The sequence below is a fragment of the Salvelinus fontinalis genome, chromosome 5 (assembly GCF_029448725.1).
Source record: "Salvelinus fontinalis isolate EN_2023a chromosome 5, ASM2944872v1, whole genome shotgun sequence".
NCBI lineage: Eukaryota > Metazoa > Chordata > Actinopteri > Salmoniformes > Salmonidae > Salvelinus > Salvelinus fontinalis.
This window is the reverse complement of record NC_074669.1, coordinates 57,126,696-57,270,874: the sequence shown is the minus strand read 5'-3', so window position 1 is coordinate 57,270,874 and position 144,179 is coordinate 57,126,696. Positions and strand designations below refer to the sequence as shown.

The 144,179-nt window shown below is 43.3% G+C and overlaps 8 protein-coding genes across 10 annotated transcripts in view; 4 read left to right on the top strand and 4 right to left on the bottom strand.

Annotated features, from left to right (window-relative positions):
• LOC129855906 (B-cell lymphoma/leukemia 10-like) overlaps positions 1 to 761 on the top strand; it is a 2,170-nt gene extending 1,409 nt beyond the window's left edge. Inside the window, exon 1 of the mRNA XM_055924016.1 lies at positions 1 to 761. This exon is cut by the window's left edge and continues 1,409 nt beyond it. Within this exon, the coding sequence (XP_055779991.1) occupies positions 1 to 165 (165 nt within the window). The 3' untranslated portion in view covers positions 166 to 761.
• Positions 584 to 7,876, bottom strand: il15 (interleukin 15). 2 transcript variants are annotated; one of them, XM_055924019.1, is made up of 6 exons: positions 7,789 to 7,876; positions 4,848 to 4,942; positions 1,927 to 2,044; positions 1,725 to 1,772; positions 1,300 to 1,452; positions 584 to 1,075 (listed from the first exon to the last, which is right to left on the bottom strand). In XM_055924019.1, exons 1-6 carry the CDS (start codon positions 7,798 to 7,800, stop codon positions 944 to 946), a joined length of 558 nt encoding a protein of 185 aa, XP_055779994.1. In that variant the 5' UTR covers positions 7,801 to 7,876; the 3' UTR covers positions 584 to 943. The 2 variants fall into 2 exon arrangements, with proteins under 2 accessions (XP_055779994.1, XP_055779993.1); XM_055924018.1 differs by lacking the exon at positions 7,789 to 7,876 and adding an exon at positions 5,910 to 5,994.
• A 15,301-nt stretch (positions 7,877 to 23,177) lies between these two features.
• On the bottom strand, positions 23,178 to 29,999 carry znf330 (zinc finger protein 330). The gene is made up of 10 exons (XM_055924013.1): positions 29,889 to 29,999; positions 29,321 to 29,465; positions 29,168 to 29,187; positions 28,702 to 28,772; positions 28,426 to 28,502; positions 27,812 to 27,938; positions 27,546 to 27,650; positions 27,236 to 27,282; positions 24,131 to 24,248; positions 23,178 to 23,801 (listed from the first exon to the last, which is right to left on the bottom strand). Exons 2-10 carry the CDS (start codon positions 29,438 to 29,440, stop codon positions 23,524 to 23,526), a joined length of 963 nt encoding a protein of 320 aa, XP_055779988.1. The 5' UTR covers positions 29,441 to 29,465; positions 29,889 to 29,999; the 3' UTR covers positions 23,178 to 23,523.
• A 2,965-nt stretch (positions 30,000 to 32,964) lies between these two features.
• Positions 32,965 to 66,644, bottom strand: rnf150a (ring finger protein 150a). 2 transcript variants are annotated; one of them, XM_055924011.1, is made up of 8 exons: positions 65,877 to 66,644; positions 52,974 to 53,224; positions 52,721 to 52,777; positions 51,635 to 51,706; positions 51,113 to 51,195; positions 50,727 to 50,823; positions 50,381 to 50,606; positions 32,965 to 38,787 (listed from the first exon to the last, which is right to left on the bottom strand). In XM_055924011.1, exons 1-8 carry the CDS (start codon positions 66,331 to 66,333, stop codon positions 38,669 to 38,671), a joined length of 1,362 nt encoding a protein of 453 aa, XP_055779986.1. In that variant the 5' UTR covers positions 66,334 to 66,644; the 3' UTR covers positions 32,965 to 38,668. The 2 variants fall into 2 exon arrangements, with proteins under 2 accessions (XP_055779986.1, XP_055779987.1); XM_055924012.1 differs by lacking the exon at positions 52,721 to 52,777 and having other exon boundaries at positions 65,877 to 66,641.
• An 8,410-nt stretch (positions 66,645 to 75,054) lies between these two features.
• On the top strand, positions 75,055 to 104,070 carry tbc1d9 (TBC1 domain family, member 9 (with GRAM domain)). Its single transcript, XM_055923993.1, has 22 exons — positions 75,055 to 75,854; positions 83,409 to 83,519; positions 86,976 to 87,094; positions 87,689 to 87,917; positions 88,153 to 88,229; positions 88,344 to 88,528; positions 90,300 to 90,507; positions 91,909 to 92,115; positions 92,475 to 92,654; positions 93,941 to 94,091; positions 95,886 to 96,100; positions 96,829 to 96,946; positions 97,195 to 97,480; positions 98,021 to 98,150; positions 98,436 to 98,534; positions 98,731 to 98,799; positions 99,472 to 99,724; positions 99,861 to 99,926; positions 100,629 to 100,715; positions 100,933 to 101,001; positions 101,834 to 101,937; positions 102,095 to 104,070. Exons 1-22 carry the CDS (start codon positions 75,734 to 75,736, stop codon positions 102,887 to 102,889), a joined length of 3,879 nt encoding a protein of 1,292 aa, XP_055779968.1. The 5' UTR covers positions 75,055 to 75,733; the 3' UTR covers positions 102,890 to 104,070.
• A 4,174-nt stretch (positions 104,071 to 108,244) lies between these two features.
• ucp1 (uncoupling protein 1) lies at positions 108,245 to 112,708 on the top strand. The gene is made up of 7 exons (XM_055924014.1): positions 108,245 to 108,368; positions 109,410 to 109,546; positions 109,680 to 109,887; positions 110,041 to 110,238; positions 110,617 to 110,718; positions 111,376 to 111,556; positions 111,852 to 112,708. Exons 2-7 carry the CDS (start codon positions 109,421 to 109,423, stop codon positions 111,964 to 111,966), a joined length of 930 nt encoding a protein of 309 aa, XP_055779989.1. The 5' UTR covers positions 108,245 to 108,368; positions 109,410 to 109,420; the 3' UTR covers positions 111,967 to 112,708.
• Positions 112,709 to 112,800: 92 nt separating this feature from the next.
• elmod2 (ELMO/CED-12 domain containing 2) lies at positions 112,801 to 117,796 on the bottom strand. The gene is made up of 9 exons (XM_055924015.1): positions 117,617 to 117,796; positions 116,245 to 116,392; positions 115,969 to 115,997; positions 115,091 to 115,188; positions 114,872 to 115,001; positions 114,580 to 114,713; positions 114,371 to 114,439; positions 113,930 to 114,063; positions 112,801 to 113,821 (listed from the first exon to the last, which is right to left on the bottom strand). Exons 2-9 carry the CDS (start codon positions 116,387 to 116,389, stop codon positions 113,661 to 113,663), a joined length of 900 nt encoding a protein of 299 aa, XP_055779990.1. The 5' UTR covers positions 116,390 to 116,392; positions 117,617 to 117,796; the 3' UTR covers positions 112,801 to 113,660.
• Positions 117,797 to 123,530: 5,734 nt separating this feature from the next.
• LOC129855898 (G protein-regulated inducer of neurite outgrowth 3-like) lies at positions 123,531 to 133,832 on the top strand. The gene is made up of 2 exons (XM_055923997.1): positions 123,531 to 124,221; positions 130,182 to 133,832. Exon 2 carries the CDS (start codon positions 130,278 to 130,280, stop codon positions 133,074 to 133,076), a length of 2,799 nt encoding a protein of 932 aa, XP_055779972.1. The 5' UTR covers positions 123,531 to 124,221; positions 130,182 to 130,277; the 3' UTR covers positions 133,077 to 133,832.
• Positions 133,833 to 144,179: the final 10,347 nt, after the last annotated feature.

Below are 144,179 nucleotides of genomic sequence, written 5' to 3'. Positions count from 1 at the left end.
GCCCTTCCTGAAGGAGTTAGTGTGTCTTCTCTACCCAGTCTCCCGAAACCAGGAGAGCAGGGCGCCCCTTCAGTGCCCCTTGAGGACACCGAGCCCGGGACCTTAGAGTCTGAGAGCAGTGACCAGTTTCACACCCTCCGTTCCTTTTCAAACCCCTTTCTGTGATGGAGTAATACAGAATGTCTGGATTCAAACAGTTTGGATTATATAGGGACAGTAAAGGGTTAGGTTTTATTGTTTCATAACTGTACATGTCATCGTTATCGAATGTTTTATTTTCCATATCATAAAAGCCTACAGTAAATCCACGAGACGTGGTTTCTGACACGTTTGTTCTAGCAATAAAATGTTTTACTAAAAACGTTATTGAAATGCAAAAAATCCTGTAGTTCTCAATCAGGAAACAAACAGAATTATTACAAAATGGATGTGTGCCAGAACGTTGTACTGTAGAGCTTTAGTTTCATATCAGGAAATGGAGCAAGGCAGAGCTTCCTGTTTCTTTGGGGCACAGTCCCACTTCATGTCCCTATTTGAACTTCTGCCAGGCACCCATATTCTAGGAAATGATCAAATTAACATGTTTATGTTTTCTTGGGATTTTATTTTGATTCAGGATGTGCAATTTTGACATACTGACGAGAACTCTTCAAGGGAAACTAGTTAGGGACAGTTAGTGTGTATATGACTTGGATAATGAAACAAAAACACGTAAAGCTCCAAATAGGCATTTCAATGTGTTAATAAATATGACAAAAGTACAGATGTAAAAGTTATTATATACAAAAATATAAACAGCTAGTTACAATTAAACTTGAACTGAGAGGTAATATACATTAGGACACGAGCACTAGCTGTCACTCTGCTAATTTCTTCACATACTATCATGACCAAAGGTAGAACACAAACAACATTTTTTGCTACGTTATTTATGAAAAACAATTTAAACACAAATTTCCATTATATTCGGCGGACAGTTTGCGGCTATTCTCTCCAAAAGGCGCTCCATGTTGTAGAGGAATATTGTGGAGTTGGCAACTCTCTGTGCCTCACACGGTGAGCATCTAGAACTGTTCTGTAAATGCAGAAAAAAGAGAAGCAATATAATTGACATTTAGATGAAAGCAGAGTGACATTGGCATTCAAAATACTGTTGCTGCTAATCAAATGAATGCCAATTAAAAATGTATTGTTGAACAATTGGAAGTATGGACCGTCAGGACTTCTGACAACACTACATTGCTGTTGTACCATACATTTTTGGGATAAACTTCAGAACTTATTTAAAGGTTAACTTACATATTGGCGTTCATGTTCTTCCAATGTTTTTTTCCGATGGTGGATGGATGTTTTTATTTGATCATGGTCGTTATCTGTGACCTGCATGTCCTCGATCAGGACAACCTCCAACTCCAATAAGTAACAGTGCATGAACTTAAACAGGCAGTTGTCCTGGGGAAGAACAGAACCACAGGCTGTGTTACAGTATATACACAGACTATAAAACATTGATCTGGAAATCTATAAAAGTATGCAAAAGAGGTATGTTATAATCATGGCATTACAAACTGGGGCAGACTGGGACCAGAAATCGGCCCTGGCATTTCTAACACACTGGACCCTTTTTTTCCATGACGCCCCACACCGCATTTTCAAAGGAACCAAAATAAAAAACTGTTTGTGACAGTGTGTTCTATGTATTGCATATTGCTACAAGGACTTACATTGTAGATGTCCTCATTGGTAGGAGCATACAAACAGGCATCTGATTTCTGACAAGAAAGAAAACCACAGTTGTATGAATAATTTCTTCTTATCCTTCAATGTAACACATGTTACTAGTCCTTTGAAAATTCCCCTTTACCCTAATTTCACACCAAACACGCCATAGCAGGACTACAGGACATTCATTAGCTGTAGTCTTACTTCTATGGTACTTTTCAACTGTTTCAAGTCCTCCTGAAGCTCTCTAACGTCTTGTATTGTCAGCCCGGGAGTTTCAGCAGCACCAGCAATGGGCAAATGTGCGGTGGCACTCAGGCAGCTTTAATAGAAGAAGTACGGATGAATACAGGGATGATACACAACGTAACACACAATACAATGAACTAATATGTCCCTAGTTTATTTAGTTATGATTGTGGTAATCTCTTTAAGGATTTTATACGTCATATGGTTAAAAAAAGTGTTAATTTCCAATCAGGAGTCTGAAATAATACAGGCTGTATCACAACTGGCCATGATTGGGAGTGGTGGCGCACAATTGCCCCAGCGTCATCCGGGTTAGGGTTTGGCCGGGGAAGGCCATCATTGTAAATAAGAATTTGTTCTTAATTGCTTAGTTAAATAAATACAACTAAAAATGTCAAAAGGCATGCATGTACTCTTTTATTAGGGTTGCACAAATCAGCCACTCAAGTTCCACATGCTGGTTCTTGTTTCTCCCTGGTCCCTAATTGATTAATGTACAGTACCAGTCAAAAGTTTGGACACCTACTCATTCAAGGATTTCTTTGTTTTTACTATTTTCTACATTGTAGAATAATAGTGTAGACATCAAACTATGATAACATATATGGAATCATGTAGTAACCAAAGAAAGTGTTAAACAAATCAAAATGTTATATTTGAGATTCTTCAAAGTAGCTACCCTTTGCCTTGACAGCTTTGCACACTCCTGACATTCTCTCAACCAGCTTCATGAGGTAGTCACCTGGAATGCATTTCAATTAACAGGTGTGCCTTGTTAAGTTAATTTGTGGATTTTCTTTCCTTCTTAATGCGTTTGAGCCAATCAGTTGTGTTGTGACAAGGTAGGGGTGGTATACAGAAGATAGCCCTATTTGTAAAAGACCAAGTCCATATTATGGAAAAAACTGCTCAAATAAGAAAAGAGAAATGACAGTCCATCATTACTTTAAGACATGAAGGTCAGTCAATCCGTAAAATGTCAAGAACTTTGAAAGTTTCTTCAAGTGAAGTCGCTAAAACCATCAAGCACTATGATGAAACTAGCTCTCACGAGGACTGCCACAGGAAAGGAAGACCCAGAGTTACCTCTGCTGTAGAAGATATGTTCATTAGAGTTAACTGCACCTCAGATTGCAGCCCAAATAAATGCTTCACAGAGTTCAAGTAACAGACACATCTCAACATCAACTGTTCGGAGGAGACTGCGTGAATCAGGCCTTCATGGTCGAATTGCTGCAAAGAAACCACCTTTCAACTAGGCAAGTCAGTTAAGAACAAATTCGTATTTACAATGACAGCCTACAGTGGGTTAACTGCCTTATTCAGGGGCAGAATGACAGATTTGTACCTTGTCAGCTCGGGGATTCGATCCAACAACCTTTCGGTTACTGGCCCAACACTCTAACCACTAGACTACCTATCTCCCCAAATCTAAAGGACACCAATAAGAAGAAGAGACTTGCTTGGGCCAACAAACATGGACATTAGACCGGTGGAAATCTGTCCTTTGGTCTGAAGAGTCCAAATTTCAGATTTTTGGTTCCAACCGCCGTGTCTTTGTGAGACGCAAAGTAGGTGAACGGATGATCTCCGCATGTGTGGTTCCCACCGAGAAGCATGGAGGAGACAGTGTGATGGCGCTTTGCTGGTGACACTGTGATTTATTTAGAATTCAAGGCACACTTAACCAGCATGGCTACATGCTACACAGCATTCTGTAGCTATCATTTGTTTTTCAACAGGACAATGACCCAAAACACACCTCCAGGCTGTGTCAGGGCTATTTGACCAATAAGGAGAGTGATGGAGTGCTGCATCAGATGACCTGGCCTCCTAAATCACTTGACCTCAACCCAATTGATATGGTTTGGGATAAGTTGGACCGCAGAGTGAAGGGATGCTCAGGATGTGGGAACTCCTTCAAGACTGTTGAAAAAGCATTCCAGGTAAAGCTGGTTGAGAGAATACCAATAGCCTGCAAAGCTAGGCAAATGGTGGCTACTTTGAAGAATCTAAAATATTATATATTGATTTGTTTAACACTTTTTGGGTTAGTACATTATTCCATGTGTTATTTCATAGTTTTTATGTCTTCACTATTATTCTACAATGTAGAAAACAGTAAAAACTATGAAAAACCCTTGAATGAGTAGGTGTGTCCAAACTTTTGCCTGGTATGTCATTGGATGACTGGAGAGTCCATGCACTTGCTTACCCAGGTGCCAATAAGTGTCTGACTGAAGGAATACCAAACGGTGGTCCTTGAGGACAGGAGTGGTGCACCCCGGCATGTATGTTTGAAGCATTCAAATGCCCAAATATATTGTAACGACCCTGGGTTTATAAGCGCGGAAATCGACTCTGCCGCACAGTCGATAGCGCGCCGGACTTCGGGCTAAAAGGTCGAGGGTTCGAGACCTGCCCCCTGCTGTTTCATTACAATATATTCTAATAGCATGGAATCAAGTGTCAAACCCACTATGGGCACCATAGCAATAGATTTCCCAGTGCGCAATAGTGATGTAATGAAGACATAACAACAGTATTAGATTTACCCTCAAAGCAGTAAGATGAATGATGTCATCGCCCGGCTGTTTAATAAATGAATCGTAATCTTAGCAATGCACTTGACTCTTGAAAGTGTATAGATACGAGAACCTCACGAATGCTGAGTAGTGCATGGCTTGGTGTCATACAAACGGATTACAGGGAGCATGCAGGGAGTTACAGTGAACAGAATGAATGCATAACAGCTACGCTCCTGGCCATGCAAAGTTAAAGCTACATTTCAAGCTCGCTGTAAAAACACGTACATCAGAAATGTAATCAAACTGCAGCAAGCAATGCTGCTGTGTGTGTTTCATAAGGGGCTATACCTCAATATTAAGAAGCAATTCCAGAGCTCAGTGTTCAGATACTGGTGTTGATAGTAATGGAATCCCCAGAAGAGACAGATCCATCGCACTCTTTTCTAGAAACAATCACACAAAAAGAAGACACATTGGATTGTTGTTCAAAATCCACAGGAAAGTGTTTTCTAGCGCCGGTCAACGCCCAGAGCTAGATGTTGTCCCCAAGCTGGGTCACAGCCAAAAAAACTATGTGAAAGTGAAAGTAGTTTTTACTATTGACAGCTTCTGAGAGAAAGTAACTATTTTTATACATTCATTGGAAAATAACAGAAGAACATACAGTTCTGTCATTATTCCCTAAATATTCTTAATAAACCCGTTTTTAGCTGATAGATCTGAACGTTAACACAGAGTGAGCTTTCTTGTTGAATTTCTGAAATAGGTAACAATGTTTACTGGTTAGGGATGGTTATTGTAAATTTAACAGTCAGATACTCTCCAGATCAAGGCAAAATAGCCTACTAGTTGTCTGGTCTACAGACCACAGATGTGTTACTTCAGCACCAAGTGGTTTAAATGTAATTTACAGTTAATTGTGCCAAGTGTCCCGTGTGAGGACAAGCTATTGAAATAAACGTATTTTCAACCAACAAATATGCATTTTCAATCTCTTTTTAACGTCAATGTCAGTAGGCCGGATGAGTCATCTCAAGTCAAAAATCTATTTACAAACTACTGTGATTGACAAAGTAAATTCACTAGGTTATAAACATAGTGGCAGTGTGCCACGCATGGACTTTGTTTCATGAAGAAGCACTTCGATCCGATAATTTCACTGTGTGGCTGAATAATATGACAGAAGGCAATGTAAAAAGAAGCCGTGGTTTAGGCTAAATACATTTACTCGCCACGCATATGCATTAGGTATACAATAAAACAAGTTTAGAAGTCAGACTGTCGCAGGAACTCCCTAGAACCTTTACTTTTTAGCGATAACCTTGTAGCCTGTCAAATATCCAATATTGTACCCGAACATAACCTATACAATGTAAGCTAATGACAACTTAACATTTGTAAATCGCATACCTTTGCCCTGCGCTCCAATAAACGAATGCAAAAAAGGAGCACTGTCAAAAAAGCTGTCATCAGCGTTGTTCGCTGCCCCCCTAGCAGTTAGGGCAAAAGCCAAGATCACATTCTAACATTATCCGAGAGTTATCCATTTCATGTGTCGTAAATTCCAACCATTCGTTTCTATGGCAAGTTTCCAGATCAAAGAAACGTTTGGCTCAAGTATTGCACGAGGACATAAACTCTGTGCCCGCACCCTGAACACATGGTGCGCGGAATGGCGCTCTCACCAGCGCTGGCTTTGCTGTAGCCTAAATGCTGCACACACCCTCACAACATCGTCATACTCACATGGAAGCGGGTGTTTGATGTCAATCCTCAAATTCTATGAATGACTATTTAATTCAAATTACCTCTAATACTGTAAATATTTCACTATAATCCAATTATACCTTGCAGTGAAAGAACGTCGAAAGAAAGGCTATATGAAATTCCCGGAGATTACGCAAAGAATGTCTCCATTAATATAGTGTTTTAGTCCACCAGAACCTATTCTTAAACCCAGCTCAAAGAGAGTAAACATTTAGTACCCACTCATATACCACACCTGTGTTTGATAATGCCTTTAATGGGTGATGGACGGCTGCACAATGCGAATCACATAGTTCCCAAGTATTCCCACGCATAAGAGAGAGAAACATTTGATCGTATACAAATGTAACAAGGTTTTAAATGATGTTTTAGTCAAACATTATCTGTGTGGGCTTCATGCAGTCAATTTGCCTTCTACAAATTATTTGTATTATGTTCTGCCCCCCGACCATCCGCTCAAGAAAAAAATCGTCCCGCGGCTGAATCTAGTTGATGATCACTAGAGTACGGTTTGACCATTGACTGGAGGTAGATGGGAGTGGTTGATCGCCCGTCATGGATATTAGACTTACTTATCATTCACATATATATGACTACCCATAACCAAGTAGCCTACATCTGATCTGACACTAGATTACACTGACAAATCACTACTCAAACTATCATTGTAGTGCCACTAGAGTAGACTATTGTATACAAAAAATGAATCTACAATTAACATAGGCCTACAGAAAGAGCATAACGTTTATTGTAGTTTTAGATCTTATTGACTTAGCAGTGATAGGGCAGCTACAGCTTCCACACAGTACAGATTCCAGACCTGCCAGCCTTGAATAAGTCTAATGTTTTAGTATACCACTTCAGCGCAGTGGCGGCACCCTGGCCCCACACTGCTCAAATCATAGGAAAATGCACTTTTTTAAGCCTAATAATGCTGATGGCAGAAGACTGGCTCAATATGAATGGAGGTCTACGTCACCGGCCTTCTAGGCGTCACTGAACTGGATCATCACCACCAACCCCGGACTGTCTTGTCTCATTACACACACCTGGTTCCCATTCCCCCTGATTAGTATGTGTATCTATGTGCCCTCTGTTCCATCTCAGGTTTGACAATGACTATCAATACGCTAGGATCACGAATAGAAGAAGCTGAAGAGTGCATCAACACTGCCGAGGACAAGATGGAGAACTACAGTAGGCGACGCAACATTATAATTATCAGCCTCCGTGAGGGCTGTGAGGGGACGGACCCCGTTGATTTCTCTGCTGCCATTATCCCCTACTTACTGGGTAAAGAACATTTGGTGTTCTGAACCTCTGGTTATCGAACAGGCACACAGGTCACTCGCCCATCCCCTGATCAGAACCCACAACCCTTCCTCGTTTGGTTCCTGAGGTACCAGGACAGAGAGAAAGTTATGATCCTACACAACGGGGAGGCAATTCAATTCTTTCCAGACATCAGTCCCGAAATGGTGAAATGCAGGAAGGCATTTGACCGTTTGAAAAAATAACTTACCTCCAAGAACATTCCCTTTAAGCTGCTTCAACCTGCAACGATGAAAATCATCCATGAGAGAAGATTCTTCAAAACGAAGTCGCAACTTTTCTCTGCATACTGCAGGCAATCGGCTCAGGACATGGTTGACTGACTAGCGGACCGGGTTCATTTCACTGCTAGCTGGGCTGTGTCCCACTAGCCTGCGTTATTACTTGCATAACTGGTAGGACTGCTTTGCTGGATTATACTATATCTTACTGACAGATCAATGAGGTAAGATCCCAGTATCCATGTAAACAAAAACAATGTCACTCTGGGGGGGGGGGGGGGGTTGTTTTATTTACTTTATTACATTACTGTTTTGTGAGAGACCTTCCCTTTATAATATGTGTTTGACTACAGGCTACACCAAAAATATGCAATAGAATATCCAACACCCTTATTGGACATACTCCTGACATTTGCATGCATGTATTGAGTGAACAATATGGCTAAGATAGTAAATCATACATCATTAAACATTAATGGACTGTTAACGGTCCAGTTAAACGAAAACGAGTCCTTATGTACTTGAAAAAGTTAAAAACTGATGTTGCTTTTAAACAAGAAACACAGGGACAGAACATAACAAGTTAGAGGGAATGGGTAGGACTCTTCATATAACACAAAGACACGTGGAGTAGCTGTGTTGATTAAAAATAATTGACCCTTGTGTGTAACCGAAACAATTATTGATCCACTGGGACGTTATGTAGTTGTCCATGGCAGAATGTATTCTGAATCTTGGACCTTGCTTAATGTATATGCTCCTACGTAATTATGATAATATTTTTGTTCAAGATATATTCCTCAAGGTAGCAGAATTTCAGGGAACAAGTTGGGGCGACTTGATAAATGATTCTGGATAGATCCTCAACTAAAGCAACCTCATTGCCTAAGTCAGCCAAATGCACTATATCTTTTATGAAAGACATGGAGACAGCTCCACCCACAAGATAGGGATTACTCATTCTACTCCTGCCCGCATTACTCTCATACCCATATGTATTATTTTCTCCTATCAGTACAGGTAACCCATAGGGTTTTGGAAACCGAGTACTTATCTATAACTATCTCAGATCATTCTCTTCTCACACTTTCTGTTTGGATGCCGGATGGAGTTCAAGGGACCTATAGATGGCGCCTAAACCCAACTGTTTTGAAACGGACAGAATCTTGTCAATTTATCAGAGACCAAATTACGTTTTTCTGTGAAACAAACTGTCCGTCCTCTCCCAATAGTTTTGTACTCTGGGATACATTAAAGGCCTTTATTTAGGGGTCAAATCATTTCCTATACCAAAGGTCTCAAAAAGAAATACAATGCTGAATTGAATGAATTACATAATTAAATCCAATTACTACAAAAATAACACAAATCTGTCTCTAAAGAAACATACCGCTCATTGGTGAATAAAGCATTTAAAGAAAATACCCTAAGTACATACAAAACTGAAAAGGCTATTCTTCGAACTAGGCAAAGATATTATGAATTGGGGGAGAAAACACACAAAGTCTTGGCCTGGCAGATAAAATCTGAGGACACAGAACGGTCAAGTGTCTCACAACCAGGAAGAGATTAATGATTCATTTAAACAATACTTTTCTAAGTTATACACTTCTGATGGAACGGAACCAGCAATGAGACACATTTCTGTCTACTATTGAACTACTGCACCTCATACAGGAAGACCAAAACGAACTAGATCGGCCCTTTACAAAAACAGAAATCGAAAAAAACAATCCTCACTACAAACCTGGAAAATCACCAGGATGGCTTTCCCCCCAGAGTTTTATGAAGAGTTAAGGATTTGATTATTCCTCTCTTGATCAATGTTCTAAATTTAGCTGCTGGGATGCAGAGCCTCCTGGACTCCTTTTCCACAGCTATTATAACGGTATAGATTTAAAAAAGAAAGATCCTCTTCCTATAGATCTTGATCCTCAATGCCGACTACACATCGATTTTTAAGGCGATGTTTAATAGATTAGGAAAATATTTACCAAGCCCGATTAACACCGCTCAAACAAGCTTTATACAGAAAAAATTATTTGCACAGGTTATTCAACGTAATTCACATGGCCAGTGTGAGGAGCGATCCGAGTATAGCAGTATCTCTAGACGCTGAAAAGGCCTTTGAAAGGCTGGAGTGGCCATACTTATTCAAGGTCCATGCTAAATTTAACTTAGGTCCTTTGTTTGTCAACTGGGTTAAGATTTCATACCATAAACTGCAAGCCAAGATCACAACTAATGGCATGATGACAGCCACATTCCCACTCTTTAGAGGTAGTAGACAGGGCTATTTACTTTCCCTTCACTCTTTTTTTGTGCGAGCCTTGGAACCCCTGTCGGAGACCATAAGAATGGATCCTGGCATAAAGGGCTTTCAGGTGGGCCAGATAACGCATAAGATCTCATTGTTTGCAGACAGCATTATTTTGTTCCTCGCTGACCCGACCCCTCTCAAAACAACAGACGCTTTTGGATACATACAGCTCTATATCAGGTTACAAAGTCAACATGGACAAAAGTGAAATACTTAACTCACTCGCTTTGACTATACTGTAGCATCTTTGAACCTCAGATGGTCGCCACAAGGGTTCAAATATCTAGGAATCACAGTTGATAATGACTTAAGAAATGTGTACAAGTTTAACTACTCTGTCTTGGTTCAGAAGGCGGTGGATGACTTGAATAGATGGATAGATCTGCCTCACAGTATTTGGGAGAATTAGCTGTATTAAGATGAATGTTCTGCCTAAGATGATGTACCTATTTCAATCTTTACCCATATCCCTACCCAAACGTTTCTTTAAGTCCCTTAATTAAGAAGACCATAAGACAATTTGTATGCAACTGTAAAACTCCAAGGGTGAGGCAGGCCAAATTAACATGGGATTATAGTCTAGGAGGTCTCTGCCTACCAAATTTCAAGATGTATTACCGGGCAGTGCAAATTAGATTAATTTCATTATTTTTTTAAACTGAACCAGTCTCTTCTTGGACTCAGATGGAAATGTTAGCTCTCAATGACGAGCTTGGGAGTAATATTATCTACAAAAACGAGCAATCCCGGTACCATCAATTTAGTAAGATCTTGATATGAAATTGGTAAGTTATTTGGTCTGAAACAAAACTTGTCACCCAAAACAGCCCTGTGGCAAAACAGACTCCTGCCAATGATCTTGGATAGCAACATTTTTCAACATTGGCCTGAGAAGTGAATAACGATTTAGAACATTATTATACATTGCTTATGTCATTTGAGCAACTGAAAAAGAAATACCAATTATGCAATAATCATTTATTTTGTTATTTGCAGTTAAGAAACTCTCTCAGAAGCAGTCTTGGAGATATGACTTATCTCTCAGAAGCAGTCTTGGCGATATACCAAATCATCTACTCATATAGATGTATATCCAGTGAACTCATTGATAATGCAACAACGCCCAAAACCAGATGTACATAAGTCAAGAGAGCGATGGGAATCCGATTTTAATACTACAATTGAGGGGCTATGGTAAGTAATATGCCAAGATAGTGTGTCAGCAACCATCAACTCAAGATACAGACTTCTACATTACAACTTCCTCCACCAACTCTGACACCTCAGAGGTTACATAGATATAACCCTGAAATATCAGAAACGTGTTTTAGATATGGAACAACAGAAGGCACTTTTTGTCATTCTACTTGGCAGTGTACTAAATTACAAGCCTTCTGGCATGATGTTTGTGATACCCTGGCCTTTATTTTGGAGGTCCCTTTCTCACTTGAACCTGAAATATGCCTTCTGGGTAACTTCACAAAATGTGAATTTGAGGAATAACTTCAACATAAAATGTACAGAAATCACCCTTGCCACTAAGAAAATGTGTTAGATTGACATGGAAATCAGATTCCCCTCTCTCAATTACAAGATTGCTCTCTGAAATGAATAAGTGTATTCCTATGGAGATTACCTATGCTTTAAGAAATAAATGTTACTACTTTGTGAAAATATGGCAAACCTTCCTGGACTATATGGAAACACATCCCTTGGGGTTAGTGGATGTGAGCTTGTAGATCCGTGTAGATTGATGTAGCTACTGTCTCTCTGTAATGTACTGTTTGTATTGCTTTGTGTAGCGTAGCCTAGTGGTTAGAGCGTTGGACTAGTAACCGGAAGGTTGCAAGTTCAAATCCCCGAGCTGACAAGGTACAAATCTGTCGTTCTGCCCCTGAACAGGCAGTTAACCCACTGTTCCTAGGCCGTCATTGAAAATAAGAATTTGTTCTTAACTGACTTGCCTAGTTAAATAAAGGTAAAAAAATTTAAAAGAAAAATGTTGGTATCTCTTGTCATTTGTCTTATTTAGTCATTATTAGTATTATTACTATTCTAATTGTATTTATTTTTCTTTTGTAATTTGTCATTGTTTTAATTTATTTCTTATTTTGGGGGGTGGGGAGGGTTGAATTACCTTTTGTTGTACTTACTCTTGCGTTATTGTATTGTTCTGCTGTTAAACAATTCAAAAATAAAACATAAAAAAAATATTAAAGTAATAATAGTATTCAGAGCCTTTACTCAGTAGTTTGTTGAAGCACCTTTGGCAGCGATTACAGCCTCGTGTCTTCTCGGGTATGACGCTACAAGCTTGGCACACCTGTATTTGGGGAGTTTCTCGCATGCTTCTCCGCAGATCCTCTCAAGCTGTCAGGTTGGATGGGGAGCGTCACTGCACAGATATTTTCAGGTCTCTCCAGAGATGTTCCATCCAGTTCAAGTCCGGGCTCTGGCTGGGCCAATCAAAGACAGAGACTTGTCCCGAAGCCACCCTTGTGTTGTCTTGGCTGTGTGCTTAGGGTCGTTGTCCTGTTGGAAGGTGAACCTTTGTCCCAGTCTGAGAACCTGAGTGCTCTGGAGCAGGTTTTCATCAAGCATCTCTTGAGAAGTAACGCTTGGCCAATGAATTCAATCTTGGTTTCATCAGACTAGAGAGTGTTGTTTCTCATGGCCTGAGACTCCTTTAGGTGCCTTTTAGCAAACTCCAAGCAGGCTGTCATGTGGCTTTTACTGAGGAGTGGCTTCCGTCTGGCAAATATACCATAAAGGCCTGATTGGCGGGGTGCTGCAAAGATGGTTGCCCTTCTGGAAGGTTCTCCCATCTCCACAGAGGAACTCTGTAGCTCTGTCCGAGTGACTATCGGGTTCTTGGTCACCTCCCTGACTAAGGCCCTTCTTCCCCGATTGGTCAGTCTGGCCGGGCGACCAGCTCTAGGAAGAGACTTGGTGGTTTCAAACTTCTTCCATTTAAGAATGATGGAGGCCACTGGCTTCTTTTTTACCCCTTTTTCTCCCCAATTTCATGGTATCCAATTGGTAGTTACAGTCTTGTCTCATCGCTGCAACTCCCGTACGGACTTGGGAGAGGCGAAGGTTGAGAGCCGTGCTGGGCCAATTGTGCGCCGCCCATGGGTCTCCCAGTCATGGCCGGCTGCAACAGAGCCTGGACTCGAACCCACAATCTCTAGTGGCACTGCGATGGGGAAATTTTGTTGCAGTGTCATGTACACATTTAATGTGGCGTTTTAAATACAAAACAAATTTCATAAGTTACATACCAATAAAAAGAGACCAGCCTGCTGGTCTTACTGGGTTGATAGCAACATTAGCCCAAGCTATTTAGGAGGGATTTCACACCTGGCACAAATGATTGTATAGTTGTGTTTTTCCTGCCGAGGGGTGCCCTATACCTGCACCAGGAGGGGAGTAGTTTAAAGTCCGGGTACAGGGAGTGGCTTGAGTCTAAAATGATTTTGTGAGACTTGCGGAGAGCCCTGACCTTAAAGATCTCATCCAGGTCTATCTGTTTGACTCCAAGTACCTCGCTTGCTTTGGTGATAATCCTTCTCAGCATATTTCTCTGGCTGACAGTGGTATTGCCAAACCAACAAACAATACAAAAACTTAAAATACTCCCAATAAAAGATTTGTAAAACAGAGTCAGTATAGTACAGTCGTGGCCAAAAGTTTTTAGAATGACACAAATATTAATTTTCAAAGTCTGCTGCCTCAGTTTGTATGATGGCAATTTGCATATATTCCAGAATGTTATGAAGAGTGATCAGATTAATTGCAATTAATTGCAAACTCTTTGCCATACAAATTAACTGAATTTCCACTGCATTTCAGCCGTGCCACAAAAGGACCAGCTGACATCATGTCAGTGATTCTCTCGTTAACACAGGTGTGAGTGTTGATGAGGACAAGGCTGGAGATCACTCTGTCATGCTGATTGAGTTCGAATAACAGACTGGAAGCTTCAAAAGGAGGGTGGTGCTTGGAATCATTGTTCTTCCTCTGTCAGCCATGGTTACCTGCAAGGAAACACGTGCCGTCATCATTGCTTTGCACAAAAAGGGCTTCACAGGCAAGGATATTGCTGCCAGTAAGATTGCACCTAAATCAACCATTTATCGGATCATCAAAAACTTCAAGGAGAGCGGTTCAATTGTTGTGAAGAAGGCTTCAGGGCGCCCAAGAAAGTCCAGCAAGCGCCAGGCCCGTCTCCTAAAGTTGATTCAGCTGCGTAGTCGGGGCACCACCAGTACAGAGCTTGCTGAGGAATAGCAGCAGGCAGGTGTGAGTGCATCTGCACAGTTTTGTGTGCATCTGCACAGTTTTGCACAGTGAAGCGAAGACTTTTGGAGGATGGGCTGGTGTCAAGAAGCAAAGAAGCCACTTCTCTCCAGGAAAAACATCAGGGACAGACTGATATTCTGCAAAAGGTACAAGGATTGGACTGCTGAGGACTGGGGTAAAGTAATTTTCTCTGATGAATCCCCTTTCCGATCGTTTGGGGCATCCGGAAAAAAAGCTTGTCCGGAGAAGACAATGTGCGTGCTACCATCAGTCCTGTGTCATACCAACAGTAAAGCATCCTGAGAGCATTCATGCGTGGGGTTGCTTCTCAGCCAAGGGAGTGGGCTCACTCACAATTTTGCCTAAGAACACAGCCATGAATAAAGAATGGTACCAACACATCCTCCGAGAGCAACTTCTCCCAACCATCTAGGAACAGTTTGGTGATGAACAATGCCTTTTCCAGCATGATGGAGCACCTTGCCATTAGGCAAAAGTGATAACTAAGTGGCTCGGGCAACAAAACATTGATATTTTGGATCCATGGCCAGGAAACTCCCCAGACCTTAATCCCATTGTGGTCAATCCTCAAGAGGCGGGTGGACAAACAAAAACCCACAAATTCTGACAAACTCCAAGCATTAATTATGCAAGAATGGGCTGCCATCAGTCAGGATGTGGCCCAGAAGTTAATTGACAGCATGCCAGGGCGGATTGCAGAGGTTGCAGAGGTCTTGAAAAATAAGGGTCAACACTGCAAATATTGACTCTTTGCATCAACTTCATGTAATTGTCAATAAAAGCCTTTGACACTTATGAAATACTTGTAATTATACTTCAGTATTCCATAGTAACATCTGACAAAAATATCTAAACTCACTGAAGCAGCAGACTTTGTGAAAATGTATATTTGTGTCATTCTCAAAACATTTGGCCACGATATTTGAGTCAACGTTCAAATATCACAGCTTTCTCAGAAAGTAGTCTCTGTTGACTCTTTTTGTAGACCAGGTCTGTACATTTGCTCCACTGAAGCTTATTGTCCAAGAGGACACCCAGATATTTGTATTCCTCTACAATCTCTATGTTCTGGCGTCTGATAGATGTTGCAGAGGTAGGCGTTGTACACTTCCTGAAGTCTATGCACATCTCTTTGGTCTTGTTGGTATTGAGGACCAAGTGTGATTCGTCACACCACTCTACAAAGTAATTTAGGACCGGGTCATGGTGTTCCTAGTCATCATGCAACAGGCTGATCAAGACAGTGTCATCAGCGAACTTAACAAGGTATGTCAGTATTGGAACTAGTACAACTATTAGTGTACAAGATGTACAGGAGTGGGGACAAAACACAACCCTGAGGAGAGCCTGTGTTGGTGGTGTGTATGTCCCACACGTGGGGACCTACTTTAACCCGCTGTGACCTCTGGCTCAGGAAATCCAACAGCCACAAAACCAGCCCCCCCCTCCCCCATCTAAGGAGAAGTCCCGGATGAGTCTCCGTGTCAGAATGTTGGGCTAGATTGTGTTGAAGGCAGAAGAAAAGTCAACAAACCGAACCCTGCCATGGGATTTGGCACCATCTAGATGTCTATAGACCATACTGAGGAGAGTAAGAATGGCATCATCAACTCCTCTGCTGGACTGATAGGCAAACTGAAATGGGTCAAGGAGCCTCTGGGTGGCGTTGAGAATATGACTTTTCACAATTTTCTCAAAGCATTTCATTGCTAAGGATGTCAAGGCGACAGGGCGGTAGTCATTCAGCACAGATGGATTAGTTGCTTTAGGAACGGGTATAATTATTGAGTTCTTCTACAATACTGGCACGTGTTGCTGGTCGAGCGAGGATTGTAAAATGTCTGTAAAAACACCAGCCAATTGTTCAGCACAGTACCTCTCCCTATGGCCATATCCTCCATAATCTATGCTCCCAGACGCAGAGAAGAGAGATCAACAGCTCAGCTCATCAAACTGTCCAATCTCTGGAGGGGCCAACAGATATTGCTCAATCTACGCTTGATTGGGCCCATGTGCCACCCAGCCAAAACGGACTACTGCAAAAATCCTTTAGCTATTGTATTTTAACATTTTGTGTGAATTTCATACAAGCTGTTATATTATTGCTTTGTAACTCAGACAAAAATAATATCCTGTAATTGTGTCCCTCGGGGCTACAATGTTAAACGTCAAACTCCATTCTCTTATATGCCAAGGTGGTGGACAGTGGCCCACCAGCACTCAGTATGTAACTGGACACCACTGGAGGTGAACTGATGGATAGTGGCAGAGCAGCACTCGGTATGTAACCGGACACCACTGGAGGAGAACTGATAGATAGTGGCCCAGCAGCACTCGGTATGTAACCGGACACCACTGGAGGAGAACTGATAGATAGTGGCCCAGCAGCACTCGGTATGTAACCGGACACCACTGGAGGTGGACTGATGGACAGTGGCCCAGCAGCCCTCAGTATGTAACCGGACACCACTGGAGGTGAACTGATGGATAGTGGCCCAGCAGCACTCAGTATGTAACCGGACACCACTGGAGGAGAACTGATGGATAGTGGCAGAGCAGCACTCAGTATGTAACCGGACACCACTGGAGGAGAACTGATGGACAGTGGCCCAGCAGCCCTCAGTATGTAACCGGACACCACTGGAGGTGACCTGATGGATAGTGGCAGAGCAGCACTCAGTATGTAACCGGACACCACTGGAGGAGAACTGATAGATAGTGGCCCAGCAGCACTCGGTATGTAACCGGACACCACTGGAGGAGAACTGATGGATAGTGGCCCAGCAGCACTCAGTATGTAACCGGACACTACTGGAGGTGAACTGATGGATAGTGGCAGAGCAGCACTCAGTATGTAACCGGACACCACTGGAGGAGAACTGATGGATAGTGGCCCAGCAGCACTCAGTATGTAACCGGACACTACTGGAGGTGAACTGATGGACAGTGGCCCAGCAGCCCTCAGTATATAACCGGACACCACTGGAGGTGACCTGATGGATAGTGGCAGAGCAGCCCTCAGTATGTAACCGGACACCACTGGAGGAGAACTGATGGATAGTGGCCCAGCAGCACTCAGTATGTAACCGGACACCACTGGAGGAGAACTGATGGATAGTGGCCCAGCAGCACTCGGTATGTAACCGGACACCACTGGAGGTGAACTGATGGATAGTGGCAGAGCAGCACTCGGTATGTAACCGGACACCACTGGAGGTGAACTGATGGATAGTGGCCCAGCAGCACTCGGTATGTAACCGGACACCACTGGAGGTCTTGATGGTATTCGTGTAGAACAAGAAAGAAAACCAGTAGGTGGCCGTTACAAGCAGACAACCTTAGTGAATTATTTACAGATTTACATTTTAGTCATTTAGCAGACGCTCTTATCCAGAGCGACTTACAGTAGAGTGCATACATTTTATTACATTTTAAATACTGGTCCCCCGTGGGAATCGAACCCACAACCCTGGCGTTGCAAGCTTCATGCTCTGCCAACTGAGCCACAAATACAAAATAGTTCATAGTAGTAGAAGATCGGCCTATAGTTTACAGCACCATGAACGTGACCATATCCCTGGCCAACGGCAGTAGCTCAGACAGCTTCATCCCAAGACCGATGTCCACATACCCCAGACCTCCCTCATCCCCATACCACTCTTCCCGTATGTCCTGCTTGCCCATCAGGAGGGCCCACTGAAGCTCCCCTCCTGCATTACACCAGGGTGCCGGTGGAGGCCTGGCAGGTCATCCAACAATGAGTGACAATGATCAAAGCAGCTATTCTCCGATTTGACAGCTCAGAGCAGTTACACCTTCAACACCACCTAAAAACATCAGCTAGGATCTTTTTAAACGTAGCTCTTTATTAGCTAGTTATAACTGGCATGGTCACGCGTCTCCTGCCATGATCAACTGAAAATGACCTCACGTAGAATGCATCCAATTACAATTCAGTATGTTGACACATGAATATTACATGCGGGAGTCCACGATCGCCAGTTAACGCTTGATCTGGTTGAGTCTAAGTCTCTAGTGTTGAGGTGGGAATTATCCACTAGCCAGGTAGCTGGAACTTATTTAATGAAACAATACCACAACTAGTGTTGGGAGAATTAAGGTCTCATGTTCTTTAACCAATTCAATTAAATGACTCAGTCTGCTATATCAGGATTTGTAGGATACTGATAGAAATAGACAGACAGACAGATGCTCAGTCTACTCCTCTTATCTCATACGTTGTCTCACACTTGCACCCTGCTTAGAAAAAAAAAAAAAAAAAGTCATTGTCCTAATTCTGACTAAAACTACACACATCAGATTTATAGATGTATGATTCTAATAGATTTCATACATGACAGGGTAGTTTTAGTTATAGTTCTACGTTAAATGTATTATTCATTTAGTCATTATTCATAAAAATCCCATAACATTAGAGATAGGTAGCAATGGTAAACTTGCATAAAGATGGCAGAATTAAGGTATGACATTGTTTTCGCACTATCCACACAGTTTTAAAAAGTATGGCGTTTCTAGAGTACTGAAAGTTTCCAAGAGCATCATTGGGGAACTGAAAAAAAGATGGAACTACCTGGACTCTGCCTAGAACTGGCCATCTGACCAGACTGAGCAACTGGGCAAGAAGAAACTTGAACAAGGAGGTGATCAAGAACACAATGACCACTGACAGAACTACAGAGTTCCTTAGCTGAGATGGGAGAACCTGCCAGACGGACAATAGTCTCTACACTTTACCAATCTGGGCTTCATGGGAGTGGCCAGACGGAAGCCACTCCTGAGAAAAAAAAGAATATAGCAGCCTGCCTAGAGGCACGTGAAAGACAGACTGGTGAGGATAGAGGGATAGTGAATGAAGAAAAATAAATGCAAATCTTCTTCAGAGTGCAAATGACCTTAGACTGGGTGAAGATTTATGTTCCAACAGGACAATGACCCCAAGCATACAACCAAAGCAACCCGTGAATGGCTTCAGAACAAGAATGTGAGTCATTGAGTGGCCCAGCCAAAGCCCAGAATAGAGTCTCATTGAAAATCTGTGGAAAGATTTGAATTTTGCCATTCATCAAACTTAACAGAGCTTGAGAAAATCTGCAAGGAAGAATGTGAAGAAAAAAAGAAAAGAAAAATCTAGAAGTGTAAAGCTGATACAGACATACCCAAAATGACTCAAAGCCGTAATTGCCGCCAAAGGTCCTTCTACAAAGTATTGATTCAGGGATGTGAATACTTATGTAAATGAGAGATCTGTATTTGAATTTCTATACTTTGCTAAAATTTCATTATGGGGTGTGTGTAGATGGGTTAGATATTATTATTTTTTTGAATACATTTTGAATTCAGACTAGTAACGAAACGTGGAATAAGTCAAAGGGTATGAAAACTGTATACTCTTGCTAATGACCATACAAAAATATGAAATGTTACTGATCATAACATATTGCTGAATAAACTTAGGTTATGGATTGAGAGTTACCTTTCTAATAGAACACAAATGGTTTTCGTTAACAGAAGCCTCTCTCATGCAAATTCTGTTGAGTGTGGTGTACAACAGGGCAGCTGGCTAAGGAAATTGTTTTTGGTTTTTACAAATGACCTTCCACTGACCTTGAACAAAGCCTATTTGTCTAGGTACGCTGATGACTCAACAGTATACATGACGGTTGCAACAGTAAAATAAATACAACATTAAAAAAAAAAAATAACTTAAGACACGTAACATACAGCTCCAGTCAGTTTTAGAATGGGTAACTAGCAATGGGCTTGTGCTAAATATCTCAAAAACTAAAAGCTGAATTTTTAACCCTAAACCTCATTTAGATCTATTATTGAATAATGTCACTATTGAGCTAGCTGAGGAGATTAAAATGCTAGGTGTAACTCTAAATAACATGCTGTATTTATCTATCAACTTTCCTAATATTAAGCACATTGCTTCTCTTTACAACAGGATTATAGCATACCTGGCCTGAATGAAAATGAACCACGGGAAAAAGCATCCTCCCTTCCATATTTAAGTGCATAGATTACATTTTTTCCCCATGCCCCAGTTCCGAGACGGGTGCATGATAATGTTCCATTCTAAATCAAAATACATTTTACACATATATTATTTAGTATATGTAAAGACATTAAATTAAGAATAATCTAATGGGTGACAATATTAGCCTATCACTTGTGAATGATGCCCAGCTTGTGTGCAGTAAAGCAAGAAACAGCTTTCCTTTTTTGGGCTACTTTTTAAAATCATAGTCACACACCTCATGTAGCCTAGCCTATAGACCTATATGTTTTGATAAGGTTTTTAAAGTGGCCAAATAACTTATAATTGAGCACATTTAATACGCTTTATAACCGGTGTAGAGCCTAACTGGCATACACAGGATGCGTGTGAGTTTCAAGTTTAATCGCATTTGTCCTCACTATTAAGAACAGTGCAAATGCAATCGAAAAATCACATCAAAACATCCTATCATACTTTTAAAACTCACCTCACTGTGATGATCAGTTTAAAGAAGTTCCACAGCAGGTTGAAACAGTGTAAACGAAATGGACAGCGCTTTCTAAGGTGATGATTCATTCAAAACAACCATATGCATATTAGTTTATGGATTGGCTTATGAGCCCAAGGCCAAATCAATAATAATTAAAATGATGATTGTGCCATTATACAATGCATAGCCTACCGCATATTATGCATGGTAGAAAAACAAAACTGATTTAAGATGTCTTTGATACATATTTTGTGAAATTTACATTTTACATTTAAGTCATTTAGCAGACGCTCTTATCCAGAGCGACTTACAAATTTCTTTCCTTAATGCATTTGAGCCAATCAGTTGTGTGGTGACAAGGTAGGGGTGGTATACAGAAGATAATCCTATTTGGTAAAATACCAAGTCCATATTATGGCAAGATCAGCTCAAATAAGCAAAGAGACAGTCCATCACTATTTTAAGACATGAAGGTCAGCCAATACGGAACATTTCAAGAACTTATAGAGTTTCTTCAAGTGCAGTCTCAAAAACCATCAAGCACTATGATGAAACTGGCTCTCACTAGGACCCCTACAGGAAAGTTACCAGTTACCTCCTCTGCAGAGGATAAGTTCATTAGAGTTACCAGCCTCAGAAATTGCAGGCCAAATAAATGCTTCAGAGTTCAAGTAACAGACACATCTCAACATCAACTGTTCAGAGGAGACTGCGTGAATCAGGCCTTCGTGGTTGAATTGCTGCAACAAAAAAACACTACTAAAAGGACACCAATAAGGAGAAGAGACTTGCTTGGGCCAAGAAAAACAAGCAATGGACATTAGACTGTTGGAAATCTGTCCTTTGGTCTGATGAGTCCAAATTTGAGATTTTTGGTTCCAACCGCCGTGTCTTTGTGAGACGCTGAGTAGGTGAACGGATGATCTCCGCATGTGTGGTTCCCACCGTAAGGCATGGAGGTGGTGGTGTGATGGTGCTTTGCTGGTTTTATTTCCTATTCAAGGCACACTTAACCAGCATGGCCACCACAGCATTCTGCAGCGATACGCCATCCCATCTGGTTTGGGCTTAGTCGGCCTATCATTTGTTTTTCAACAGGACAATGACCCAACACACTTCCAGCCTGTGAAGGGCTATTTTACCAAGATGGTGAGTGATGAGTGCTGCAACAGATGACATGGCCTCTAAAATCACCTGACCTCAACCCAATTGAGATGGTTTGGAATGAGTTGAACCGCAGAGTGAAGGAAAAACAGCCAACAAGTGCTCAGCATATGTGGAGTTACCGCAAGTCAGCACAAAGCCACCATTATTCCAGCACCATTTCAGCTTTTAAAATTATTTTCTGTTTATGCTGAAAACCAACTTAAAAAGACACCAAAAACAATTTAGTCCAATCTATGTTGTTAAATATGTGGCTGTCCTTACTGTTTTCTGTGTGTGTGTGTGTGTGTGCTCAAGTAAAACTTAACATGGACTCACCCACTTGTAGAACACCAATATCATCCTCATCTTGTTCATGTTGGCAGAACGGTCTATGGCTTTGTCATACAGTACACTTTTTGTTTGTTGTCATAGGCTACCTAGCTAAAATGCTTGCTAGCCTAACTTCCTTGCATTGGCAACAACGAACCAGCTAAGTTAGCCAGCTAGTTAACATGAGCCTACATCTCAGGTCAGTGGCACAACATTAATTTGTTAGATCAGAATCGGCATCATAATCATTGGCCTGTACAGAGAATTAAGTCAAAACCACAAGTCTAAAACCCCATCAATGGCTTAAAGGGACGATTTTGCAAGCCTGTTACTGCAGGACATCAACAGAAGCAGACATGTTTTTGTGAAAATGATGTTATTCTTAGAAAGTGATTTGATTGGTATGAAGCCAAATCCAAACTGGCCTCCTTGGAGGGCGTTTAGCTGCACCAGGACAATCCACAATTGAGCTCAGCAAACGCTGATTGGCTAGTTACAAAAATAAACAAAATCATCAAGGGAGGCCAAAAGCTTGCTAGCATCAATCAAATGCTACGCTGGCAACATGTCACTCTCTTTGGGTCCAGACAGCATCAGATATATGGCCTACACATACTGAGACAGAGGGGTGCTGTTTCCCTCGCTCTGATGATTTCTCGAGTGAGATTCCAGCCCCTTTGGAATTGACAGACAATTTCGAAAACCCAGAGACAAAAAATAAATGTAATACTTTTAAATGTTTTATTGGTCAAATTTTTGGGGAAGCCTGGCTTCCCTTGGTGTCCATGAATACAAGCCACTGCTAACCTGTCTGATAGGCTAAAATAATGTAACTTAAAAAGGATATTTCACCAATGTTAGGCAAGAGCCATACAGAAGTTCTGGATTACTCACCGTCTTTTTAAACGGGCTAATGTCCAAACACAGAAACAATCAAGCAGTGAACATATGGTGATGAACTATCACTTTAAACATCTTATTAGTGTACTACAATGCATTGCACACACACTCCTTGTATACATCTAGCCCCCTCTTCTTTGGGAGGTGGAGAGGTGACGGGAACCAACCTCCGTCTAGGGGACTGCTTCGATCACGGGGGTCCCTTCAATTTTAAGACTGGCCAGAGAGTCAGCTACCTCTTCTTCCTCCTCTTCCTCATCATCCTCCTCATCTTCCTCCTCCTCCTCGTCATCATCATCATCATCTCCGCCATCGTCCTCCTGGTCTCCCTCCCCTCCTCCGGACGATGACACGTTCTTCCAGTAGGAGTCGTAGCCAGAGGCTCCGTAACCTCCATAGCCGTAGCTATCCTCGTCAGCACCACTCTGTCGGCCAAACTTCGTCGTACGGGCTGCAGGGCGAATACAGGAATACAGACATGAGCTGAGAATTGAGTACTAATCCCGATCCGGGGAGTGCACATACACAACAATTAAAAGGCGTTGAATGTGGCGGGATACATTTGAGGTTTAAGATCCGACATCTGCTACAAGAAAAGAGTATGAAAACGAGTGATTTGTAATGATGCAAAAATTACTCAAACAACAACAACTAAAATTATGATATTACAGTATACATTCAACTGCACTGCCGTCAGTACTCAGTTTTCCTCTTAATGACTGAAGAGTTTTAATCCATGACTGACTTAAGCACTGATTAGATGTTAGATGGTGGACTCACTGGACATGCTGAGGTCCTTAGTCTCCTGGGTCTCATGGCCACACTTGGGGCAGGGAGGATTTTTACCCTTGTCCTGTTTGAACACCTTACTCTTCACATGGTCATCACAGAAACAGGCCTGGGGAGGGAGAGACACAGTTCAACCCAGATGGGCCTTGTTACTATAGGTTACAGTCATGTGTCAAATCCAGGAAATTTATTCCCTGTCCCACTGGTAAATGGTTGAAACTAGAGGGAATACAGCCATGATTGGAAGTGACTTTTCGTAGCAGATTAGGAGAACAGTTTTATTTTAGCTAACCCTAACCTAATTCTCCAAACCTGCTGCGAAAAAGTAACCTCTAGTTGTAGCTGTATTCCACTTAGTCAGAAGCCTGGTAAACGGGTACTTATTTACCGGAAAAAAATCGACTAAATTAACAGTGCAACTGGGAATGTACACATTTCCCCCCGAACCAACACCCTTGCCTTTCTTGCAATAACACTTGTCTTTTCTTACGAGCACTGACTTTGCTGGTAGCTGCTTTATGACTGTGATATGTGGTTCTCTCACCTAGTTACCTTAAAATGAATGCACTCAATGTAATGCCGGGCGTACATGACACGACTTTCAAAAATCCTAGCAACGCTGAGCCTCGAGCATTAAACAACCATATTTCCTATAGTAAACAATCTGGCAGAGACGGGGGGGGTCGACACACTACAAGATTCTTCACTTGGTCGTGAGGATGCTCCATACCACGCCGTCTCGCCAAAACAATACGAATAGATTGTTACCGTGGCTAGCTACAACGAGCTGTGGCTCAAAACAGCCTCATAAAAGTCCAGTCAGACATTCACACTTGCCCTACAGAGTTGAAATATCTTGCCAATACATTTTGGGACTGAATAACATTGGGTGTGAACTTCAGAGCTGTAACATTTTTACATTTTGTTAAAGGCAAGCGCAAACGCATTCTAGTAGTAGTCATCGCTCCTGCACGAGCGAGTGCACATTCTGGGTGATGCGAATCAAGATCTTGGTCTTCCCTGGCTAGCTCTCATTTGGCTATTGCTGATCGCCGTTCTCAAAACTGGTCGTTGCACATTTCACATTACAAGAGCGCTGCAGATTTTGTGCGGATAAAATCAAAACACGGGATCGATCGGTAGCCCTCAGATTGTGTCTCTGACCTGCTCACATTAAATGAGCGTCGGTGACAGCTACGAGTAGGCAACAACATGGGGATGACGTCTCCAACCTCAAAAAGTTGTCTGGGACAGCTAAAACCAGGGCCAAAAATCGTGTAGTGTTCGCACGGCTTAAGTCGCTCTGGAGAAGAGCGTCTGCTAAATGACTCAAATGTAGATCTCTCGGGTCAATGTGTATAGAGGCAACAGCGGTAACAAACAACTACACTGGCATGAGGAACAGTGGGAGAGAGACAATTGTTTACAACATAACACATTGTGTTGATTTAATACCTTAGTGTTCATAGCCCTTGGATTTCTTCACATTTCATTGTGTTAAAAAGTGGGATTAAAAAAATATTGTAATATTTTTCTCAACAACCAAATGTCTAACATTTAAGATGAATATAAATGATAGTTGTTGCTTAATGATAGGATTGCACAATCCAGTTGTATAAAGTATCTCTTAGATACTTACCCAAATAGACTCCCAGCTGTAATTGCTGCCAAAGGTGATTTTAACATGTATTGACTTGAGGAGCTGAACTTAAGCAACAACTATCACTACCATTATTCTTTTCATAAGTCTTCAAGCTCTGTCAATATTGTGGGGATCATGACTAGACAACAATTTAAGTCTTGTCATAAATTTTCAGCAGATTTAAGTCAACTGTAACTTGGCCACTCAGGAACATTCACTGTCTTCTTGGTAAACATCTCCAGTGTAGATTTGGCCTTGTGTTGTAAGATATTGTCCTGCTGAAAGGTGGATTTGTCTCCCAGTGTCTCTTGTACAGCAGACAACCAGGTTTTCCTCTAGGATTTTGTCTGTTCTTAGATCAGTGGTTCTCAATCCTGGTCCTGGGGACCCTGAGGGGCGCACATTTTGTTTTTAGCACTCAACAGCTGATTCAAATGATCAACTCACCATCAATCTTTAATCATTTGAATCAGCTGTGTAGTGCTAAGGCAAAAACAAAATGTGCGCTACTTTGGGTCCCCAGGATCGAGAACTGCTGGCTTAGACCCATCTCATTTCTTTTCATCCTGAAAACCTCCCTGGTATTTGCCGATGTCAAGCATACCCATACCATGATGCAGCCAGCACCATGCTTGAAAATAAGGAGGCAGTTACTCAGTGATGCTTTGTATTTAAGCCAAAAAGTTAATTCCTTGGCCTTTTTTTCTTCAGTTTTAAATTAATGCCCTGCTGCATACAATATGTATGTTTTGCAAATGTTTTTATTCTGTATATGTGTGTTCTTTTCACTCTGTCATTTAGTTCATTATTGTGGGGTCACTACTAAGTTGATCCATCCTCAGTGCTTCCATCACAGCCATTGAACTGAAACTGTTTTGAATCACTAATGACCTTATGGCAACATCCCTCAGCAGTTTCATTCCTGTAGCTCAGTTCAGACGGATGACTGCATCTTTGATGTGTCTGAGTGGTTTAATACATAATCCACAGCATAATTATTTACCTGACCATTCTTAAAGACATCCAAAGTCTGATTTGTTATTGTTACCCATCTACCAATCACTGCCCTTTATGAGGATTTTGAAAAGCTCCTTGGTCTTTGTAGTTGAATCTAAGCTTGAAATTTGACTGAGGGACCGTACAGATGTTTTATGTATGGGGGACAGAGGAAGGGTTAGTCATTCAAAAACCATGTCAACCCCTATTATTTCACACAGAGGGAGTCCATGTAACTTATTGTGTGATTTGTTAAGCCAAATGTTACTCCTGAGCTAATTTAGGATACTTCTCATTTATATTCATCTTTATTTTTTTTAAAGTTTGAATTGTTATTCCACTGACAGAGTATATTGACTAGATTGTTGACAAATTACAATAAAATCCATACTAAATCAGAACATTTTGGGGGAAGAAATCCAAGGGATATGAATACTTGGATCTCCATTTTACATTACCTTGCAACGCAGGCAAGAGTGTTGCCCTAATCTGTTGCAGGAAGCACCTGAAATGAACATGGGGGAAAACACAGTATATATTAACACATTGAAAATGTTTATTTAAAATCACTATAGCTAGGGGTTAACCTTTCTCTAAACTTTCAACTGGCAGAATGCCTACTTTCCTATACGTTACATGGTGTTCCTCATGTCTGCCAAAGTCTGCCCTAAGGCTAAACGTCAACAGGTTAGTGTTGAAACCTTGATTTCTCATGAGCCAACACAATGTGGATGATTGGCGTGTGAGAAAGACACCCTAATTGCTCACATTTGTAAGTCTCCGCCTCCAGGACTTGGCAACTGGCTTGGTGCTCAAACTGGTCATCCTCACACAGGAAGTTGTGGCAGAAGGAGCAACGGTATACCCTTCCACCTGTGTCAGATAGGAAAAAAGGTGGAATGATTACAAAAGGGACAAGGTGGATGGCAACCAGCATTTGGGTGCATGTATTGACATAAAAAAGCAAATTATAGGCCTTGTTTAGTTTTGCAGACCAGGCAGGTTGGATAATATTATAAAATGGCATAATTTACCATGGTCCCATACACAGCGTTCACACTCGATACAGTCGGCATCCATGAGAGGACATGTGCAAGCGTGGGTACTGAGGCACTTTCTCCCGTGGCACACCCAGGCCTCACAGAAGTCACACACTGCCCCCTTGTGGACAGAGACAACATCTCACATTACACATATAAAGACATCCAATGATAAACTCATGACTGTGGACAATCTGGGCACATATCACAATGTTAAATATATGTAGGTCTACACCAGGGGTGTACTCATTACGTCTTGCAACGGAAACCATTTGCCATTTAAGAACCAAACGGAAGCAAACAGAGCAAACGAAACGGTGAGGGACCTACCTTCAATTTGTGCAATAGAGACTAAACATTTTTCATTTGGAGTAAATGGTTACAATTGCAGAACGTTTTGCAACAGAATCGGCATAATGAATACATCCCATGGTCATATTCACTAGAAACCAAAGGAGGCAAACTATCGGGGACTACCTGAATTTGACCGATAAGAAACACTTGTTTTCCATTGTGAAACGTTTTGCTATGGTGTGCATTAATGATTACTACTGAGTATTTATTACTCCCATCTCAATAAAGTTTCTCAAACGGCTCTCATCTCTTACCACCATGCCCATTCCCGTAGCGTGGATCCCTGGGTGCTTGATGACACAGTCTGATGACTTCATGCATTTGGTTTTGCCTTTAGTTGGAATACAGGAAGACAGTTTCACACCACAACATGATACATGGTTCTTGCACTCCTATACAAATATCTTACATGTAACATTGTGCAATATCTTTCTTTGCCACTTGAGGGGATAAATTAAGTTGGGCTCAAAGAGCTCAAGGGATTTTAAAATCAGAAACATGCCATGCGTCACAATTTATCTTAGACTCACCACATTGACCACACTGGGGCAGCTTCTGAACGTTTGCACAGAAGTAGCAGAAAGCTCTGTTCTTCTGCCGTCTTGGGTGTCATTGAAACAGGGGAACAAAGTGTCAAAGCCTCCATCACCTGTAGATTATAGTTGCTAATAAAGAAATAATGCATCTTGTTCAAATAGTTGAATTGTGTTCACACAATGTAACCTTTATGTAACTAGGCAACTCAGACAAGAAAAAAATCTTATTTACAATGACGGCCCACCCTAGCCAAACCCTAACGACGCTGGGCCAATTGTGCACCGCCTTATGGGCCTCCCAATCACGTCTGGTTGTGATACAGTATGCAATTGAACCAGGGTCTGTAGTAGTGAGATGCAGTGCCTTAGGCCGCTGCGCCACTCGGGAACCCCAATGTTAGCTAGTTAAGTTATTCATTAAGATGAATGTAAAAAAAAATATTGATTGAAGATGTCTTACCTCTGGCATTTGTCACATTCCTGCAACACCAGATGAGGACTACAGTAAATTGAGGACTACAGTAAGTACTAAGGAAATAATCATGATTTACAGTCATTGTTAGCTATCCATTTCATATTGTGCTGTGATGAGAACATGTATATTATTCCATACCATTGCTGAATTGCAAGGGGACTTTGCAACGTCAACAAAGCCCTTGTTGGCTCGAGTCTGTTTCTCCCGTTCCTTGCGGTTCTCTGCCTTCTTGCGTGCACCAGTCTTCTTTTTCGGCATATTTCAGTTTCTGTAGTTGACTTTACTGAAGGCATGTGGGGGATTAGCAAACCATAGCTATAACTAACTAACCAACCAACCAACCAACCAACCAAGCCAGCCAGTTCAGTCAATTGCATCACATCTTGACAGACTGGACACACATCATTAGTCTAGGTCCTTACGAAAATATAAATGTTGTAAAACTGTATTAGTTAGTTAACTAGGTATCTACGTAAAAAAGTGAAAAAAGCAGTTATTTAGCTATCTATCTGCTTAACGTTACTGTGCGTGTGCTGAGCAACACAGTTCAAACACGCGCTAACTAGCTTGACTTCATGGAAATACCAGATGCAGCAACGACATGTAATAGAAATTAATTTTATAATTAACAGATAATCCTTAACCGACATGTGCTGTTTATATATTTTTTAACACATTATAACCCAAAATGTAAAGAAAGACTTACCTGGAATGTTGCAATCCACGGCTGGCTCAGCTTAAAACGGAAGTTACAAAAACGGATATTTAGTCCGACTGAGTATTCTTCTCGCCTGAATTGTGATTCGCCTTTTCGTTCCTATGTGAGTACCTATATTTCTATTGTACATTAATTTCCCTTTGAGCTCAATGAAATGTTATATTAAACTATGAATTGTATATTACATCATGGTTTGGCCAATTAAGGTTGTTATTATCAACGCTAGTTCAAAAATACATACTTAAAAAAAATGATATTGTATTCTAAAGTCACTTCAGTCACCCGCCACCATGACCCATGAATGTTGTTAAAATGAATTGGGCTTTACCAAAGAAGCCTTTGCAATGTCTGTTCTGCAGCCAGGAATGAGTGAATGTTTCACTGTATCCAGGACAACATAGGCTAACTGCAGTGGTGCAAAACAAGATCTCACCATTATAACACAATGGGTCAGCAAGGCCCTTGGAACTTAAGTCTACCGCTTAAGGATACGCCCCTTTTTTCCAATTTTCTTCTAAAATGACATACCCAAATCCAACTGCCTGAAGCAAGGATATGCATATTTTTGGTACCATTTGAAAGGAAACACTTTGAACTTTGTGGAAATGTGAAAGGAATGTAGGAGAATATAATAGAATAGATCTGGTAAAAGATAATACAAAGGAGAAAAACGTTATTTTGTATTTTTTTTGTACCATCATCTCTGAAATGCAAGAGAAAGGCCATAATGTATTATTCCAGCCAAGGTGCAATTTAGACTTTGTCCACTAGATGGCAGCAGTGTATGTTCAGCGTGTTAGACTGATCCAATGAACCATTGCATTTTGTTAAAAATGTTGTATCAAGACTGCCAAGCATGTCAATATTGTCAATACTGTCAGTAGCATTAGCAACTACACAGGTTATTTAAACAAGAGTATGATCATCATTGATCATGCTGGTCCGGAACAAAAGCCTGCACACCCAGTAGCTCATCCAAGATTTGATGGCTGGAGATCTTGGACTAGGAGATTCCTGACTCCGGCACTCTTATAATAACCACAGAGATACATATGTATATTATGTTGTACTTAATTCTGTGCTGATTAACTTCTCATTACAAATGTCCAGGGGGCCTTTTCCTATCTTTCCGACATACGATTGGCTCCTATGGTTTGAGCCGCCTACTACTGGCCTTTACAATTCACTTAAGCATGTATCAAAATCACAAATCACCCACACAACCCCCTCAACCCTATTTCGAGCGACCAAGAGATTATTCTATCAATGCCTTAAAGACCAATATTGACCTCTAGGTCAGTTGCTCTGGGTGGGTTGTCTGCCTTTCCTCTATTTTCCTCTCTTCTCGGATACAGATAAACAGAAATGTTAGAGCAACGTTCCATCAACATTTTAAAGACCAATATGAACCTCTTCAGTAGTGCTGCTGTGTTGCCTACTTGCCTTTCCTCTATTTTCCTTTCTCCGTTAATACAGATGAACTAAGATATTAGAGCGTTTAATAATCGCTTCAAACCAGAGACCATGAAGAGACATTATATATTGGAAACGAGGATTTCAGTTTCTCTACATCCCAAATGGCAGCCTATTCCCTGTATAGTGCACCATGGCCCATAGGGTTCTGTTCAAAGGTAGTACACTATGTAGGGAACAGGGTGCTCTTTGGGATGCCACCCGTCCCTCTGGTGCTGAGTGAGCAAACTGTCATCTCGGCCTGTGCTGTGTGGATGTGTGAGTCTCGAAACTGGGCGGTTTGTTTTGCTCCTCTCTCTTCTCTCTTCCTGCTTTCCAACTGTCCCTCTGTTTTTCTATCCTCTGTCTCTGTGTGAAATTGGCTGTTTTTCTCGTTCTTTCACTCTTGTCTCTCTCCCTCCATCCCTCACTGCCTTAATTTTTCTCCTAGCTTGTATTTTCTCGAACCCAATTTCATTCTCTCTTTCACTTCGTTGGTTGAGGACTCTCTTTCTCTATCTCAATCAATCAAATTCCAATTAGTTTTATGAAGTCCTTTTTACATCAACAGTTGTCACAAAGTGCTTGTACAGACACCCAGCCTAAAACCCCAAAGAGCAAGCAATGCAGATGTAGAAGCACAGTGGCTAGGGAAAAACTCACCAGAAAAGGCAGGAACATAGGAAGAAACGTAGAGACGAACCAGCTCCGAGGGGTGGCCAGTCCTCTTCCATCTTTCTATATGTTTCTTTCTATAAAGAACCCTCTGTCTCTCTTTTCCAACAAATCCAATTTGTTTATTTCACTGGGTTGGTTGAGAACTCTCTCATACTACCTCTTTCTCTCTCTCATCCCTCTCTCCCTCCTGCCTGTCTTGTTGTGAACAAACCCCAACCCTAGCAGCACATCTGTCAGCTTGTCATTGAGTACGTATTATTGACATTGGGCTGAAGGTGGGTGGCGTTGGAGAGTGAGATATCTCTCCCCCGCTTGAACATCATGACTTCACTGCTTGAATTTATTCTGATGTTTCCTCCAATAAAAACCAATGGCCTTCTGGAAAGCCGTCTGTCCAACTCTTGGCTTGAGCTTTTGAGTCTCTGACTTTCTCATCACCGATTTCTCTCGCCAAAAAAATGAAATGATAGTTTTCAGCTCTGATTTTTTTTCTCTTTTCTTTCTCTCACTGTCTCTCTTTGTTCTATTTTCTTCCCTCGTTAATTATTAATAACCTTTCATGTTCAAAATTATGCACTCTCCTCAAACAACAGCATGGTATTATTTCACTGTAATAGCTACTGTAAATTGGACAGTGCAGTTAGATTAACAAGAATTTAAGCTTTCTGCCCATATCAGATATGTCTATGTCCTGGGAAATTTTCTTGTTACTTACAACCTCATGCTAATCGCATTAGCCTACGTTAGCTCAACCGTCCCGTGGAAGGGGCACCGATCCCGAAGAAGTCTACACCTGGTCTGCAGAACACAGGCCTAACACACCTTCACAGCAAAGGAAATAGGCTACAGTACTAGGCAAAAATATGTATACTAGACAAAAATATAGACACAACAATTTGTAAATGTATACTAGACAAAAATAGACAACATGGAACAATTTCAACGATTTTACTGCGTTGCAGTTCACATAAAGAAATCAGTCAATTGAAATAAATTAATTAGGCCCTAATCTATGGATATCACATGACTGGGAATACAGATATGCATTGTTGGTCACAGATAGCTTTAAAAAAGGTAAGGGCGTGGATCAGAAAACCAGTCCGTATCAGGTGTGACCAACATTTGTCTCATGCAGCGCTACATTTCTCTATTCGCATAGAGTTGATCAGGCTGTTGATTTTGGCCTGTGGAATGTTGTCCCACTCCTCTTCAATGGCTGTGCGAAGTTGCTGAATATTGGAACACGCTGTCGTACACGTCGATCCAGAGCATCCCAAACATGCTCAATGGGTAACATTGTCCGCAGCACAAGGTTCACCTGTGTAATGATCATGCTGTTCAATCAATAAAATAAGCTTTTTGTGCATATGCATATATTTTTGTTCAGTGTAATCACTTACACATGTATGAGTTTTAGTAGTGTTCCCATGTAGGCTAAGTAGTACTAAAATCTAATTATCTTTCATTCTTTCCACTAGAAGTATCCCTCTCCTCCCATGAGTGCCCTCAAATTTCCCAGCTGCTACTCCTTTCCAGAGAGCCATTCTTATGTGTCGGGCTCCTGAGAGGCGCAGTGTTCTAAGGAACTACATCTCAGTGCTAGAGTTTTCACCACAGATCCTGGTTTGATTCCAGGCTGTATCACAACTGGCTGTGATTGGGAGTCCCATAGGGCGGTGCCCAATTAGCCTAGCGTCGTCTGGGTTAGGGTTTGGCCGGGGTAGGCCGTCACTGTAAATAAGAATTTGTTCTTAACTGACTTGCCGAGTTAAATTTGAAAAATTAACTAACCGTATTAGGTGGCTCAAATTACAATGCTATGTGAGTGGGTGCGACGGCAAACACAGATTTGTCCGTCAACTGCCAGATGGTGAAGCATAATTCCCATTTCAATGGAGCATTTCCACTGCTCCAGAGTCCAATAGCGGCAAGCTTTACACCACTCCAGACGATGCTTGGCATTGTGATCATAGGCTTGTGCGCGGCTGAGCCGCTGTTGCTCCTAGACGTTTCCACTTCATAATAACAGTGCTTACAATTGACCGTTGCAGCTCTAGCAAGGCAGAAATTTGACAAACTGACTTGTTGGAAAGGTGTCATCCTATGAAGGCGACACGTTGAAAGTTACTGAGCTCTTCAGTACGGGCCATTCTACTGCCAATGTTTTTATTTATTTATTTATTTTACCGTTATTTTACCAGGTAAGTTGACTGAGAACACGTTCTCATTTGCAGCAACGACCTGGGGAATAGTTACAGGGGAGAGGAGGGGGATGAATGAGCCAATTGGAAGCTGGGGATTATTAGGTGACCATGATGGTTTGAGGGCCAGATTGGGAATTTAGCCAGGACACCGGGGTTAACACCCCTACTCTTACGATAAGTGCCATGGGATCTTTAATGACCTCAGAGAGTCAGGACACCCGCTTAACGTCCCATCCGAAAGACGGCACCCTACACAGGGCAGTGTCCCCAATCACTGCTCTAGGGCATTGGGATATTTTTTAGACCAGAGGAAAGAGTGCCTCCTACTGGCCCTCCAACACCACTTCCAGCAGCATCTGGTCTCCCATCCAGGGACTGACCAGGACCAACCCTGCTTAGCTTCAGAAGCAAGCCAGCAGTGGTATGCAGGGTGGTATGCTGCTGGTTTGACTATGGAGATTGCATGGGTGGGTGCTCAATGTTATACACCTGTCAGTAATGGGTGTGACAGAAACCACTAATTTGAAGGTGTGTCCACATACTTCTGGCCATGTAGTGTAGTATGCTAGTGTGCATTTCGTAACGATGCAGCAGAGACCAGCTTATATCATTGAAACATATGGTAATTTACATATTGGCCAATGAATCATGCCAGAATAAATAATTTCAATAGCATTGGCTCACCCTAACAGTATCAGAGAGGGTTGACATAAATATTACTGACAATAAGGAAATAGAAACCAGACAGCTTCACCCCAGTTGGAAAAACTTGCAATAAAATGTATTGTACCTCACAATCATTGACTCACACACGTGCAGCATTGTACTATAGAACTGTACATCATTAACACTGCCAAAAACATTTACATATTCCTCTATATAACAAAATAGCAATACTGTAGAGTTCTGCTGGATATAGCATACAACATTTTCGTAACATTCCCCAAACCCACAGCTGGTATACAAGTCTAGATAAAAGAACACAGACTCTTAAACAGCACACATACAGTGACAATTATGTCATGTGCCATTTCCAATATTGTAGCCCTCTCTCTTAAAAACATGGTCGTGTCAACTGTCAACCGCATTCAAGGTCAACCGTATTCAAGACGTTTTGTGCCATTTCGTTGTAGTATACAGAACTCTCCTTCAAGTGAAAAAGTGCATTCTAGGTAGGGTGGGTACACAACCAGTTAAAGAAAGACGACAAGAAAGAGAACTAAAAGCTACATTAAATGATGAGTTTCTATTATGTATGTTTATGTATACCTGACATAATTATACCATCATTGGGGTAAACAAGAACCTACTATAATATTATAATATGTGCATTCATTACTTTATATTTGGAAGAACACCCCGGTTTCTATAAGTGTTCATTACGAATATAACAGATATTATTTCGAATTATGTTCAAATCAAGGCCATTGCTTCTTCATGGTCATTAAAAAAAAAGAGTTGTTGGAATAAGTGGACGTAAGGAGTTTGAGAATGAGAGAATGACCTTTCAGGAAGTGAAGTCAATTAAACACGACCCCTTACATGAAATAGGAAGCAATTAAAGGCTTTTAAATGTTCTGGCTTCACACAAGTGAAGATGTCAGACACGCATACACACACAGTACAATCAGGATCTAACAAAACCCTCCTCCGAGCTTAATTGCTTCCTCTTATCTTGTCCCCCTGTGCAACACAAACAAATGGGCACATGGAAACGGTGTGGTGTGTGTGCGAAACCAACCCCCAGAGGGAAATCAAATGCTGTTAGTTGTTTCTAGGGCCCTCAGCCCATAGTAACAACTGTAGAGCTGCGTGTGGAGAGGCTAGATGATACTACCATATTTTAATGGATCTCTAGTATTCTGGCCAAGGATGCCATGAGTTCTGGTGGAGCACTTAACACCTCCATGACTCAATCCCCATTCTCTTCCCTTCTCCCATAACGTGCAGTTTCCATCACTGATTTAAAAGCACTGGATTGGTGTAAACATTGGCTGGAGGGCGTTTCCACCATTATAAAATCCATTATGTGAAGTGTGCACACTTAGTGAGAAGTGTGGAGAATCGGAACGCAAAAAGTGACCATAACTGGGAAGAATATGCTTTAAGTGTGCCATGTTCAATGCATGACGCACCCACTCTTCAGTCTCCATTCAGTCGATTGATCAAATATACATTTATGACGCTTATACAATATTAATTACACAAATGTAGTGTATTTCACAAACTGATACTGCAAAACAAAGCTAAATGTAATGAGTCTGACACACTAGGAGGGCATACAGATGTACCTAATGCATAAGCATGGGAGATTTCAACATTCTCCCATAGATTCTGTAATCCTTCTCTGATTGACAAGGACAGGGGGGATTATGGGTAATATGAGCTTCTTACATAACTGGGACTTGATTGGTTGTTGATTGGTTGGCGGCCTAAAGGAACCAATGATTAAATGAACAAACACATAGTAAGGAAGAGAAACCCAGTATCAAATAGTAAATGCTCGATCACAACAGTGGCCTTTGTGCCATTTCATGCAGATTTTAGCCTGAAAATCAAATCTAAGTTGCATATTAAAGCAATATAAGATGATCATATGTTAAGGATGAAAGTACACATTTGTAAATGAACCAATGTGTCGAGAACCTTGAGGGGACTCCAAAGGAGAGAGGAACCAAACTCAAATAAAAATTGGCCTTTGATACAATTACAGAGCAATAATCAAAATCGGGGGAGGAAGGACATAAACCATGAATTAATACATGTAATTCAAAATGCATTAGCATTACCAGTGAACTCTTGAAACCAGGCAACTATTCTCTCCACTCCATTTCTCCTGGACTGTAAATATTTACCTCCATTTTCTTTTTCTTACAAAAATAAACTTATTTTCATACTAAAATAAATGCTGTTCGTCAGACTTTCGTTTCCCTACACGAATGTACAAAAACAACGGCAATTTTGAAATTCAATATAGGAAGAAAGAAAAGTTTTATCCTCAGAAGAAATGACTAAGAGGTACAAACTATCTGCAACAGGGTTTAGTCAACTCTTTCATAATGAATTCACAGTCAACCAAAGCCACAACCAATGCATGGTATTCCTTCGCCAGGGGCTATCTAGTCTCTCTAGATGGACCAGTTGCTTCCCACAATGTACCAATGTTCCAGCATACTAGTGCTGTTGCCCTAGGTCTGGGATTTCTCACACTAGGGGCTATCTAATACACCGAGTTCAGATATAGCAAAATGTAATTTACTTTTATCAACAGACAACTTCGATGTGCTTTTCACTATCCAACCAATGGGTGAACTCAACAACGCCCACAATGCCATCTTGCTTTGTCTTCTAGAAACTGAAGCAACATCAATACAAAAACTAAAACTGCAAGAAGTTGGCACAGAGCAAATGCACCGCACTGCAGACACACGTTATGTTAGGTAACAGACGATTTCACCACATGCTATTGGGTGGCTCGACTGGGAGATGACATGACATTAAAACGGAATTCAATTCCAATCTGTTCTTCATGAACAAACAGCCACTACTATAGCCTCCTGTGCTGTGTTACTGGCGGTGCTAATAAAGCTTTAGCAGTTTGAAACAGGGCTATAGCTGACATCATCACTACACATCTCCATTACCGTGGGCTGTGATTGTCAACTGGTGGGGTAGAACAAACTCGTAGTTGGTCCCCACAACACATGGTGTACTGTACTTCAGAAGTGGAAATTAAACGATAGTCCTAAAGACCCCTAAATTAACGATAAGGATGCAATTGAACAAATCGGATATTCAGAAATGCATGACAACATGTGCATAGTATAATTGCTACAATACCAACAGCATTGAATGTTATCAAAATTATTTCAAGCAGAGATGGTGAAAAAACATCAGCTTCAAGTTTACCACAAGTAAATGCTGGTCACTCAGAACACGCACTAACTGTTTTTGACACTCAAAGCCCATGCTGCAGGAGGCTTATATTGACCATATACAGTATAAATAGATATTCCTATAACTAGGTGTAAAGATTTCCGTGTTTCGTTCTGGAATAGTTGGCAGTGATGATCTCGTAGAAAGAAATCAAAATGTCACATGTCCAAAGAGTCAATAAAGTGATGGTGACAACTAACAGAGGTGCTAAACTATACCCCCAGTCCAGAGGCTAATAACAAGAGCTGTGATTGGCTGCCTGGTTTCCATGGCAACTGAGCGTGACAGTAGTCAGAAAAGAGAGGCAGGACAGGAGGAACCTGTAGACGAGGCAGTGGGGACAGATAGGTGTGTTGCACTGCTATGGGTTCTATTGCTTGTCTCTTATTTATTTGGAGCCACTACCTCCCATCAGGGGGCCAGGCACTGTCCCTTCGGTCCCGTTTCTCATCTCCATGTCGACCCCTTGAGCTTCCTTCCTACTTGGCTCTGATTGGCTCAGGACTTGACCTCGTCACGGTCGTGCCCGAGGGAGAGCTCCATGTCGGACAGACCCACCTCCACAGCCAGGATAAGGGAGGTGTCCGAGTCGCTGCTCAGCGGGGGCTGGTGCTCACCTGCAGGGAGAGAGAGATCAGTCAGCACAGACACAACATGGTGGTCACCTTTAAAGAGAGGGTGATACAGGTAAACCTGAATGGACCCAAAATGGCAGTTAATGTGCAGTAGCAGAGACAAGATGAGGCGACTGATGATGGCATAGTAGGGAACCTGACGAGATGTAAACTGCTCTGCAAGTGCTGTGATGTCCACTTGACTAAAGACAGACTGCACTACACCAGGCCTTAGGGGATAGCAGCGCTACGCCGGGCCTTAGGGGATAGCAGCGCTACGCCGGGCCTTAGGGGATAGCAGCGCTACGCCGGGCCTTAGGGGATAGCAGCGCTACGCCGGGCCTTAGGGGATAGCAGCGCTACGCCGGGCCTTAGGGGATAGCAGCGCTACGCCGGGCCTTAGGGGATAGCAGCGCTACGCCGGGCCTTAGGGGATAGCAGCGCTACGCCGGGCCTTAGGGGATAGCAGCGCTACGCCGGGCCGTTGGGGATAGCAGCGCTACGCCGGGCCGTTGGGGATAGCAGCGCTACGCCGGGCCGTTGGGGATAGCAGCGCTACGCCGGGCCGTTGGGGATAGCAGCGCTACGCCGGGCCGTTGGGGATAGCAGCGCTACGCCGGGCCGTTGGAGATAGCAGCGCTACGCCGGGCCGTTGGAGATAGCAGCGCTACGCCGGGCCGTTGGAGATAGCAGCGATACGCCGGGCCGTTGGAGATAGCAGCGATACGCCGGGCCGTTGGAGATAGCAGCGATACGCCGGGCCGTTGGAGATAGCAGCGATACGCCGGGCCGTTGGAGATAGCAGCGATACGCCGGGCCGTTGGAGATAGCAGCGATACGCCGGGCCGTTGGAGATAGCAGCGATACGCCGGGCCGTTGGAGATAGCAGCGATACGCCGGGCCGTTGGAGATAGCAGCGATACGCCGGGCCGTTGGAGATAGCAGCGATACGCCGGGCCGTTGGAGATAGCAGCGATACGCCGGGCCGTTGGAGATAGCAGCGATACGCCGGGCCGTTGGAGATAGCAGCGATACGCCGGGCCGTTGGAGATAGCAGCGCTGCACAGTCAGATGAATAGAAAACAACTAGATAAGTACAGGGGACCATCAATCTACTTCACATATGCTCTCTATGGACTAACACCATTCCTGTCCCACTTTCCTGCAGCAAATCAGGCCTTTTTCTGGCAACATGCTGTAGCACGGTCCAAAGTGAAGGATAACCGTAAGAAGGATAACCGTAATAAGTTAACAGACAGCGCTCGTTGTTTACGCTGCCGGGCATGGAGTGCACCGCGACCTGTCACTGCAACACGGCAATTCAGCAGAACACTGATAGATCAGATCCTTCATCTCGGGGCGGTTATCAGGCGGCACCGTGAGCTAGTTAGCGACACAACAAACAAACAGAACTCCCATTAACTCCCAGCTAATTGATGCAGGAAGAACACAGACTGTGTGACGGGCTGATAATGAGAGTCTTGGTTGACAACCAACACAACAGAACTAAACAGTGTATGTGTTAATTACACACCATCCATTTCCAAATACCCTGGCATAAGCTATTTGAATTATACAAGTTGCAAGCAGGCACCAAACATGAGCTGCATCCTCAAGGAGGTAAATGCCAACCTAATACTAATATATAACAGTTCAACCCTGTCTGTCCATGGCTCCATTTTGTCATGGTTACATAAAGGCTTGGAGGGAGGGAGGGAGAGAGAGAGAGGGCAGGGAGTCTGAAGGCGTGTCCTGAAAGGCTCTGGCATAGCAGCAGGAGTTCAGGCTCTAAGTGATGCCAGCTGCTATTCACAGAGACTGGTGAGGAACAGAGAGAGAGAGAGAGAGAGAGACTGGTGAGGAACAGAGAGAGAGAGAGAGACTGGTGAAGAACAGAGAGAGTAATAACCTCATCTGCAAGCCGAGAAACTGGGATGGACAGTAACCAAAGAACTGAGAGTGATAACGACAGAGCTGGGACTGAAAATCCCCGACCTACTATTCGTGAAAGGTAGACTGGGTGTCGTTGCGGACGTAACAGTGAGATACGAGAGGAACGGGGACACCCTCGAGAACGGCAGAGCAGAAAAGGTGGAAAAATACCTCCCCATCACCCCGATCATTGCGAAACAGTTCAGCCTCAGCAGGGTGCTGGTCTACGGCTTCCCGATGGGAGCCCGCGGGAAGTGGCCCACCTCTAACTTTGAACTGCTGAGAACACTGGGCCTATCAAAGCCGCGAAGTGCGAGATTTGCGACTCTGATCAGTAGACGAACCCTGCTGTACTCACTGGACTTCCTAAAGGCCTTTGGCCTAGAATGCAAGGTCGGGCGTCCGGCCGGGACCGGAAGAGAGGACGAGGGCGACGAAATTGAAACGACAGGGCAGGGCCAACAGTAGAATGGTGACTATAGCGGGCAGGAAATATACAAACAAATGGGCCGGGGAACAGGACCCCAATACCTAATAACGGTGACGAGTACATATAAGTTTAAGGCCCAAGCAATGGGGCCGTGCCAGCAATAGAACAACGATTATAGCGGGCAAGAAATAATATAAACACTATGGGCGACCTCGAGCGGAAACGAGAGGGAAACAGGTCGCAACGTGAGCCAAGTGACACAGGATGCACTTCCTGAACGCCGAAAAAAGGTGCCGCCGGTGGGTTGGGTACCACCAGTGAAATCTTCTTATCTTGACCCAGTACAGACTCAGAGGAATGGCAACTCCAAGGAGACTGGTCCTCCCAGGGTTTCTCCATTGGGCCCGACTAATAGGGAGTTTGTATTCTTGGCCGCCGTACACCGTCTCAAACGCGGTTAGCTCCAAGGAGTACAGGCTGGGTCAGGGGATCCATCGAAGTACAATTTTACCCCGCCTTCCATCACTGACTTGTAGCGTTCCGAAGGTCCCGTTAGTAGGGAAGTCTGCTGATTATGCCGAATATCGTCCCGTTCAACTAAGGCTGGGTTAAAGCTAGATATGTGAGGAGTGGAAAGGGAATTTTAACCCCACGAGTGTGTTGCATCGTGGAGAGTAAGTAAGGCCTCCGGTCGGTAGGAGGCGGCTGATGCGCAGCCTATAAAACGTAGAAATGTCAACCTCGCCGGGTTTGGCGCAAGCGGGTGTCAAAGTGAAGATATACAACCGGCGGAACTCCTGTAGTTGCCCGTGCTCCTCACACTCAGTGTGCAAATATAGAGGTCGCGCAGGTTACGGCGAGAGCAACTATGACTCTCTTCAGGTAGCCAAATGCTTCGTCATCTAATTAGTGACGCGCATGAATGGATGAACGAGATTCCCACTGTCCCTACCTACTATCTAGCGAAACCACAGCCAAGGGAACGGGCTTGGCAGAGTCAGCGGGGAAAGAAGACCCTGTTGAGCTTGACTTTAGTCTAGCACTATGAAGAGACATGAGAGGTACAGGGAAGAGACTCAGGGGGTATGCTAATTTGGTATAGAGCAGACCTAACTCACTCCATTAAATTAATCAAAACAGGAACATTTTACATTTGGCTAGAAATTCAAAAGGAAATTATCTTAACAGAGAAAAATGTCCTCCTGTGTGCTACCTATATCCCCCCACTAGAATCCCCATACGTTAATGAAGACAGCTTCTCCATCCTGGAGGGGGAAATCAATCATTTCCAGGACCAGGGACATGTATTAGTCTGTGGCGACCTAAATGCCAGAACCGGACAAGAACCTGACACCCTCAGCACACAGGGGGACAAACACCTGCCTGCAGGTGACAGCATTCCCTCCCACATATGCCCCCCTAGGCACAACTATGACAACATAAACAACAAAAACGGGTCACAACTCCTGCAGCTCTGTCGCACGCTTGGTATGTACATAGTCAATGGTAGGCTTCGAGGGGACTCTTATGGTAGGTACACCTATAGCTCATCTCTTGGCAGTAGCACTGTAGACTACTTTATCACTGACCTCAACCCAGAGTCTCTCAGAGCGTTCAGTCAGCCCACTGACACCCCTATCAGACCACAGCAAAATCACAGTCTACTTGAACAGAGCAATACTCAATCATGAGGCATCAAAGCCAAAGGAACTGAGTAACATTAAGAAATGCTATAGATGGAAGGAATGCAGTTTGGAAACCTACCGAAAAACAATTAGGCAACAACAAATTCAATCCCTTTTAGACAATTTCCTGGGTAAAACGTTCCACTGCAATAGTGAAGGTGTAAACTTGGCAGTAGAAAATCTTAACAGTATATTTGACCTCTCAGCTTCCCTATCAAATCTAAAAATCTCAAATAGAAAACCGAAGAAAATTAACAACAATGACAAATGGTTTGATGAAGAATGCAAAAATCTAAGACAGAAATTGAGAAACCTGTCCAACCAAAAACATAGAGAACCAGAAAACCTGAGTCTACGCCTTCACTATGGTGAATCACTTAAACAATACAGAAATAAACTACGGAAAAAGAAGGAACAGCACGTCAGAAATCAGATCAATGTAATTGAAGAATCCATAGACTAACCACTTCTGGGAAAATTGGAAAACACTAAACAAACAACAACACGAAGAATTATCTATCCAAAATGGAGATGTATGGGTAGACCACTTTTAAATAAAGTTTTAATCTTAGAATCAACTATTAAAGACTACCAGAACCCACTGGATTCTCCAAGTACCTTGAATGAGTTACAGGACAAAATAAAAACCCTCCAACCCAAAAAGGCCTGTGGTGTTGATGGTATCCTTAATGAACTGATCAAATATACAGACAACAAATTCCAATTGGCTATACTAAAACTCTTTAACATCGTCCTTAGCTCTGGCATCTTCCCCAATATTTGGAACCAAGGACTGATCACCCCAATCCACAAAAGTGGAGACAAATTTGACCCCAATAACTACCGTGGAATATGCGTCAACAGTAACCTTGGGAAAATCCTCTGCATTATCATTAACAGCAGATTCGTACATTTCCTCAATGAAAACAATGTACTGAGCAAATGCCAAATTGGCTTTTTACCAAATTACCGTACAACAGACCATGTATTCACCCTACACACCCTAATTGACAACCAAACAAACCAAAACAAAGGCAAAGTCTTCTCATGCTTTGTTGATTTCAAAAAAGCCTTCGACTCAATTTGGCATGAGGGTCTGCTATACAAATTGATGGAAAGTGGTGTTGGGGGTAAAACATACGACATTATAAAATCCATGTACACAAACAACAAGTGTGCGGTTAAAATTGGCAAAAAACACACACATTTCTTCACACAGGGTCGTGGGGTGAGACAGGGATGCAGCTTAAGCCCCACCCTCTTCAACATATATATCAACGAATTGGCGCGGGCACTAGAACAGTCTGCAGCACCCGGTCTCACCCTACTAGAATCCGAAGTCAAATGTCTACTGTTTGCTGATGATCTGGTGCTTCTGTCACCAACCAAGGAGGGCCTACAGCAGCATCTAGATCTTCTGCACAGATTCTGTCAGACCTGGGCCCTGACAGTAAATCTCAGTAAGACCAAAATAATGGTGTTCCAAAAAAGGTCCAGTCACCAGGACCACAAATTCCATCTAGACACCGTTGCCCTAGAGCACACAAAAAACTATACATACCTCAGCCTAAACATCAGCACCACAGGTAACTTCCACAAAGCTGTGAACGATCTGAGAGACAAGGCAAGAAGGGCCTTCTATGCCATCAAAAGGAACATAAATTTCAACATACCAATTAAGATCTGGCTAAAAATACTTGAATCAGTCATAGAGCCCATTGCCCTTTATGGTTGTGAGGTCTGGGGTCCGCTCACCAACCAAGATTTCACAAAATGGGACAAACACCAAATTGAGACTCTGCATGCAGAATTCTGCAAAAATATCCTCCGTGTACAACGTAGAACACCAAATAATGCATGCAGAGCAGAATTAGGCCGATACCCACTAATTATCAAAATCCAGAAAAGAGCCGTTAAATTCTACAACCACCTAAAAGGAAGCGATTCCCAAACCTTCCATAACAAAGCCATCACCTACAGAGAGATGAACCTGGAGAAGAGTCCCCTAAGCAAGCTGGTCCTAGGGCTCTGTTCACAAACACAAACACACCCCACAGAGCCCCAGGACAACAGCACAATTAGACCCAACCAAATCATGAGAAAACAAAAAGATAATTACTTGACACATTGGAAAGAATTAACAAAAAAACAGAGCAAACTAGAATGCTATTTGGCCCTAAACAGAGAGTACACAGTGGCAGAATACCTGACCACTGTGACTGACCCAAACTTAAGGAAAGCTTTGACTATGTACAGACTCAGTGAGCATAGCCTTGCTATTGAGAAAGGCCGCCGTAGGCAGACATGGCTCTCAAGAGAAGACAGGCTATGTGCACACTGCCCACAAAATGAGGTGGAAACTGAGCTGCACTTCCTAACCTCCTGCCCAATGTATGACCATATTAGAGAGACATATTTCCCTCAGATTACACAGATCCACAAAGAATTTGAAAACAAATCCAATTTTGATAAACTCCCATATCTACTGGGTGAAATACCAGTGTGCCATCACAGCAGCAAGATTTGTGACCTGTTGCCACAAGAAAAGGGCAACCAGTGAAGAACAAACACCATTGTAAATACAACCCATATTTATGCTTATTTATTTTAACTTGTGTGCTTTAACCATTTGTACATTGTTACAACACTGTATATATATAATATAACATTTGTAATGTCTTTATTGTTTTGAAACTTCTGTATGTGTAATGTTTACTGTTAATTTGTATTGTTTATTTCACTTTTGTATAATATTTACCTCACTTGCTTTGGCAATGTTAACACATGTTTCCCATGCCAATAAAGCCCCTTGAAGTGAGAGAGAGTGAGTGAGTGAGTGAGTGAGAGAGTGAATGAGAGAGTGAATGAGAGAGTGAATGAGAGAGTGAATGAGAGAGTGAGTGTGTGAGTGTGAGAGTGAGAGAGAGAGAGAGAACGACTGGTGAGGAACAGAGAGAGAGAGAGAGAGAGAGACTGGTGAGGTACAGAGAGAGAGAGAGACTGGTGAGGTACAGAAAGAGAGAGAGGCTGGTGAGGAACAGAGAGCGAGAGAGGCTGGTGAGGAACAGAGAGAGAGAGCGAGAGACTGGTGAGGAACAGAGAGAGAGAGCGAGAGACTGGTGAGGAACAGAGAGAGAGAGCGAGAGACTGGTGAGGAACAGAGAGAGAGAGAGAGAGAGAGAGAGAGAGAGAGACTGGTGAGGAACAGAGAGAGAGAGAGACTGGTCAGGTACAGAGAGAGAGAGAGAGACTGGTGAGGTACAGAGAGAGAGAAAGACTGGTGAGGTACAGAAAGAGAGAGAGAGACTGGTGAGGAACATAGAGCGAGAGAGGCTGGTGAGGAACAGAGAGAGAGGCAGCGTTAGGAGAGTAAAGGCGTTAGGAGAGAGTCAGTAGCTCTAGTCTGAGGGAGGGAGAGGGAGAGAGAGAGCGAGAGAGAAACTGACAGTCTGAATGTTATTGGGAGAGAAAGGAAGAAAGTGTGTGCCCGCCCCTGTAACCATGACAACCCCATCCAGATGGGTTGATGTGTGTCCAGTGGGGGTAAGCTATCACTAGGAGGAGCCAGAACCCCGTCTCAGCACTGCAGACCCCCCCCACACTCACACACACACCTCATCATCATAATCCTCTTAGAAGCCAGGCTGACAGACCTACGGCTGCCAGGAGCCTGTGTTAGCAGTGCTACCTATCTATAATAACATCACTAGGGAGATCAAACAATTCTATCAGTTAGGAAAGACCAGGAGCACTTGGTATGACTCAGCTACTTGGAGGCTTAATTGTTCTGTATGACTCAACATGAACAGCTCTGCTGGTTGTCACTTCAAATCAGAGAGGTATAATATAAAGCAGGTTCAAGGAGTTAGCCTTGCCTGAATATTCTGAGATATCTTTATAGTTTTTTTTATAAAGATAAACTTGAAATGGTCTAATTGACTCAACAACACATCTCTAAACTTAGCTTTCCTAATGAACCAGAAAATAAACTGTTATTTCTGGTTGTTTATCAAAGTCAGCTGGCTAACTCCTCCTACTTAGTAGTGTAGCCCTAAGACATACTGCGTTACTCTTCGAGGGGAGTACTGATCTAGGATCAGTTTTGCAGTTTAGATCGTAGTAAATACCATTATATGTACAGCCTTCCTATTTCGAGACACTGTGAATATGGGCCTGGAGCTTTCTTTCTTCCTACCCCAAATGTCATTCCCCTCAGTGCACGCCAACTTTGTTTTACTGCCTATACTGCAGTAAGCGATCGTGCTGGTGACAGCCAGACTACAATAAGGATAAAGGCCTAGAGTGGCAGTACTGCCGTGCCATTCCATAAGCACCGACTCAGCCCGATTGGGCTCTGCGTTTTCCGCAACCCACACATCACTCTCCCTGACAACGCAATCCATCCTGGGGCTTAAAATAAACAGCAGGTGGGGGGGTTTTGAATACGCCCCGGGATGGAACCGAGAAAGCGAATATTTAACACAAAGGTAGGTGTGACAAGCAATGCCAAGGCTCGAAAAGGGGACAAGCTGCGCACAGGTGAAAGACATACAGGCATGTAAACTCGGTGTAAAAAGCGAAGGTAGAAGGTAGAACATTGACTGGCATTCATGGGAGCGCAAGAAATTGGTTTGTGTTATGGGAATGAGGGAGGGATACAAAAAAGTACAAGGTTCTCCCTAGTTTTCTAATGTTTTGAAGGGGCTTAGCAGGTTGACGCTGTCCAAAGTGTTTGCCAGGTCTTTAAATGTACAGTAGAGGCCTCAGGAAGCTAATAAGACGCTGTCACAAAGGCACCATTAACTTGTTCCATTGGCTCGAGAGGCGAGCGTTTTGGTCGGAGGCCCCGCCAACTGTAGGTGGAATTTCAGCACGGTGGGCAGGACAGGAAGTGGGCCGTGCCAGCGTCAACACACTCCTGCCCCACTCTCCGGGCCGACTGCAGGCAGACACACACACACACACACACACACACACACACACACACACACACACACACACACACACACACACACACACACACACACACCGCCTAATAAGTTCCATGTCCTAACCAGCTGTTAAACAAACAGGATCAAAAAACACAATGTGCCTATCAATGGCTCAGTGCTGTAGTGCCTTATGCTAATAACTTGCTAATAGCAAGCACGGCAACCTTAAAACATACTGGGATGCTACGTATGTAAACCATGCCAATGCATTTGGGTTAGCTTGTGACTTTGAAAAAAGGGAGCACTATTCCTTCTCTCCTGCTCTGGCCAGGGACTGGATTCAGGGAACAGTAAAGCCGGTGGCTGATGGCCTAGTTCTGGTCCTGGGCTAGGTAAGCCACGCCAGTACAGCAGCCCTGGGCTAGCTAAGCCACGCCTGTACAGCAGCCCTGGGCTAGCTAAGCCACGCCAGTACAGCAGCCCTGGGCTAGGTAAGCCACGCCAGTACAGCAGCCCTGGGCTAGGTAAGCCACGCCAGTACAGCAGCCCTGGGCTAGCTAAGCCACGCCAGTACAGCAGCCCTGGGCTAGCTAAGCCACGCCTGTACAGCAGCCCTGGGCGAGCTAAGCCACGCCAGTACAGCAGCCCTGGGCTAGCTAAGCCATGCCTGTACAGCAGCCCTGGGCTAGCTAAGCCACGCCAGTACAGCAGCCCTGGGGTAGCTAAGCCACGCCTGTACAGCAGCCCTGGGCTAGCTAAGCCACGCCAGTACAGCAGCCCTGGGATAGCTAAGCCACGCCAGTACAGCAGCCCTGGGATAGCTAAGTCACACCAGTACAGCAGCCCTGGGCTAGCTAAGTCACGCCAGTACAGCAGCCCTGGGCTAGCTAATCCACGCCAGTACAGCAGCCCTGGGCTAGCTAACTTACGCCAGTACAGCAGCCCTGGGGTAGCTAAGCCACGCCAGTACAGCAGCCCTGGGCTAGGTAACTCACGCCAGTACAGCAGCCCTGGGCTAGGTAACTTACGCCAGTACAGCAGCCCTGGGCTAGCTAACTCACGCCAGTACAGCAGCCCTGGGCTAGGTAACTCACGCCAGTACAGCAGCCCTGGGCTAACTAACTCACGCCAGTACAGCAGCCCTGGGCTAGCTAACTCACGCCAGTACAGCAGCCCTGGGCTAGCTAACTCACGCCAGTACAGCAGCCCTGGGCTAGCTAATCCACGCCAGTACAGCAGCCCTGGGCTAGCAAACCACGCCAGTACAAGGCTGCATTTGAAATGGTACCGTATTACCTATATAGTGCACTACTTTTGACTAGAGCCCTATGACCCCTGGTCAAAAAAAGTGCACTATATAGGTAATAGGGTGTCGTTGTGGACGCACATGTGAAGAACCAGGACATTGTGGTCTGTTAGAGAGAGCGACTACTCTCTGTTCTGGTGGAGACAGAGAGGACACTGTGGTCTATTTCAGAATACAGTACTCCTCTTATATCCCACCATAGCACAGCTCGGAACATGACAGGTATGGGGGAGTGTTCTGGTGTGAGTTCACTGGTTTGTGTTGAGGAAGTACAGGTTAGTTGAAGACGTTCTGTTAGTGCTGGGATGGAATCAAAGCATAGGTGTGTGAGAGAGTGTGTTACATGCATATGCGTATATTTGTGTGTGTGTTGATGCGCATATATATATGTGTGTGTGGTGTGGTGTGGTGTGTGTGTGTGTGTGTGTTGATGCGCATCCTGACCGGTCTATTGTTTCAGTCCCTCGGCCTTCAGCTGATGTGGAAAACAGTAAGACAGGTTTTAATCTTCCAAAAAGTCACAGAAGATCAGGTCTTATCTGCACTATCTGCTATAGATTCTAAGAAATCATTAGGCGCTGACAATCTGGATCCATATTTACTCAAGTGTGCGGCACCTATTATTGCTGGTGCAGTGACGCATATCTTTAATCAAACATTTGTCGTAGGAAAGATTCCTAAATCTTGGAAAACAGCTTTTGTTTTACCACTCCTCAAGGGAGGTGATGGTAGTGAATTGGATAATTATCGGCCCTTCTCTAAGCTCTCCTGTCTGGCTAAAATTATATAGAGTCATTGGTGAATAGGCAACTACAATCTTTAACTGTTAACAATACTCTTTCCAGTAATCAATCTGGCTTCAGACCTAAACACAGGTCTCAAGCATGGATTACACTTGAGGCCCCTGCGATCTCCTCAGAGTTGGGTATGGCTGCCTTTTCCTGTTACGCTCCTTGCCTATGGAATAGCCTGCAGACTAAACTTAAACTTGAGACTCTTGTCCCCCTTGCCCTTTTTAAATATATATTGGAGGATTTTTATTTTTGTATTGCTTGTAACTGTTTTGAGTAATGCAAGTTCTTGTGCTGTTAGGGGAATAACCTATGTGTAAATGTAATAATCTGCTGCTGTATTTTTTTGTTTGTCTTGTGTAGTTTCTTAATCATTGTACCTAAACTGTATGTGTAACATGTATACGCAGGGCCCAGCTGTAAAAGAGACCTTGGTCTCAGTCTGTGTTCCTTGTTGAAATAAAGGTAGAATAATATATGTGTGTGTGTGTGCAGGTGCACAGGTGTGTGTCTATACTCACTGCTGGCGATGTGTCGGCTGTCCCCGGCCTGTGGTAGTGTCTCGTGGGCGTCGTGGTAGACCTGAGGCAGCCCTATCGTCCTGTTCATGTCCATCGTGTCCAGCACCACCGAGCTCTCCTCCCCGTTCACCGTGATGTCACTGGCCCCTGTGATGGGGTTGGTGGGCGGGCCTCCCACTGACATCTCATAGTCTGGCGGAATGTCATCCCCACAGTCAAAGTTGGGCTGAAATCAATCAATCAGATATAAACAACAACAAAAACTTTCCAAAAATAAAATCTCTCCAGGATCAGGGTTGGGAATGAAAGAGAGATGGATAGATTTTGAAAGACAGAAAATCCTTACTGGTATTCCCAGCGCTTTGAGGATGTTCATTTTACACATGGGACAGGTCCGGTGGTCCAGAAGCCAGGGGTCCACACAGCTTTTATGGAAGATGTGCCTGAGGACAGAGTCACACACACGAACACGCATAGCATTGATGATGTCATCCATAGTAACAGTCTCCTTGGTGTCCATAGTAACAGTCTCCTTGGTATTATAGCATCACTCACCATGCTCTACTTATGCTCGCAGGTACAGAACAGAATATTATTGTAGCATATTAATGACTACCAATCATTAGCAATAGACCTACTGCAACACATGATCTATAAGAGACAATGATAGTAATGGGTGTCAATGTGTCTGCTCTCTCTAGTTACACTGACAAATGGGAGAGGCTGTCGTACCTGCACGGCAATATCCTAACAACATCATTCGCTTTATAGACCTCGATGCACACAGCACAGTTGTCAAAGTCAGACTCCGTTTCCTAGAACACCAAACACACAGGAGACATTTGGTTGGTTGTCTAGTCTAGTTTTAATTTCCTGGAAGGTGAATAAAGCGGAGCGGATCAAAAGCCATGCAGCGTGTATAATTAATTAAAATTATACCACACACAAAATAAAAATGAGTCAGTCATTATCATTGGGCTGATGGAAGTTCATTATCAAATGCTGTGCTTAGCAGGAGCGTGGGGAAACGGTTCGCTTCGGTTTAAAACCCTACAATCAAGGTCATATCCCTGCTACTTAAATAGGTGCTTTTGAAAACACTTTACTTAAAGTCTATACATAAGGCATTCATAACCCCTTCATGAAACCAGTCATGAAACCTTTACGAGTGTGGCAGTATCATTCATAACAACCTTCGTAACACATTTATCCAACATCATAGAAGAGGTTAGTAAAGCATGCAGCCAGGTCTACCTTGTCTCCTTTCCTGATGGTTCGTACTTGGAGCTTACTGATGGCCTTCTTGGCTGCGTCTCCGAGACGTCTCTGCTCATAGAAGATCAAAGAACAACAAAGAAGGGAGAGGCTGTGTAATGTTTTAACACGGCAGGATGAACAGTCGCTTAGTGATGTTGACATAGCTGCGTCTCTGAGTTGACAGTTAACCACTTGTTGCAGACCAGAGCAGAAAACATAGGCCGAGTCAGGTCATTGAGTTGTGCAAGGTATAAAAAAAGGGAAAAAGAGAGGGAGGGAGAGATAGAGAGCTAAATGCAGGAGGGAGAGATTGAGTGGATAATAGATAAATACTAAGAGACATTGAGAGAAAGGTAGGCTGCTAACCCTCGCTATCTAGGTCTAGTCTCACTGTGGAAAAGAACTGCATCAGACCAGGCCACTGCCCACAGCTGCTCTCAATCAATCATCAAGGAAAGTCATTATGACATCAACAGAGAACAGATTTGTGGTTTAAGGCCTGGCGAGTTCTTGTCACCATGGTGCCCATTCCCCTTGACAACCCATGTGGTTGTCTGTAACATTTGTGTCAACATCGGACAATCTTAGAAAAAAGTTTTCCAAAAAGTTTATTCAGCTGTCCCCATAGGAAAACCCTTTGAAGAACCCTTTTGGGTTCCATGTAGAACCCTCTGTAGAAAGGGTTCCACATGCAACCCAAAAGGATTTTACATGGAACCAAAATAATTCTCCCTGCAACCAAAAAGGGTTCTTCAAAGGGTTCTCCTATGGGGACAGCCGAAGAACCCTTTAAGGTTCTAGATAGCACCTTTTTTTCTAAGAGTGTGGGCCACGGTGTGTGCATTGACTACACGGTCCAACAGGACTACATGGTTGACGGTCTAACAGGTTTCCGCAGGCAAACCCAGCTGTTGCGTTATTTTAAATTTTGGCCTTCATTTCTGGAAGGAAAAGGCAAGGAAATGTTTGGAGAGGATGAATCACCTCAGAGAAAAGCAACTGCTCTACATATAGATATAGAAAAAGTATGTTCATACTGTGGTAAAACTGCTAGTTTCCGCTGGCATTACAGTCATACCGTACCTGGTTGCGGTCACGAGCGTTGGCATATCTGAACCGCTGTTTATAGAAGAAGACAACCTGTGTGTGATCAGACACAATACACTGGAATACAGTAGGATGACTTTACCAACCATGTCTTTATCTTATAATCCCTTCAGATGGTTGGTTAAAACGCTACCCTCACTATGTGCCTCACATTGACCCGGTACCCCCTGTATATAGCCTCGTTATTGTTATTTGGGGGGGGGTACTGTGTCTGTACAGTGAACCGTACCTGATTGCGGTCGCGAGCGTTGGCGTATCTGAACCGCTGTATGTAGTAGAAGATGAGCCATGCCAGGGAGATGATCATCAGGACGATGAAGGAGATGGAGACGAACACCACAGACGTTCTGCTCACATACTTCTGAAGGTTCCTCGTTCCTATGGTGATGTGCACGGTCACCGTGACGTTGCGTTCTAGTAGAGCGGCGATCTCCCGACCCTTGGGTTCCGGAATCATGATCGCCACGATATCCCCCGTACCTGTTGGAAGAGGAATTTCCAGGTGAACAAAAAGAAGAGCAGTCGTTGGTAAAGTCAATCAAATATCGATCCGGTTTATTAAAAGTTGCAAAAGGGAGACATTTCCAGAACAGAGCAGAGAAAATGTCTAAAAACGGGCCTCTTGGAGACGGGCACTGTCTATTCTTAATCACACAGTACCAGGCTGGTAGGAAGTCAAGACAAACAGGCTGGGACTTTGTCAGCTGCTACAAAATATATCCAACCAACTATTGAAAATAAGTTGTCGTTCATTGGAAATAAACTTAATAAAGGATCTGTTGAGACAACCTAAACATCCATATGGGACAATATATTTTTTTTGTATGGGACAGAGATCTGCAACATCTGGCTCTGGGACTGCATGTGGCTCTTTGATTGCTCCTTTGTGGCTTCATTTGATCCCATTAATTTGTATGGGATTTGAAACCTCTCTGTGGAGGTATCAGACCCCTGTTGTGTATCAGGGTTGAGCTAAACTATAAATAACCTGTACTCACAGAACACTGTCTGTAGAACACAGTGAGTAATTAGCATTAGGCTAGCCTACTGGGAGTTCATTCAGGCAGAGACAGAACGCAGAGCCAACAAAACAAACCCCTGACTCTCCATGTCTGGGTCAGAGCCCTGTGGTCCTGTTAAGAAGGGAGAAAACGTTACAGATTTAGAATAAATCTGTCGAACAGAAATTATTTGTCTGTCACAGAGTAAGGAATCATATTAGCTTTATTCATTAGCTGACATTTCTATCAGCAACGTTTTGAACATTTCACGTCACTGGTGTCACAATACCAGACAGCTTTGATAACACAGTCCAATTGACAATTAGGTCAGGCCCAGCTGCCACTAAAAAGGTTGGATCGGTAACTTATTTAGGGGTCAAACAAAGTACCCCCCCCCCCCCCCCCCCCCCCCCAGACACTCTACAAGGGAACATAATTTCATAGCACAGCCATTAGTTCACAACACCAGATAGTCAACAGAGTGGAAAATTGTAACCACCAAGGATATTTTAACACTTTCACAACTGAGTCGAAGGTTGTTGAGTTGGATGTTATCAAGGTCATGGACAACAGAAGTGCCACTTTAACACGTTGTGTTTAAAACACTTCAGTTAACTCCTTTCAGAGTTGAAACCAGCAAGTTCTGACAGGGCCTCCCACCAGACATTATTCTCATCCTCACCTCTCATCTAGCCCCTCTCCCTATGGCCTGTGACCTGACAGTTCACACAATCCTCAACTGTCACACCAAAAGATACTATAGCTTCGGTATCGCCTTTCTTCACACAGAAAATTATAATTACAGTGATAAAATATCCTTCAAGTAGGCTAAGTCCTAAGCTAACCCACTAAATAACACAATCGATTCCCCTCAAGATTTCAAAATGGCCGCAATTCACGTTCATAAGAAGCAGGCCAAAAAGCTTCAGCGAGGCAAGACTCCGAGTGCCTTAACTTGCAGCTACAGTATGTACTGCCTACCTGTCTATCGGACATGGACACACTTTAACCACTGACTGAAGCATTGGGAGGTGAGCTGAGAGTGATAGATAGGAAGTATAGCCTATCAGAGGTGTCTGAGTGGTTTAAAATCCCAGACAAGAGATTACATTCCATGGACACTCCATCTGCAGCCACACATTGAGGTGGGATGATGTCTGTGTCATCAAGGGCCTAAGTGACTCATTAGCCTTTGGAACTCGGTGACATCATTTCCTCTAGGACTCTGCGGCCTTGTTACCGTGGCGTCTGTGCGGAGCCACAGGAACACAGAAGCCCCAGGGTGCTTCACTTCTTCACTCCATCTATCAGTAATTTCTAAAGGAGAGGCTGGTTCACTCTGCCACCACCGCCGCCCGGGCAGCCCGCCAGCCACAGGGCATTGTGGGATACCCTCGGCACCCGGCGGAGGTCTGAGAGTGGCCAAGGCCATTATATCACCATACCCTGGGGATGGATAGAGAGAAAGAAAAAAAGAGAGAGGAAAGTTGGCACCTAGCAACACCATATTATCACTGCAGAAGAGACAAAAACAGGTTGGAAAAAGCTGTGACTGAAGAAATAAAAGTAGCTGCAAAACTTTTTGCCCAAGACAGACACAAAGCAAGCAGCAAGGCATTCAAAAATGGATGACTCAGTCAACCCACTCACTAATGAATTCCGGATTAGAAAAGGAACATTGGACTTTACTCCAGAGACTGAAATATATTCACTAACAAATGCAGATTTAAAACCGCCAAAAGATTAGCATACGACACAGTCGGCGCGTCCATAAGGCTAAGAGCTAAGCTTCCCCTAAAGTAAAATGGAAAAATTATATAGCCTAATTATCTTACTCCTGTCAATACAGAAATTCATAAAATAATTCAAAATAAGCTACTACATCAGAAACCATGATTTGGCCACAGAGCTTCTTTAAAAACATATAAGCTGTGGATCCTCGTAAAACTGACCATCCTACCGATCCTTGACTTCGGCGATGTAATTTACAAAATAGACTCCAACACTCTACTCAGCAAATTGGATGCAGTCTATCACAGTGCCATCCGTTTTGTCACCAAAGCCCCATATACTACCCACCACTGCGACTTGTATGCTCTCGTTGGCTGGCCCTGGCTTCATATTCGTCGCCAGACCCACTGGCTCCAGGTCATCTATAAGTCTTTGCTAGGTAAAGCTCCGCCTTATCTCAGCTCACTGGTCACCATAGCAGCACCAACCCATAGCACGCGCTATTGAACCACAGGGTTCAATTCTCGGGCCGACTCTTTTCTCTGTATACATCAATGATGTTGCTCTTGCTGCGGGCGATTCCCTGATCCACCTCTACGCAGACGACACCATTCTGTATACTTCCGGCCCTTCCCTGGACACTGTGCTATCTAACCTCCAAACGAGCTTCAATGCCATACAACACTCCTTCCGTGGCCTCCAACTGCTCTTAAACGCTAGTAAAACCAAATGCATGCTTTTCAACCGTTCGCTGCCTGCACCCGCATGCCCGACTAGCATCACCACCCTGGACGGTTCCGACCTAGAATATGTGGACATCTATAAGTACCTAGGTGTCTGGCTAGACTGCAAACTCTCCTTCCAGACTCATATCAAACATCTCCAATCCAAAATCAAATCTAGAGTCGGCTTTCTATTCCGGAACAAAGCCTCCTTCACACACGCCGCCAAACTTACCCTAGTAAAACTGACTATCCTACCAATCCTCGACTTCGGCGATGTCATCTACAAAATAGCTTCCAATACTCTACTCAGCAAACTGGATGCAGTTTATCACAGTGCCATCCGTTTTGTTACTAAAGCACCTTATACGACCCACCACTGCGACCTGTATGCCCTAGTCGGCTGGCCCTCGCTACATGTTCGTCGTCAGACCCACTGGCTCCAGGTCATCTACAAGGCTATGCTAGGTAAAGTGCCGCCTTCTCTCAGTTCACTGGTCACGATGGCTACACCCACCCGTAGCACGCGCTCCAGCAGGTGTATCTCACTGATCATCCCTAAAGCCAAAACCTCATTTGGACGCCTTTCCTTCCAGTTCTCTGCTGCCTGCGACTGGAACGAATTGCAAAAATCTCTGAAGTTGGAGACTTTTATCTCCCTCAACAACTTTAAAAATCTGCTATCCGAGCAGCTAACCGATCGCTGCAGCTGTACATAGTCCATCTGTAAACTACCCACCCAATTTACCTACCTCACCCCCATACTGCTTTTATTTATTTACTTTTCTGCTCTTTTGCACACCAGTATCTCTTCTTGCACATGATCATCTGATGATTTACCACTCCAGTGTTAATCTGCTAAATTGTAATTATTCGATTTATTGCCTACCTCATGCCTTTTGCACACATTGTATATAAATTCTCTTTTTTCTACCATGTTATTGACTTGTTTATTGTTTACTCCATGTGTAACTCTGTGTTGTTGTCTGTTCACACTGCTATGCTTTATCTTGGCCATGTCGCAGTTGCAAATGAGAACTTGTTCTCAACTAGCCTACCTGGTTAAATAAAGGTGAAATAAAAAAAATAAAAATAAAATGTTTATTCCATGTGTAACTCTGTGTTGTTGTTTGTGTCGCACTGCTTTGCTTTATCTTGGCCAGGTCGCAGTTGTATATGAGAACATGTTCTCAACTGGCCTACCTGGTTAGATAAAGGTGAAATAAAATAAAACATATCATTGCCTACAGTCAGAAGGCACCACAATTTGGGCAGCGCGCCTGGCAAATAGCCACATAGATGATTGTTGAGTTGCGAATGTCAGTGAAAAGTAGCCCAGCCAGGCATATCGCAATATTTCAAAATACAATTGAAGGAAAACATAATTTGGAAAGCAAATGTCTATTGCTGTAAAGAAAAGACAATGAAAATAATAATCTGTCTTTTAGTTATCAAAATTCTCTATTTAATTGAGTGAACAGTGTAGCCTATTGTATTAGCACCAGCTGAAAGTATCAGTCATATTCCTGATGAGTGCGCATATTCACTCTTTCATGGTTGGATTAGTGCTACTTGAAAGTTTGTTTTGTGTGTGTCTCCCCTTCTCCTAGGACAATTAGATGGATCAGACAACATGGTTTTAATTGTTCTGTTTGTCAGTGTCAGCAGAGTAGGCTACTCTGTCATTTTGCCATATTGAAAAAAGATTCTGCTAATGTCTCCAGTCATATAAAGTGTAGTAGAATTGCATGAAATGTGTTCATACAAGGCCAAGATGTTCCTGTGCAAAGAAAGAAGAAACGTATCTGTCTCAGCCTCCAGTATTTATGCTGCAATAGTTTGTGTCGGGGGGCTAGGGCCAGTCTGTTATATCTGGAGTACTTCTCCTGTCTTATCCGGTGTCCTGTGTGAATTTAAGTATGCTCTCTCTAACTCACTCTCTTTCTCTCTCTCTCGGAGGACCTGAGCCCTAGGACCATGCCTCAGGACTATCTGTCCTGATGACTCCTTGCTGTCCCCAGTCCACCTGGCCGTTATATTATTAGCCTAAATTATGACTATCCAATCTACTCATCACATTAGGAATAGTAGGCTATTTTACATAAGTCTGCAAATATGATGATGATGCTATTCCTAATGTGATGAGCTTTATTATAAAGGTGCATTTTTCTGGTGAAAATTTGCTTCCCCAAACTTGAATCTCACACGCCGCCTATGGGATACGGCATGCACGGTATGCTAATTTCCCTTGGCAGAGTTGCATGACTCACATCTGTACAGGTCTAGCTAACAGTGAGAATAGGTAAAAATACAGTGGGTGAAAGAGGGTGTTCAAAGGACAGAGGGAAGAGATGGAGGAGACAGAATACAACTCTTGTTTCTCTGTTCTCTCGGTCGGTCGCCATGGCGCCCAGTTTCATGACGTGGTCCTGGAAATAACCTCTAGGTGTGTGTGTCGCAGGGACTTATCCCCCACGGACACCACGCATTTCATATGGGAAAGGTGCAGTGCATTATTATGCTCATAAATCTCCATATGTAACTAGTTTGTCGTAAGAGACATACAGCAACAGGTTTATGGAGAGAAAGGAGAGCAGATCAATAGATCTACATAATAATAATCTTTACTAGCCCAACTCTTCGTATGGGTCCAAAAGCTGCACTCTTGAAGCTTTTTCTCATAGGCATATTGTCTTGAAACGAAAGTTAAAGGGCTACTGGCAAAGTGTGCTTTTTTTCGGCTTCAGATTGCCTAATTGTTTCCAAAAACCTAAAACGACTAGACTAAATCTAATAATACACAGCATTCTAATGAAATAAGAGCATCAGGAATGAAGAGCTCTGGAGCCAATGTCCTGGCATAGACGGGGCCTAAATCACATTGTGATGCAACAGTGCACAATGGGTAGTAGGCCTGAGGCTACTGTGTTATCCTGCATATAGGGTTTACACACAGCAAAGCACAACGCATTAGGTCCAAGGATGCCACATATAGGCCTATATGCAAACAAGCGCACACACACACACACACGCACGCACACACAGTTGGCTGAATTAGCAACGAGTGTTGCAGCAGCACCATGGTTTGTTCATACATAACTGTTAAGGGTAGCCACTCCTAATGCAATCAGCGGCACAATCACCGGCAGAAAAACAAGGCTGTGTGTGCACGGTAAACAGATCTCACGGCTGCTAATACTATTACGTTAACACTGAGCCCTACACCCTGACAAACGCTACACAGCTTAAAAAAAACATCATGGGCTTGCTAACCTAACCAGATACCCCTCAACCGATGTGCATAAATAAACTGCCTGGACATGAGGGCACAATCCAACACAACATGGATGCCAAAAGTTTAGTAGCAACACATGGCCTCAAGGAGTGGCTTAACTTCTTCACCTCTATGGGCCTTGAGAACAATATGACCATGGTAAAGGAACACATTGACAAAGTTCTACGGTCTGCAGAGCTGCTTTTACACACTGGCCATGCTTCAGCTGTTAAGTATGAGATCTTAAGTAGGTAGTGCAGAGTAGACTCAAGGTTTTAGCCATCTTCACCATCTGGGTGGGATTTTGGATTACATAGACTGGCCCCTGATCTGTTTGTGCTGTCTTGCCAACTCCTATGGTCATAGTCACGTCAATAACCATAGGAGTTGGCAAGACACTACAAACAGATCTGGGACCAGGCTAGAAATTACAACCCAGATGAAGGAGACAAGAATACTGACACGAAGATATTCCACAAGGGGCAACACATTTTATCACCACTGTCTGCAAGTAGTTGGCGAATCCATTTCATTTAGAGAGAGAGAAAGAACAAGAAAACCAAAATAGCTGCTTCTAAAAATCAAAGCAGTGTGTAATATCAACCGATGGCCCGACAGAGGCTGAACTGGACCAAAATCTCTCCTCTTTGAGGACACCCATTAGCAAGAATGGTGCATAATAAGCCAAGATGGTGCATAATAAGCCACGATGGTGCATAATAAGGAAAGCCAGGTGGAATAGAGAGCGAGTGAGCAGTTGATTTTTAGAGGAAGGGCGCTAACCTGTTTAGTGCTGCTGAGGATTAGCTTTTGCTAGCAGCCTTGAGGGCAGCATAACCTGCTGTGTAGTGGATAATAGTATTTGGTTAGCTGTAATTAAACAGCACAAATCCTTATTCAATAGCAACAGTGTTAGTCTGTCCAGCGAAAATGTGCACAAAAATATCAAATAATTAATACATGTAGCCACCAAAATTTGCATAGCCAAGATGGCCGACAAAACAACTGCCTAAAAAACCATGGTCAGGATAGAAAAACTGAAAGGATCTGGCAGAGGGAGGGAGCCACGTCATACAGTAATCTAGTGATTAATTCCAGCTCTCAGAAAATGTCCTCCACATGCTCATTGCTTTCCCTCCATATAAAAGCCAGACTGCAAATGGCAAGTCTTTCATAAAGATCAGCCCTGATAGGATTCATACGTGTCCTGTCCACACAGAGGTCTGAGTGTTCTCATACAAAAAGGCCTTGTATGCATTCTTTGTCACAGGTGGGGCCAACCTAATTAAGATGAGAGAGAGAGAGAATGAGATTCTTGGCTCTCGGTTACCCTGGCCGATACAGTCCACTTCTGTTGGCCCACCGAGGACTGTTCTTTCGCTCGCTTTCTTTTAGTCCCCCTTTCCCTCATCATTGCTCTCTCTCTCTCTCTCCTCCATCTCTCTCTGTTCGTCTCAGGGCTGGGAGTATGAGTCTTAGCAGCCCCAGAAATAGCACAGTCTCCTCTTTTCCGTAGGTACCCAGGGACTGCCGTCCCGCTGTACCCTCTCAGCAGGAAGGGTGTGTGTGTGTGTGTGTGTGTGTGTGTGGTGTGGCTAGTATCCACATGCTTCCCAGACAAAATAGTTTGGAAGAGTTAGTGCATATATAATGCAGACTTTTTGTGACGTTTTTGTTCACTTCAGTTGTTCAGGCATACAACAATTGTTTTTGAGGCAGGCGGAAGTCAGTAGCCGAAGTCTACGCCCCTTCGTCGGTGATAGGTCAATAATAGGGAATGTTCACTAAAGTCTTTGTTGTCATTCAACGAGAGACGACTCATTTTCATGTAAAAAATAAAAGAGACAAATACTGCAAACATCTTAGTTAGATGTAAAATTGCGAGACTAAGATCTCCTCAGCAAAAACTTCAAAATGAATAACAGATTTCTTGAGTTATCTTAGATTAATTTGGACTATTTTGAAGAAGTGTATACTGGCTACGGCGTCTCAAAATGGACAAACAATACTATCGCCACTTTTTAAGGGAGTATACAAGCACACTTGTTGGGTTCGCCTAGCCGAGCTCGGCGCCAGCTGAACTGAAGAATGCTGACGCCTTAACAGACACATCTCCTGGGCCTGTGCCAGCCAAGCAGGGAGGGACCTAATGGGGGTCTCAGAGAGCTCACCAGGGGTGGCCACCCACCCCCCAAACCCCTCTCCTCGGCTGGCCCCATGTGTCTGAAGCATCTGGTAGGGCCTTCCATCATCTCTCCTCACTTCCCCATTAGGAGCCAGCATGCTGGCACACCACTGTCCAGTCCAGGTGATGATGCAGATGGGGCTTGGAATCTGTCAGAGACTGCCAGTGAATGTGAACAAAGGGGTTTATATGAATGTAATTACCTGTTGTGATCCACATGGCGTAATCCTCAGTTAAAAGAAGCCAAAACGTCAGCAATGGTAACCATTCCATTGACACCAACGATCATGGCAACCCGATCACCTGCACAGCTTGGATGCCCATACAGACAGACACCACTCTGTACTGGTTGGAGGAGGTGTGTCAGTGCTTTTGCAGCAGGCTAATGCAGTTTGGCAGCGTGCTAACAGGGTGATGGACTGACCGGCAGTGCATAACCTATTGTGAAGGAGGGTGCTACATTTTACAGCACGTCGTCAAACCAGTCGCACATTCAGGTTGTGTTAAGATACAGACATGGTTCGTTTAGTTTCAATCCATTAACATGATCTGTCTCAGTAAACAGAGCTACAGTAAAGACAAAGGAGCATAGCCGAGCTCAAAACGTATGTGGGCAACCACACACACACACACACACACACACACACACGAACACACACACACACACACGAACACACACACACGTCAGAGTCATAGAGTGCATTCGGAAAGTATTCAGACCCCTTCACTTTTTCAAAATTTGTTACATTACAGCCTTATTCTAAAATGTATTAAATAGTTTTTTTCCCCTCATCAATCTAAACACAATACACCATAACAACAAAGCAAAAACAGTTTAGAATTTTTGCAAATGTATATATAAAAAAAACTGAAATTTCACATTTACATAAGTCTTCAGACCCTTTACTCAGTACTTTGTTGAAGCACCTTTGGCAGCGATTACAGCCTCAAGTCTTCTTGGGTATGACGCTACAAGCTTGGCACACCTGTATTTGGGGAGTTTTTCCCCAATCTTCTCTGCAGATCCTCTCAGGCTCTGTCAGGTTGGATGGGGAGCGTCGCTGCACAGCTATTTTCAGGTCTCTCCAGGGATGTTCGATCAGGTTAAAGTGCGGGCCCTCCTGGCTGGGCCACTCAAGGACATTCAGAGACTTTTCCCGAAGTCACTCCTGCATTGTCTTGACTGTGTGCTTAGGGTCATTGTCCTGATGGAAAGTGAACCTTCACCCCGGGCTGAGGTCCTGAGCGCTCTGGAGCAGGTTTTCATCAAGGATCTCTCTGTACTTTACTCCGTTCGTCTTTGCCTCAAACCTGACGAGTCTCCCAGTCCCTGCCGTTGAAAGACATCCCCACAGCATGATGCTGCCACCACCATGATGCTGCCTCCACCATGCTTCACCGTGGGGATGGTGCCACGTTTCCTCCAGACGTGACGCTTGGCATTCAGGCCAAATAGTTCAATCTTCGTTTCATCAGACCAGAGAACCTTGTCATTTTCCTTTTATTGAGGAGGGGCTTCCGTCTGGCCACTCTACCATCTACCATAAAGGCTTGATTGGTGGAGTGCTGCAGAGATGGTTGTCCTTCTGGAAGGTTCTCCATCTCCACAGAGGAACTCTAGAGCTCTGTCAAGGCCCTTCTCCCCCGATTGCTCAGTTTGGCTGGGCAGCCAGCTCTAGGAAGAGTCTTGGTGGTTCCAAACTTCTTCCATTTAAAGATTATGAAGGTTCTTGTGGACCTTCAATGCTGCAGACATTTTTTGGTACCCTTCCCCAGATATGTGCCTCAACACAATCCTGTCTTGGAGCTCTACGGAAAATTCCTTGGACCTCGTGGCTTGGTTTCTGCTCTGACATGCACTGTCAACTGTGGAACCATATAGTGACAGGTGTGTGCCTTTCCAAATCATGTCCAATCAATTGAATTTACAACAGGTGGACTCCAATGAAGTTGTAGAAACAACTCAAGGATGATCAATGGAAACAGGATGCACCTGAGCTCAATTGAGTCTCATAGCAAAGGGCCTGAATACTTATCTTAAGGTTTTTTTTAAATTTGTAATAAATTGGCAAAAAAAATCTAAAAACCCATTTTCGCTTTGTCATTATGGGGTATTGTGTGTAGATTGCTCAGGAAAACAAAATATTTGATACATTTTAGAATAAGGCTGTAACGTAATAAAATGTGGAAATAGACAAGGGGTCTGAATACTTTCCAAGGTACTGTATATGAAGACTAGACTGCATGTGAAAAGATAAGGAATGTGGAGAGAAGGTATGGATCGTGGATGATCAGGGATAGAGAGGAGAGGAGGAGGGTGTTTTGTGTAGGACTCATAAGATGCCCGAACCCTATGTTTCTCCTAAGACCTTTTTCTTTGCACCGATGGTGCAAGTGTACAGAGTGGCCAGAGCCCAACACCCCCAAACTGTCACTTGCAGAGCTAGGGGGGCCTACCCAGCATAGATATGAAAGAGAGCGGTCTACAGTGGAAACTTGGCAGCCAGTTAACACCAGTTTTGTCTATTAAAGCCTTCTCTGCTGGCTCCAGTATTGGACCCGGACCAGACGGAAACACCTTCGACTGAGGGATAACATACCCAACTGATTAAAATGTCCATTGGATGTGCTTGGGGGGACTCAGATATTCCCAAGGACAGACTCTCCAAGCTGGCTCATCTTAAACATGTCCACCCACCACTACGCTGTGATAGTTCAATTAAAAGCACGCCACAAAATCAGATGTCTAAGAAAAGTTGTCATAGTAACTGTAGATGTTCAAGCCAAGGCTAAACAGAGATAACTCAATTAGTACATTTGAATTAGCCTGTCGACCCCATTACTACACTAAGTGTATTTATGGTATTTCAGTGTCACCGTTGAATTGGATAGGTTTTATGAAAGCAAACAAACACTCTTCTACGTGCACACACACACACTAAGTTGACAGAAGCTGTACCAATATGGATTGCCATTTGGATCTCTTGCAAAGCAGGAATCAGTTTTACAACCCAAAAATTGAAATAATTTTGGGATGAAATGCTAAATCCTTCTTCCATTAATATTTATGTCCACCTAAAACTAAAATCCTCCTACTTCCTGCCCACTCTGCTCCTCTTTGTCCTTGATTCTTTCCTACATGACTTAGGGTGAGAGCAGGAGAAACAAGCTCTAAATTGTTTTTTAAAAATTCTGTCTCTTCATCTGCACTGATTGGAACATACTTGACAAGTGAAAACAATAATGGTGGACGCTCATCGTGAGGCTGGCTTTCACCTGGCAAATTGTCAGTGCTGAAGAAGAACAGGGAGCGAGGTGAGGTCAGATTTTGATGCGGTAAAGAATGAGCCGGAGAGAGAAATTACAGGAGAACTCTTTAGCTTACACAACAGCCTCAGCCTGGTCTGAGCCAGTACCATGCCAACCCCTGACTCAACATTTGGCCCAGTTCAGAATCAGAATCAGCAAGAATTAGATATGCATTACAATTAGATATAGGCTGAACGGTATAGGGAATGTGTAGGATATCAGAGCCTGACTGATGATCTATCCCAATGCAGTCAGGGAAACATGCATCAATAGTCTATACGAGCTGGGTGGATACAACTCCCAGAGTGTCATGGTGAGTTCATGCATGAGCTATGCAGCATAATATCAACATATATATTTTACACAAGGGGCCCATTCCCTTAAAAAGAAGGCCTGCAATCCTTAATCTAGTTTTGTGGAGAAAAGTTGTTCATTGATAATCCTCACACAGCTAGGAGGAATGAGGAGTGATGCCGGTTCACTGTTGAATTATAAACTAATACATTATCAGTTCACCAAACAGTTGTCTGGACAGACAATGATACATTAAAATGGTTTAGGGTTTGAGGACTGCATTGAGCTTACATACTGTTATGATTTGCACTTGTAGGCACAACTGGCAGCAAATGGACAATGTGCTTCTTTGTTGATTAGTTCAATATATAATAGTGAGTTTGACAGTTTTGAGCTTGTAGCTTACTGACATGAATGCCTTGCCAGTCTTCAACAGCCTAAAACAATGTGTGCCATTGCCATAACGACATGATAAGAGGGCAGAGCACTTGTAAACTGTCACCACGTCACAATAGTGACAAGTACAGTGTATCTCATACAAGTGATGCAGTGCATGGCATACAGTCATGTAAGCTTGATGAGTATTATGCATTGCTCCCCCGAAAGTGTGGTTTACCTTGATGAGGCATTGTTATGGTATCGTTGACATTAGTGGAGCCCACGTTATAAATTATGACTGCAGAAGCGTTGTGGAGTGCAGCGACGTTGCGAATTTTATCTCTGAATGTACAATTCCCTGCAGCTATCAACGCCATCCAAGCATTGTTTTGATAAGGCAGGGGATACTTAGCGTTCGGGTCGCAAGCTTGTCTCTCTTGCAAAAGCAAAGGCATCAACACTTGCCCTCTTGCTTCTTTCTTGGGGGAGTGCTCGCCATATCTTCCACACTCAGTCTTCTCTGTTTTGATTTCTGAAGTCACGGGATCCACATAAGTAATGTTGACAAACGCGGTGTACCATTCTTCTTTCTCCGCCACCGTAAAGTCCAGGCACATAAAATGCACGAAGCAAAAGGATACCAGCCATGTTGAGAGAGCTAGACTGCGGCAGGCTTGGATGAGGGACGTTGCCATGTTCAGTCCGAGGATATAGCGAGCGTTTCCCTCTCCACCAAGCCTAAAAGCTGCCTGTCGCTGGTAGCCTCCCCACCTTTCCAAGCTCGACGACTACGATTTCGGACTACCCTGAAGTTGAAATTCTTGAAAAGTGATGCAGCAAACCAACTGGTTAAAGGTAGTTTCTGGTTGTTGACAGAAATGTTTTTAAACAGTTGGTTGTAGTCGTGCTTCTCCACCCTGCCTACTGCTACCTAAGCGACTGGCCTGCAATGTTGTTGTCAGTCAGCTGTGCGCGCTGGACAAGCTTTCTTAACATGTGACCTGGGCGGGGATCACGAAGATAGTCGAACCTGTCCCCCATAATACAGGCTAGTGTTCGCCTATACAGGGATCGGCAATAGGCGTCCGCGAATTATTGATTTTCGCCCACCAAAGTTGTTAGTAAAAAAAAAAGAAGCTAATATATATATACACTACAGGTCAAACGTTTTAGAATACCTACTCATTCAAGGGCTTTTCTTTATTTTGACTATTTTCTACATTGTAGAATAATAGGGAAGACATCAAAATGAAATACACATATGGAATCATGTAGAAACCAAAAAAGTGTTAAACAAATCAAAATATATTTTATATTTGAGATTCTTTAAATAGCCACCCTTTGCCATGATGACAGCTTTGCACACTATTTTGACCGGTATGTGTATATATACACACACTTTATTTTACCATTACTAAAATCTCACATAATAATGTAAAATCATCAGGAATTCAGCCAAAATGTAATTTAATGTAGAACATATCTTCCCAAGTATTCCAACAAATAAAAAAAATGTGTTGCTTGCAATATGTAATCACAATATTTATCCAGCAGAGGGCAATATTGTTTACTTGATTACAGGTCACAGACCCCTCTCCCCCCCACACACAATTTACATTGGGGGTTTCGAATTACAGGTTAATACTGTCAAGACACATTGCAGAAAAATAACATGACCATAGCCGTGGGTCTGTGACCTGTAATCAAGTAAACATTGCCCTCTGCTGGGTAAATATTGTGATTACATATTGCAAGCAGTTCTTCAAGTTGACCTCAAGAGAGCACTGTATCCTACTACATGTCCATCATCATGCCAGCCTTTGGAAGAGAGAAAACAGGTGAGTGCGTCATAAGCCCTATATACACGTCCCAATGAATCACATTCTTTCCAATGAAAGGAAATCTAGATAAATACAGTCTAATAATAGTTTTACATAAACTCAAAACAAATGTTATTTGTCACACGCTTTGTAAACAACAGGTGTAGACTAACAGTGAAACGCTTACTTACGGACCCTTCGCTTAGCAACAATGCAGAAAGAAAGAAAATAGAGCAATAATAGAAAGTAAAACACGTAATAATAAAACAAATAATAAATATACCCGGGGTACTAGTACCGAGTCAATGTGCAGTGGTACGAGGTAATTGAGGTAGATATGTACATATAACTAGGAATAAAGTGACATATAATAAACAGTAGTATATACTATATGTACATACAGTTTGTGTGGTAACCAGCTATAATTAGACCCAGGAACATGTACAATACATGGCGAGGGCTAACAGATATCACACACACACAAACTGTGACTAAGAAACCCTACTATATGTATTTTAGTGTAAACAGCAACCCCATGAACAGAGACAGTATATTATTATATGCATTGAACTATATTTTGGAAGGTTCTATGAGTATTTCTAAGTGTCAAGCTTATCATGTTAGGGCATCTGACCAGCCGGTGGGTCTAAAGCAGTGTTGGGGGGCTCTGGGTAAATCTACATATCCACACTAGCATACCACCTGAATGCATGCCTAATATGGCTTCATGCTAGGAGATATGTTAATGTGGATATTGGAACCGAGCCATACAGTCTCAGGCTTGTTGCATTGCCACTATTGATGTGTAATTATTCTGAACACCCAAAATACAGCAAGTTAACAATATGAAGTTAGATTAACACAAGAGTCGTAACAAACGTTTTATTAACCATGGAGAAATGTAGCCATAAAACAACATGTGCTTCTGTGAAAACGCTGATTGACCACATATTTCGTGGACTTGTTTCTGGACGAGGCTGGATACCAGGAGGATCTGAGAATGACAGACTGTTGTTTAGTACAGTAGTCTACACACATACCACTGTGTTCATATAGACAGATGGAGATAGATACAGTAAACCTACATGAGGTTAGATGAGATGGTATATTTCCTCTAGAGAGGATTTTTGTACAGTAATAAGGTGACAGGTTGCTGCATTTCCACAGCACAGCCTGGGGAAGGGAGATTTCACTGGAAATAACTAGGCCATGTCTCCATCTAATCACTTTCCTTGCCATTTTGAAGTAGGAAACCAAAAGTATTTTATGCCATTGCCACCACATATGAAATGACAAAATCGATTCCATTTGATCTGCATTTGCCAAGGCGTAAAACTATTGACGTAATACTTTTGGAGTCAATTCAATCAAACTCACAGTGCAGTATTTGCACAAGACGGTATGAATTTGTCCCTCAGTCAGTGGTCAGGTGCCTTGTTAATAGTAAACAAATTGTGAAATATATATCTCTTGCAGTAGCTGACAGCTAGCTGACATTCATTATGTTGGTATCAGAGACATGGGGGAAGTTTAAGGAAATGACTCAGAACACAGAATGACACAGAACACATCAACAACAGCACCGTTTCTGTTTGAGCCATCTCATGATACGTTGTGGTGGTTACAGCACCTACACATAATAACCCCATAATGTCAAAGTGGAATTATATATTTATTTTTTCTACAAATCAATTAAATATGAAAATCTGAAATGTCTTGAGTCAATAAGTATTCAACCCCTTTGTTATGGCAAGCCCAAATAAGTTCAGGAGTAAGAATGCGCTTAAGTCACAGAATACAGTAGGTTGCATGGACTCACTATGTGCAATAATAGTGTTTAATACTGTAGTGGGCTAAATCAGGGTCACAGGGATTATTGGTAGTCTTAAACAAATCTACATTGAAACAAAGTATATACCTCACACACATGGTTATGGGCTTAAAAAAAAGTCGCCTATACCATGTTTGATATAGAGTTGATGTATTACATTTTGATTTTGCATCCCAATATTACACTTTATGTACATCACAAAAGACTGAAATATAACAAAACTGTTTGACAGAAACATTGTAATTTGTCTGTTTTAAAAATATATATTTATTAATAAAACTATTAATAATGTTAATAACATTCCACCCATGAGGCCAAATAGGGTGCTTTGGTCATTGACTGCAGGAAAGGGCTACAATGATTTTTGCATGCCTACCTCGTACCCCACACACAATTATCTGTAAGGTCCCTTAGTCGAACAGTGAATTTCAAACAGCGCATGCACGCTGACACGGTCGCCAGTTGTACAGTGTTTCCTCCGGCACATTGCTCCTGCTGGCTTCCGGGTTAAGCGAGCAGTGTGTCAAGAAGTAGTGCGGCTTGGCAGGGTCATGTTTCGGTGGATGCATGGCTCTCCACATTAGCCTCTCCCGAGTCCGTACGGGAGTTGCAGCGATGGGACAAGACTGTAACTACCAATTGGGTATCATGAAAAAGGGGTAAAAACTTTAGAAATAAAGCTAAGCACAGACTAAATCTTAGAGGAAAGCCTGGTTCAGTCTGCTTTCCAACAGACACTGGGAGACAAATTCACCTTTTGTCACATGTGTTCCCTCTCCGGCCTCTAGGTCACCAGGCTGCTCGTTATGTCGCACACCTGCCACCGTCGTTACGCGTACCTGCGCATTGTCAGACTCATCAGGACTCCATCACTTCACTATATATATCACTCCCTTTGGTTCCTTCCCCAGGCGTCATTGTTTATTTTTCTTGTTTTGTATTATGTGCCGTTTATTTTACTAAAACACTCACTCCCTGAACTTGCTTCCCGACTCTCAGCGCACATTGTTACAGAATGACGCCTCACCTAAGGGAAGCGGGAATGACTTTGTGTCCGGGAGCTGCTACAGGCTTGCATGCCTCAGACAGATCGCCAGGCTCCCCGGCCTTCGCGGGTTCGTCAGGCTCTCAAGCCTCAGCTGGATCGCCAGGCTCCCGCGCCTCAGCAGATGTGATCGGTCCGCTCGGTCCATCGTTGTCACGTTCCTGACCTGTTTTCCTTTATCATGTATTTGTTTTAGTTGGTCAGGGCGTGAGTTGGGTGGGTTGGTCTAGGTTTGATTTTCTATGTTGGGAGTTTGTGTTCGGCCTGGTATGATTCTCAATCAGAGACAGCTGTGAACCGTTGTCTCTGATTGAGAATCATACTAAGGCAGCCAGGGTTTCACTTGTGTTTTGTGGGTATTTGTTCCTGTGTCAGTGTTTGGGCCACACAGGACTGTTTCAGGTTAGTCACGGTTGTTGGTTGTTGGATTTTGTAGTGTTTGTTGTTTTCCCATTAAAATATGAATACTTACCAATCCGCATCTTGGTCCGATCCATGCTCCTCCTCGTCTGAGGAGGAGAACGACTACGACAGCCGTTACAATCGTTATGCGTACCTGCGTGTCATCAGACTCATCTGGACTCCATCACTTCCCTGAATGTCACTCTCTTTGGTTCCTTCCCCAGGCATCAATGTTTCTGTTTCATGTCTGTGTGCTGTTAATGTTTCTTGTTTTGTATTATGTTCCCTTTATTTTCTTAACACTCACTCCCTGAACTTGCTTCCCGACTCTCAGCGCACATTGTTACACCTTTCAGCAGGATAATAACCTAAAACACAAGGCCAAATATACGCTAGAGTTTCTTACCAAGACAATATTGAATGTTCCTGAGTTTTGACTTAAATCTGCTTGACAGAGCTTGAAGAAATTTGATTTAAAAAAAAAAATATTGTACAATCCAGGGGTGCAAAGCTCTGACTTACCAAGAAATATGCACAGCTGTATCACTGTCAAAGGGGTATTCTAACATGTATTAACTCAGGGGTGTGAATACTTACACTACTGTTCAAAAGTTTGGGGTCACTTAGAAATGTCCTTGTTTTTGAAAGAAAAGCACATTTTTTGTCCATTAAAATAACATCAAATTGATCAGAAATACAGTGGAGACATTGTTAATGTTGTAAATTACTATTGTAGCTCAAAATGGCCAGAAACAAATAACTTTCTTCTGAAACTCGTCAGTCTATTCTTGTTCTGAGAAATTAAGGCTATTCCATGCGGGAAATTGCCAAGAAACTGAAGATCTCGTACAACGCTGTGTACTACTCCCTTCACAGAACAGCGCAAACTGGTTCTAACCAGAATAGAAAGAGGAGTGGGAGGCTCCGGTGCACAACTGAGCAAGAGAACAATTACATTAGAGTGTCTAGTCTGAGAAACAGATGCCTCACAAGTCCTCAACTGGCAGCTTCATTAAATAGTACCCGCAAAACACCAGTCTCAACGTCAACAGTGAGGTGTTGAGGTGACTCCGGGTTGCTGGCCTTCTAGGCAGAGTTCCTCTGTCCAGTGTCTGTTCTTTTGCCCATCTTAATATTTTATTTTTATTCGCCAGTCTGAGATGGGGCTTTTTCTTTGCAACTTTGCCTAGAAGGTCAGGAATTTTAGTTTGGAATTTTCTATTACGGTATCTTTACTTTTACAGAATTATGACAATTGGATACCTTTTCCACCACTGGTTAGAGGTAATAATACAGACAACAGCAATAACACAATCTTCAAACAGGCAGACTGTTCTCTTTCTTCAAGGCTTCACTATCGACCCGTTTGATCTGCATGTGGTCTTCTCCATTTCTCAAAAGCCCCCTTCATTTCTTGAATGTGGAACGAATCTGTCAATAACCAATAATAAACTGTCATTTTTGATTTAGGTTCCCTACACCCAGTGGTGGAAAAAGTAGCAGTTGTCAGACTTAAGTAAAAGTATAGATACCTTAATAGAATGTTCCTCAACTAAAAGTGAAAGTCACCCAGTAAAATACTACTTGAGTAAAAGTCTAAAAGTATTTGGTTCTGAATATACTTAAGTATCAAAAGTAAATGTAATTGCTAAAATATACTTAAACATCAAAAGTCAAAGTATAAGTATAAATCATTTCAAATTCATTATATTACGCAAAACAGGTGGCACCATTTTCTTGTTTTGAAAATGTACGGATAGCCAGGATAGAGGCGGATGACCACGCAATCTTTTGATAAGTGCGTGATTTGGACAATTTTCCTGTTCTGCTAAGCATTCAAAATGTAACGAATACTTTTGGGTGTCAGGGAAAATTAATGGGGGAAAAAGTACATTATTTTCTTTAGGAATGTAGTGAAGTAAATGTAAAAGTTGTCAAAAAAATAAATAGTAAAGTAAAGTACAGATACCCCAAAAATCTACTTAAGTAGTACTTTAAAGAATTTGTACTTAAGTACTTTACACCACTGCCTACACCCTAGAAATAGCCTAAATATGACATACACTAACTATGCTATTCTGTGGTGCCCAGGTAGCCTAGCAGTTAAGAGTGTGGGGCCAGTAACTGAATGGTCTCTGGTTTGAATCCCGAGTCGGCAAGATGGCAAGATGGAAAAATCTGGTCTTCTGCCCTTGAGCAAGGCAGTTAAACAACAACTGCACCGATGACATTGAATAAGGCAGCGCCTTGCACCTCTCTGATTCAGAGGGGTTGGGTAAAATGCGGAAGACACATTTCGGTTGAATGCCTTTAGTTGTGGAAGGAAAGGTATCCCCCTTTCCTTATTCAGTTATATACTGGGGAAATCCTTACTTTAGGTGTTTTCTCCTTCAAGGAGTGTTTACCGTAGCACCGCTGTCTTGATTTCGGGGTTTTGGCAGCTCACAACAGAACAGGGGCAGGAAAAGTAACATTTCCTTAGAATGGGAACCCTTGTTTCAGTTCTGCTTCCGTTTTTTTAAGGGAAGGACTGCTTCTAAAATGGGGATGTGAGGATGTGTCAGATGCAAAGCTATGGAACAGATAGTTCTGTTTTGGTTCTGTGATGGTAAGAGAAGGCAGGGAGGAAGGCCCTACTGCCAAGCGTAAAGCAGCTCTCCACGATCAACTCAACCATGAAGGGTTTAACTCGACTGGGACTGAGAGCGAAACTTGAAAGCCTCAATCCCTGATGTCTGCCTGACAGTAAAAAACATTGAAGAAATCCCCATCTCTGTCAGGAGAGCTTGTCTCAGCAGGAGATGGAAGTCTAAGCCATTTAAACTGACAACTATTTCAGTAATGGGATTAAAACATCTAACTAACTGGTTGGATTAGTTTAGAAAAATGTGTTATTTATTTTTGTGTAGCATAACATTTAATGAACTCTACACGTAAACCTAATCCAATTATGAATTAATTTGCCCCTCTGCCCACTAAATGGCAGAAAGGTAAGCCTCACTTGAATCCTGCCCTAGATTTAAGGTGCTTTTGAGTGACAGAAGAAAAGTTGAGGCTAGAAACACAAAAAGTTTTGTAGATGAAACAGGGTGAAACTAAGAGGGACTTTTCGATCTAGTGGAAGAGTGTAAACGGTATCTTTAGGAAAGAAAAGAGAACAGAGTAAACTTCAGTTGGAAATGAGATCTTGTGAACTCAATTCCACGTATTTAGGGGGTCCCTTTGAGTCGACATTATGTCAGTGGGTTTGTTTGTTAGTCCTAAATGTCAAGTTTCCATCCCCCACATCTGTGGTTGAAACTGCTCCACCAGACTATGTACACAAACACTGACTGAACAGAGCCCCTAACATAGCCCCACTGTGGTTACTGGTGAATAGGTGGAGGGTAAAAAAATAGTGCACTATGCACATCTGCTTGTCCCTACCTTCGGCCTCAGTCTAAACCGACAAAAACAAAACGTAGCGACATCGGTCTCGTCTCTGCAGCGCCGAAACCCTTTTACTTAATGTGGTCTGTCGAGGGAAAGTCAAGCAACCTCAGACAAGGTCTCCCACGCGTCGATGGAAGCTGTGAAACCTTAAAGTGCAGTCAGTTTAGCAAAGCTAAACCCACACACATATATATATATAAAAAAAACACAGTTAAGTACAGGCCTTTAGCAGACCATGGACCACATACTGTAGACAGAGAGACGTTGTGGAATATAAACCATTTCTATCTCCATCAAATCCCACGTATTTACCCAACATGTTGACACACAAACATTTGTTGACTCATGTCTGACAGGTTTGTGGGTGTGTGGTGTTGAAGGAACTGATGTTTGAAACTGGATAGGATTTTAGTGTACCTTTTCAGCCCTTTAACTGGGAATTTACAAATTCAACGTTTTCATTCTTAAACACCCCCTTCTCAAGTTTTTAAGAAATCCCAAATGTGTGTGGCATGTCATTGTAAAATCCACTGGACATAGGTGTAAGTTATGGCAATTGTATTTGCTTATAATATTGCTTTGATTATATTTGCATTAAAGAATAAAGTACAGATGAAGGAAACCATTACAATTTATCCACTAATTGGTACCAGGTGGCAAAAACAACAAATGCAAAACAGCAAGAGCCAGCAGTGACAGCTTTGCGCCTGAAGACAGCTTCGGCACCTGATATTTGTAAACAGTAGCCAAGTCATATCGATGAACAACTTTAGTCATTTGAATTCATACTTTATTACCACGTAGGGCCTAGGCTATAATTATGCAACCACCTCCCACAAAGTTGACGTAGTGATGTGGCCACTCTATGACGCGTGTTGTTGATACCGAGCTGTGCCGTAGCGGCGCTAGAGAGTGGGTTGAATTAAATGACATTGTTGTTCGATGTGGAGGCAGGCAGCATACATATATGTTGCATAGTAGGTTGTAAATAGCCTAATGGACATAACGTGCTTGTGGGCACATTATTTTGCGTCCAACCATCGCTCATTCTGAAATATCTGACGACCGATGAACGAGGACTCGTCGGCGGCATCGATATCCACCTGACAGCGGTTACAACACAGATGATAAACAACAAAGACCGAACCGAAGTGTCGCTCTCAGATCCGTCCCTACAGAAATCTGTCAGATTCGGTTGTTTTAATGCGAAAACCGCTTTATTGTGCCACCTAGTAATTGAGTTCCACTGAATGTATTGCACACCTTTTTTTTGCATATTTGGCGTGCACGGCTGGAATCCAATCACCTCTCACGCAGCCGTGAATGGAAGTTTGGAGAGTGTATTTTATTTTTGCGTGTTTTTAGCGAATAAATAGGGCCTTCATGCTGTCATAGTTCTATACCTACCCTGTAACCAAGTTGTCCTTGTCCAATTGTACGTGTTATTCTGTGGACCTGCATCGAACCTCAGCCACTGGAGAGACCGAACCAGCATTCCAGTTCATTTGACAGGCACCGCCTGAATCAGCTGGATTTGATGTGCTTTTAGAATCAACAAGACGAAGATGTGGGTGCACCCTGAAGAGGTGTTGCAAGCGGGTGCGTTATGGATAACCGAGCGAGCAAATCCCTATTTCATCCTCCAGAAACGAAAGGGCCACGGGGACGGCAGAGGAGGACTAGCGGGTGAGATACATATAACTGTCTCTGCTCTGCGTCTCTCTCTCCGTCTCTAAACCATGGATTATTGTAGCCAAGCATAGCTCAACTCCACGAATGTTCTGTCGTCGAGTTCAGATATACTTGGCTAGGATTATTTAACGCTATTACAGCTGTGATGCAAGCAATGCCAAACCAAATGATTGTCCCCTGGCCGGGTCTCTCGCTTGGTTTGGGAGATTATTCATGCCTCACAGATATTTAGTGATGGAGAGAAGATTGCATGCGTAGTGAGGGATAGAGGTCAGGTTACTCGGGTATCAAAGGGGTGACAATGGCATGAGGGGATGTAGACCTGTATGAATGAATAGACACGTGACCCTAATAGCCCCTACTACTATATTTTATTTATTTAACTAGGCATGTCAGTTAATAACAAATTCTTATTTTACAATTATGGCCAAACCCTCCCCTAACCCGGGTGACGCTGGGCCAATTGCGGGCCGCCCTATGGGACTCCCGATACACAGCCGGTTGTGATACAGCCCGGGATCGAACCAGGGTCTGTAGTGACGCCACTAGCATTAAGATGCAGTGCCTTAGGCTGCTGTGCCACTCGGGAGCTACTATAACTAGACAAATGCAGGTGTGATTTTATCTGAATGAGGTTTTAGGCTCAGAGTAGTCACAGGGCCATTGTTGTATGCTTATGGACCACCCCCCATAGAACTACATGGAGTTGTACCCTTATGGAGCTAGTGGGCATTCAGCAGCTAATGTACCATATTGATCAGCATCCCAAGATCTTGGCTATTTATGTAGGCCTTGTACTTTAGGTGATCCTGGAAAATTGTAACTAATATTGTTGCAAAGAGTAAGCCTTCTATATACCCTTTAAACCATTAACAAAACAAGGAAAGAAATGCATAGATTTGTTAAATAGATAATCATTGACTGTGCTTAGTTCACTCCAATTGTAATCTCATTAGGCTACTAGCTAGCTAACATAAGGCTGGACACATCTCCCCTGACAGGGAAGACATATTCCAGCACTTGGGACTGTTAAAAGGCTCCAATAAATGTAAATAAACCTGTGATTGATTAGAGCCCAGCACGCCCAGGGAATGTTAAAATGGCTGGTGATGTGTCATTCCCCGTACTGAATTTTGAATGCCACTGAGACAACCCATACACAAGGAGACATGCAGAGCAAAGGCACACTCTTTCTTCCCGGCAGGAGTAGTACATGCTGAATCATCTCTCCCTCTCCTTTCTCTACTCCTCTCCTCTATTCCTCTTCTACTTCACTCACTCCATCCAAATTAGTCCACAGTCACTAGGAGGACTGCTACATCAGGGAGGAGCAATCATTTTAAGGACCATAGGTGGTGGCGACTGTGTCTGCATTGCATCTAAAATGGTGCACTATTTCCTATGTAGTGCACTACTTTTGACCAGGGCTCATGGGGATCTGGTCAAAGTTGGTGCATTATGTAGGGCATAGGCTGACCTAGATTCAGTCTGTCTGTTTAATTCATCGCAACTCTGAGAATCCAAAAAGATGAAAATGGGTTACGAAGGATGCTAGCTTGTTTAAAAATTAAAGGGATAGAACATGATCAGTTGAAAAGTCAGTCAGGTTCAGTAAAGGTACAGTAGATTCAGTCCAAGTCTTTGACTCCGAGCCATAGAGATGACTCTGTATGGATATATCTATAGCCCTCTCTATACAGTATCTATGTAGCCCTGCTTTGACTAGACTGGCCGTCGCAGTCATGGTGGGTCAAAGAGAGTTGAACTGTGTGCTGCTGTCCTCAGTGCCAGTCAGTCACTCCCTCTTCAGTGTCAGCCAGCCAGTAATGAAAATGACAAGGGGAGCCAAAATGGCCTGCAAGTATCTCACCTCATTGGTCAGCAACAAGACATTTCGCCGACATTTTACTGAAGGACGGAGCCATTATTTTTCCTGCATGCCAGCGACTGAAACTTAGCCCCCGAACCAACACTCTGCCTCTCCCTATTGTCTCGGGGCAACGACAATAGCGACACAAAGCGTGCGGTGGCGATATGTGATGATGTCATTGTTATGTGAATACTGAGCGGACCGTGTGGTGTGCCAGTTGGCCTGCTGAGGAGAGGAGAGAGCCCGGGCACAATGACTGGCACTGCCCAGTAAACACCCCCTTTCAGCGGGCAGAGAAAGCCAAGCGAGCACCTGGTCGTGCTGGGGCATATGGAAGGGCACCAGGGCCAACGCTTTTTGACTTATAGCCATATTTATGAGGCTACTTGATATGAGGAAAAGTCAACATTATCATTTTTTTGATTTAATTGATTTATACAGAAAAAATTGTACAGTTTCATTATAGACGACTAGTTCCCCATAATCAATCTTAAGTCATAAGATTTGGAAAATGTCATGCTTCAATTGTGAAATGTTGACGATAATAATTTGGTAGGTGCTTATATTTGTTCTATTTCCCACTTGTACAATTGTGTATTAATACGCATGTGAATTGGAAATGTTTGTTTTTGCATATCCCCACTCTCCTTGAGACACCCTCGGAGAGTGGTGACTCTGCCAGGGTCTGCCATTATCTTCGGCGACGCTGGAGAAATTTGGGTTAAGTGCTTTGCTCAAGGGCACGTGGGCAGATTTTTCACCTTGTCGGTTCGGGAGTTAGAACTAGCGACCTTTCGGGTACTGGTCCAATGCTCTAACCACTAGGCTACCTTCCACCCCAAATGTTGGATTGTAGCTTATTCACCATATGACACTTTCAATGAAAAAATAACACTATCCAAGGGACAATAAGCTAACCTATATTACCTAACATTTCACAATAGTGTGACATTTTGGAGTTATGACCTGAAACTCTACTAGGCCTACATGTGTTGGGTGACTAACATCACGTACACATGATGACATCGCCCTCAATAGACACTTGGACTAGACTTCTAACCATCGACCTCTTTAACCATCGACCATTACCCACACAATCATCTGCTGCTTTACATCACATATCTGTCTTATCTGGTGACCTCTGACCTGGAGGTACACATTGAGGCTTGGGAAAGAAGAAAAGGAATAACACTACAGTTGTGTTACAGGGGGTTCGGTTAGAGAAACATGACTTAAAATAACATGTATGGTGTGACTTCGTATCAGGTTCTTGTTATTTGAAACAACATTGATTCTCAGCCAGTGGGGTGATTAGGTGCTGTGTCAGTACTTGGGAGAATATAGACCAGTGTTTCCGCTGCTGGTGGTGCTCTCCACAGCAAAATCATTACCGCCACGTCCCAAAAAATATTGAACATGACAAAATATTTCTGCCGATGCTAGAACAGTCCACATTTACTTTCTCTGCAAACAAACAAGTAATGAATATAAAAATCGGTTAACCCCATAGTAGAATAGTTAATCTTTTATAGTCAGCTTGTTTTTGTGTGTTCTATGCAAGATAAATATTATTCTCGTGGCACATTCAAGTGCCATAAGGAGGGAAACATGCATTCTGACAAGCAGTCGATGCATGCATATTTCTCAACTCTTAAATATACACGAACTGCACCAGGCAATTTTTAGTCCATTGGGAATATTTGTGATAAATGTAACACTGGTCAATTGTAGGATAACTTTGAGGTAAAACACCACCCTACTTCAAGTACAGGCAGGGGGTGTGTTACCCTAACAGGTAGCTAGCTCTACATTATATTCACTGTGTTTATGCATAATAACTAGTTAAAATAATTGGCTAATGATTAGCCCAAAAGGGTAACTGCAGACAGGTAGTCCCATGCTTCAGCCTATTTATTAGCACTTCTCTGCATCAGTTGGGCTACAGGTGATAATGCTTATTGCTAATGGCATACCTGATCATATGGACCATGCATAGACTATATGCGTTGTCCAATATGTTAAAATATTTTTTTCAAAATATTTTTACAAATGTGTTAGTGCGCTCATTTCTGGAGGTGGAAATTATATTTTAGATGGTGTCAGCATAATTGTATTTTTGTCCATTTTTGGAGTAGAAAGTCATTTTTTTAACAAGTCACCAGTACTGAGCTTCTCAGTCCTTCTCCATAAAAATGATCTGGCAGGGAACCCAGACCCCCAAAGCAAGGGTGGGGAGGGACCCTTCCTTCATTCCCCATCGGAACTTCCCCTCCACTGGTGTACATTTGTCCAGATGAAACACTGAAATAGACCCAACAGAAATCAGGATGGAGTTTGATGAAGAGGAGAGGAAAACCGATTGCTTTTGCTCAAATGTTTTTTTTCCCCACTCTTGAGTGGAAATTAGGAACTAGCCGTCTCAGCTGAACAGAGAATGGAGCTTTGCTAAGTAACAATAGGCAGCCCAGCTTCTGACCTTGTTTCCTGGCTTCTCCAATCTATAAAAAGTCCAAAACATCACATGATGCTGGTCTGTTCTCCAGTCTACTGTATGTAGACTCGGGCTCGTTTCTTTCCATCCCCACCCACAACAAAGGAAGCATTTCTCATCATTGGAGCTTAGTTTCTGTACATCTTGTTTTTCTTTGGTCGTGTGTGTGTGTGTGTGTGTGGTGTGTGTTAGTGTTGAAAGTACAATCAAATGTATAGGAACATATAGTCACAGACAATTGTGTGGTTTCCCAAAGTTCATGTTATGGATTAAAGGGTCAACACTAGGCTATAGGTCTGGGGTCCGCCTTCTCTTCACCATATACAAAACACCACAGTACAGTAGCTCATGTTAACTCTTGTTATTATAGCATGGTGTAGGATCATGTGTTCTGAGGGGAAAGTAGCCCTCTGATCAAAACAAATAATATTGTCACGATGATGTAGGGTGCACTAATTCATTCTTCATAAAATACCATGCATACTAATCCTCTCCATTGCTGTTGATATCTTAACTGTGTAGATTATTTGGAGTGCGCGGTGTGAGCTGTAGGTTGCATGCAGTCGTAGAAGTCACAGGATGTTGTGGGTGTCATCCTTCAGTGGGTCTCACTCGTCAGTGGTCTCTTTTGTTGTGCTTGACACCTGTATTTCCTGTGTTAACCCCTAACACACATCCCTGCAACACCGCTGGGTTCAGGTCATGCCCTGCCTATCCAACTGAGAGGTGCTTCACAGGTATTGGTTCAGTGTTCTGCAAATCCATGTCTTGAGGTAACCCCCATGGTTGCACATTTGTTCCAGCCCAGCACAAGCACATTCAATTCAACTAGTCAACTCATGTTTTTAGTTGAATGTGGTGTTAGTGCTGGGCTAGACCAAAAATTTGCAACCCTGGGGGTGCAGAACTGGACTTAACACTGTTCAACAGAAACAAGGGTTTGAAACTGAAAATATCATTTTATGCCCACAACATGTTTGTCAGAAAGGCCCAGATCCTGTCATTAGCCAGCCAGCCCCAAGTAACAACAACAGCTTCAGTGTCTGTGCTAACTCTTTGAAATGGAAGCTAACATACAAACCTTTTGCATATCGGCCAAGCTGTTCTGTTCTCTCCCATCTAGTTTATTTTCTGTTTCCCTGTGATTTCATACTGTAGCTCTGTTTTTGTTCTTCTTTGCAATTGTAGTTAACACTTGAAACAAATAAATATTATAACTGTACAGTAACCTTATCAATGGTGACTAATGTGAAGATACAGTGGAAAGTTTGTCTGTTGGGTTTTGTTCACGGTGAGTGCAACTACAGGTATAGGCCTAGTTCAGATGGGAAATCTCAAGCCCTTAACACTTGTCGGAACCGACGGCCATATTGTTTACGACCATCCAGTGTGAAACCTGAATTGCCCTTACTGCCTCTTAAAGGCCCACTCTGTGATATTTACAGCTGTTTTTGATCATATTCAATTAATATGTTAATGATATATTAATTATCTATTTGCCTTTAATCATTATTTAAGCACTTTTCATTGAATTCGTCCTAACCTTTTATTGCGCCCTGCATAGGATTAAAAGAGAGAAAACAGGAAAGAGGAGAATAGAGGGAGGGACAAATGGAGCCCCAGAGATGTAATTGTATTCAGGTGTCTTCATTAGAGCAGCTAGTGGAGATGAGTGGTGTCCCAGAAGTCCTCCAGCAGACATTATGTATAGAGGGAAGAATATCATCCAGACTGGCTGTTTTGGTTTCTCTTGCTCCATTTCTCCCTGTCTGTCTCTGTCCCCCTCTCTCCCCATATTGCTCTTTTCGTCTATCTCGGTCTGTGTGACTCATAGAATTGTATGCGTGTGATGCGCCACTTGCAAAAAGCTGTCGTGGCAATGGTAAAATTCCCAACGGGGAATAAAGTTTCGGGGCGACTGTGGAATATGGCAGTCAAAAAGCTTCTTTCTATCAAAGGTTGAGTTTGTTGGAGTGTCATTTCCACTCAAACTTTGATGACAACATGTTAGTGTAGACCCCAAGGCATAAAAAAAACGAGACTTTTTTTGGAATTGTGGTACCAGTTTCTTCTGATTTTCTGATCTTGTGGTTTACAATAGACAGTAGCTAGACACTAGTCATGTATTATTACTGTATCAGAGATAAGAAGCATTGGAGTGATAAAACAACTCTTAGAGACAGGAGTTATTGGCTTCTTTCAGCTGTCATAAGTCCATAATCAGTCCATCTATCTCTCCACTTCCCTCGTTCACTAGATTATAGGGGATTCATCCCTTCTCCATTAGATTATAGGGGATTCGTCCTTTTTATTCCAGGTGACTTTACTCTCACCTTCTCTCCGCATCGATCTGTCACATGGGAAATCTGAGCTCTGTGCCATCTGCCCATCCACCCCACTTCTCCATACAAGAACATTGATACCAGATTCACACATTAGTGCCAACCTGAACCGAACTGTGCTGGCTGGGAAATGTTTGAACTTTCTTTTCCAGCACAGTTCCAGCAACTAGGGTGGATGTGTAACCAGGCCAGCCCAGACCCCATCCACTAAATGTCTCAGAGTAGGAGTGCTGATCTAAGATCAGGTCCCCACCTGTCCATATAAATTTATCTAATTACGATCTAAAAGGCTAAACCGATCTGAGTTCAGCACTCCTACTCTGAGATGCTTTGTAGATACGGGCACAGCCCTGGTTTGTGTGGCTCGGTTTGGTCCTATAATATAAATTGGGCATGAAGCAGTCAAGACAGGAAAGCCACAGCTGCCCGTCAGCCCTAAATACCCCTTCCTCCTCCCTCTATTTCATAAGTGGTGATCTCATAGCCGGAGGGCTCCATCAAGGGCCTTTCGAGGAGAGCATAAGTGGTCTAACACGGGTTAATGTACCAGAACGGTCTGCTGTCTCACATGGTGGAGGGGGGTGCTTTGTTACGTGTCCGAAATGGGCTAAAACAGAAACTCTTTTGTTGGGTTTTGCTTTGAAGTAATTTTTTAGGGGGAGGATTCATGACTTGTTTGTATTTGCTTTTAAGTTATTGGATCACTTACAGGTTTTATTTTCCATCCTCAAGACAATCAATGCATTTATCTATTCAATTTCCAAACAATGTTGTATACACGATCATGATATTCCCACAGTGTCTCCCTCCCTAACCCACGGTATTCCCTGCTCCTCCCACCGCAGGTCTGTTGGTGGGAACACTGGACGTGGTGCTGGACTCCAGTGCTCGAGTGGCCCCCTACAGAATCCTTTACCAGACACCTGACTCCCTAATCTACTGGATCATTGCGCATGGTGTGTACTGTGTGTGTCTGTGTATAGTTCTCGCTCGCTCTTTCTTTCTCTCCCCCCTCCCCCTTGCACACAAGGTCCTCTCTTCCTGCACCATGTTCTCACTTCCTGCTAATGCCAAGCATCACGTCATGGCCCACTGCTCTTAAAGGGCTAGACTGGGGGGAAACGGATTCCAGGAATGGGAATTGATGGTGATTCGCTCAAAATATGAGGGGCTGTCAAGATTTATTTATTATTGATAATTATCTATGATATGGTAAAACTTATATTACATCTGCTGACTTCATCCGTTAACACTCTCTCTTTGCATGTTAAAGGGTTAACCACCCTAATGTCCTAAATGGAAAAGCTAAAAGGTTAACTCAGGGCTGTAAATGTAAGATACTGACATGATCTCAACCAAATAGGTGTGATGAGATAGCCCATCTTATTACAATGGTTTGTGACATCACAGAAACCCCAATCTTCACCGGCCTCTTTCCTTGAGCAGTTATGTCACACAAATAATTTATTACTGCGGAGGAGCCATGATGCAATCACACGGACGCAACATGACAAGCGGGCGGGAAAGGAAAGATTTATTTTTAAAGAGGGATCATTGTGTAAGTAAGGAGAGGCTTCAGAACTATACTCCCCAGACGTAATGAACAATGGCTCTGTTAAGTGAACGGCGAGAGCGGAGAGACACACCCACACTGCAACCCTTTTGACTATGACTCTTGAGTTTAGTTTTAGTTAGGGGGTCACGGGTGCCAGGTAGGTCATGCCTACCGGTAATGTTTTGATTTCTCCTTTTTGTTTGTGAGTCAGTCTCATCTGTCAGACATAGTGTAGACCAATACAAAGGACTGAGGACAAAGTCGGTATTAGAATGTAAACTTTTCGTAAGTCCTTAACATTGATAGAAATAACTTAGTTATTTTGCATTGTATTACCCAAAATGAAATGATCACGGAAATAATAAGATCAAAACACATTGCATCACAACAATTTGACTTTTCTAGTCACAAAAGAATAATAAGTTGACTTAGGAAAGTCCTGCACACACACAGCATCCATGATACAATAGAAAGGTCTGTAGCTCAATCTGGCTTTATGGGGGGAAGACGGAGGTGGTGGATCGAAAAGCCTGTGTTGTGTTGGAGGAATTTGAATAGAGTGTGACTACGCGCATGTGTATTTGCCTTAGTGAGTGCTCCCATATGGAAAAAGGAGTAGGGGGAAAAAACCGGAGAGAAGAACCTCTACCTCTGGAAGCCCAGAGAAGAAGACTCCTGACGGCTGGCAACCACTCCTTCCTCCCCTCTCCCTATCTGCCCATCCTCCAGCACAGAGGGAGAGTGGAGCAGTCTGTCTGCCAGACGTCATCACTAATGTAGCTAAGAGATGAGCAGCAGTGGGCTACTTACAGGGGAGACGGATGAGGCCTCTAACGATAGTGGACACTGCACTGAGGTTTCTGTGCTAGCAGGCTCTGCTTTGACTGGTTCTCAGATTTCACTAGCGCTAAGTAGCTGCTAACAAGTAGCCACAGTAGCACCAATAGGGATTTGCCTGCCAATACTATTCAAAATTCTCCCTGAATTTAAGGTGTGCTGTATCGCAGGGCATTATTATTTCACCTTTTTAAGTAGGATCGTAACCTATCTGAAGCTAATTAGCCAATAGCGCTCTAGCCGTGAGCTTATCGCCATATGTGTGGTAGTAAATCAAGGCCGAGCAGAGGGGATGGCCAAGTAATCTCAGTGGCTGGGCTGTCTAGATTTAATCAAACTTTATTTATATAGCACATTTCTTAGAGGATGCGTTTTAAAGTGCTTAACAAATAAAATAAAAGGTGAGAAAGATACAAACAAAGTTTTCTATATAAATGACTAAGACAATAAAAAAATGTAAGAGACAACTTAAAATAGTAAAATAACAGTACACATGAGGCTAATGCATTAAAATAAATGTGATTTATATATGGGAATATGATTAAAAAGAACCTTAAGTAAAAGCATGTCTAGAGGCTGTTCTAAAGGCCAGGACCATAGTGGCTGAAGGCAGCCTCACCAAGCGTTGTGGTTCTGAGGGACCTTTGGAACAGCTGAAAGGCCAGTGATAGAGGATCTGAGGGACAACCTGGCACATATGCTTTTAAGATATCAGACCTGTAATCAGGTGCAAACCCACGTAGTGCTTTAAAAATCAATAAAGCCATTTTAAAATCCGCTCTAAAACGAACAGGCAACCAATGCAGTGGCTGTGCTCTCCTCCTGGCCTTTGGAAGCACATGTGCTGCTGCATTCTGAATGAATTAAAGCTGGCCAATGTTTTTTTTTAATGGGGTAGACCAGACAGGAGTGCATTGCAATAATCAAGCCTGTCAGTAATAAAGACATGCATTAGTCAGTGTGGACTTGACAGAGGAATGGTCACACTTTGACAATATTTCTAAGGTAATTAAAAAGCTGATTTGATCACATTTCTGATGTGGGCCTTCACTGGCCCAACGCTCTAGCCTAGTGGTTAGAGCGTTGGGCCAGTAAACGAAAGGTTGCTAGATTGAATCCCCGAGCTGCTGGGTTGTTGCCCTCCTACGGCCTCCTCCACGTCTCCTGATGTACTGGCCTGTCTCCTGGTAGCGCCTCCATGCTCTGGACACTACGCTGACAGACACAGCAAACCTTTTTGCCACAGCTCGCATTGATGTGCCATCCTGGATGAACTGCACTACCTGAGCCACTTGTGTGGGTTGTAGACTCTGTCTCATGCTACCACTAGAGTGAAAGCACCGCCAGCATTCAAAAGTGACCAAAACATCAGCCAGGAAGCATAGGAACTGAGAAGTGGTCTGTGGTCACCACCTGCAGTACCATTCCTTTATTGGGGGTGTCTTACTAATTGCCTATAATTTCCACCTTTTGTCTATTCCATTTGCACAACAGCATGTGAAATGTATTGTCAATCAGTGTTGCTTCCTAAGTGGACAGTTTGATTTCACAGAAGTGTGATTCACTTGGAGTTACATTGTGTTGTTTAAGTGTTCCTTTTATTTTTTTGAGCAGTGTATATATATATATATTTTTTTAGGTCAGTCTAAAGTAACACCTAGGTTTATAGCCTGGTGGGTTGTTTCTAGTAGTCTTGATTAGCCGTCTGAACAGCCTGTTACTGCTGTCTGTACTGTCTTTCCCCTTGTCTATCTGTTACTGGTCCTGAATCATGTACTTCCATACTACTTAGTATCCAGAAGAGTAGGTTAGGATTCCAAGTATGATAAACATGTTGAATTTGCATACAATTGTAAGAATGATGAAGAGCGTCTCAGACGACATGCTGTCATGTCTCAAAGAAAATGAGGAATGGGTGAAACTCCATGCCTCCACATTCTCCTGGGAGCCTCTTGTAATCAATTTCCCTGATGCACCCCTGTCTCCTCCTCCGTCTCTTCTCCCCTCCCTCGTTCCATAGGGTGCTCCCGTAAGGAGATCACAGAGCACTGGGAGTGGCTGGAGCAGAACCTCCTACAGACACTGTCCATCTTTGAGAACGAGAATGACATCACTACCTTTGTCAAGGGCAAAGTTCAGGTACTGTTTAGTGTATATATGAGTCACTTAGCAGATGCTGGTCTCTAAAGAAACAGTATGGACATCTCTGGGATTTGGAAGGTTGGTTGTGTTTTGTGTTTAGAGGGGTTGCATGGTGGGGTTTGGAATTTCACAAATCTTTGTGATGGTGTTTGTGACAATAGTAATGGTGGTTGTCAGCAATTCATTTTGACAGTTTGGACATTGAAACGTATGACATTTACCTGTGAAATGTTTGTCATGCCAGGTGTAATATTAGCCTAGCATGTAGTCAAACTAGTATTGTCAAAATAACTCCTGCCAGGGGCAAAATAACAAAGCCCGGCTGTATTTACTATTGTAACCTAAAAACAGGTCCAGCTACTGACACAGCCTCTAAATCAGGTTCTGTATTTATCTGTATGGAGATAAAGTCGTTCTTACTCAATGAATAGATTACAAAAGCTAGCCAGACAAGATTTATTTTGTTCTCTCACTTTGTCTGCCACTCACTCTCTCACTTTCTTGCTATCTCTATTTTAAAATGAATTGTTGAACTTTTATTGATTGTCTCTCTCAAAGTCCTTCACTCCCTCTATTTCTCTCTTGCCGCAGGGTATTATCGCCGAGTACAACAAGAACCACGACGTGAAGGAGGACGATGACACTGACAAATTCAAGGAGGCCATCTGTACGTTCCGTAAGCTGTTTGGCATGCCTGAAGAGGAGAAGCTGGTCAACTACTACTCCTGTAGCTACTGGAAGGGCCGTGTGCCCCGGCAGGGCTGGCTCTACCTCAGCATCAACCACATCTGCTTCTACTCTTACCTGCTGGGGAAAGAAGGTAGGGACCACTGGCATGCTGGCACAGGTACACACACCACTGCATAACTGGTGGGTACTACATACCGATTATGCATAGCTTTTGAAGACCCTTCAGAAGTCCCAAAAATAGTACAACCGCTTGAAATTTTTCTGGGTGGATACAATGTATTTTTTAAGACAACCAAAAAAATGAATAAAGGCAACCATCTATCTTTCTCTCTCTGTCTCTCTTGCCCTCTTTCTTCCCCCCTCAGCCAAGCTGGTGATCCGTTGGGCCGACATCACCCAGCTGGAGAAAAGCGCCACCCTCCTCCTCCCCGATGCAGTCAAGGTGAGCCTTGTAAATCATATCAACTATACTGCATGTTACCATCACTTTAACGTCTCTTTTGTCCATCCATACACCCCTCTAACCTTCATTCATGCTTCCATTCCTCGGGCCAAGGTGAGCACTCGGGTGGCTGAGCACGTCTTCTCGGTCTTCCTCAACATCAACGAGACCTTCAAGCTGATGGAGCAGCTGGCCAACATCGCCATGAGACAGCTCCTTGACAACAAGGGCTTTGAGCAGGACCGCTCTCTGCCCAAACTCAAGAGGAAGACACCCAAAAAGGTGTCTGCCCTCAAGAGGTGAGGTTTGATGGAGGGGGTTCTGGGGAGGTTATGGGAAGGTTTGGTGAGGCTGGATGTTGTAGTTGAGAGATTTTTGTTGGTCTCCCCTCAATAGGTTTGGTTGATAGTTGAGGAGGATTGGTTTCGGGGGAGATGCAGTAAGTTTAGTCATGATGTAGTCATTTATAATGCTGCACAACATTCTTTGCTGCGGGTGACCTATAACCATTCACAACCATTCCATGTGGTTGCATGGCGTTGTAAGTTTTACACAGTTTAATAAACAATATACCAAGACTTAACTCAATGACTACATAAGACCACCAACAAACAACTAAAATGACTTCAGAGGAAAGAAATGTATAGTCTTGTTCCAACGTGCCTGAAGGAAAACCAGCTGAGGAGGTGTTGGTAGTATATTAAAACGGGGTTCCTTTCTAGTAGTTTGGCTCACAGCCACTTTTGCATTCTTTAAATCTACAGCACGACTTTGTCATAATCCTTTTAGGTACAGCTGAACTTTTACTGACGCTATTAACTTTGAACACCCAAGCTTGCGTCATTGGCCCAAGACTTTCAAATGTATTTCCCTCAAGACAGATTCCAACTTTATAACCACTACCCATACTGTTGCCCCATATAGATGTCTATTGTAGTAGTAACTGTTGCCCCATCTAGATGTCTATTGTAGTAGTAACTGTTGCCCCATCCAGATGTCTATTGTAGTAGTAACTGTTGCCCCATCCAGATGTCTATTGTAGTAGTAACTGTTGCCCCATCTAGATGTCTATTGTAGTAGTAGCTGTTGCCCCATATAGATGTCTATTGTAGTAGTAACTGTTGCCCCATCCAGATGTCTATTGTAGTAGTAACTGTTGCCCCATCCAGATGTCTATTGTAGTAGTAACTGTTGCCCCATCTAGATGTCTATTGTAGTAGTAACTGTTGCCCCATCTAGATGTCTATTGTAGTAGTAACTGTTGCCCCATATAGATGTCTATTGTAGTAGTAACTGTTGCCCCATCTAGATGTCTATTGTAGTAGTAACTGTTGCCCCATCTAGATGTCTATTGTAGTAGTAGCTGTTGCCCCATATAGATGTCTATTGTAGTAGTAACTGTTGCCCCTTCCAGATGTCTATTGTAGTAGTAACTGTTGCCCCTTCCAGATGTCTATTGTAGTAGTAACTGTTGCCCCTTCCAGATGTCTATTGTAGTAGTAACTGTTGCCCCTTCCAGGTGTCTATTGTAGTATTATACTGTCATACTTGTTTGCAAATTGCTCTTTCACTCCATTGACCTTATTTTATTTTTCATACAAAGAAAAAAAAATGTAAATAGTTTTTGGGATGTATTTTAGGATACATGGGAAATATAAAACATTGTCCAAATGTATTTTAATGTGTGACATATACTTGTAAATGTATTTGGAATACATAAATGTGTATGGAAATACACTGGGTACAAAACATTAAGAATGCCTGCTCTTTCCATGATATAGACTGAAGTGGAGGAGAAAGGTTAAAGAAGGATTTTCAAGCCTTGAGACAGTTGAGTCATAGAGTGTGTATGTGTGCTATTCACAGGGTGAATGGGCAAGACAATAGATTTAAGTGCCTTTTGAACAGGTTATGGTAGGAGGTGCCAGGCGCACCGGTTTGTGTCAAGAACTGCACCGACAGTTAGTCTCAATTTACTGCTGCTATTTAAAGACAACAGATTATGTTCCGAATTAGATTCTTGACAGTCTCTAGACTAGACAATCTCTTGAACCTTGTTGTCTCACCCAGGGACCTGGATGCCAGGGCTAAGAGCGAGCGTTACCGGGCCTTGTTCCGTCTGCCCAAGGATGAGAAGCTGGACGGACACACGGGCTGCACCCTTTGGACCCCCTTCAACAAGATGCACATCCTGGGCCAGATGTTTGTCTCCACTAACTACATCTGCTTCACTTCCAAGGAGGAGACCCTGTGCAGCCTCATCATCCCCCTAAGAGAGGTGAGTCTGGCTGGGTACAGACTCTGGTGATTGACAGTAGTCCTGGAGCTTAGTGTTGAGCCGGAGCAGTAGTCTGCACTGACTGGAGCTCTCTGGGATTTTGGGTTGGTGACCGTTGAGCTAGGCTTTTGTGACAATGTTGGATGATGCTAAGACATAAGTCAATGTGGGAGCACTATAGATTTGAGATTTTCCATCAGGAAAGAAAGGTTACCTTTGACAAGTTGTGCTGTGTGCTGCTGTAGGGGGTGTACTAGCAGGGCAGTTAGAAAGAGCAGCAGCCGGCTTAACACTCTGGTAGGGGCTGTCACTCCCAATCTGTTTTAGTCACTGGCTGCCCCTCGCCCAGCCATTGCCTTGTCGATCAGGACCCCCCCCCCCTGTCAAATCATCAGCCATCTTAAACTACCAATCGCTGGCAGGGCAGAATGTGGATCGACTACTAGTGTCTAGTGTTACGATGTGTGGCACTGAATCAATTCTGTCACCTAGTATGTGGGTTGAACTGTTGATATGGTGAGACCTATTGTGTGCTTGGTATGGTATGTTGGCCTTAGGCCAATATTCTCATGTGCAATGACCAAAGTGGTTAGATGGTGAAATAAATCAATACACATGTGATGGGTTACTGTAATTCGTGTTCTACATCGAACACTTTCTCATATGAAATAGGAGATTTATATCTTGTGTTGCATCCCCATATCTTATGACTGACGTGACTGGCATGTCTGTTGTGACTGGCATGTCTGTTGTGACTGGCATGTCTGTTGTGACTGGCATGTCTGTTGTGACTGGCATGTCTGTTGTGACTGGCATGTCTGTTGTGACTGGCATGTCTGTTGTGACTGGCATGTCTGTTGTGACTGGCATGTCTGTTGTGACTGGCATGTCTGTTGTGACTGGCATGTCTGTTGTGACTGGCATGTCTGTTGTCTGACACAACCCTGCACCTTGATTACTCAACCCTGCACCTTAGAGGCTGCTGCCCAATATACATGGAATCACTGGTCACTTTAATAATGTTTACTTACTGCGTTACTCATCTCATATAATATATTTTATACTGTATTCAATTTACTAGTATTTTAGTCAATGCCATTCCGACATTGCTCGTCCTAATATTTGTTTTTTAACTCCATTCTTTTACTTTAGATTTGTGTGTGTTGTTGTGAATTGTTAGATACTACTGCACTGTTGGAGCTAGGAACACAAGCATTGTGCTACACCCGCAATAACATCTGCTAATTATGTGTGTGTGACCAATAACATTTGATTTGTTATGACTGGCATATCTGTTGTCTGACATATGACTGACATCTATTGTGACTGACATACCTGTTGTGACTGATACATAAATCACATATCTGTTGTGACAGACCTCTGTGTCTCTGTCCCTCCCAGGTGACGATAGTGGAGAAGGCGGACAGCTCCAACTTTTTGCCCAGCTCAGTGTCCATCAGCACCAAGAACAGGATGACTTTCCTGTTCGCCAACCTCAAGGACCGGGACTTCCTGGTCCAGAGGATCTCTGACTTCCTGCAGCAGACCACCTCCAAGATCTACTTCGAGAGGGAGATCACCGGGAGTGTGAACAGCTCCGACGATGAGGTGAGGGCACATCTATGTCATTATATATCTAGGATGTTGTACATCATTTAGGTCTATACTCTTCCACAACTGCTCCCCAAGTTTGCTGATAAGACTCCCTCTACTCCAGGTCTTCAGTAAATACTTAGCATGATTATTGTCACAGGTCTCTGATCAGCTCTTATCATAAAGCACACTGCATTAACTGTCCTTACCCTGATCCTGGACTTGTTCTGCTCTCCACCAGGTGTATTCTCAGTAATATTAGTTTGGCATCTCATCACAGGTCACAGAACAGTTGTTATGATGAACTCATGATAATTGGCTGCATTAACAATCTCTTAATTCTGATCCTGAATCTGTCTCTCTCTCTCCTCTAGGTGTACTCCCAGCAGGGCTCTCTCCTCTCCAGCAGTCCCCAGCGCAGCAGTCTGGGCTCAGAGGGCTCTTCCGAGGGTGAGCGCCAGTTTAACCTCAATGACAACAGCGTGCCCACCGCCACTCAGGCCCTCATGACCATGTACCGCCGCCGCTCGCCGGAGGAGTTCAACCCCAAACTGGTAAGGTCATTGAATGGTCACGGAATATGCAGTTCTGTTCACATGTTGGGGGCTCCCGAGTGGCGAGCGGTCTAAGGCACTGCATCTCAGTGCTAGAGGTGTCACTACAGACCCTGTTTCGATTCCAGGCTGTATCACAACCGGCTGTGATTGGGAGTCCCATAGGGCGGTGCACAATTGGCCCAGCGTCGTTAGGGTTTGGTCGGGGTAGGAATGTCATTGTAAATACGAATTTGTTCTTAACTGACTTGCCTAGTTAAATAAACATGTGGTCGAACACAAGAAGATGCTCTATTGCTATAGTAGATAATTGGAAAGATTGCACATGATTGATGGAACTGAACTGGGACTAAATGAATTGAGTTAAACTCTTATTTACAGTGACAAAATATTGTAACAAACTGTAATTGCGTGTATATACCTGCATGCTGAATTAAGCCATTGGGAATCCAGTTTTCTTCATGTAATAACCTGAGGCTTTTCCCAAGCTTCAAATCAAATTGTTTTGCTTGCGTACACCTATTTACCAGATGTGATTGTGAGTATAGCGAAGTGCTTGTGATCCGAGCTCCAACAGTGCGGTAATATCTAACAATACAAAACAAAGTTGCTTAGGAGCCAGAAACAGAGCGGCCATGTCTATCAGCGCCATCAGTGCCTCAACCTTGATCCAAAACAATGCTTGGCTTGCAGTCAATGGGTTCTGTTCCTGCTCTAACCTCCAGCTGGCTTTGCATTGGACAGTTCAAAGGCCTGCAGGGAAGTTGCTGATGTAGACCAATGGAGGGGGAGTGTGTGGAAAGTACATTAGATCCGAGTTAATTTAAGTAAATAAAGCCTTAATGAAGTTCCTCAGAGACCTCTTGGGGAGTATTTGTGCTACATACGTCTGTGTCCAAAGTTAGAAATATTGTTTAGGCTTTGAAGGCTCTCTGGCTCGTTATTTAATGAGGTGGGATTTTTTTTTTGACTCCTACGAACCATCCTGATCTCTCGAGCTTACATTCTGCGTGTATTGAAACAATGTAAGCGTGCCGGATTAGGATGGTTCATACGAGGCTAGACATTTTCTTTTTTTTTTGCTTTCTGCAAAGAAGTCGGGTTGTTGGCTCAGCTGTTACAAGGGTGTCTACTTTCTTTCTCTCGCTCTCTCTGTCCTTGAACATTCTGTAATTCTCTCAAAGGGGAGCTTTACTGGCATGAAATGTGTCTCTTATGACATTTCTCTTTTTTTCTTTTTCGAACACATGCAAGATTATTAACTGTCAATTTGTATTTTTCCCCAGGCCAAGGAGTTCCTGAAGGAACAGGCGTGGAAGAACCACTTCACCGAGTACGGCCAGGGGGTGTGTATGTACCGTACAGAGAAGACCAAGGACCTGGTGCTTAAAGGCATCCCAGAGAACATGAGGGGAGAGCTGTGGCTGCTCTTCTCTGGTGAGGCCAACAGTCGCAACAGTCAGACGTGGGCATGATCTCACAATCACTGTACATAGTCATTTGTATATGACATTCTGACCCCCGGTTCTTGACATTCATATACTCGACTTTCACTCATTCTGTATCTCCACAAGCCGTGCTGATACACACACTCAAAGACCACAGATAGACAGTACTACGTGCTCATACACCAACTCCTAACCTGCATTCAGCATCGTGTGGTGGGACCACACATCTCATTACTATAGTTATTGTTACCACGGGAGGAAAAACAACAGTAAAAACACATCAGGTTTTGGGTTTTGGGTTTTCCCAAACCCCCCTTTGTGGTATGAGCACAGAATGGTTCATCATCCAGGTGTATTAGAAGTATTGACAGTCAAATATTAGCTATTCTTTCAGTGTACATATGGATTTGGGTAGCCTCATTAAACATGCATTAGCTTGGCCTTGGCAACGCATTCCATTCCCATCTCCTGCCTGAGCTTCAGTATCTTACTGTATCTAACCTGTAACTGGGCTGCGTGCTTCACGTCCACTGCTACAGCATATTACAGTGAGAGCACACATTCTATAGTCTGCTTATTGTACGCCAAACTGAACACTGTCAGTCTGGTTTAACCAGGCTTTACAAACACAGCAGCTTATGTAGGGGTTGTGTTAGAGACGTAGGCCTACATTGTGACCACCGTAGCTGTGAAAAGCTGACCTATATAAATAAACCTGAAGAACCAGTTGGCCTACAGGGAGAGTCACTGCGGAGATCAAACAATGTTTTATACTTCAGCCTCTTCTCCCTGGAGGAAATGTCTTGCACCCACGCGACAGCGCTAACAATTAGTGACTATCTACCTGCTCTTTCTGTCCCCTAGTGACCTACTTGTGGTACCTTCCGCACTTCTCGCCATGGCAGCCATACATCTGCACTTCCTGGAGGGACTGGTGTGTTTACATGTTAGCCTAGCGTCTCTGTTGGCGAAGCTCGCTAGCTGTGTTTTTATGTGGAAGAAGATGCAGCATTTGAATGCAACCTCTATACTTGTCCCTCTACTCCCACTCACTGTCAGTGGGAACAGTTGATAAGCCTGAGTTTGACTGCGCTAGAAGATTGAGTTTGAGGGTGTTCCGATTCAACAGACTTTTACCCAGGACCCCCCCCCCATCTTAATGGTTTAGCCTGTGTTGTTGTTGCTGGGAGTGGGAGGGCTATAAAGGCACTAAGGTTTCCGTATAGAAGGGATTCTGCCTAAAGTGAGAGTGGAAGGCTTACAACTGCATGTCTACTGGCTGCTTGCCACATCTCTGTTAGTAGAGATGGAATGAGCAATGGCATGTCTTGAGTTCTGGTTTCATCACTCTAACCATTTCTGAAACTGATTACATTGAATATGCAATGCCATTGCAATGCTAGCCTAACTTAGCCAGATGTAAAATAAACGCCTGAAACTAGATCCCCTATATGGTCTTGAAGAGAATCAAAAAATAACTGTTGGGGGGAGGTTCTCTTCTGCACTGTTCAACCAATCCAGTGAATGTGGAGGAGTTCAGATGGAGCGTTGCCTTGCGACTTCCGCATTTGGACGTTAACATCACAGGCTCTCTTTCCATTTCCCCCTGAAAACTGGAACATCCGTTTGTTAGCAATTCTCCTAAGGCTGTTGGTTGAAAGGTGGGCCTGACATAAATTGGTCTGTTGAAACAAAGTTATTTAAAACTGCAATTGGCTGATGGTCTGGTGCCAATGGGCCTCGTTTAACGCTATACTAACTGTGGTCACTATATCCCCCCCAGGGGCGATCAACGAGATGGCGACCCACCCTGGCTACTATGAGGACCTGGTAGAGAAGTCTATGGGGAAGTACAACCTGGCCACGGAGGAGATCGAGAGAGACCTGCACCGCTCCCTCCCTGAACACCCAGCCTTCCAGAACGAGATGGGGATCGCTGCCCTACGAAGGGTCCTTACTGCCTACGCCTTCAGAAACCCCAACATAGGCTACTGCCAGGTACACACATGGTATATAGTGTACACACATGGTATATAGTATACGCACACAGACGCACCAGTCCTGTCGCTCAAGATCCACTGCCAAATTAGACGTCCGTCCAGGTAAGCAGGACGTCACGAGATTACTTCAAAACCGGCCTCTAGGGGCAATGTTGGCGCTATTTCCTTTAAGTCATGTGGACAGGGATGGCGGATGGGCATAAACTGCGAGCTCCGGCTCTGAAAGTCGCGTGTTCAATCCCAGTGTTAAGCACTATTTTTGTCTATCCCAAACCTTAACCCTTAACTTAACCATTCGTAATGAATGCCTAATCTTCAAAATGTTATGTTTGTGGACAAACATCTGATTCGGCAGTGAGACCGTGAGAGCTTGTTACACACACACACACTTATTTTACAACACAATCATTCACACTGCGCTTCAGTTTATAAAGGGTTAAGTCACATAGTAGCTTGCCACTTCTATAGCTGTCCCGACTCCCCCGCGGGTCCCTAATCTTGGTTCCCCCTGCGGGTCGAAGCCATGCGGTTCCATCTTGACTGCCGGTCCATCTGTTGGCAGCTTGAAACTCTGAAGACGTTTAACTCAGGCTGAAAAGACCTACTGTCACATAGCTGTTTATTTTGACTCTTGTTTTGCTTTTTGAAGGGCTTTGAGATTCTGTAAAGAAAAACGCTATAGAAGTTGAATGTATTATTCTGAATAATCTTGGTGGTTCTTCCTAGGCCATGAACATTGTGACGTCGGTGCTGCTGCTGTATGCTAAAGAGGAGGAGGCCTTCTGGCTGCTGGTGGCTCTTTGTGAGCGGATGCTGCCTGACTACTACAACACCAGGGTCGTAGGTCAGTTGGAAGCTTCTGGAATGAGGCTGTAGTAGGGCAATGGGTGGCTTTGTGGTCGACTGGTGTGTTTGCCTCTGCGTTTTTAACTTGGTCTCAGTGTCTCTATTTTATGTTTTGTGTTCAGATCTGTGTATGTGTCCCTCAGTCTTTGTGCATATCTGTTGGCATCGTTCTCCCTCTTACTGTATCAGTGTCCGCATAGGCCTCTTTTTTTCTGTCTTGCTAACCTCCCACTTCCTCTTCTCCAGGAGCTCTGGTAGACCAGGGTGTTTTTGAGGAACTGGCCAGGGAGTACGTCCCTGAACTCTACGACTGCATGCAGGACCTGGGAGTCATCTCTACCATTTCCCTCTCCTGGTTCCTCACCCTGTTCCTCAGTGTCATGCCCTTCGAGAGTGCTGTGGTGGTGGTCGACTGCTTCTTCTACGAGGGCATCAAGGTCATCTTCCAGCTGGCGCTCAGCGTGCTGCACGCCAACATCCACCAGCTGCTGGGGGCCAAGGACGATGGAGAGGCCATGACCGTGCTGGGAAAGTGAGGACGGGTGGGGGTGGAAGACTGACAAGGGGCCAAAGATACTAAAACAGGGCTTTTCAATTTCGGGTCCTGGAGGGCAGAAACACTTCTTGATTTGTTTCTACCTGGTAGTTAATTGTATTCACCTGGTGCACCAGGTCTGATGAAACCAGAAGGGTTTTAGCACTGCAGTACCAGAATTGGAACAGCCCTGGACTAAAGGGACATGACTGGTAGGCAAACTCATGACAGGAACACTGAACCTAACCTAACCTGAACCTAAACTAAAACTGTAACCTTTGCCCTGACCTTAATCCTAACCATAACCAATTAGGTCATTCAACATGGGTTTGCTGGTCAGTCATGCTACTTTAGTTTTTCACTCAAAGAGCAGACCCTATGAGTCGGGTCAAAGGTCAAATTGTGTTGGCGGAAGTGACACGAGAGATCATCTTGTTTTGAAACACTGCAATAATAACACTTCTTAATTCAATTAAAGCTTGATATTGATAAGCTGTCAGTATAAAGGATTTGGTTGTGTGACACATTTGTGTGTAGGTACCTGGACAGCGTGACCAATAAGGACAGCACCCTGCCTCCCATCCCCCACCTGCACTCCCTGCTGACAGACGATGGGGATCCCCACCCGGAGGTGGACATCTTCAAGCTGGTCCGCAGCTCCTACGAGGTGAGTCTTCGCACCATGACCAGGGCACTGTCCATCCACCCGTCATTCAATCATTCCTTCAATCTGTCAGAGATGGGGTCAATTCCATTTAAATTCAGTCAATTAAGTTTAAATGGAATTCAGCCCAACCCTGCTTCCTAGACCCATATGTATTCACTGGTAGAACTGTCACTCTGTTTTGACCTTTTACTCTGGCTGGTGATTATGCAGTCTCAGTGAATCTCCCAGCCGTAGGATAGCAGCAGTGTTGACCTCTCTCTCTCGGTCCCGTGTGGCTGTTTGTAGAAGTTTGGCTCCATCCGGGCAGACGTGATCGAGCAGATGCGCTTCAAACAGAGGCTAAGGGTCATCCAGACCATCGAGGACACCACCAAACGCAACGTGGTAACGACCCCTGCTATTACACACACTGTATGGTACACCAGATGTTGGGTGTGGAGGATTTCAAGTCATTTTAAGCCATTGTTTCTGCACTCAGGGATGTTCTTTAGAGGTTTAGGAGTGTGTTTTACTGATTGTATTCAATGCTGGTTAGTTCTGATCTCCTCACACAGCTCCTAAATCCACTGTTCTCTTTCAGGTCAGAACCATTGTCACGGAGACTGCCTTCAGCATCGACGAACTGGAGGAGCTCTACGTTCTGTTCAAGGTGAGTGACAGGCATGCTGTAGCCAATAGGAACTTAAAGGAACTGACCTCTAACCAATAGGAACTTAAAGGAACTCATCTCTTCCTGTATTGCTTTTCCTCAGCCTCCCTTTCTCTTTGGAAGGGCGTCTCAGTTCTCCTAGCTCTCACATAGTGCCCTGCTTCCACGGCAACGCTGAATTATGGGCTATAATTGGAGCCGGGACTTAATATCCACAGAGACAGACCTAAAACCCTGGCAACATCATTTTACTCTTCATCCATTAACACAACGGATGCTCACTGCTCAATCCTGTTAGAGGACATGGAGAAAGACGGATGAGTCTTCAGCACAGTTCTAATGGTCAGGGGTGCTGGTATAAGATGTGAGAAGTAGAGAACTTTTAATACCCAATGTTGTGCAATGTTCACATTGTTTTCTGTTGATATCAAGTACTTATCCATTAGAAACATTGTGCAAAGCAATTCAGCGGTACCTATATGCATTTCCTCACCGTGGGCGACCACATTTTCCCACATTTAGCATAGGTATCACCATTTGGTCTCATTCCACCTGGCTTCTTTATACTTCAACATTTTCTAGAAAACTTCTATATAAATGTAATATTTCTTTCATTCACATTAAAACCCTATTGAATCTATCAAATCTATTTCTACCATCTTCATTCTTCAGGCGGAACACCTGACCAGCTGCTATTGGGGCGGAACGGGTGGTAGCAACCCCACGGAGCGCCACGACCCCAGCCTGCCCTACCTGGAGCAGTACCGCATCGACCTGGAGCAGTTCAGCGGGCTGTTCTCCCTGCTCTTCCCCTGGGCCCCTGTCAACGGGGCCCACGCAGACCCTCTGGCCCTGCGCTTCTTCAGGCTCCTGGACCATAACGGAGACTCTCTGATTAATTTCCAGGAGTTTATTAGTGGACTGAGTGAGTATTGGTGGGTGAGGGGGGGTATCAAATAGAAGTTGACAAATGATTGTAGCAACTGGTCAAAATGGATATTAAGTCTATATAGACACAATGAAATGTTATGACAAATTATCGCATCTATGGTGTATTTCAGGTGTTTTATGCCACGGGGATCTGACTGAGAAACTGAAGCTCCTGTACAAGATGCATGTGATTCCTGGTAAGTATGTGTGTGTACTGTTCACAGAGAGGGAAAGAAGTCCAGAGGGAAATCTATACTCCTTATATGCTGTCATAACTGAGTGAGGGGGAGGCTGTTTTAAGGATAGGGGATTGGATTTATTTACTGTAAAGGAGGAAAGATGAATTATTTTGTTCTCTCCCTCGCTTGGTTGAGCATATGGAGCACCAACCGCAGCTTCCCTTCTCAAGACTCACACAGCAGTATTTTAACTCGGCTGGAAATCTACCTCTCAATCAGCAGAGCTTTCATGGCTCTCTGGCTCAGCTCCCGTTAATTCCCTGTATAACAGCAAAGCCTGAAGCAGCTATTGTTTTGGTTCTCGTAATGATGGGGTTAGCTTTTTTCCTTTGCCAGCCACAAGGAAACATGGAAATATGGTCTCTGGCAGAATGATATATGTTGAGAACTAACAGATGTTTAGCAAGAAGAGGATACAGAAATGACTGATAAAGGCATTGATTTCAGACTTATGATCAAACATTGGGATGTGAGGCCTCAATGGAAAGATAATGATAAATGGATACAATTTATATTACACTTTTTCAACTGCAGTGTTTGAGGCGTTATGATAATGCCCCTTACAGCACTTTGAGCATCTGGAAAGGCGCTATATAAATGCTATCAATTATAATACAAATGATAAGGCCCAAAATGTTGTATCTTCCTGTCCCCTCCCAGAGGTGACCCATGAGCAGGAGGAGCCAGACTCTGCCTTCGAGGCCACCCAGTACTTCTTTGAGGACATCACCCCGGAAACTTCCAATGGTAGGCCATGTCCTCATCAACACGCCAGAGGTTACACAATGTTTGCGCCCCAAATTGCACCCTTTTCCCTATATAGTCCACTAATGTTGACCAGAGCCTTATATGCCCAAAATCACAGTCACACTCCACTCATGGCGCTCACCTTTTTTTTTTTTCTTCAGATAACTTCCTAATGTATCCTTTGACCTTTGCACTCTTGACCTTTCCCTTCCTCCAGGCCTTGACCCCAAGTGCAAGAGCGAGAAGGATGATGGCTTTGTCAGGGTCACGTTCAAGACTGAGAAAGGTACGCACTGCTATAAAACAGTTATGAGACATGCGTATCTATCGTAAATGCTCCAATCTAAATGATAGTACCTTAAGCCACAAGGTCTACTGTTCATGTTCCTTTTTTTGTTGCAAAGGCCTTTATTTACTGTACCTCAAGAACACTCATCTCACTGTAAGGAAGTTAGCTGTAGCTAACAGGGTTGGGGTCAATTCCATTTAAACTCAGTCAATACAGGAAGTAAACAAAAATTCCAATATCAATTCCAATTTCCTCCTAGGGTGAAAAAAAATTATTCCTGAATTGACTACACATCTTCCTCCTCTCCTTCAGCTCACCTCCTTCAGCTCACCTTCTCCCTCTCCCTCATCTCACCTCTCGCTCTCTCTCATCTCCCTCCTATTATAAATGATTTCAAACCATATTTTACTCCACACACACACACACGTGTGTGCACACATCCCAAAACTCTGGGATGAAAAGGGGAAGTACTGTTACTTTTCTGTGTATCATGTTTTCTTGGAGCAAAAATTGTCTACGGTTGCTGATTAGGGATGATATACTTACTGATTTTCCAGACAATAACATTCCCATTAAAGCAATAGATTCCTAATAGAATTGAACAGTTTCAAAGTGCAACTGCGAGTGTCGCATGTTAAATGGTCCCCAAGCTAGGGCTGCATGCCACTTCAGTTTATTGAGGGCATTATTGGTGCATGTTCTCTTATTCATTCAACACTGTCTCCTTGACAACAACACATACATTAGTTGTTGTTATGGCCTCCTATAAATAGTCAAAGCGTGCCAGGCTGCCAGCTTTAACTCTTAACGACCACCTCTGTTTCTACAGTGAAGAAACTGCACACCCCTGACTACCGCCACTACCTGAGGCTGTGGAACCAGGGCACCAAGAACAAGCTGGACAACATGAAGGATCTGCCCAAACTCAACCAGGTAAAAGCATTAAGAACCACTCCACCACCTCAGGGGGAGTCAGTGGAGTCCACTTGATCAATGTGGCTGTGTATGAAGTTGTGTGTGTCGTGCCAATGAATCTACCTCATCTTCCTTCCCAGTCTAACCTGTATCTCTTCCCCTCTCTCTCCTTCAGAGCCAGTTCATAGAGCTGTGCAAGACACTGTACAACATGTTCAGCGAGGACACCCAGGAGCAGGAGCTGTACCACGCCACGGCCACCGTCACCAGCCTGCTGCTGGAGATGGGCGAGGTGGGCAAGCTCTTCTGCCATTCCAAGGACCAGGAGGAGCAGGACCAGGACGATCCAGAGGAGGCCAAAACCAGTGGGCCAGCCCAAGATGGAGGGACCAAGCCTGGGGGTGTCTTCCAGCAGAGGGGCCAGGGAGAGGGGGAGGAGAGCCAGGCCAGGCCGTGTGGCCCTGCGAAGAGGGACGGCAGGGGCGAGCAGCTGTCTGCCATGGAGGACATTAAGCTGGAGGACTCGTCCCCGAAGGACACAGGGACATCGTCCTCCATGCTCATCTCAGATGACGAGACCAAAGACGACACGTCCATGTCGTCCTACTCTGTGCTCAGCGGCGGCTCCCATGAGCTCGACGACAAGCTTCACTGCGAGGACATTAATGACGACACGGTCCTGGTGCGCAGCGAGAACAGGCCCCGTGGTGGAGGGGGAGGGAACGGGCCTCACGGTGAAGGTGGGCCCCATGGCAGAGATGGGGGGCTGCCTCACAGCACCAGCATAGATAAAGACTGGGCCATCACCTTTGAGCAGTTCCTGGCATCGGTGCTCACTGAGCAGGCCCTGGTTCTTTACTTTGAGAAGCCAGTGGAGGTGGCCGCACGTATCACCAATGCCAAGAATGTGAGGAAAGTGGGGTGCTCCCTACTGTTCCCTAGCGACTATGAGATCTCCCTGTCTGGGTAACTAATGCCTCAATGGAAAAGAGAGAATTTAGAGACTGACTCTTGCTCTGTAGGTTGACTGCTTCGGAAAACAGGGAAACATGTCATGTAAATGTACGTGAGAACCCAGTCTTCTCCTCTTTGTTGGGTGACAAGAATGACAGTCTGCTAGAACTGAAAAGTCTAACATTTGTGTGCAATACTGAAAGAGTTAAAAAAGAAAAAAAGAAAAAAAACTGCTCTTAGCAATGTATTTTACCAGATGTCAACAACCTGTTTTATCTTTAGGGTTAGAAGATTCTGTTCAGCAGAGGGACCAGGGAAGGACAAAAAGGGCTTTATTGACCTTTGACCTCAAAAGGAATTCAGGCAGAGATGTGGTGTGTACTGTACATGTATTAGCTGAGCTTGCTGTACTTTATATGAAGTCATGTATACATGTTACTAATAATCGCTAAACCAGTTAGACTACTACGTATCATGATGTTTAAGTCTTACAGACCACCAGCCCAGTCCAGGAGTGGCCTGTCACAGTCCCCGAGGAAAACACTGCTCAGTCGTTGTAGAGTTCTGTTAGTCCATTAGCCTAGCGGCTAATGAGTTAGAGGCCAACAGCAATCGGTGGTGCAGTGTTACTCGCTGCTAATCTATTAGCCGCTAATTTACACTAGAAACAATGGGTAAGACAGGTAGCATCTGTTAGCTACAATGAAGAAGTGACTGTACTTCTAGAGTTGGAAAGATTAGTTGCAGCCTCTTCAGGATAACCCACACTTGCACTGGAATGAAATATGAATGGTGGTGAAAGCTTTATCTGACTAGATGTACTTCTGTAAATTCACTAAGGAAAGCACTGTTTAGATTTAATTTGTGTGGTAGCTTAGCCTGCATACTGAACTGTAGAGCACACGCACTTTGTTTTATCAGGAACAAATTACATTTACAACATCTTCCCTTAATTCCATAAGCATGTTGTCTGCCTTTTTTCTGTGCCACTCCTGCACTCATCGTCAGCACACTCCAAAAGCTTCTTTTTTTTAACAATGTTTAGAACTTTTTGCTCTGTATATTTTTACGCTGTTTTTATATATTTTTTGTTCCAATGTGAAGGATTTTGTCATGTACAAAGGTCATGATTTTAAGTGTACCACTTCAACTAATTAAAAATTGTAGAATGAACGGTCCTACGCTACATATTAAAAATGTCTCATGTCTCTTTATGGGATTCATCAGTTAGGGTTGCCTGGGATAAATATTGATAAGCTCAGTTTCGACATTGAGAGGGGAAGACATATCTATACAGAGATGGAGACAGAGCACCCTCTAGTGGAGAAGAGGATGTTCCAGAATCAGACCCAATATCCTGTAATGCCTCCAAAGATGAGGATAAATGAAGATGCTTCACTCCGGCTGTTTACCATTGAAAGAATGGTCAGTTCCTGTCTACTTAAGGGGGTGGCTCTCCCATAGACACCAATGCGATAGCATTTGGGTCTGGCCTACTCAACTCATTGACTTCCATATGAAACAAAAATAAGGGAGTAGAATATCTCTTCCATCTCTGATGCCACCACTGCAAATACCTTTCTCTTTTCAACCTTTCAGTAAAAGGAAGCGATAGGTTAATGCCTAACATCTTTGCAGTTCTCTAGCTTTGACAATGGTGCGCAGTGTCAGCGTGGGAGACATGCTGAAATAGAGACTGTCACACAAAGGTGGTTTGTGAAATCTCTCGCTTCTCATTGCTGTGCTGCTCTGCAGACGCTTGGGGGTGTGGTTCGGGTTGACCAATAAGAGCTTGCCATTGTAATGCATATGGGCACATTCTCTAGCAATGATTAATCCATTAACGTAGTAATGGATTGGGTTGAAATGTTTAACTGACGTCTAGTTGTAACTGGTCTGCTAATACGTCATTCTCTGTCCTCCTTTTACTGCAGTTCTATAATATTGTTCATCCCAGAACCTGAGCAAACGCATCATGTCCCTAAATTATGGATTCTAAGGTCATTAGAATGTAGAACAGGGTTTCCCAAACTCGGTCCTGGGGCCCCCCTGGGTACACGTGTTTGCTCTTGCACTACACACTTGATTCAGGACCGACTTTGGGAAACTGATGTAGAACACTGGATTTTAAATAATGTTCTGTGTTAGGATAAAGAATTTGATCTATTAAATCATAAACATCTAATTAATCATAATGTATGATGCTGAATTATAGCGGGGGGGTTTTACCATTCATCCCAGAGCCTATACGGTAGGTGCATAGTCTTATGTATGGTAGCAAACAATGTCCTCAATTCCCTCTTGCTTTCAGGATTGTTTTCTGTCTTATGTATGGTAGCAAACAATGTCCTCAATTCCCTCTTGCTTTCAGGATTGTTTTCTGTCTTATGTATGGTAGCAAACAATGTCCTCAATTCCCTCTTGCTTTCAGGATTGTTTTCTGTTTATACTCCACCGGTTTTTCCTCTTTTTCCACAGGGGTAATACCTTAACCAATAATGTTCTGTTTATCAAGTTCTCATTCCTGTGTGTTTACCATGAACCTGGGTGGTCAGCCTAACCGCGCTTCTTAACACCCGGAAGCTAGCCGCACCAATGTGCCTGAGGAAACTGTTCAACTGACGACCGAGGTCAGCATGGGGGCGCTCAGCCCGCCACAAGTAGTCGCTAGAGCGCGATGAGCCAAGTAAAGCCCCCCCCCCCCCCGGCCAAACCCTCCCCCAAACCCGGATGATGCTGCCCCAATTTTGTGCCGCCCTATGGGACTCCCGATCATGGCCGGTTGTGATACAGCCCGGAATCGAACCCGGGTCTGTAGTGACGGCTCTAGCACTGCGATGCAGTGCCTTAGACCGCTGCGCCACTCGGGAGGCCCAGGGTCATTTTTTCTAAGTCTTTTACATAAGAAGGTGGCGTTTCTAGGTAGCTGAGCTGAAGAGGGAGAGCTGGAAAACACCCTGCTGTAAGGCAATACTCTTATCAGTCCCTTTGACCTTTAGTCCCTAGTTCACGTCACAACCCTCCCACTTCTGTCACCCCTGCATATTGACCGAGAGGCAAACTCTTCACTCCACATGTACCAGCATTACGATTTGAACATTCCAACATGTGCTCAAACATTTTGTCCCCCTAAAAAAAAAACATTGTTCATAGTGGTTGGTTAAACCAGACTGAACACTATAGCCTGGTATGTTTAAACCTCTTTATCAATAGGCAGCCAATCGAAACTAAGCCAACTATCTTACCTGGTCTGTCACAATTTCATCAGGAACACCAGTTACCTTTTGACAGACTGTCATGAATCTGGCTGTTAGCCAATTAAACTCTCCCACCTTAAGCCCCTGTCCTTCACACCCTAACTCCTATTGGCTGAGAGCTTAGACAAGCCTCTCGACAGCTGATACGATGGGTCCCCTGCACGTTACTGATGTTATTGGTAGACATGTTGTAGATAAGCAACATATTGGTGTAATGAAGTGAATGATTACATTCAGTAAACCCATCTTCGTGTTACTGATACTTCTGCTATTCATATAGGTCTGCTGGTAGCTGTGGGGTGAACAGAGTAAAAGAGCCCCAGTGGTTCCAAATACTCTGTGGTAGATAGCTATGTAAACTCATCAAAAAAAGAAACGTCAATTTTTCAGGACCCTGTCTTTCAAAGATAATTTGTAAAAATCCAAATAACACAGTTTTCCATGCTTGTTCAATGAACCATAAACAATTAATGAACATGCACCTGTGGAACGGTCGTTAAGACACTAACAGCTTACAGACGGTAGGCAATTAAGGTCACAGTTAGGAAAATGTAGGACACTAAAGAGGCCTTTCTACTGACTCTGAAAAACACTAACATAAAGATGCCCAGGGTCCCTGCTCATCTGCGTGAACGTGCCTTAGGCATGCTGCAAGGAGGCATGAGGACTGCAGATATGGCCAGGGCAATAGATTGCAATGTCCGTACTGTGAGACGTCTAAGACAGCACTACAGGACGGACAGCTGATCGTCCTCGCAGTGGCGGAGCACGTGTAACAACACCTGCACAAGATTGGTACATCCGAACATCACACCTGGATGGCAACAACACAGGATGGCAACAACAGGATGGCAACAACAACAACTGCCCGAGTTACACAAGGAATGCACAATCCCTCCATCAGTGCTCAGACTGTCCGCAATAGGCTGAGAGAGGCTGGGCTGAGGGCTTGTAGGCCTGTTTTAAGGCAGGTCCTCACCAGACATCACCGGCAACAACGTCACCTATGGGCACAAACCCATCATCGCTGGACCAGACAGGACTGGCAAAAAGTGCTCTTCACTGACGAGTTGCGGTTTAGTCTCACCAGGGTTGATGGTCTGATTCGAGTTTATAGTAGAAGGAATGAGCGTTATACTGAGGCCTATACTCTGGGGCAGGAGTGATTTGGAAGTGGAGGTTCTGTCATGGTCTGGGGCGGTGTGTCACAGCATCATCGGACTGAGCTTGTTGTCATTGCAGGCGATCTCAACGCTGTGCGTTACAGGGAAAACATCCTCCTCCCTCATGTGGTACCCTTTCTGCAGGCTCATCCTGACATGACCCTCCAGCATGACAATTTCACCAGCCATACTGCTCATTCTGTGCGTGATTTCCTGCAAGACAGGAATGTCAGGGTTCTGCCATGGCCAGCGAAGAGCCCAGATCTCAATCCCATTGAGCACGTCTGGGACCTGTTGGATCGGAGGGTGAGGGCTAGGGCCATTCCGCGCAGAAATGTCCGGGAACTTACAGGTGCCTTGGTGGAAGAGTGTGGTAACATCTCACAGCAAGAACTGGTAAATCTGGTGCAGTACATGAGGAGGAGATGCACTGCAGTACTTAATGCAGCTGGTGGCCACACCAGATACTGACTGTTACTTTTGATTTTGACCCCCCTTTTGTTCAGGGACACATTATTCCATTTATGTTAGTCACATGTCTGTGGAACTTGTTCAGTTTATGTCTCAGTTGTTGAATCTTGTTATGATCATACAAATATTTACACATGTTAAGTTTGCTGAAAATAAATGCAGTTGACAGTGAGAGGACGTTTCTTTTTTTGCTGAGTTTATGACAAAAGGTACCAAAAGGTACCATTACACAATGAGTGGTGAATGTTGCCACATTGCACTGGGATTAATGAAATATTCCCATTAAATTTTGTATTGTAGTTACAACGTAATGTACCGGTAAATGTGTTGTTTTTCACAAATGTTAGAAGCTGTGTGCTGCTGTAGGGTTGATTTGGACGTTGACTTTCTTGACAGTGAGTGGACTTTGGTTTGGCCCGTGCTCCTGTACACAGTAACGCCTCTCTCTGTGGCAAGTCAGTAAAAAATCGAATAAATGCGAGGATGCACAACTCCTTGTTTCAGGGTTAGGGCTGGCTCCCTGGGACTGTAGTTTGGGCTCTCACGTCCTGCAGTAAACCAATAGCTAGTCAAACGGAATTTAATCCACTGGATTAATAACAATGTAAGTACTCTCAGATATTACCTGTTATCTGCTAACCATGTGTATGTTACCAAAACAATTTGATTTGATTTGACCAACATGGTTTAAGTTTTTGTTGTTGTGGATTAGACCTAATATAGGTTTTGTAAATCTTGGTTTCTTTTTGAGATGTGTTGCACCATTTAATTTTAAACCTGGATTAGTTCATCTAAGGTTCAATCTTTAAACTATGATTAGTTACACGTGTCATAATGGATTCACCATAGCAATATGTTCTCATTCTATTTCTATGGAAACAAATTTGCACTGGTCATTGCTAGTTTGCTAGCTAGCTAGCTAGCAGATTAAGTTTGAAATACAGGCTATTAAAACTATACTTTTTGGTCAAATTAGTTAGCTGGCTAGTTGACTTTTGCAATCATGGTATCCACAAGAGCATTATTCACACTGATAATAAAGCACATACACTGACATTTTATCAATTTAAACCTCCTGCCAGAGCAGTTTAGAATAATCCCTTATCAACAGTTTAATTTGATTTTAAAACAATGGAGCAAGAAGATTTAAACTAAGAACAAAATTAAACTTAGTTTAGAAGAAGGTTTAAATTGAACTAAGATTAATTTAAAACTAGGTTTAAAATGTGGTGCAACAAGATTAATACTTAAACCTTGATTTAACCAAGTTAAGGACCTTGATTTAACCCAGTTTAAACCTTGATTAAACCCAGTTTGAGTTAATCCATGTTGGTGCAACCCACCCCTATATATAACTGATGTTTATTTGATCTGGTTGATTGTATAGATTATTATAATCAATGCTGTTCAGTTGTTATTATGATGTAATGTCTTTTCAAATATCACAAAATCCCTCCTGCCACAACAATAGTCTACACACTGCACAGGCTATTGTACTTTTGAAACCGAATCAACAAATTGACCGGCATATTTACCCAACAATTTCCTAAGTATGCACAGCATTTTCCTAAATTCCAAGGATGGTAAGAGAGAATAGATGTGGCAGTGTTGATATCATTCCCTCTTCCTCCTTCACTGTCTGCAGTACCGGGGACCATGGTGGGAATGAAGCCCTCCGATACACCCCCTACCCTGGGGGTGAAGCTGCTGAGTGCTGGCTCAGCGGCCTGCATCGCTGACCTGGTCACCTTTCCCCTGGATACAGCCAAAGTCAGACTCCAGGTAATGGTTCACTGTCCACCTCCAGCCCTGAAGACTTGAGTCTGACCTCCTGTAACACTAAATTTTACTGGCACCTCCTGTAACACTGATTATTGTGGGGACCTCCGTTAACACTGACACTTGTGGACCCCAGATTCAGGGAGAGAAGGTGGCGTCGGAAGCTACCAAGGGCATTCGCTACAGGGGGGTGTTTGGGACAATCAGTACCATGATCCGGACGGAGGGGCCCAGGTCGCTGTATAACGGTCTGGTGGCAGGCTTACAGAGACAGATGTGTTTTGCCTCCATCAGGATCGGCTTCTATGACAACGTCAAAAACTTCTACTCTGGCGGAGCAGACAGTAAATTAGGATAACAATTATTCATCGGAGATAATAATCTGTGATATGTTACATATTTTGTACCAAGAGAAGAAGCATCATATAGTACCTCAATCGTCATCCTTTCATTACTTAACAAACCCTCTTACCCCCTCTGCCCCTCTCCTATCCCAGCTGCAAATATTGGTATCCGTATCATGGCCGGCTGCACCACAGGGGCCATGGCTGTGTCTTTCGCCCAGCCCACTGACGTGGTGAAGGTCCGCTTCCAGGCCCAGGTCAACCTGACCGGGGTGGCTCGTCGCTACACGGGCACCATGCAGGCCTACAAACACATTTTCAACCACGAGGGCATCCGCGGGCTCTGGAAAGGTTAGTCAGTACAACCCTGGGCCCCATCGGTTGATTTGCCAGTAACACCAATCTCCATTGGTTGTGTTGCTGCTAACCTTGAGCCCCATTGATTGTGTTTGTCCGTAGTGGAACTGTTTGCATAGAAAAGACCAAAGATTGTTGTCTATGGCAGTATGTCACTGTCATCCAATGTCAGGGGTGTGCAGATATTGATTGGAGCAGATGCTGCAAAGTTGATGATCCCATAGGACAGAACTTGAGTGCATCTGAAAATAAAGCTTGGCTTTAAAGGTTGTTGAGTTTTCTAGGGCATTTTACTAATGATAGACTAGTGGTTTAATTCTGGTATAACTATTGGGGTTATTAACCAACCGACCTGCTTCTTGTTCACTCCAGGCTGTCTACCCAACATCACTAGGAACGCTCTGGTCAACTGCACAGAGCTTGTGACCTATGACCTCATCAAGGAGGCCATTCTTAGGCACAACCTGTTGTCAGGTTAGTGGGTGCTATTGGTGCATACAGTCACAGCGAGACAGCTGACTGGGCAGAAGTCCACATGCCCGCTCGCTCTTTTGTCCTTCATGTGTCTTGAAAGCCTGATAACAGTATACATATTGGTACATAATATTCTGTCTAGCTATGGAATAACAGGAAGCTAACATTTATCTAATGGATTTTTATTGCACCTTTCACAACAAAGCGGTATAAAACAGAGATATGGGTTTCCTGCGGGCCTTGAGACAGAGGCCTTATACAGTACAGTGTATCTGCATGGCACTACTTGAACATTAACTTTAGTGTCAGCATTTCTGTTATACATCAGTGTTTATCAACTAGTTCATCTAAGGTTCAATCTTTAAACTATGATTAGTTATACGTGTCATAATGGATTCACCATAGCAATATGTTGTCATTCTATTTCTATGGAAACAAATTAGCACTGGTCATTGCTAGCTAGCTAGCAAGTTGAGTTTGAAATACAGGCTATTAAAACGAATTGCACTTTTTGGTCGAATTAGTTAGCTGGCTAGTCGACTTTTACAAACATGGTATCCACAAAATCTAACATCGTTAATCATACTGAAAATAGGTGCCCATTGATATCTTTGTGACAGTGTTTCAAAAGGGCTTGTGATGACCGTTTTCCCACAGATAACCTCCCGTGCCATTTTGCTTCTGCGTTTGGCGCCGGCTTCGTTACCACCTGCATTGCCTCTCCGGTGGACGTGGTGAAGACACGATACATGAACTCTCCGCCGGGCCAGTATAAGAGTGCCATCAACTGTGCCTGGACCATGGCCACCAAAGAGGGACCCACGGCCTTCTACAAAGGGTGAGCTCACAGACAGTCACACACACTGTACAAACAGACCGGTGTCCTTCAGTCTGTTGATAGAACAAGGCAGTTGGATGTTGAATGGAATCAAACATATTTAAACCACGTTTGACTACGTTCCATTTATAACATTCTAGCCGTTACAATGAGCCCGTCCTCCTATAGCTCCTCCCAGCAGCCACCTCTGAACTCTACTAAGCAAAACTTTGGAGCATTCGCAGGGATCTTTAGTTGAAAGTCTCTCCCAGACAGGCCAACTAATGTTTCATTTGTCCTCTCTTGTTCCCTGTAGATTTGTGCCCTCTTTTCTAAGGCTGGGCTCATGGAACGTTGTGATGTTTGTGTCGTTTGAGCAGCTCAAGAGAGTCATGATGGTAGGAAAGAAGAAGATGGAGGACAAAAGTTAACTTCATTCCTACGTGCAAAGAGCCCTTTGCAATGATGGATTGACAAGCGCACAAACCCTAGCCATATTGAGTTGGACCAACAATGTAGTGTAGACTACAGGAATACTATGGACCACGATCCATAACGTTAAGATTCCTATGTGTTCGACTGTCAGCATGTATGAATAATGAGGAATCCTTTGTTAAAAAAGGAGTTATGAAAGTGCATTTGAAGTGCATCTACCTTGGAGAATAGTTTTATTTTCTCTATTTTTATTTATTTTGACCTATACTTCTCCTACGGTCTCAAACCAGTCCTTGGGGACCTCTAGCCATTCTCTATAGTGTATTTAGCACACCTGCCAAATGTGAACTAATCAGCAAGCCGCCATTCCTTTAAATCAGGTGTACTAGGGTTAGGATACAGTACCCTAGGAACGACTGCTAGGCTACCAGGACTGGGTAGAAAAAGGCTTTCCTTGTATTGTGTGCTTAAATTTAAGCCCCAACAAGAACTGCTCCCCGGTCGCCGATGACGTGGATGTCGGTTAAGGCAGCCCCCTCCGCAACGCTTTGATTCAGAGGGGTTGGGTTAAATGCGGAAGACACATTTCAGTTGAATGCATTCAGTTGTGGAACTGACTAGGTATCCCCGTTTGCCTTCCCTTAATTCCCCCCCAAAAACATTTAATAAGTTATAGTTTAATAATTAGATGTTGGTAATTTGCAATATATTGAACTTTATAAATATACTTATTTTGTTTGTCTGTGTTCATTGTATTGTTCATTACACGCTCCATTTAATCTCAATCTCAGCCTGACAGCTGACAGTCATCACACACTCATCCGAAAACATCACATTAGAAGTTTAATTTATTAACACTGGGCATGTGTCAGTCATTACAAAGATCCATACTGGGTCTACAAAATGTAAAATCATCTTCAAAAAAATCAGGGCCCATGGCCTATAAATAACAGACAAAATACCATACAAAGACAATATTGTACGAATGTGTGGAATAGGCAGCGGCGTAATAACCAGTAATCTCAGCATCACCTATTGAAATGTATTGACAACAATGACGGTATCAATTCAAACATGCACAGAGCTTTCAGTGTCTGAGTATGTAGTACAACCATTGAGCATTAGGTAAACAAATTATTCCTTAGTTTTAAGTCTACTACGATATAAATTCCCTCTCTGGACACATATTTGATTCCTGAGCAAGAAGGACAAATACGAGGATGAGTAGGCAAAGTTATTATGAATACATGCGAGGTGGCACTTGTTGACTTTGTTAAATAAATTCAAACCTAGTTACCAGCAAGTTAATATTATTAACCAATCTCCATTTCCTCTAAAACTATTGTGTAATTCATTTCCATGTCCACTGAAAAGTACACAGCCAACTACATAGAACTAGTGCCCTACTATTTTATTTCACCTTTTTTAATATTTTAAGCATTGGAATGGTCATTATTTGAGGCAGAGGGTTGAATTCCAGTCTCCTGGTCTTACTTATTTCTAAAAGCTACTAAAGTCACTAATTTATACAAAAAAAGAAAAGAAAAGGTGTGTAGATTGGGTCTAAACTAAGATCGAAGGGATAGCTAGCTCAAAATGTCCCTTATAGATTTGGAAGTACGCTGTAGTGTATCGAGGTTCTGGTGGTCCCAATTAGGTCCAAGCGAGACCCGTTCAGTCGGTTGGTCAGTCAGTTACTTCTTGGACTATCCGTCATGGTGAGGGCCACGGCAGGGTCCAGTAGTTGAATCTTGATATTGTCGTGGAACTTTTCCCTGTAGTGGTTGAACTCCATGATGCTCTCGGGCTGCTCCTCCACCCAGAACTTATCAAACTTGTACACCAGGTAACCTGAAGCAGGGAGGCCAAGACAGAGTTAGGGGTTTAGGTAACCTGAAGCAGGGAGTTATCCCCTATGCTACCGACAAACAGAGTTGAGCGCGATTAGCATACACTTACAGAACAGCTGATGGAGGTGCTGCAGTTGGGGTCTCCCAGACACAGTGTTGTAGAAGTGGGGTTTGAGAGCACCACTCTTCAGTAAACTGTACGCCATCTCCGTCAGGTTGATACCCACTATGGCATAGGAGTACCTGAAACATGACACACATATGATAATCATTAAAAGGCTATAAATGTTGTCAAAGTAGGTTTACTTTGAGTGTGCTTGTTTTATCTTGTTTGGTGCCCAGGTGGGCAGAGGTTTCACTTCAGGACTAATGGAAAAGTCTCAAATGTGTAAACTCCACCCACCCAGTAATTGGGCAAACTAAAAAAAACACAACTATTGATAGATGAGTGAATATACTGAAAAGTGCAACAGAACCATAGCTGACATATTAAGAACAGAGTTCAACAGGCCAGTCAACTCCTAAAAGTAGGTAATTACGTAATCCTTACCCATGTTTGGGATGGTTTGCGTGGGACAGCACTTGCCGAGCCTCTTCAGTGTAGTTCTCACTAAAGAACCTGTAATAAACAAGATAACGAATTTAAAAAGTTACAAAATCTAGCTTAAACTTGAGAAAAAAATATACAACTTTTCAGAATACTGATGAGCAAGGTTAGATTGTTAAGGACTGGACAGTCATTCAGACAACGTAACTCACACAAGGTTGGTTAGGCCCAACATGCCCATTCCTCGGAAGTCAGTCTTGGGGTCATCGCCTTGGAAACCAATGTCGCCCCACTGTTTGGTAACTCTGGACTCCAGTTTGACCTCGGGCATCAACAGGTCCCATAACTGTAGAGTCAGACAAGTCCATTCCTGTTAATACTTTACACTTACCTTTAAATAGAGATATTAAAGAGTTTGAAACAGTCATGTTGAACCATCTCATCCAGAAACACTCCATTGCTCCATGCTAGTCATTGACATAAAAAAATAAACGGCCGCAGTACCTTCAAAAGCATTTCCTCGTGTTGGACTTTATCCGAGTCAAAAGTCTCCTTCCTCAACTCTTCCGCGGACGTGAATAAGTTCCTGTATCCCGTTATTTGTAAGAGACACAGCTTCAGATTCACCTTAAACCTAGGACCAAAGAGACACACACACATTAGTCATCAATACATATCATATAAAATAATATATATAAAATAGTAAAGGGTAACAAGACTGACGTGGGATCCCTCTGCGTTTTGACATTCTTTTCCCTCATGATAAGATCCAGATACTTCTCCAAACCATCCTCCTCCACGTCCACAGCAGCTCTTAATAGCTGGAGAGAGGGAAGGAGAGAGGAAGAGAGGAGAGAGGGAAGGAGAGAGGAAGAGAGGGACAGATGGTGTGATTAGTTATCTCATCCATGGTAATAGCTCAGAGTTTGTGTTAGTACTTCTCCTACAGACTATGCTGTCATAACACGCACGATGAGCACTGAGGTCAGAGGATGGAACAACCAATTATGTATTACCTACTGCCTTGACTATGTATGGGGGAAATGCCATAGTAACAGAGTGATGATGAGACTCAGAATTGTCCCCTTTAAAATGGATGCCAAACAAAAACGGATATTTGCAAAGTAAAGCAAAACCATACAACTATGCACAACGCCGACTTCCAATAGTGCAGATGCAAAGGTTTGGTAAGTGAATGACGACACCAACAGCACAAACCGTCATTTTATTAACAAACTTTGCATCTGCAATGTTCAACTAAATGTTTTTGTAAAATATTCAGTGGAAATTGTTAAAAGTATTCATGTGCATAGAGTTGTATGGTTTGTTTAACTTTGCAATCATTGGTATTTGTTTGCCATTCATTTTAAAAGTGAAAAATCAGAGTCTCAGCATATCTCTGTTACCATGGAAATGCCCATGAACTGTTGATAAGAATGTGCTTAGCATAACAAGAATAACAACCGTCGCGGTACTGATCAATGGATTTCTTAAGTGGGTTAAATGTAACAGTTGATTGTGGTTGTCTGTATGATAACTAGTCAACCATGCATTCCTGCTTCAGTAAAAATCAAGTGAAAGGAATGATTTCCAACATTTACCTTAGATTTGGAGTTATTGAGTGAGTATTCTGAATGAAGAAAAAATCAAATGACAGGTTAAAAACAGTTCAAAATGATAATGAATAGCACAACTGACAACTTGCTTTTCGTATGGGTTGGGTAGTGTTCATTGGGCGTCGAATGGAGGAAAAACGGGGAGGACTATCTGGACTTGTCCAATTAGAGACGCCAATTGTTGTTTTTCCGTAACAAAACGTTTTAAAACGTGTTCTGTTACCCTAATGGACACTATTTAGCTCTAGAATGTAACCTCACCTGCTTTCGTTGTCCTGGGCGCCCCAGGCTTGTAGCCGGCACAAATCCTTTGCAGCTCGCATTTCCCTGTCACCTGTCTGATGAACCACTTCAGCCAGTATCTAAGGAAGGACGTGTAGAAGTATCCCCAGATGCTGCCGAACATGGTCTACAACACAAACATGTCAGCAAGAGTTCCAAATACAACAAGGCAAGTGAATAACACCATAATCATGAGTCAACCAAGACACATACTGGTAGGACTGCAATGGCGAGCCGTGCCTCTTCTTCGAGACATTGACAAATGAGCACCCAAAAAGATTCCTGTGTACTCCAGACAAGCCTATCGATTTATCCTTTAGTTGTACGCCGTGCAAAGGAATTAATGGCTTTTTTATTTTTATTCCAGCGATGGTAATGTCTCTGTAGTAGGAGTTAGCTATTGATACCTTCAAGCTATCAGTCTTTAAAGTACTGCAGGACCTCCCCAAAAACAATAATTGGCTACTCTGTACAAAACCCCATATTCAATGGGAACGGTAGATACGTAGCTAATCTTAAAATGGCATGTCATCAGATAGGCCTAGTTGGTAATGTCAAGGCAATCACTGGAAAGTTACCGTAGCAGTAACTTTCCACGGTGTCCCCATCCCAAATTATCTAAATCTAACTGCAAGTATTTCACAATCATTGATTTGCTAGCAAGCCATCTGTTGAATGCGGTTCCAGGACAGTCATTTACTTAGCTAGGAGACCAGGCGTGATTCATTTAGCCAATTAGTGAGTAGTACAGCCTAGAAATCAGGTGCAGGCTGTGGCACTGCTGAACCAGGATTGCCAGTGAGTAGAGTTGAAATGAGAGATCACGTTGCAACATGAACAGAACGGCTCTATTGTAATTTGAGCTCCTATTTTAGCAGGTGTCTTTACACAAATGGCTTTTGCTTGGCAAAATAACTGCTTTTGTTAGCCGACTGACAGCTTGTCTTTTGTTTAGCAGCTAGTTAGCTGCTAACTAACAACTAGCTAGTCAACTCGTAGTAGATCGTCTCATTTCAGCCCCTATACCTCCACCGTAAAGCTTCAGCACAGTAGCTTCCGGTTTCTAAGTTAGTTGTTGGGGTACTAAAAATGTACAGTAATTTCATTGACCGGTACAACACTAACTAGCCTAGCTATAACAAACTGACTGTCCTGGAACAGCATTCAACGGATAGCTTACTAGCAAAACAATGATTGTGAAATACTTGCAGTTAGAGATTTAGATAATTAACCCCAGAAAGAAAGTCAACATGTTAATAAACAATTAGCTATACCTGGCTTTGAAGCGTTAGCTAGCTACCTAACGTTAGCTAGCTTAGCTACACAATCACAACAGGTTGTCAATATTTACCTCGAGTAATTAGGTGGATTATGTCAGCAATTTCGCCTTGATTTGAATGAAGATAGCAAGAAATAGACCTAGTGGTGAGCGTTATTTACTTTAGCAATGCCAAATTCCTCAGATTAAACTGAAAGAGACGTGTCCACTGAGGTAGTGATGTTGACAAGTCTTTTGGCTAACCTCTTCTTTGATTAATAGAATCTCGACGCACAAGTGTACCACTTTACCTTTGGCGCCACCTGTTGGGTTGGGGTATGTTGAGTTGGTGGAATCCTGGGTGTATTCAATACGAAGATTATGTTTTTTGCAACAGAACAGAAACCGTGTACTTCAAAACGCTCTTCAACGTGACATACAAGTTGTTGGGTTCTTAAACGGAAGTTGTAGTTCCTTTTAATTGTATGGTTTCCACGTGTTGCCATTCCAATCTGAATAGTCTGCTAAGGGTTTGGCACAAGCTGCACATCTATAAATGATAAATTCTGCTCTAAAGTGAACTGAAGTTTGTGGGGTTCCTTCCAACTTCTTCCAGACGCTTATTTTTATTTTTAAGAGAGACACGACTGAACTACAACTTCTATTTAAGAACAAAACGGAACTCAACAACATTTGGAGTAAACTTCTTTACCTGCTAATTAATTGCACTTATCTGGTGTCCCAGGTCTAAATCAGTCCCCGATTAGATGGGAACAATGAAAAAAAAACAGTGGAACTGGCTTCGAGGTCCAGAGTTGAATTTGAGGACACTAACCTATTATAATAGCTGCATTTCCTGTACTTGCCACACGAAGGTGCGGATGTTGCATAGGATGTATGGTGAAAATACTTCCCTAAAGCCATCATGGTCACTGTTCATAGGTATTAAGTGTAACAGCTAGACAAATTCCTTGAATTAGTAGTGTGTTCATATTTGATTGAAGTATGGAATTAGACATGTCAATCTCCCATTTTTAAACACTAATGTTTTGGCAAAAAAAACATTGCATGTATGGATACTTTACTTTACCTATGATATAGCTTTATCAATCTAGGTATCTTCAACTATTTATCTATATATTTTAATCAATAATGTATCTATATATTATATAATTATCTATATGGTATCTATACATGTCAATAGATTCCGATAGCACATTTGACCACATCAATCAAATTAAACTTTATTTGTCACATGCGCCGAATACAACAAGTGTAGACCTTACCGTGAAATGCTTACGTACAAGCCCTTAACCAATAGTGCAGTTCAAGAAGAGTTAATAAAATATTTACCAAATAGACTAAAGTAAAAAATAAGAATAAAAAGTAACACAATAAGAATACAAATACAAGCCTATATACAGGGGGTACCGGTACTGAGTCAGTGTGTGGGGGTACAGGTTATTTGAGATAATTTGTACATGTAGATAGGGGTGAAGTGACTATGCATAGATAACAAACAATGAGTAGTAACAGTGTACAAAAGGGTGGTGGGGGTCAATGTATATAGTCCGGTGGTGATTTTATTAATTGTTCAGCAGACTTATGGCTTGGGGGTAGAAGCTGTTGAGGAGCCTTTTGGTCCTAGACTTGGCGCTCCTGTACCACTTGCCATGCGGTAGCAAAGAAAACAGTCTATAACTTGGGTGACTGGAGTTTCTGACAATTTTTGGGGTTTTCCTGACACAGCCTAGTATATAGGCTTGGCTCATTCATCCCCCTCCTCTCCCCTGTAAGTATTCCCCAGGTCGTTGCTGCAAATGAGAACGTGTTCTCAGTCAACTTACCTGGTAAAATAACGGTAAAATAAATAAAAATAAATAAATAGGTCCTGGATGGCAGGAAGCTTGGCCCCAGTGATGTACTGGGCAGTACGCACTACCCTCTGTGGCACCTTACGGTCAGATGCTGAGCAGTTACCATACCAGGCGGTGATGCAACCAGTCAGGATGCTCTTGATGGTGCAGCTGTAGAACCTTTTGACAATCTGGGGACCCATGTCAAATCTTTTCAGTCTCCTGAGGGGGAAAAGGTTTTGTCGTGCCCTCTTCACGACTGTCTTGGTATGTTTGGACCATGATAATTCATCTGTACAGCACTTTGTGACATCAGCTGATGTAAGAAGAGCTTTATAAATACATTTGATTGATTGATTAGTGATGTGGACACCAAGGAACTTAACTCTCGACCTGCTCCACTACAGCTCCGTCCATGTTAAGGGGCCTGTTCGGCCCACCTTTTCCTGTAGTCCACGATCAGCTCCTTTGTCTTGCTCACATTGAGGGAGAGGTTGTTGTCCTGGCACCACACTGCCAGTTCTCTGACCTCCTCCCTATAGGCCGTCTCATCGTTGTCGGGGATTAGGCCTACCACTGTTGTGTCGTCAGCAAACTTAATGATGGGGTTGGAGTCGTGTTTGGCCACGCAGTCGTGGGTGAACAGGGAGTACAGGAGGGGACTAAGTACACACCCCTGAGGTGCCCCAGTGTTAAGGATCAGCGTGGCAGACGTGTTGTTGCCTACTCTTACCACCTGGGGGTGGTCTGTCAGGAAGTCCAGGATCCAGTTGCAGAGGGAGGTGTTTAGTCCCAGAGTCCTTAGCTTAGCGATGAGCTTCGTTGGCACTATGGTGTTGAACGCTGAGCTGTAGTCAATGAACAGCATTCTCACATAGGTGTTCCTTTTGTCCAGGTGGGAAAGGGCAGTGTGGAGTGCAATTGAGATTACGTCATCTGTGGATCTGTTGGGGCGGTATGTGAATTGGAGTGGGTCTAGGGTGTCCGGGAGGATGCTGTTGATGTGACATATATGTTGTGGTGTGTTTAAATCGTAATTAAAAGGTCCAATGAAGCCATTTTAATCTCAATATCAAATCATTTCTGGATAACAATTAGGTACCTTACTGTGATTGTTTTCAATTAAACATTTCTAAAAGAAAAAAATTGCTTCTTAGCGAAGAGCAAATACTCAATGAAAAATGTTGGTATGACAGTCTGGGAGTGGTTTGCATGGGGAGGGGGAAACTTAAAAGTAGTTGTTGGCAAAGAGGTTTGGAACTCTCTTTCTTATTGGTCTATTAACTCATTTGCCACAAGGTGATGTCACAACAGAAGGTCAAAACTCCATCCCATCAAAACAGGCTGAAATTTCTGGTGACCTTTTTTAACAGCTTTTACACTCAAGGGCTATTATCCTTTTCACAGTATTATTATTGTGGAAATATATAGACATATGTATATACAGTACCAGTCAAAAGTTTGGACACACCTACTCATTCCAGGGTTTTTCTTTCTTTTTACTAGAATAATAGTGAAGACATCAAAAAATATGAAATAACACATACGGAATCATGTAATAACCAAATAAGTGTTAAACAAATCAAAATATATGTTATATTTGAGATTCATCAGTCGCCACCCTTTGCCTTGATGGCAGCTTTGCATACTCTTGGCATTCTCTCAACCAGCTTCATGGGGTAGTCACCTGGAAAGCATTTCAATTAACAGGTGTGCCTTCTTAAAAGTTAATTTGTAGAATTTCTTTCCTTCTTAATGCGTTTGAGTCAATCAGTTGTGTTGTGACAAGGCAGCGGTGGTATACAGAAGATAGCCCTATTTGTTAAAACACCAAGTCCATATTATGGCAAGAACAGCTCAAATAAGCAAAGAGAAATGACAGTCCATCATTACTTTAAGACATGAAGGTCAGTAAATACAGACAATTTCAAGAAATTTGAAAGTTTCTTCAAGTGAGTTGCAAAAACCATCAAGCGCTATGATGAAACTGGCTCTCATGAGGACCGCCACAGGAAAGGAAGACCCAGAGTTACCTCTGCTGCAGAGGATAAGTTCATTAGAGTTAATGGCTCCTCAGATTGCAGCCAAAATAAATGCTTCACAGAGTTCAAGTAACAGACACATCTCAATATCAACTGTTCAGAGACACACAGATTCCCGCATTCCTGCACTTCTCATACACCCTACATTATGAAGAAAAAAAAAAAATCAACGAACAACAGGTATAGGCCAATCAAAAAGGTTCTTTATTATGTACCAAAAACTATTAACTTTAAACAAAGAAAAAGGAATGAGGTGTGAAGGTATCATAATGTAGGGTGTATGTAAAGTGCAGGGATGTGTGATCTGTGTGTGTGAATATGACTGAGTGAAAATTATGTAAAACTACAAAGGAACAAACAAAACAGGATCATACCTGGAGGAGCAGAGAGAGAGAGAGACTAAAGTGGTTAGTGAAGCAGCTTAAATACCCTGAGCCCAGGTGGTGCCAATCACTAACGACGCTCTGCCTGCAGGAGGAACACACTATTTAGTTCAGTTCTTTGCACCCCATCACTGTGAGGTATTGTTTGTTTTGTGACACACGTCTTTCAGAGCACTGGGTTTCCCTGTGACTTACTCCTCCCGTGTATGATAGTTTTAGCCTGCCTCATTAACGACGCCTTTTGCCTATTCACTGCCTGTACTTTAGCCTATCGGATTTCCTGTTATCTACCTATTACCTGATCTCCCGGACTATATTACTAGCCATTTCCCTGCCTGTACTGTTGCCCTTTTGGACCCCTTGTGTATGACCTTCTGCCTGCCCCTGGACCCAGCTACCTGCCTCCTCCTGTGGCCCTTTACAATAAACACCTGCTGCGCTTGAAACCAGCTTTCTGTCTCCCCTCGTGTTCATTACAATAACCCTTACCTTAACCATTTTACATTTCAACTTCAACGGGGTGATGTCATAGTTGGACTTCCCAGGGAGCAATGATCCATAACACAGTGTCTTGGAGGTGAGGATTGGGGACATGACAGGGGGGACAACACATGGAGATACTGAATCAGATTAATTTGACCTGGAAATCTAGACTAAAGTCATTGTCCACCTGAGTGCACTGCTGTCGAACAGCACCACATGTACTGTACTGTCACAGTGAAACATCACATCTCCACTGCATGCAGTACAGGCAGTGGCAGATTTAGGCGTAGGCGACATGGGAAGCCGACAGGGGCGGCATCTTGCCGGGGGCGCCCCGCACAAAAAATAAATAAATCAAAATGGTGACATTTGCGTGATTGGTTTTCTATCGCTCATTTGCATGTCACGTCAATGATATCATGTCACCGTGTGGGACTGTGGGTCAATTAACATGTCGGAGTGGGCGTCCTGATTCTAGTTTGTGAGCTAGACAGGCTACTGCCTGGGAAGGTCTCCCACTCAGAAGTACAAGATGGGGAGGGGGCGGGGGTAGGTGGACCTCAGGTCTCCCCACTGAAAGCCCGGGGTAGGGGGAGCGGGGGAATCTATCAAATAGCGCACCTCTAACTTTGTACAGTACTAATGCAATTAGTAATGTAATTAGTTGTGCAATTTAGTTGGTGTGTTTCTTGTTTGAAGTGCAATAGTGTAATAATCAGGTTCTCTTCTTTATAAGTGTGTTATTCTATTTGTGTATTTGTGTGATTTACGGATTTGTGCAATTTAATTTAATTTGTGTGTTTTTTGTTAGGAATAGGGTAATAGTGTAATTGGATTCTCTTTTTATTTGTATTTATATATTACAATTTGTTTCTATTTGTCTTTGTTACTTCTTTTTGAAATTTATGAGTCTTATTTTTATATATATATTTATATTTATATAGTTTTAAATGTTATGATTATTTATTTGTGTTGTTCCAAATGTCTGAATAAAAATTACAGTTAGTGCAGAATGGTGCTTTTTGTTGTTGGGGGGGGTTTGCCCAGGGAGCCATACAAGCTAGAACCACCACTGAGTACAGGGCATAATTATGGTGCTTTTCCCCTTCAGTGCAAGTGCATGCACAGTCACATCCATATACAGTGATGGAAATGGATAGTGTATTGCCACTGCCTCAACACAACACTACAGACAGGGTTGCAGTGACACTGTATGTAGCCTATAGATTGTTGTTCCCATTCAGCAAGCAATGCCGTATGTAGTCTACAGGGATTAGATATATAGTGCCCAATGCTCCAAATGCTTAACATCATTTATTTTTTATGTGGAACATGGATGATACCAGAGCAGGAAATAACTAGCCTATCATATGTAATTAAATGCTGCTTTCTCTATGTTTGATGTCCCTGCAATTCTGTGTCCTCCTCTCTTTCATACCATTTTTTCCCCCATTCTTTTTTCTTTTTCTCTTTTACAGTCTTTGAGCATCCCGAAAACAATGCAGTGTGGACATCCCCCGGGACAGCACGATCTCGCAGAAAGCGAGAGGTGACACCACGATTTGTTAGCTCCAATGACAATGTAGCCTATTGCTCGATGAAGCGTAAAGCAAGTTTGATATGATAACTGTTTGCATAGGAGGACCCAACCGAACAAGCATGAGTCATAGCGCACAGCCACATCTTCGCTAGACCCTCGGAAGAAAATCGATATTACATGCTTGACCCAATTATCATGTAGGCTACCTCTGATCAGACCTGTATTCCGAACCGCTCCGATCGAAGGCGCGGCTTTATGTCACGGAGACCTGCTTGAAATTCTTTCATTGATATTCAGCCGGGGGCTTCAGCCGCACGGTGGGAACAAACAGTGGCTAAATAGCGCAGTAATCAACCCCCGAATATGACATGATACGGGGACTACACCGCACCAGGTAAGCTGTCTACTCTTTGTCTGAATAAAGTGTCGTTAAGATAATATGTGTACAGATAATGAATTCCTCCGCAAGGTCAAATATGACTGTAAAGCCGCAGGGGGGGTCCTGAAATTCCTCTGTGTTGATGTGTTGGTTATTAGGAGTGGGGTTCGGATGTGCATCGTCAATTGACATGGTTATGATGTTGTTTCTCTCTCCTGACTGTATCTTTTCATCGCATTCATCCGCACATCCCTTTGTTTTGTCATGGCTACGATATTGTTGTATTTTCTATATCAATGTAGGCTACATCATAAGATAATTGTCTGGGGTTGAAACTGTAATTGCAGTGGGGATATTTTTCGGGAGAGAGGAGACCCTAATATGACGAATACATAGACACGTTCAAAGCTACGGACGGATTGGGTAGCCTATAGGCCTACTACATGTGTAGTAGAAGTGAAACGTGAGAAAGAAGGATATTCTCTACTATGTGAAGCTTCTAAAGGAATTCATGTCATAATGGTAAAGTTGATGTATGTCTAGGCTACATTATCTCCATCGCTAAGTCCATGCATTCTAGTCACCGGTCACTGACTGTATAAAATTGTATTTTAAATATATCTCCAGGGAAACACACAGACCTACGAATTACTATTTCAGAATGAGATATGATATGACCATTCAATTGTCAGGGTCCATTCCCCCAACTCACCTATTGTATCATGTGATAGGTTGTGATATGTATGTAATCTGCCAGTCAATTCAAGAGGGGGGAAACCTCAGACGTCCTAGATATATTTGATCCTACTGTACGATACGCTTTTTGAAAATGGTTTTCAAACTATTTAATGTATTTATTTTGCAAATGTAGAATGTGCAATTATTTGTGATAAAGGTCCAATGCAGTTTTTATTTAATTATCAAATCATTTCTGGGTAATAATTTAAGTACCTCACTGTAATTGTCTTCAATTCTAATTGTAAAAAATAAACAAAATATTGCTTCTTAGCAAAGATACATTTCTAAAGCAATAATTTTGTTAGGACTGTCTGGGAGTGGTCTGAGTTGGGAGGGGAAAATTTTAATCTAGCTATTATTGGCAGAGATGTTTGGAACTCTCTTTCTTATTGGTCTATTAACTAATTTAGCCATGGTGATTTCAGGCGGACTTTTCAAACACCTCTTACACTAAAATTGCATTATCATAATTTTTGCAATTTCACAGTATTATTCCAACCTCATAGTGTGGAAATATATATAAAACACACAAACGTCACTTTTCTTTACTGCATTGGGATTTTAAAGCAGTATTTCTCCTGTTTTATCAGTATTAGCCTAATTTATTACCATTGAATGATGTTGTCGGGTGTTCACACAATCTATGTCCTGTTTGGACCGCTATATTGTATTGATTAGCGATAATATACACTATATATAAAAGTATGTGGACACCCCTTCAAATTAACGGATTTGCCTATTTCAGCCTCAGCCGTTGCTGACAGGTGTATAAAATCGAACATACAGCCACGCAATCTCTATACACAAACAATGGCAGTAGAATGGCCTTACTCAAGAGCTCAGTGACTTTCAACAAGGCACCGTCATAGGATGCCACCTTTCCAACACATTTCTGACCTGCTAGAGCTGCCCCGGTCAACTGAAAGTGCAGTTATTTTGAAGTGGAAACGTCTAGGAGCAACAATGGCTCAGCCGCGAAGTGATAGTCCACACAAGCTCACAGAACGGGACCGCTGAGTGCTGAAGTGCGAAGTGCACAAAAATGGTCTGTCCACGGTTGCAACACTCACTACAGAATTCCAAACTACCTCTGGAAGCAATGTCAGCACAAGAATTGTTAGTCGGGAGCTTCATGAAATGAGTTTCCATGGCCGAGATGCCGCACACAAGCCTAAGATCACCATGCGCATTGGCTGGAGTGGTGGAAAGCTCACCGCCATTGGACTCTGCAGCAGTGGAAACGCGTTCTCTGGAGTGATGAATCACGCTTCACCATCTCGGTTTGGCGGATGCCAGGAGAACGCTACCTGCCCCAATGCATAGCGCCAACTGTAAAGTTTGGTGGAGAAGGAATAATGGTCTGGGGCTGCTTTTCATGATTTGGGCAAGGCCCCTTAGTTCCAGTGAAGAGAAATCGTAATGCTACAGCATACAATGGCATTCCAGACGATTCTGTGCTTCCAACATTGTGGCAACAGTTTGGGGAAGGCCCTCCTGTTTCAGCACGACAACACAACAGTGCACAAAGCGAGGTCCATACATAAATGGTTTGTCGAGATCAGTGTGGAAAGGCTTGACTGGCCTGCACAGAGCCCTGACCTCAACCCCATCGAACACCTTTGGGATGAATTGGAGCCAGGCCTAATCGCCAAACATCAGTGCTCGACCTCACTAATGCTCTTGTGGCTAAATGGAAGCAAGACGCCGCAGCAATGTTCCAACATCTAGTGGAAATCCTCCCTAGAAGAGTGGAGGCTGTTATAGCAGCAAAGGGGGGGACCAATTCCATATTAATACCTCTGATTTTGGAATGAGATGTTTGACGAGCAGGTGTCCACATATAGTGTACCTCACTGGATCTTATTTACCACCTTGTTGATTCATCTGCTTGGTTTATTCCACTGAATTCCCCTCGAAGTAAGAATCAAGACAAGTCTAATTACAAAGTCGTATTTATATGCTCCCGTGTCTCAAATGAACAGCTTGGGGGCCTCTCGCTCATCTTCGATATTAGCATGGGGTGATGGAACTCCTGATGGGAGACCCCACAGCTACTCTACATGAGGCAGAGGACACACTGACCCCTTCCTGTAGGATACAGTCACCTCCTGCTTCAAGTAACCAAGGCCCTTATTCATAAAGAGTAAGCGTGAAAGTAAACTGATCTAGGATACGTTTAGTCTTTTAGATCATAATGAATACGATTACATGGACTGAGGGGACCTGATCCTAGATCAGCACTCCTATTCTGAGGGCCGTTATGAATCAATACGGGCCCTGAATAACGGAGTGACTAGTCTATCCCTCTGCCTCTCCCCTCAAAATGTACTCTGACAGAGTAACTTAAACCCACATTTCTATTATATGGAATATTGATCCTAAACTGATCCTAGGTCAGCATTCTTACTCTTTATGAATTTGGGCCTATTCATTGTTTTGTGCAGAAAATAAAATGTCACAGGTTCTGGCTATTTGGATATGCCCAACAAGAAGACTAACCTTTCCTTGGTTGAGAACAAACTTAATGATGAGGATGATGAATAGTGAGGCCCAAAAACAACACCCTAGGACACAAAGTTCCAGAACAACAGATGCTTGAAGTCAGCATCTAAATTTGATTGAGATAAACTACATAGGAAACACATCATTTTATAGGATGTGAACGACCTCGGATGACAGTTCAAGGAGTCACACACAGTGTGTCTGTGTGAGTGCTGAGTTGCTCTGATCCTTTTCTTCATTTTGCCCCTGTACACCTGGTTCAATTGTTGCGGGAGAGTTGATTGCTGAAAGCTCGGTTGGCAACTGAAGAACAATTTCATAGGGAACCATCGTTTCACTTCACACCTCCAAGGGGTTGGATGTGATCTCGTCCGACAGCCAGAGCCACTTGTCAAGGCAGCCAGAGAGTGGTGCCGTAGTAATAGGCCACTTTCTTATAGTGTGAATATACTGTACACGTTTGCCAACTGTGTGGCATGGAAAATCCAATCTGACAAATCACAACTCAAGCACTCAGGACTATACAAGCGATCCTATTTTCCTTCTGTACTAAAAATACCATGGCAAAGCCATTTAGTTCGTACCTTTCAGAAATCGGATTTCTTTTTGAGTGGGCCGCTGCTCACTCACTCTTTCTATTTCTCTCTGTCTGGAGTCTGCAGCTGCAGGCTTAGACACTGCTTGAGATTTATTTTCGGATGGGTGTGTGCGTTTGGCCTACATATAAGCCAATACACTCTGATGTATTTGAGCCTACAATTCCAAATGGAATATTTAGTAGCCTGGCTAGGACATTCAGTAACTAGAAGTGTCTGATTTAGAAGGATAAGGATAACCCGTTGAGACATTTACTTTGTTATTAATGACAATAGGCCTGCTTTTTAATTGCCATAACCTGTAGAATGATGACGAGGAAAATAAGATCACAGATTCGAAAATGAACAGACTCTATAATGAATGAAGCCTATTGGAAAAATGGGCTAATTGAAGTGCATTTGAAATCTCCCCAAAATGGTTCAAAGTCTTATCTATGTCCACAATAAACAGCTCTGTTGCTGTTGCTTCAGGGGAGATGTTGCAACAGATGAGACCAACAAACACACAGAGGTCTGTGTTTGAGGCTAGCAGATGGCTCATTTCAGACCTTTTTAAAGGACTTATGTCATACAGATATAGGATCTTAATTTGATCACTCTTTTGTTGCTGAGAAAACTCCTACAAAACTGTCCATTTATTAGTCCACAATAATTCACATTTCCTGTTGCTGCAGGACTATTTTCCTACTGTAGGAAACTGCCTCAAATTAAGATCCTACATCTGTAGGCTGCAGTGTTTGATATCTCTTTATTTAACCCTTATTTTATCAGGTCAATTAACTTACAAAACATGATTATTTACAGCAACGACCTGGGGAATAGTTACAGGGGAGAGGAGGGGGGATGATTGAGACCATTGTAAACTGGGGATGATTAGGTGGCCCTGATGGTATGAGAGCCAGATTGGGAATTTAGCCAGGACACCAGGGTTAACACCCCTACTCTTACGATAAGTTCCATGGGATCTTTAGTAACCACAGAAAGTCAGGACACTGTTTAACGTCCCATCGGAAAGACGGCATCCTACACAGGGCAATGTCCCCAATCACTGCCCTGGGGCATTGGGATATATATTTTTTCTAATGGTAAAATCAAACGTGGAACTAAAGCTACACTATTGCTTTCACTTGTTGCGATTGCAAAGTCAATGCCTCTGTCCCCACTTAAGGATAATTCAATAGATTTGCTCCAGGGTTAAGAGGAATTATTTAATTCACTCAAGCTTGTTGAAGTGTGTGGTAAGTGCTTGTGATTGCTGTAGTCTTTCAAATTCCATCAGTTTTTGAGCAAAAATCATTTGTGGCATAGTTAATCTTAGTTTTGGCATTGCTTTATCTTCTCTGCTCCAAAGGGACTCGGAGTGCTCATGGTCCATCATTTCAAATCAGTTTGCAGTCATCAGAGACACATTAAAATGAAATGTACTTACTGGAATGAAAAGCGGAAGGCCAACAACCTCTGAGCAGCAAAACAGTTTAGGTCAGTTTTGAAGCAGCATTGTCTTGGGCTTATTGTTAGTAATTTGGAGTTATTGCTATTATCTGTTGCTTTGTTTACAAATTCAGTTAATTCATTCAGTTCTGATGCGGTAGTTGGCACACAGTATGTTTTTTGATGGATACTAGGAGTCAGAAATAAGTGAAGGTGTCAACTCCCATTGTTTTAATGTATTGCCTCGTTGGTCACTTCTCCATCAGACGTCTGGTCTCGAGGATGAAAATCTAGTTATAAAAATCACCATAAATGTTTTTGAAGTGCTCTACACTGCGGTACAACTGTTCCTCATCTCTCATCGTGTTAGTTTTCTAATTTCTAGTTAAAATGTCTTGCTGTTTAAAAAAAATTGTAATAAAGTCTCACGTCTTTTTTGGTGTTTCGATATCAGCTTTTTGGTGTTTCGATATCAGCTTTTTGGTGTTTCGATATCAGCTTTTTGGTGTTTCGATATCAGCTTTGAGGTCAGGATGTAAAATGCAAGAGTGAGAAAGACATTACCAAGATCATCATTCTATATTATATTAGAGGATATTATACTATATAAAGCGTATAGTATAATATCATTATCTACATGGAATGATCTAATGTATTGTTCATACTTCTTCTCTGAAACTAAAACTATTCTATTTTCCTACTTTATAGGGAATTACACAAATAGACAGGGATAGGATTGTGGACACCTGGTTCGACTTTGGATCCCTACAGTAGAAGTGGCTAAGAGGACTGTCTCAATACAGGATGGGAACCAACCCCAAAAGGACAGTGACAGTCCAAATGGTCCCTCAGCTGGCTGGAGTGGAAGCTCTGGGAAACCAGGAGTCTAACGCCAACTGGGCTAAAGAACCTAACCTGAACCTCACCCAGGGTTGCCCTGCCCCCACCACTACCCCTGCCCCTGTCCTTACAGAACACACACAGGATAACCTGTGTCTGACAACCCCCAACACAACCACGATCCAATCAACTGGCCATGGACAACCGGTTGGCGGCGGGGTGGGGCCCAACACCAATACACCTTTCTCGACCAATGGCGATGGAGGGAAATCGCCATCGGAGCATGTGATTGGAATAGAGCAGCAGATGGTATTGACATGCCGAGGAGGTGTGAGTGTAACCGAGGCGACGGCAGAGGGCCGTAGGGACGGCAACGCCAATTTGACAGCGTTAATCCCCACAGCCGCCGCCGAGGAGAAGGAGAAGCATATCTGTAAGGCCGGCCTGTCGTCCGCCGTTACATCATCAAAGGTTGACGTGCATACAATTTACTGCAGAGAGAAAGAGCCTGGTGGAGCAGGGGCGGGGGAGGGGTGTGCAGCCAAGCCATCGCCAGAGCCCACAGCAGTACAGAGTGCTACAGCCAGAGTTTCTGCAGCAGCTAAAGAGGAGTCACTACTAGCAGGGGACAACAAAAACGCAACCACACCAAATCAACATCCCCCTCAGACCTGTGATCCAAAGCATACCTCGGCCTCTGAAGTGCTGACGTCTCTGACAACTCCCAAACAAGGTAAGGCAGAGGGAGCTGCAGTGACTACAAACAAGGTTGCTCCGCCTCCTTACAAATCAAAAGGGGCTGATAATAGTGCTACAACACAGAGTCTCTCACCTTTACCTCGCCCCGCCACCACCACCGCCACCAACCCTACTCCATCAGAACGTCCTCTACAGGCCTCTGAAGAAAATACGCCCAAGACAAACTCTCAGAACCCTCCTTCCCAAACGGAATATAACAAAACGGCAGCTACATCGCAGCAGGAACAGACCAAGGAGACTGCAGTAGCTCCTGTCAATGCTGCCATCACCATCACGCCTCCATCTTCAGACAGCAAGGAAAACGTAGGGCTTAGGAATAAGGCCTCAAGTCCGGCATCCCCCGGGAAGAAGGATTTAAAACCTACTCCAGTAGCAAAGACAGAGATCTGCTTAGATAAACACCTGCAGGCGGCATTGTCAGAGTCTTCATCACAGAAGGATTCTCCCTCGTCACCCAACGAGGCCCAACAGAACCAACAGCCTGAGGCCCAACAGAGCCTGAACCAACAGCCTGAGGCCCAACAGGGCCAGAACCAACAGCCTGAGGCCCAACAGGGCCATAACCAACAGCCTGAGGCCCAACAGGGCCAGAACCAGCAGCCTGCCCACCATGCAGCACAGGTGACAGACGAAGTCGTCCAGACTGCCTCAGTCTCGGAGGAGATGCAACAGAAAGCCCACTGCAAACTATACCGGGAGGCCTCCACCATGACCCGCACCCCCACCGCCACCCCCACCCATAGCAAGCAGGGCCAAGACGTGGAGGTCCAAGCAGTGGCTAACGTGTGCAGCCGGGCGGTCTCCACCAGCCCCAGCCTGTTTCCTCTGCCCCCGCCCTACAGGTCCACTGACAGAGGTGCTGCCCTGAGGGAGGAAGCAGCAGCTGAGAGCCTGTCTGTGGTCTACCAGGTGCCCCTCCACCAGATTCACATGGGCAGCAGTCCATCCTGCCCCCCGCCACCAAACTACACCGCAGGTCTCAGGTCCGGGTCAGAGCGATTGACCCTGGAGGCGGGGTCATGCTCCAGTCAGAGTGCCGGGGTGGTGCTCCATGCAGAGGAGGCGGTGGCGGCCCTCCATGCAGAGGTCGCCAGGCTGGGGGCCAAGCCTAAAGATCTGTCAGTCGGGGGGGCAGCAGCGCTATGCAACATCCAGCAGAGAGGAGCACTCCCGCCTCTGCAGCCCGTCTACCAGATCAACATCGAGCCGTGTGGCGGCCAAAACGAGCCGGTAAGTAAAGCGAATCATCACCAGCATCGAGGCGAGAAGGCAGTGGCAGACTCCCAATCCAAGCCCAATGCAGCAGAGAAACCAAAGGTGTCTAATGAAGCGCAGACCGTGCCAACGCAGCCTGCCAAGCCTCCCTCTGCTAAAGCTCCATCCCCCTTGTCGCCAACTGCCGCAAGCAAGACCAAATCCTCCGACAATAAGGCTGCTTCTCCTCCTTCGCAGTCAACTTCTTCCGTTACCAAGCCCAGCCAGGCCTCAACGACAACCTCCAAAAAAGCAGAGGACACTAAACCCAAGACGGCAGTGAAAACGGCGAAGGAGAGCATTGTTAAGGGGGTTGGGGGCGTTAAGGCTTTGTTGGGCAAGAAGAAGCAGGAGCAGCTGGAGCCGGAGAGGAAGGAAAAGGAGGACAGAGACGAGGAGGGGAAACAGAAAGGAGAGAAGAGCGTGCACGATGTGCTGTGGGACGAGCAGGGGATGACCTGGGAGGTGTACGGCGCATCCGTTGACCCCGAGTCCCTTGGCTTTGCCATCCAGAGCCACCTGCAGTGTAAGATCAAAGAACAAGAGAAGAAGGTCGTGACCCAGTCATCACTCAGGAAGTCCATCTCAGTGCCGCCGGTGGTGCCCGACTCGCCCGCCACCGTTGCCGTGGACGACGCCAACAGCAGGAAAAACAAGAGGAGACAGCAGAACGTTTTCAGGTCCATGCTGAAAAATGTCAGACGGCCCAAGTGCTGCGCGCACCCTCCCCCTACCGCCGTGCTGGAGTGAGAAGGAGAAGCAGCGGGCTGTGTGCAGCCCACACCATCAGCTGAGTCACCTATAAAGCAGGCTGGTTCACCCCTTGTTATGGTTCCTCCGATGCCAAGCCTTGTGTGGATATTGGGATCTCTCCCTAACCCTACTGGTCAGATGTTGTGGTATACAATGTTACCTTAGATAGGGTTGATGATTATCAACGGAAGAGGGCAAAACTAAAAGCTCAAACAGGTTGTTGTTATGGACAACTTATTTTTTAGATGAGAGAGAATTCTAACAGTATTTAATGAAAAATGGCAATACTAATATCTTAGTGAAACGCATGTGTGTTAGTACTTATGGCAGTCATAACTCATTTTACCACTATGAAGTCCTGGTGTATATAGTACATGCCTCTGATCTTTGGGCGTACATACATATTACTGTCAGTATCATACCTTCCAACAGATGTGCAACTAAATATCACTCCTTCTCAGTGCAGTGGGTGCATTTTGGTATATATACAGTACGATTACGTTCCGGGTGTATTGAACAACCTCTATTTATAAGATGAATATATTATTATTAATTTTCTTTGTTTTTTTGTTGCACATTTTATTTTGAATGGGAACTACTTATTTTGTCTTGATAAAGAAGAAGAAAACCTCTGCTGTGCTCATTTCCGTATGTCTTATATACAATATAACACTGGGCCTGTGTGCATTTAGGTGCTCTATATTTAGTCTCTGTTCTCTTCGTTTTGGATTAAAAAAAACTCAAGGTCGAAAACTGATCTACAGCCGAGCAGTTCTTTTCTGAATTCATTGACAGGTGTTTCAAGAGAACGTTAGCGGCATGCATCCCCACAGTGTGAGTTCCTCAGTTACAATGTGTTATCAGACGTTGCTTGAGGATGGGTAGAAGGTCTGTTTGAAGCAATATTGTAGCTGATAGCTGATCTACGGGGACCGGAAACGATTGAGAGCGTAAGTAATGTCTAGTAGTAGAGACATGGCCAATCCGAGGAGCTCTGAGGTCTCTATTTTTAAATTCATCTTCCAATTGGTCTGTGAACCATCCTCATGAAACACCCAGCTTGTCATATCCTTTATGGAATCATAATACTCTTCTTTTTTAAAACCATTGGTTAGACTCTGTTCGTGTACTATATGAACTGTCAGCTTTTTGACTTGCTCTGATTCAAAACATAAATATTCTGATGTTGTATATGTTTAGTTGTACACACTGTATCATCAGCTACAGTGTTCTGTTTCAACAAGTGCATCTGAAAACTGCTGTAGAAGGCTGTTTGAAACCACAGGGGACGTTGTTCAGGGTGTATCAGCAGGCAGTAGTAGAGAAGTGGAGATGTGTACTGCTTGTGGATTAGTTGTCGATGGGCTTTATACAGCCCATTCCCTAAATAATGTCCTTGAGACAGTGGTGAAATTGACCCAAAGCACAAATTAGTGTGTGTATACAGTACTCCACATTATTCAAGCCCTTTTCCTCTCCCTATAATCTCTAATTAAAATTAGATTAAATTAAAATACTTATCAAAGCTAGTACAAAAGAACCACTTCAAAATTAGATGGTTGAATATTTGCGGAGAAGGAGAAATATAGTCTCTATCAAAGACTTAAAAACAGTTTATTTTCAAAATCATTTAAATTTAGAATCGTTCACTTGCTGGGTTAGTTTAATTCTGGGTTTACATCTTTGATTGGATTAGGCACAGTTAAAGTAAAAATCACGACATCTGTGAATTACTGTGGACTTCTATTAGAGAAGACAAATTAGTATTAAGAATTTTTTTCAAAATGCATGTTTTTATGTGTACATAAGACAGATGTTCAAAATGTAAGTCACCATTTGTTTTTTTTATGATGCATCTATACTCCAAAGCCAATCATTGTAAGAGGTAGGTAGGTCTACATTATGAGCAGAGCAAATTAAACTGAGTCTGCTTACATAAAGTTCATTACAACTTTCAATTTATCTCGTCTCTTTTAGAATCACCTGAAACATACTTTTTTTCCTTAAGAAAAAATATCCGCTTAAAAATATGACATAAACCTTGTTTCCTCCACATTGTTATTATTAAGAGTCATGAAGTTATTAAATTATAAACAATGTAAAATATAGTCTCAACGTGTTGATATAGGCTTACCATCACATCCAACTGTGGAATGGGGAATATTCACAGCCAATCTTCTTTGTTTGGGAATTACAACTAACTGTCTGTTTGAATACACTGTTTGAATACACCCTCTGTCTCAGTGTGATACACTGATTTCACAGGACTGTGCTGTCACTTCCTGTGTGTCTGGGTGTATGTGTGTGCCACCACTCATCACTGCATTCGTCACAGTGGGCTGTTAGGTTAGGTGTCCTGGGCTATTCTGTTCCCTGTCAAAAGAACACACACACACACACACACACACACACACACACACACACACACACACACACAAGTCCATCCCCCTGGTATTCAAGGTGTTAAGACGAGAATCACACCCCCCACACACTCACAAGCAGACAGTCATCTCAGTTGCTGATTGAAGGGGCTGCCACAGTGAAGTACATCACCAACCTATTTTGTCATGCCGCTATATTTGGGAGGAGATGTATTGAATTTGGACTGACACTTTTTCTATGTGTGTAGAGCTACAAGCATCCCCTGATCCTCTCCCTCCATCTTCCTTCAATGTTCTCCCATTTCTCTCTCTCTGTCTCTCTGCGCTCTCTCTCTCCATCTCTCTGTCCATAGATCACGACCAGCAGAAGTCGACTCACCAGCCTTAATGCTGACTCCCTCACCCCGGTCTTAATTAGCTGGTGTTTCAATATTTAATGTCCCCCTCACCCCCCGTGTCCCTGCGACTGGTTCCCATTTGAAAGTGCAGATTAGATCTGGCCATAGGCGGTGGGTGTTAAACACAAGAGGAGATTCATTGTGATGAAAAGACTGTAAGATAGAGAGACTGAGACAGAGAGAAACAGAGATGGGAGGGAGGGAGGGAGGGTCTCAAAAAAAGTGACTCTGCCATAGTAACTAGCAGCCTGTATTATTCAATATTAAAATCACACTCTGTACTCTGTACTGTACTGTGTCTAATATCACTACCCAGAATCCAATCTGGTCATGACCACAGTCTTTTGGTTCCAGGTAGAACCACCCCAGACGGTTGGGGGGGGGGGGGGGGGGGGGGGGGGATAAGATAAGAAGTCTAGGTAGTGGAATTGAAACAGAGTTTTATTTTAGAGTTATAAATCACAAGATTAGGAAAATGAAATCCCTGCCTTAAAAATAGATATAGGCTATTTGACTTGCAGATGATCATTGATTTAGATGAAAATAAATTGTGCAGGGCCCAGAAACTTAATTAAACTGAGAGCCCGTGTTCATCAACAGTTGGCCAGTCTATCATCATCTAACATTAATGTGTCAGTGCGCTTTAAGAAATCAAATTATGCTAGCGTTGGAAAATATTAGTAGAGTCTACATTCTATCTTGGTAAGGGAGTTTCTCTGAATGTCACTGTTGTGTCGTCCCATACGATTCTGTTAAATTCTCACGGGGCGTTTTTCCCCTCTCTATGGAAATTCCTCCAAAGTCACCACTACATAACCGTTCTTTGAGCTTAACTGAATATCAGGTTTCGGCGTGGTGCTTCGACTGCGTATTAGTTAGAGTCTATATCAAGACTCCCTCTAGCCCTCCAGATAAAATGTCCACCTCAGAAACATAGTTAAAATGTGTTAAACCTCCTGCTATGACCCAGTTAGCTACACACACACACACACACACACACACACACACACACACACACACACACACACACACACACACACACACACACACACACACACACACACACACACACACACACACACACACACACACACCTCTCAGCTACACAGAGAATCCTTAGAGGACTCGTGCAGCCTAGACGCAGCTTGAGCACAAGCCATTGCAATTACCAATACAAATCACAAATAATTCCCTGTCGGATCTTTAGACGCACATCAGACACACTCAGACTCCATCTTATCATGATGATCAGTATCTGTGTTAATTGCTGTGTACTGATTGTATTTTGAGATTGGTAAGTATGTGATTATGAGTAAGGGTCTGGGGATCTTAGTGATGCTTAGCTATTCTCCATAGATGAACCACTGGGGTTGATTCTGGAGCACTGGGTGATGTAATGAATCATGTCAAGCTTTATGTTCTCCCACTATGATGATGTCACATAAAAGCACTATATCTCTCACTCTCTTTCTCTCCCACTTTCTCTCTCTTTCTTTTTCTCCCCCTCTTTTTATCTCTCTCTCACTTTCTCTCTATCATAAAAGCACCATATAAGTCAGCAACAGCAGGGCGGCTAACCCCTGCCTCCCCTCTGAAGCGTCTCTTTATCCCTGACCTCTGAACAGCTCTTATAGTGCCTTCCCAGTACTGCTTCAGTCCTTTTGTTTCTCTCCCTGACCCCAGAACAGCTCTTATAGCGCCTCCCCAGTACTGCTCCAGTTGTTTTGTTTACTCACTGTTGTATTAAATCACCGGCAGCGCTACAGTAAGGAACTTCCTCTGATGTCGTCCGCTGCTCAGGCCCCTGTGGACTATATGGCCTACATTACTTTGCATTGTTGGGAAGCGTTGTGGGAAAAGGTGTTTGGAAGGATTGTGGTGTGTGTGTGTACGTGTGCGCTTCTGTGTGTGTGTGTGTGTGTGTGTGTGTGTGTGTGTGTGTGTGTGTGTGTGTGTGTGTGTGTGTGTGTGTGTGTGTGTGTGTGTGTGTGTGTGTGTGTGTGTGTGTGTGTGTGTGTGTGTGTGTGCACACGGTTATGAGTGTGTGTGTGTTCCCCTATGTGCTCTTGTTCATAGGGGAACACATACTTTTTTCTATCTTCCTATCCGTCTCCCTCCTCCACTCCAGCATACTCCATCACTGTGTAACATTACACACTGCAGACCTGAGCATTTTACAGTGGCTTGTCATTAACCACCCCGCCGATCCACACACAAACGCACGTAACCTTTCACATGCTGAAAGTCAAGCACAGGTGCACACATACTTGCACGCACGCACACGCACACACACACACAAACACACACACTAAGGTCACCTTGGCTGTCTTCACTAGAGACTGCTTTATAACGGCTAACAGATGTTTCTATAAATCATTGGTCCCCCAGTGGACAGAGGTTCCACACACACACACACACACACACACACACACACACACACACACACACACACACACACACACACACACACACACACACACACACACACACACACACACACACACACACACACACTGCAGCAACACTCTATCTCTCTCCCTTTTTCTCCCTCTCCCTCCCCCCTCCCAGAGACACTCATGGGTGAGAAAACATCCCCCACATTGACACCATCTAATAAAGCGATTTGAGCGACTGGAGAAACTGCTATATAAATCCATTTTTGATGCACTAAAATGTTTTGCAGCTGATGTGTGTTGAAGACCTGCAGCAGGGTTGATATACTGACCTGTAGGACTTTTACTAGTATTGTTGTGAACTGATGTTATTGTGGTGGGTGGTGTGCAGTTAGTTGTGAGCGAGTTTGGAGGGTAGAGCTGCAATGAGAGCTGTTAATGGGTCACTTCAAAGACATCTTAGTTTGGAAGTATCCTCCATGGCAGGTGTCCAGTTGTATTTATTTTATTTTATTTGTTTAACCTTTATTTAACTAGGCAAATCAGTTAAGAACAAATTCTTATTTACAATGACGGCCTACCCCGACCAAACTCTAACCCGGACGACGCCGGGCCAATTGTGCGCCGCCCTATGAGACTCCCAATCACAGCCGTTTGTGATACAGCCTGGAATCGAACCAGGGTCTGTAGTGACGCCTCTAGTAGTGACGCCGGGAGCGCCAAGTGAAGGGGCTTTCTCCCCCTTGAGTTGAAATGTAAAGCAACTGAGAAAATATCTCAACCAACTACTAGAATTGACCCACAACCAACAAAAAAATGCAAGACATTATATAAAATCCTTATCGACTGTATAATATCTTAAATCATTTAATTTAGTTCTCCTAAATGTGTTGCCAAGGAGAGATAAGAAGCTTCCGTTTCAGCCCAGACGTCAATTCAACGTCTATTCCACGTTGGTTCAACGTAATTTCATTGAAATTACACGGTTGATTCAACCAGTGTGTGCCCAGTGGGAGTACAGTATATCACCACTTGTTTCTGTCTTTCCCAAAGGGAAGAATTGGAGGGAATGTATAGGCCTAAGTCCTTATCTCCTAGAGATAGATTAGGTATTTAAAGTGACTGGTTACCATAGTGAATGTGTCTCTGTCTAATCAGACTGTGGCTGAATCCAAGAGGCCTTTATATGATGAGGTAATTCCAACCATTCAATCTCCATGGAGATTAACCAAAATTTAAACCCTTCCTCTATGAAACTCATTAACCCTGACTCCAAAGTTATTGTGAAGAAACCTCTGGTATCGCTTCCACATTGTATGCAAATCTCTCCTAAAGTTATTTTTAATCTCCAATCCGCAATTAGGAGCGTGTGAAGGAAGACGTAGGTCATTATTGAGCGGCCTAATTTGTAATGACGAATGGCGAGCGTGAATACTGCAGTTGCCAAACTGTCCCTTATCATTATCGCCCCCTCAGATGATATCAAGATTCCTCAAGTCTCCTGCAGTCGACTCTGATTAAAGTCCAATTAAAAACCTGTCGGTCAGAGGAGTAGTAGGAGCGTCCTGTCTCCCCAGACGATGCCCATAGCTGAGGGTTGATTCTCACACAATCACGTGTTGAGAAATAGTGATTCAGCCTTCATCCTCCTTCAGCCTTCTTCATCCTTCAGCCTTCGTCATCCTTCAGCCTTCATCATCTTTCAGCCTTCATCATCCTTCATACTTCATCATCCTTCAGCCTTCGTTATCCTTCTTGGTAATTAAATTCAAACAAGATGGCCTCACTTTGACACACAGTAAAGAAAAGCAACTCACACCTGTACAGCAGTGGAGGCTGCTGAGGGGAGGACGGCTCATAATAATGGCTGGAACGGAGCGAATGGAAATGCATCAAACCATGTGTTTGATGTTGTTGATACCTTTCCACCTATTCTGCTCCAGTCATTACCACGTGCCCGTCCTCCCCAATTAAGTAGCCACCAACCTCCTGTGCTGTATAGTACTGTAACACAGGTTGAGTCCCAAATTACAGTCATAGTAGGGCCCTGGTCAAAAGTAGTGTACCATATAAGGGACAGGGTGCCATTTCAGACCCAGTGCTGTTGTATGTGAGTGTGCTACTTCCCATATCCTAGGTCCAGGGTTTCTATGGTAACACGAACCACCGCACCACAGGTTCACAACATATAACCCTCTAAAGTAGACCTTGGGGAGCCAGATAGATAACCGCTACAGTATAACTCACACTTCACCTAGATAATAAAACATTATCTGATAATACATTGTACTGTTCTGTGCTGTATAAATATTTAACAATATGGCTTGTGTGGTGAAATTCATCTCTCCACAGAGACCATTTTCACAATCTTCTTGACAATCATTCTGATCTGTGCTGATCTTTGTTAGTGTTTATGACTGGTTGTAAATGGCCCTCTTCTGCTTGCTCTAATATCTCTCTGGCTTGTGCTATTATCAGTCTGTACATAGTGAAGTGCTTATCTCAGTGCTTTGAAACTCCTCTCTACAAACCAATGACTGTATATATGAATGGACCAAGCCATTGATCACGTGACACCATTCATTCCTATGTGAAGACTCAATAGCGTGTTGAAGCCAAGTGAAGTCTGTTTAAATGGTGTCTGATGGAGACATAACATGCGCAGTTTGAGCTATTCCAGGAAGTGCTGCTCGCTCTCATTGAGTAACTGAAGCTGAAGGCCAACCGGAGTACTGCAGGCTGCCGTTAGCAACTTAATTATCCTTATAACTTCTTCTGTGTGAGGTTTTAAAATAATCGGTTCAAGAACATACATCTGGTGTGTTAGAGCAATTGTTGGTACCATGATTGTCTTCTAAATTGTTTTATTTACTCAAAGATTGACCATGAAGATTGCCATTTCTCCATTCACTATAATGGGGGATCCTGTTTTTCTGCTAACAATGCCTTTAGTACCTCGGTTGGCCTTGAACTTCCATGGCATCAATCAGAGGGGGCAGCCGTTCTCCCCTGCTACAAACACACTGGCAGCATTACAGCAAGGCAGCATGAGCCAGTCTGTCTGTACAGAGAGCCATTAGAAGTTTGCAACGAAGTGTCCGAAATTGCGTCCTATTCCGTACATAGTGCTCTACTTTTGACCACGGCCCATAATTCCCTACAAAGTGCCGTACTTTTGACCAGGGCACATAGAGCCCTAGTCAAACGTACTGCACTATTTAGGGAATAAAGTGCTATTTTAGATGCATCCTGGGAAGGGACCCCTGATTCCAACAGGCAGGATTACAAGGCTGTTTCTAGCACCCTGATCCATTAGCTTAACAGATGGTAATTGATTGCCAGGTAGCATCTGTGGGACTCCTATGGGGCATAGATGACTAAACAGTAGCTTCCCGTGAGCCTAGTTCCCCATCATTCCTTTTACTTTAATCAAATCCATCGCTAATGCTAAGTGCTTTGGCACTTAAGCCACATTAAAGAGTTTAACCATAGCCCAGAAGTGCTCTGTACTACATCAATCAATTAGTAAGCTTGACGATAATTGCAGTGCACTGTGTGACGGGCCCGCTCCTCTTATAAAAGCTGAGGTTGAGACTGTACATGTTTTGAAATGAGATTAGGAGTCAAGTGTAGGGACAAAGTTAATAATATAAACAAGCCTTGCGTAAACACAGGCCATATACCATACGCCCCCCAAACTCAACTCTGGACCTCGAAGCCAGTTCCACTGTGTTTTTTTCAATGTTGTGCTCTAATCAGGGACTGATTTAGACCTGAGACACCAGGTGGGTACAATTAATGACCAGGTGTGACAGAAAAGCAGCAGGCTCTGTACCTCGTAGGGTCAGAGTTGAATACCCCTGCTATAGGCTGTACTGTACAACAGTGCATATAACGGTTCTGTAGTAGCCTACAACAGGCTAAGTTATAGGTGAGAGGTAAAAAATGTACCATTGCCCCTACTGAAGCTATGTACAGTATCATAATGATTTTATTTGAGACTCAAAATGACATCAACTAATTTACCCTATGCACACAAAAACACGCTTTACAACATGTCAAAAACTCTCCGCACAGACACGCTCCGTATCCCTTGTCCAGGTTCAGGTGAGTCCAAGGTACAGCCAGTCTACCAAAGGTCGAACCAGACCGTGAGACGCTGGTGCACCAGAGGCAAAGCACATTTGCTCCACACCTGCACATCTCCACCACTGTGAACAGAGAGCATGGAGGAAGACTTAAAGCAGAGACCCAAGTCCAGGGGTCTGAGTACCCTGGAGAAGAGCCTGATACTACTGTTTGTGGCTCTGACTGGCGCCTGCGTTGGTCTGGTGGTCATCTACTTCACTGACAAGAACAGCGTCTCCACTGATGCAGGTGAGTAGTGTACTGCCTGTTTGTTTTAAATGGAGGGAAGGAAAAGGGGATACCTAGTCAGTTGCACAACTAAATACATTAAACCAAAATGTGTCTTCCGCATTTAACCCAACCCCTCTGAATCAGAGAGGAGCGGGGAGCTGCCTTAATCGATATACACGTCATCGGTGCCCGGGGAGAAGTTGTTGTTGGAGGTTAACTGTCTTATACAAGGGCAGAACTGCAGATTTTCCCACCTTTTCGGCTCAGGGATTGGAACCAGCAACCTTTCGGTTACTGACTCAATTCTATTAACTGCTAGGCTACCTGGTGGTGAGCAGCTATATACTTTAAACACTGTAGGCCAGATGATTAGTAATACTGTATATACTGTAAACACTTAGGAGTTGTACTATCCCTCTAAACTTCATCACTGTCAAGGAGGTGTGTGAGTACAAAGCTTGAAACACTTCAATCAAATGAAGGTTTATAGCTCTGCTCACATCAGAAAGTTCAACACCTCTCAGCAGGACTATGAAACAGTGATTTATGGACCCTTGTGAATTATGGACCATTATACATTTACCATAATACCAGGCTTAGCTAAGCGTCTGGGGAGTGGCTGGGTAATGGCTGTCGGTTGGTGGTGAGTTTGTTGACAAGAAGATGAAAAGTGATGTTTTGTTGTCTATTTTGATTTAAATTTCAATCACTGTACATTGTGCTCTTAATGCATCTCTGTCTCTGACAGATGTTTTATTATTTATGATTAAAATAAGCCATACTTTCATATCAGCAATAAATAATAAGTATAGAAGAATGATCTGAGTCATTGTATACCGTAATAACAAACCAACGGCATTCATTGCTACAGTAATAATGGCATTGAATACTTCTGGCATTGAATGTGCATCCATTCTGGGCACAGGGCTAGACAGAGAGTTCTATTCTAAGGGGGTTCTGTGTCTTTGTGGTACCTCCGTGATGTGAGTCACAGTGACGTCCCCTGCCACTGGCCTCACAGTGTGGCAGACAGACAGTCCGAGCTGAGACCCAGCTGTGGAGTAACAGAACGACAACAAAAGGCAAAGGTTCCTCTAACGTTGAGGGAATGTCTATAGACAAACCTCCTGAGAACCGTTAGGGATATCTGAAAGTCTGATTGGTCCCCTTGGACATTGGCATCTCATTGGTCTCACCACTGGCTACTGATGCACTGACGCGGTTCCAAGCACTGTTATGGATTGCTGGACATATTTTTCATATAGTGTCACTCTGTCACCATAGAAAGCATGACAAATACGTCCTCAATTTGTCACGTCTGCATTTCTTTCATCAGTCATTCTATTTCATCTATAGTTAGAAACCAACCCATCAAATCATCTGAGTTAAAATGTGATATAACATGTGTGTTGTTTTGGCTTCTGACAAGGTGTCAATGATGATCTATGTATCATATAATCCACCTATCTGCAACATATCTTGGTGCCTTTTTACAGTTCTGTGCTTTTTCCCAAAAAATACAGCCTTCCCCACCCCCTAAAAATGCATTTAAATCATATAAAACTCTAT

Coding starts and splice junctions, on each gene's coding strand:
- il15 (XM_055924018.1), bottom strand. CDS start 5,969: ATGACAGCTTTTTTGACAGTGCTCCTTTTTTGCATTCGTTTATTGGAG. Junction 4,943..5,909: donor TATTGGAGCGCAGGGCAAAG/GTATGCGATTTA, acceptor GATTGTTTCTAG/AAAAGAGTGCGATGGATCTG. Junction 2,045..4,847: donor AATTGCTTCTTAATATTGAG/GTATAGCCCCTT, acceptor CTTCTATTAAAG/CTGCCTGAGTGCCACCGCAC.
- znf330 (XM_055924013.1), bottom strand. CDS start 29,440: ATGCCGAAAAAGAAGACTGGTGCACGCAAGAAGGCAGAGAACCGCAAG. Junction 28,773..29,167: donor GAATGTGACAAATGCCAGAG/GTAAGACATCTT, acceptor ATGACACCCAAG/ACGGCAGAAGAACAGAGCTT. Junction 27,651..27,811: donor ACGCTGTGTATGGGACCATG/GTAAATTATGCC, acceptor TATCTGACACAG/GTGGAAGGGTATACCGTTGC.
- rnf150a (XM_055924011.1), bottom strand. CDS start 66,333: ATGGCAACGTCCCTCATCCAAGCCTGCCGCAGTCTAGCTCTCTCAACA. Junction 53,225..65,876: donor CATAACAATGCCTCATCAAG/GTAAACCACACT, acceptor CTCTTCCAACAG/GTACGGGGGATATCGTGGCG. Junction 51,707..52,720: donor ACGCTCGTGACCGCAACCAG/GTACGGTATGAC, acceptor TTCTATGAGCAG/AGACGTCTCGGAGACGCAGC.
- tbc1d9 (XM_055923993.1), top strand. CDS start 75,734: ATGTGGGTGCACCCTGAAGAGGTGTTGCAAGCGGGTGCGTTATGGATA. Junction 97,481..98,020: donor GCCATGACCGTGCTGGGAAA/GTGAGGACGGGT, acceptor ATTTGTGTGTAG/GTACCTGGACAGCGTGACCA. Junction 100,716..100,932: donor CACCCCGGAAACTTCCAATG/GTAGGCCATGTC, acceptor CCCTTCCTCCAG/GCCTTGACCCCAAGTGCAAG.
- ucp1 (XM_055924014.1), top strand. CDS start 109,421: ATGGTGGGAATGAAGCCCTCCGATACACCCCCTACCCTGGGGGTGAAG. Junction 109,888..110,040: donor CTACTCTGGCGGAGCAGACA/GTAAATTAGGAT, acceptor CTCCTATCCCAG/CTGCAAATATTGGTATCCGT. Junction 110,239..110,616: donor CATCCGCGGGCTCTGGAAAG/GTTAGTCAGTAC, acceptor TGTTCACTCCAG/GCTGTCTACCCAACATCACT.
- elmod2 (XM_055924015.1), bottom strand. CDS start 116,389: ATGTTCGGCAGCATCTGGGGATACTTCTACACGTCCTTCCTTAGATAC. Junction 115,002..115,090: donor AAAACGCAGAGGGATCCCAC/GTCAGTCTTGTT, acceptor CTTTGGTCCTAG/GTTTAAGGTGAATCTGAAGC. Junction 114,440..114,579: donor TTGGGCCTAACCAACCTTGT/GTGAGTTACGTT, acceptor TGTTTATTACAG/GTTCTTTAGTGAGAACTACA.
- LOC129855898 (XM_055923997.1), top strand. CDS start 130,278: ATGGGAACCAACCCCAAAAGGACAGTGACAGTCCAAATGGTCCCTCAG.